This window comes from Clarias gariepinus, chromosome 3 (genome assembly GCF_024256425.1).
Source record: "Clarias gariepinus isolate MV-2021 ecotype Netherlands chromosome 3, CGAR_prim_01v2, whole genome shotgun sequence".
Classification (NCBI taxonomy): domain Eukaryota; kingdom Metazoa; phylum Chordata; class Actinopteri; order Siluriformes; family Clariidae; genus Clarias; species Clarias gariepinus.
This window is the reverse complement of record NC_071102.1, coordinates 32,699,502-32,805,877: the sequence shown is the minus strand read 5'-3', so window position 1 is coordinate 32,805,877 and position 106,376 is coordinate 32,699,502. Positions and strand designations below refer to the sequence as shown.

The 106,376-nt window shown below is 39.5% G+C and overlaps 1 protein-coding gene across 2 annotated transcripts; it reads left to right on the top strand.

Moving 5' to 3' along the window:
• Positions 1 to 11,447: 11,447 nt before the first annotated feature.
• On the top strand, positions 11,448 to 105,903 carry col5a3a (collagen, type V, alpha 3a). Of its 2 annotated transcripts, XM_053491606.1 has the most exons (67): positions 11,448 to 11,719; positions 26,286 to 26,453; positions 28,002 to 28,215; positions 28,414 to 28,576; positions 35,946 to 36,068; positions 40,156 to 40,560; positions 42,748 to 42,867; positions 42,952 to 43,074; positions 43,496 to 43,549; positions 43,634 to 43,675; positions 43,776 to 43,838; positions 46,273 to 46,347; positions 46,625 to 46,708; positions 46,829 to 46,885; positions 51,445 to 51,498; positions 51,739 to 51,792; positions 52,027 to 52,080; positions 57,305 to 57,358; positions 57,979 to 58,032; positions 59,312 to 59,356; positions 61,319 to 61,372; positions 62,823 to 62,867; positions 63,318 to 63,371; positions 63,454 to 63,498; positions 68,540 to 68,593; positions 68,853 to 68,897; positions 69,600 to 69,653; positions 71,745 to 71,789; positions 72,100 to 72,153; positions 72,318 to 72,425; positions 72,905 to 72,958; positions 73,259 to 73,312; positions 73,435 to 73,479; positions 74,898 to 74,951; positions 75,130 to 75,174; positions 75,502 to 75,555; positions 75,643 to 75,696; positions 75,898 to 75,951; positions 76,049 to 76,156; positions 76,303 to 76,392; positions 76,547 to 76,600; positions 77,586 to 77,693; positions 77,786 to 77,893; positions 77,998 to 78,051; positions 78,179 to 78,232; positions 78,395 to 78,502; positions 78,589 to 78,642; positions 83,842 to 83,895; positions 85,491 to 85,544; positions 86,192 to 86,245; positions 86,331 to 86,438; positions 88,079 to 88,132; positions 88,254 to 88,307; positions 88,404 to 88,457; positions 88,564 to 88,617; positions 88,704 to 88,811; positions 88,947 to 89,000; positions 89,131 to 89,184; positions 89,745 to 89,852; positions 90,471 to 90,524; positions 91,601 to 91,636; positions 92,504 to 92,557; positions 93,405 to 93,729; positions 94,077 to 94,189; positions 94,279 to 94,347; positions 100,008 to 100,241; positions 104,645 to 105,903. In XM_053491606.1, exons 1-67 carry the CDS (start codon positions 11,638 to 11,640, stop codon positions 104,789 to 104,791), a joined length of 5,640 nt encoding a protein of 1,879 aa, XP_053347581.1. In that variant the 5' UTR covers positions 11,448 to 11,637; the 3' UTR covers positions 104,792 to 105,903. The 2 variants fall into 2 exon arrangements, with proteins under 2 accessions (XP_053347581.1, XP_053347582.1); XM_053491607.1 differs by lacking the exon at positions 40,156 to 40,560.
• Positions 105,904 to 106,376: the final 473 nt, after the last annotated feature.

Below are 106,376 nucleotides of genomic sequence, written 5' to 3'. Positions count from 1 at the left end.
GCCACTGGGTTTAAAACTCCATAATTCCCAGACTGTCTGGCCCTCAGCCACCAGATTTTATAGAGCAGTACGTCACCATGGCTTGGACCCAAACAAACTGTCCCTGCTCTGCTGGGACCATGCAGGCCCCAAAAATCCAACTCTAAAACATACAATATTTAAACTTAAAATAACTCTCAAACACAACTGCCTCCACACTGCTGGGTGTGCATGTCCTGGCCAAAAGATCCACCATCACCAAACTCCACAGGCTTGTAGAAATCCGCCCTAAACAAATCCATTCGCTCACCAATAGCTAGTTAGCCCGTTCTTCCTTACTGTCACACGTTGGAGGCAGGAGGATATAAATTGTCAGTTTATTGAAATCCAAGGTAGATTAATTGGCTACACTGTGCTTTTTCCAATTTCCAATTTTCCATTTTTGCTTTTTGCATTTGAAAGAGTGTTGTATTATTCTGAATACATAAGGTACCAGATGTTTGCATTTGGCAAAGTGCTCTTCTGAGGAAAGTATCATACTTCCTGTAACACAACAGTCAACAGAAGGATGATGGAAAAAAAATTATTCATCTTTCAGAGTTAATTTACTGTCAGGAATATTTTGGATCTACTACAGATTTGAATTTTGGCAGGAAGTGACAGAGTTGGCCTATGGTTTAAAAAACTTTACAGACATATTTCACTTTTTATAAGATCCTCCTGTCCTGTCCTGGCATGTTCCGCCTCTGAAATTGAGAAACGATGTGGTCCAAGATAAGAGAGTTGGATTAAACCTTTGTCTACTGTATGCGATTGCTGAATCTTGTTCATTCTCACCTTTTCCTTTTCAGCCTCAGCGTTAAACAAAATCTGATTCTTGGCGTGGGGAGAGGAAAGATAAGCACAATTGTACAGAAGCAGGCAGGTTTGGATGCCAATGAGTGTCATATTACTCACTTATGTGTCAGAGTTTCCATTGATGCAGGCAAATGTAGTGGCTCCCTACATCCTTTGAGAAAAATGAACTGCACCAGCATGTCCAAGTGTTTTATACCACCCTACAATACCACCCTACAATTGTATTGTTACATTTTATGTGTGGGAATAGAGAGAGAGTTAAGTACTAGTGAGTTAAGCACTAGCGATTCCTTTCACAAATTTGAAATAAACATCTCCAAACATAAACCTTGTAGGAGGTATTACAGAATTCTCTTTGTTATATAACACATTCCTCATAATCTGTTTATTATTATACGTTAATTAACTGTACATTAATATAAACATTATTAAAAAATCTGATTTGATTTACAGCAGTGGGTATATATATATATATATATATATATATATATATATATATATATATATATATATATATATATATATATATACCCACTGGACCCAAACACACACTGTACACTGTAAAAAGTTACTGAAGCTATGGAACAGTTTGTAAAATATAAAAGTTACACTTATACTGTATCTATAACATATTTATAAAGGTATACTGTATTAGAAATGTTTTTTTAATTTTAGAAGAAGACAATAACCACAGAATCAAGTGTTTTACATGTAAATGTTTTGTTATCTTTTAAAAAGTTTGTTCATTTTAGCAGTGTATTGTATTTGCCATATGATTATTCTCTGTAAAGAAATTTGGTTTCCCAAGCTTTAAATTAACAAATAAAGTCCTTTTCTAAAAGAGTGCTCAAAATGTGGCTTTACGTATCTAATTGCAGTAGAAATATAATTACCTTACATGGGGTGTTCAAGTCAAACTTGATGAAATGTCTTGTGAATAAAGGTATAAAACCGACTGACATTTATAGAGGACTTCGAGCAGAGTACGGTGATGAGACTTTTAGCCGCAGTAAAATATTTGAATGGTGCAAACGTTTTAATGCCTCATCCTTGAAAATTGATGGATAACTTGTCACCAACTTGCAGAAGAGACACATCTGTCTGTGGGAACTGTACACACAATCATTCACCAACAACACTTGCACGTTACAGGAACTTAAGTTATTGCCTCATCTCTCGTACAGTCCTGACCTCGCTCCAAGCCATTTCCTTTAAAAGAGTTCCTGGGAGGCCAGCATTTCAGATGGGATGCGAGCAGTCCAATCATGGTTTTAAGGCACAGAGAGAACTTTCTACCTTGATGGGGTCCAAGCAGTGGTGAATCACTGGGATAAGTGCATCAGTGTAGCAGAGGATTATATAGAGAAATAAAGGCAGTTCTGTTATTTTACACAATCAAAAGTCCTGGATGATAAAGCAGCCCTCATACTTTAACTAACCAAATAAAGTATAAAGTGGACCCAGATTTAGCTGCGTCTGTTCAACTTATATTCTATGTCTTTACCAGTGTGGTAACATTTTTGCTGAATGATTTATTAGGGTTGTTCAGCAAAATGACATTTAGTCACCAAACTGCATAAAAACCTAAGTGAACTAGGAACCAGGGAATCAGATTTTTTTTTTTTTAATTAGGAAGGGAATTTATTTTTCAAGTTGCTAAGCCAGTAGATGGATAAAGGCTCTGAAATCAGTAGTATTAACTGTAAATCATAAATCTCTGGTCTGCCTGAATGCCACATGTCATGATAAAAATGATTGGCCATCTTCTCTAGACTGCTCCAAAAATACATAGTAATTTCTTACATTTCTTATTCTTTCTTATTTCGGGGAGCCAATTAACATAATCTGTATGTCTTTGGACTGTTGAAGGAAACCAGAGTACCCAGAGGAAACCCACCAAGCACATGAAAACTTGACCCGAGGCAGAAACTGATGTTGGACACTGCAGGTGCAAAGCAACAGTGCTAACCAAAACCCCCAAAGCAGAAGCATTGGTAATAAATATTTCAGACACCAATTAACACAAATCAGAGTGAATAAATGATGCTTTTATTGACTTTCTTTTTATTCTATTCAGCTTTACACTAGAAGGCACTAGAATAGGCAATAAAAAGGCAAAAATGTTATAACTAATGTTATTTCTATGTGAGAGACAAGAGGTCAATGTTATTTAGAATAAAACTTGTCTGGGAATATGGATTATTGTATAAATAGATTGAACAATTTTCTTCATCATCACCACATCGTTACAGCTTTCACAGTGGTGAAAACACACTTTTTAAAAATGCATTTTTGGTAACTCAGCTTGTTAAGAATATATCTCTATATTTAAAAAATAAATAAATAAAAAAGGATGGTTCTTGACTTGTTTGAAAATCAAAGTTAGTTTGAATTACAGTCTTCTAAAATGACGGAATTGATGCTGATGCGATAAAAAGAGACAGAAGCCAGAACTGTCTCCATGTTGCCAGATCCAAGAGTTATATCCTACCTTATACATCGCCATGGGTGAGGCAGGTTTTAATTATGTCTCAACTTATTGAAAAATATTGTAGCACTGCATATCTCCATCAGCAAAGTGAGCGAATAGTCAGAAGCCAAAACAAAGCTAAATTATTCATCACACCCATATCGACTCATGCACATCGCCTGGAGCGAATAAAAAAAAAGAAAAAATGTGGTTTTTATTAAGGGCGAATTTTTATTAAATTATTGGTTTGTACAGATGAAGAGAAAAAATAAGCATCGACTTATTTCTTTTGTGCTGGTGATATTATTCAGACAAAACAAACAGGGCATGTTGGAACAAAGATGAAATGAGGCCGCTCTGTCTGATTGGAGTGGCAGCTGCCCCCCAACTCCCCCACCTCCACCCTGAACACCAGCTAATTTTGGATCAGACCGTGGACGTAATGGATTTCTAGCCTGACTGACATGAGGGCAAGATGACGGAGCAATTCAAACTGCCTATGAGAATTTCTCAGACTGCTGAGTACACTCTTAGTAACTACCTGCTAAAATCTGTCAGGAATGTGGGCTCAAACCTAGGTCGGTGTGTGAGGGTTTCGTGTTTGCTCGATGGATCACTTTTCCATCCGTGTGGACAATCTGTACATCTCTGAAGCTCTAAGTTTCTCCCACGTGACCTTTGCATGCCCTCTTCAAGACCCCTCATGTTCTGAATGGTATGGGTTTTTGGAGAATGTCTTTACAACATTTTTGACCATTCCCTAAACAACCATGGTCAAAAAGTTTGACGTCTAGGAACCATGGGCTTTACAGGTTTTTTTTATTTTTTATATAATAGTCTATGTGTTTAAAGAAAACCTGTTACGTAACTTGTTACATATGTGAGTCTAACCATATTGTTGCCAAGTTTTAAGTAGTAAGATGAATAAAAAGATGCACATGAAACAGGAACCTTAAAAACGTGATATAACTCCAAATCAAAGACATACTGATTCTCAGTGTTCGGCCAAATATGGTAGGTCAATTGCAGGGAAATTTTAACTTTACAAATTATGGCTGATTCACACAGAATTCAAATCACAGACAATCTCTGCAATTATTACCAATGACTAAAGGTTACCAGGTAATACTAATCCTGTGTGAATAAGGCTTTAGAGAACTTTTTAAAAGACTTTTTCTGTGTAAACGACATTATAATAGTGAACAGTGAAATAAATGACAATTACAACAGATCCTTGGAGAAACTGCAAAAACACTTTTTGGAATATTTGGTTTCAAGACCAAACATGCCTGTAATCTTTACTACATAACATTTATAAATCTTTCTACAGTGTTGATAGTATTGTTTGGTTTGTAGGAACAAAAACTTTACTGATTTCCATAATTTAGCTTTTGTCTAATTGAGCAGACAACATTATTGTCATGTAAATCATAATTGATAATGTCTAATTTCTGGACATATTAAGAAACCTTATTTCTGTAAATGAACAGATTAACATAATTTATCATATAAAATGCATTTCCATTTATTTTTCATTTCAATAACATTCAAGCACTTTGATATTTAGAAATATCTTTTAATATCAACATTTTTTTAACTATTCTTGTATGAGATCTTGTATTTTTTTAGCTGGAGATGTTCGGTAACCAACATTCTAATAACATTATACTTTTGAGCTCAAACTAAAAATATTTGTCAATTTCAAAAAGATTTTTATATAACTTAAGGAAATATTTTTATAAGTTGCTATAAAAAGTTTTTGGTAGTTGTCTAACTGTGAATGTCGTGTCTTCAGTGTTCTAATATCCTTTTTATTAAGCAAAATTCCAGTAATATTGAAAAATAAATTTCATTACAGTTGATGTTTTTAGGTAATTTATGATATTTTTATGTTTATGGTTTATTGAAAATTATGCCTTTAAGTACCTTTAAAAATGACATGCAACATAAAAAGTCAAATGCAATATTTTTATGCTCAATACGAAACATTCCGACAACCATGCCTCGACATTTCTGAATATTTCAACACTGAATTTAGTATGAGAGTATCAAGAATATTGATTACCTTTCTCCCTTTTTCTCCCTTGGGCTTTGTCCCTTTAGCCTAGGGGTCGCCATGCACATTGGATCATTTGATCCACAAGATTTGGCACAGGTTTTATTCCACATGCCATTCCTGTTGCAGTCCTTCCATTTTCTAACCAGGACTGGGATCGACACTGCATACAGTGCCTCATGGTATGGGCTGTAGGGTTAAAAACTTGCCCAAGGACCCAACAGTGGCAAACCGGTGGTTTCACAGGTGGAACCTCCTAGCCTCTAATCAGCAACCCAGAGCCTCAACCGACTCATCCAATACTGCCCTGAAAATCTTGATGATCTTTAATCTTTTAGACTTCTGAAAACATTTTTTACACCGTGAAAATGTTATTCCATGAACTACAGAGTTTAAACTTCTTAGAACCTACATCAAGTACATTTTAAATATTCTAGTAACATTAAGGAAAACATTAGCAAAACAACTAGCTTATGAAATCAATTCATAATTTGAATATACAAAAATAAACCTTCTTTTTAGTTCATATTTAATAAAAAATTACTAGGGTGAGCTTTTCCACAGTCATCTTTAATATCCTGTGCAGATGTAATTAGCTTTGAAATACACCTCCCTAAAACACAAAATATTTAATTTTCCTCAAACGACACATTATTGTACACATACGTTTTTTATTACGCCTACTCTACGTGGTTTGCCATTGACCCTTTGTACCTTGTAGCCTGTGTTTCTTGACTAGCAGCCATTTCCTGTAAAGAATTGCACTTTGAATGCTTTCACATTTAATCCATCCCCACAGAGGGGCAAATGTGGGAGTGTGTGGGCTGTAAAATGAGGGAATAAAGGGAGGGATTGTGGGACTAGATGGGTCTCATGTCCCATGTGTCTTCCACAGCGGTTTCCATAGCTCTCCCATAACATAGTTCCCACCCTAGAGAGATCCAGATTCATTCTTAATGGTCTCTTGACCCATGTTAAGAGTATCTCCTAGTCCGGGTCCGGTGATGTTATCTTTCAATCAGAATGTTCTCAATTAGAGAAGTGTCTTGGAAGTATCTTGTTGGCTCGAAACGTTTAAACTGAAACTGCTGGATTTTGCCAGCGGGTTTAAAAGCCTGTACAAAAAAACAAACACCTTTTTCGTTATCACAGCAATGAGACCTAAATGATTAGCCGCACAGTATACCTCTGTTTTGTATCACCTTAGGTTAATGTTTAAAGAGTTAAAAATTGATTCTATTTTTCACAAACTTTGTAAAGACAAACTTTGTATTATTAAAATAGGGTCCTAAAAATAGAGCTAAAACAAGTCTGACGTGAAGATAACCAGAGGTGAAGTGATAACATTGGTTATCGGGTCACAAAGGCAACTGTCAGGTGGCGGGGTATATTAGGCAGTAGTTGAACGGTCAGCTCTCAAAGTTGAGAGTAAAGGTTTGAGTGACTCTGTCAAGGGCCAAATTGTGATGGCTAGACGACTGAGTCAGATCCACTCAAGAACAGCAAGTATTGTAGAGCATGCCTGGTATGCTGTAAACAGGAAATATCGAAAGTTATCCAAGGAAGGACAACCAGGTCATGCGCAGTCAAGGATGCGTGGTATGTGTGGATAGTAAAAACGAGCCCCTATCCCCCAATCCCAGAGAAGACCTACTGTAGAGCACAGACTCTTCAGAGTGCCCATGCTGACCCCTGTCCACTGCTACAGTAAATGTGCCTACAGCATGCACTTTTTCTATCCTGAGGTTGGCCAGGTGTGTTTGCTTCAGTTACCTGGGGATGCACTATTGGAAGAAGTTGAGCTGGTGAAGGCAGTGTAACGCTCTGGGCAAGGTTCTGCTGGGAAACCTTGGGTCGTCCTATTTATATGGTTGTTACTTTGACCTGTAACTCTACTCTAAACATTCTTCCTGACCAAGTACAGCCCTTCATGGAATCAGAATTGCCTAATTGCAGTGATGTTTTTCAGCAGGATGTATTGTTCAGGAATGGTCTGAGAAACATTACAAAGTGTTTGAGGTGTTCTAATCCATTGAGGCTTAACCTTGCAACTTTTTGAACTTACAGTAAATGATCTTGCTGCCAGATACCACAGGACACCTTCAGAGATCTTGTGGAGTTCATGCCGTGATGGTTCAGGGCAAGAAGTAAATTGAGAAGCATAGTTTTAACAAAAATTGTTGCCATTATTATGAGTTCTAGTTGATTCTTTTATTTCAGATTGGAATATATTCATAATTAAGCATTTATAGAAATAAAAATAGTGATTGACTAGATTGATCCCCAGACAAACCTGAGAATATGAGAATATGTATTCTGACCTTGTTGGATGAAGAAGTGCTAAGGTGGCACCCTAATATTTAGCTTGGTCTGTTCTATTGTTCTTCAAGTTCTTCAAGTTCTTCTATTGTTCTTCAAATTCTTCTTGTATACTTGGGAAATAGTTTTTCTGGCATGAGGATGAGATAAGCTGTACCTAAATATATTCGCATTTAAGCAGTGTTTTTTGAGACATGTCAGACCAGACCTGACCAAACCGGGCCAGATATCAAATCTACTACAGAGACAAATTGTTTTTTTTTTGTTTGTTTATTTCTCTTTTTGTGCACACTTCTACAACCTGGCTCTTGACTGGTCTCCTGGTTCCTGATTCGGACATCTGAAAGATTTATAACAAGCTAAAAGATGCATTTTTTTTCTATGATCGCATTCCAGCAACGAAGATGGAAGATGTAAACTAATCATGTAAACAAAACAATAGTGTGAGCAACGCATCAGGAAGAAGGACTTGTTCTAGTTTCATGGGAAACAAACCTCATGTCTCTAATTCAAAGAACTATGAAAGCAGCAATGTTCTAAAGACAACACAGAGCTTATTATGGCAGCAGGACATCTCCTTGATGTTGCTTAAAAAAAATCTTGTGATGTCGTGAAATGAATCGCCAACACACATGCATGGACTTTTAAAAAAATCCAAACACCCGTTGTAACCCATGGGATATGGCTGAAGACAAAATAAATACTATTCAGATCACTGAACTCTCAGGATATCAGGGCAGCCTTGCTGTCTCACAGCTGCAGGGTTCCCGGTTCAATCCTGAGCTCGGGTTACTGTCCGGGTGGGTTTTGTTCTAAAAAAAAAAAAAAAACAACAACAATAAAATCCCCAAAAACATGCTACTCTAAATTGCCTCAAGGTACGAATGAGTGTAAATGAGTATGAGACTCTGTGATGGAATTGGGATCCCATAAATGGTGTTTTCTCATCATCCTGGGAAAGGCTGCAGATTCACTACAACCCTGACAACCCTTAAAAATGACGAAATGAAAACTGGCAGCATGCTCGAAGCACAAAGGATATTTTTGTTTAAGAATATTTTAGATTATTTATAATAATAACATGCTTAGAAGCAGAATTTTTTTAATACTGTATATTTGTCAAAATTCACCGTTTTTAGTGTTTATGAAATATTCTTATGAAAAGACCGTATTGTAAGTGTTTATACTTATGAGTAAAGGACTAAACACTCCTTTATCAAAAATAAAAAAACAATGAACATGATGGTGTGAATGAATGAATGAAAGCAGAGTTAGTTTCCCACCTAAAGTTATTTATTTTCTGATACGTTTTTAATGAATGGTTAGATTAGATTAGATTAGATTAGATTAGATAAGATTAGATTAAATTTTACTGTCATAGCGCAAAGTACAAAGTACTTGTACAGAGCCAATGAAATGCTGTAGCCAATGAAATGCCGAATGCCATATGCAGAACACCTTTTTTAAAATCTATTTATAGATTCTCTCATTTTTCACTCACTCATTATTACCACTTATCCTGTACAGGGTCACAGAAGGCCTGGACCCTATTCCAGGGGACTCAGGGCACTAGGAGGGGTACATTGCAGGGAACAAGCATACACACTCTCACACACTATTTGTGAGACACCAATCTCAGTCTCTCAATTTATAAACACCAATCAGCCTGCATGTATTTGGACTGTGGGTTGAGACTGAGGTACCTGAAGAAAACCTACCAAGCACAGAGAGAACATGCAAACTACACACACAGAACTAAAGGCAGGATTCGAACCTTTGATCCTGGAGGTGTGAGACCACAGTGCTAAGCCAGTAAACCAAACTTCTCTCTCCTGAAGAAAGTGCTGACCCTGGAAACTCCTTACATAAACTAAAATATAATCTCCCACCAGAAATATTTTATTATTAGTCTTTGATAATGTAATGTAGAATTTCTGCCACAGAAGTCACTTTAGATGAACTGTTGCTATAGAGGCGATAACATATTACACAATATACTGTACAGCACATCTTTATTCCACTTATTATAGGACGAGCATGTTATCTTTTCTGTCCTCTCAGGATTCTCTTGTCTAAAAGGTGAAACTTGCTCATCTCTCTTTTCTGTGCAACTTTAATAACCTGGCGCTGATCTAACCCGCCCTGCAGCTACGGTTCCTTTAATGATGAGAAGCCAAAAGAGGAGTGTGTATCTTCTTTCCACAATGCTGCCATTCCATGTGGATAAGGGCTCATTTATCAGGGTAACTAACCCTGCTCTGCTGTCCATCATGAAGGATGCCTTTTAGTGATAACAATGTCACGCTCCTGTTGCAGCAAGTGTAGAGACACAGCGAATAAGAGGGACGGAGTGATGGGGTGGATAACCTTGTGGTACCTTCTCCCCATTTCACCTTTTCAGGATTCCCTATACTTGGAACGAGGGTTAAAGTTCAGAATCTTTTATGACAATGAGGTTCAATGAGCAGGCACCATGTCAGGTCATTTTTATTCCATCTCATTTAGACTTTATTCTTTATTTCATTGTAACTGGTTATTAAGAGGTATAAGAGGTAACACATAGAATAATTAGAAATAATAAGAAATAATTTAACTGTGATGATAGATAGATAGATAGATAGATAGATAGATAGATAGATAGATAGATAGATAGATAGATAGATAGATAGATAGATAGATAGATCATTTTATTGAACCCTGATTGATTTGGCACTACAAACATTACACATTACATTTCTATTTTCCTTAATAAAGCAGATGGAAAATCTACTGTACATTCATTCATTTATTCATTCATCTTCTATACCGCTGATCCTATCCAGAGGTGCAGTTGCCTGTTGCCTTTCCCAGGAAACTTTAGGGACAAGGCAAGGTACATTCTGGACAGGGTGCCAATCCATCACAAGGCACACTCACACATGCTATGGGTAATTTGGAAGCAGCAGTTCACCTTATATGTGAGAGGAAACCAGAATACCCGGAGGAAACCCACCAAGCACAGGGAGAACATGCGATCTCCATGCACACAGACCTTAAGGGGAGAATCGAACCTGGACCTTGGAGGTGCAAGGCAGCAGTGCTAACCACTATTCCACTTGCCTCACGAAAACATACAGCAAATGAGAAATGTGCAAAAGTTTGGACACGCTTCTAGGTGTGTTTGTATGTTAAATTTCAAAGTCCCAAAGTTAAATTCACAAAACTTTTATTTTCAGCTTTCTTAATATATTGTGTAAGAAGGTGTAGTAAACATTTTAAATGTAGTTATTATTTAAATATCTATTATTAATTATAACATTTTAAATATATACTAGAACAACATTTTTGGACAAATGGTACTGTACAGTAGATATTAAAGGTGCAATAGAAAAGGGTAGCACCTCAGGGACAAGGAAAAGTATAGGTAAGTACCCTTTTTATGTTCGCTCTGAAGTTGCTTAACCATGTAACATAAAAATAAGTCGAAATGCTTTGTATGAATTATCATATCTATTAAAATATTTTTCAATAAGGTGAAACATACTGGAGTTTCTAGCAGTATACCGTAGGATGATGAAGGTCATCATCATCCATCCTCATCATCATCATATAGACAGGTCATGTCTGATGGATGTTTAGGCACTAAGTGATTGTTAGGTTGAAACTGTCAGGATGCAATATGACCCTCTTCTCATCCTCGCTGTCCGTGGGAGGGGAGATGAGAGAGGAGGGAAAGTTTTGGGGAGGGAGCGCACAAGTGCGCATCAGAGAGAAAGAGAGAGAGAGAGAGAAGGGAAACTGGATGCAGAGGGACACAGTGCAGCTAGGACACTTCAGGGACGAGGGCACTTCTTGACTGGACACTCCTTTGCACCGGGCTTCACCCTAACTCTGCCCTGTCTCTCTGTTTTTCCCATCGCCGCATGGCTTCACTGTGATCACCGCGTCTTCTGTCCGGAGTTCTGCACTGTTGAACATGAGCCGAGGGACGAGGAGAAGAGAGGAGAGAGTCTTCCTGGCTCTCCTCATCATTTTACACACCGCCACAACGCATGCGGGTAAAGTATTAGAGGGGTAAAACAACTGATCAGGGGGTAATCAGGGGGTAGTGTCTGTATTGGCGGGGGGTAATGTAGGGTATCTAAAGAGGTGGAATAACTTTTTGAGTGGACAGAAACTTTTTTCTTTTATTTTTGATTAAGTACTAGCCTATATGAAAAAGGGGGAAGTGGTAAAGAGCACTGTATGGGGTAACATGCCTAAAGGGGTAAAGCGCGCTTTTTGGTGAAGTGTTTGAATATGTTTAGTGGAGATGAGTGTCTACGGGGGTATCCTGAGAATGGGATATCCAGGGGGTAAATGTCCTGGGGTAAATAATACCTTAAGGTTTCCCCCCCACCCTCTCCATCGCTTCTGACACCATACCACCCCTAACACACACACACACGCACACGCACGGACTCACGTACATATACACTTGCCACTTTTTTATTTTACCGCAGTTTATTGTGATTTAAATAAACATTTAAAATATGTTTTCCATTCGCTTTTTGCTAGATTTCTTGTTAACTATTAGTTACAAAGTTTCTGAGAGCCGCATATTTCACGTCTGAATAATTTTTAGACGTTCGTTACAATTGGTTACGATGTATCACTTATTAGACTCATGTGTCGGTTCAGCGCGAGCTGTTTGAATCAGCCGGACTCAGACTGGGGAAGAGTTGCTTGGTGACGTCACGGTTAAAGAAGACACGCCGTTAAAATGAATTCAAACATGCGCTGTGTGTTTTAAAGTTAGCTATACAGTTTGTAGAGACTGTACACGCATGCGGGTGATCCTGTACTAGGTAGTGAATGCGGTTTGGGACGCAGACTTGGTGACTTTGAGGGATTATTAATGCGCGATTAATGAAGGAATCGGTTCTCCTTCAAACGACTCTTCCTAGAAGAATCGATTCTCAAGTACTAACAAGGAATCTGAAGCGTTGTAAAAGTTGTCTCTTTTGTATTGCTCTTATAATTTAGCTTTTCAAATGTGCATTTTATGATGCTGATGTCTCTTTGTGGGAGCACAGTGGCTTAGTTGTTAGCGCAGTGGACTTGCACCTTCAGGATCCGGGTTTAAATCCCACCTTGGGCTCTTCCTGTGCTTGGGAGGTTTCCTCAGGTTTCCTCCCACAGTCCTAAGACATGCATGCAGATTAGGTCAATTGGCATCCCCAAACTGCCTGTAGTGTGTATGGATTGGCACTCTGTCCAGGGTGTATCCTGCCTTGTGCTCTATGTCTCCTGGGATAGGCTCCAGGCCCCCATAACTCTGTATACAGGATAAAGCAGAATAAACAATGAGTCATGTGCATCTGTACCGGTCAAGCAACATATATGAGCAACAGTTAGCTAATTATTAGAGTGTTTACCCTTTGCTTTTTCTAGATTTTGCATGATAAAGCAAATAAATATTTCCAAGCTATAAATATTGCATGCAAGATATCATGGGGTATTTGCAGCCCGTACAGTTTTTGGATTGTAAGTCAAATGAATCAAGACACTCAAATGAATCAATTGATCTTCAGATCTCTTTAACAATGTACTAATTCGGCCTCTGTCTTTCATCAGCCATCATTTGTGTCAGATCAGAGCAGAACTAAAATCAGGAGATCCTGGTCGGTTCTTTGTGTGATGTGTGTTTTGAGAGAATGCAGTGGTTCACTTAACATCTAATATTAGCTAGCTAATTAGTTTGATTTTCACAACTATGTGACAAGTGACATTAAGAGGACAGTGATGCACAGTGTGGCTGCTGTTCAATAATTACCTGATCCTCTATGTCTAATCTACTCTCTCTCTGGCTCCTTCTATTGGCACACATTCTTAACCAGCCTCATCACATTAACACATCATCATTCGTCTTTGGAAAAAGCTTATCTATTTTAAGTATGCAATTTGTTATCAACTTTCTTTCTCAGTATATATATTTTAATATTGCTCGACATAACACAAAAATGCAGGGGACAAATAGACATATTCCTGACATATTGATATATTGCTGTGCATTTTAATCTGCGGTTATTATCATAAGTTAGCACACTGTAACAAATCAATGTAAAAAAATTGCATATAAATATCTGAAAGCGGTTTATCACCTGGAACGTAGTCCAATCTGTTCCACATCCTTGCTTCATTGCTTTGTATTTTGTTCTGATGATCTTAGCAAATATTTGATAACTGCTTTGCTAAAGTTTGAGGACAATATAGTTTGTTTGTTTTTCCTGTTTCCATGGGCTTCCTTCACATTCCATGCTTTCCCCCACTGTTCGACAACATGCCTCTAGGTGAATTAGATACTTTAGATGTGAGTGTGTCTGTTCTGGCATCAGGGATAGGATTGGGATCTGGTGAAACACTGATTAGGATAAAGTGTGATAAAACTTTTGCAGGACACAGCACTACTTTAAATTTCATTTAGGTTTATAAGGCCAATCTTTAAGTTGGAAAGCCGAAAGTTTTGCTTCTTGTGTGTAATGTCACAAATCATGTTGAAAAGCAGGGCATTCTTGCAATCATCCTCAGAACTTGTTTCCATTTTTTGTCTTTCCGCTTACATCCTTCTGATCTGCCTTCTGAAATGACAGAAGGGGCACTATGTCATTTTCCCCCTCCTTCATTTCATATGCTGTTTTACAGAATGTCAGCATTCAGCATGTGTTCTCCTACCCTGGCAAAAACCAGACGGGAGTCCAGGCGTGTATACCCACCCCTTTGTGTGATCTTGCCGGTTTTGTTTCGCATGGTCTGCACCAGAGAACATGTTCTCTCTTTGATCCCTTTATACATAAGCAAATGAATCAGAGGAAAAGAAATGAAGGGAGGATGAAGGCTACTACTTAGACCTGTGGGAGATGCTTCCTAATGGAACTGCTAAGCATTCCCTCTTCAAGCCAGACCTCCCTGCTGCGCTGGAATAGATTTTCTGTAACAAGCTGGAATCCTACCAGCATATATCGTATGTGTAGATAACTTTCAGGAGTTTCAAGCAGCGCCTCTCTCCAATCTACAAGCAGTTGTGTAAACATCTGGTGCGCAGAGGCAAAATCGCCTTGTCCTAAACACACAGTCTAGGTTTTTTTTTTCCCTTTCTTGCAGATATCCAGGATCTCAGGTTATACAAACATGAATTGCCTTTGACGATGTTGCACGTATCAATGGGGATTCCCTTTTTGGCAGCGTGCTGTAACTCAGTGCAGCACTTGAATGACATGATTGTTTGTGTTAAATCTGTGGACTTTGGTCATCTTCTGCAGGTCTTTTCTCCTGCATGAAGGGAACGGAGGCTTTGATTATCAACCCTGAAATTGAAGGCTCATTTTATCCAACAGTAAACCCGTGAATCAGTCAGACATTAGAGGTCGATCTACTGTAAGTATCGTGTCCTCCTGCTGCGCTGGTGGAGAGGACTCCTGCGGGTGAAGTTCACAGGGAGATTCAGCACCGATGTCCTTATAATGCAAGACACACCGAACACCCATCCACACTGTGCGAGCACATAAAAGGCAGGAAGTCATATGGAACATGAGCCCGAGTCAGCAAGGAAACAGCTGAGGATGTATGAAGTCATGCATCTTAATTCTTCTGATCTATTTGTCACACTGTACTATACAGTATGTGAAGATGACTCGACCCAGGGCTCCACGAAAGCAGAAAATTGTCATATATGAGAGTTTTTTATTCCTTTTAATTTCCTTATCCTTTCACAATATACTGTAGCTGTGCATTAACTAAATTAGCATTTATTATTTGTGACCTATTAGTATGTTGATTCGGGAGAAGGAGCAGAAACTACAGCAGAAAAAAAAAACAACGATTCACAGTAGGGCAAAGGACGCTGAGCGAGACCTATATGTATTCGCATTAGTAGCTGAAATTTAATTCAGTTTACCCGACTGTGGTCAATTCATGTAAATTGTTAAATTGTAGTAATCTATACAAAAGAGGCTTGGTGTGTGAGTTACGCCAAAACAATCCAGCAAAAACACAGCTAAGTAAACTTTTAAGGCTGTGTTCACATTACTAGCTGTATTGTTCATAAATTAGCTAAAAAATTTTTTTATCAGATTTTCATGTCATTCATAATGTGGAAAAATGTGGAAAAAACATTCATAATGTGGAAAAAAGTGACTTCATCTGACTCTAATGTGAATGAATCTGTCCTCTGAAACTGCATGAATACGCACATCTTTGCTTGTACCATCTGGGTTAAACACAAAATGATATTTTGTGTGACCATTCCTGCATTTACAACAATGGATGTGATTTTAGCAAAAATATGCTTGGGATTTTGCTCTGGAGGACGGCAAGCAGTTAGTTGGCTGTGTTTGTTTAGGTCGAGAGAGCCCAGGTTTAGCTGTTTTAGCAGCCCTTGCTAGCGATGCTATTAAATCCCAGCACGGTGTAAATAGGCAAAAAGTTGCATGATTTCCAATCTGACCATCCTCATTTCAATCACATCACAGCATTATTTATTATTAATTTAATTACTGTAGCATAAATATTGACCAGATCTAGCATAAAGCTAAGAAAAGACAAAGTACAAAACTAGCATAAAGCTGAATTAGAGAAAGTGGTGTTGGCTGTAAAGTGGAACTGATGTAATGGGTGCAAATGTGCCATCATTGTCTCCCCACCCCCCTCCTTAATATTATTCTAATGAGATCGTGATTGCTTACCTGCCAATCACCAAGCTTGTATTCGATTCACACAGTTAAGCACACCCTGGGGAATGAACAACTTAAAAGATTTTCTGAAAGTCTGAGTTGTAAGGTTCTGCAGAAAGTCCAAGAAATAAATGATCTGGAAGTTGTGTGATAGAATTGGTTTCTTGTTTTATTCGGTCAGCTGAATGACCGATCAGAGAACTCTTCCTCTTACGCAACATCAAATTGTCCACATCGGTGCACAGTGAGTGCTGAAAGGAACCGACAATGCGTGACTTATGGTTGCCTCCGATGGCATGCGACGGCTGACAGTCGGCTGGGTGTTTTAAGGCCCTACGTCATCGCTCCATGATTCCACAAATAACAGAACCATTCTTTTATTGAGCCTGTCCAGTCTTCTGAGTGAAATCAGTGTTTGCGCAGCTTTGCATGATGGGAGCGCCAGTGTGTGAGTGGACAGTATCTAATGCCGAGGGCTGCAGGTGTTTCCTCTGTGGATGCAGGGGCTTTGGAGAAATCTGGCTTTCTCGCAGTGACCAAACAGCAACAGGGCAAACTGCACAGAAAGTAAAAATTTGTGTAACTCTATTTAGCCTCGGTTCCCATACACACACATGCACACACATTCCCCCGTACCACCTGCTGGCACCAGAACTGCCCCATCCCACCTGTTATACAAGCTCTTGTAGCTCCAAAGCTGACGTTTGTCTTGTGCTGGTGTAAAGGATTGAATTATATGCAAATTTGTTTGAGTAGGTGAGGATTACGTAACTGGCAATCCGAACTCGAAGCAGATTCAGCCTGGATGACGACACACTTCTGAAACAACAGTTTTTTTGTTTTGTTTTTTTATCCTGGAAACTGGTGGAGTAACAGCTGGGGACATTTAACTCTTAAATTTTGTTTTAAAATACACACCAATGAATGAAAAGGCGAATTGTCTACTTCTTTAGTAGCATTTTTATTTTCAGGCTTTTATTTCACCTGGAGAAGTGAAATATTGAAAAAGTCAACAACATGGGGCACAAGACATGGAATATCTACATTTGTCATCGTTAAAAATGGACTCATTCATATGGACTTGTAAGGTACTGTATGTAATAACAGGATTAGTGAAAAACATTGAAGAACATTGATCATACGCCATCACTGAGCCGCTGAAGAAGTTAAATCATCCATATTTTTGTATATATTTATTATTTGCCCATGGAGGAGACAGATGCAACCCTTTTAGAAGGAGGTGACTCTAGTCATAGGGCAACATAAAGCATTTAAAATGTTTGTAAAGGGCTTGAATCCCAAGCAATGCTGAGCTATTTACAACCGGACCAAGAAAGGAAGATTTGCGATGCTCTCTGGATGGGAACGACAGCATTATTGTAGATATCTGTGAGCTAGTGTATGTAAAAGAGGGCGGCATGAGCAGCAGTTCGAGAACTTGACGTTACATGGTATTACATATCTCAGAGGAAGGTGTTAATCCTTATATTTTCTGATTGGAAGCTGGTGGTAGCTGGAGAGTGGGTGTGTAATGGGTAAAACTAAATTAGGGAAAACATGGATGAGGAAAGTCGTGTTTATTGGGTGACAAGTTCTTTAAAGAAACATTTATTAAATATTTATGGAAGGAATCTCCAGTGTCACCATTTATCTTGCAGATAAATGATAACTCGAAATGGATAAAACGTTTACTTTGTTGCTCATTTTTAGTTAATACTTGGTGGCTTAGTGATTAGTACCGTTGCCTTGTACCTCCAGGTTTGTCCAGGTTCGATTCCTGCCGGTGTGCATGTAGTCTGAATGTTCCCCTCGTGTTTGGTGGGTTTCCTCTGGGTACTTATTTTCCTCCCACAGTCCAAATACATGCAGATTAGGTTAATTTGTGTTCCCAGATTGCCCGTATTGTGCCCCCTGCGATGGGTTGTCCAGGGTGTACCTTGCCTCGTGCCCTAAGTCTCCTGGGATAGACTCCAGGTCCCCGCGACCCTGTATACAGGATAAAGTGATATAGACAATGCATAATTGAATAAATGAGTAAGTGACTTCTGCATAGTAGCAGTAACTGCCCTTATTAATCAAAGAAACCTGGACCTGGAAAGCTTTCATTTGTAAAAGCATATAATCTCTATGCTGCTGGTTTGCCAGGTACTGATTTATGGAAGCAGTCCTGTTGTCCTCCAGTCATTTCACTTCTTCAGACCTTTCTCGTTCCAGGACCCTACAGGTCAGAGGTCACAGTCAGGTTAATTTCATTAAGGCTAGCCTTGTACAGTAAATCCGAGGTACTGAAATGCTTCAGCTGGTCCTGCTTCTTATCCTGCTTCATAATCCGGAAAAAGCTATAGCAGTAAAGATAAGACTAAGTCTTATGTTTAGTTTAATTCCCCCACTTCTGCTTGAGTAGGAGTAGTCTTGTTTGGAAAAGGTCCTCGTAATGCTCATAATATTGAGGTTGAAATTTACGACGGGTCATGTGTAGGCAGTGTGCTGTTGTGTGTAAATCAGGATGAGGGGTAGAGTAAAGAGATGTTAAACTGTGGGAGAAAAGCTGCATAAACGTCTTCAGCTGAGAGTGCAGTCTCACTGCGGTCAGTGCAGTCAACTGCAAGACGAGCATGAGGAGTAAATTAAAGCAAGTTTACAAATGCTGTGATTCATTTAAAGAACAGACCAAGACTGGGTGATATGACATACATAAGGGGATCTACAGTACTGTACATCATTCGGTTTGGAGACATGATAGTGGCTTAGTGGATTAGAGGTTAGGACCTCACACCTCCAGGGTCGAGAGTTTGATTCCCACCTCAACCTGGTCTTTGTGTGGGGAGTTGGCATGTTCTCCCTATGCTTTGTGGGTTTTCTCTGGACTGATTGGTGTCTCAAAATTTCACACATTGTTTAAGTGAGTGTTTGGATTATTTGCCCAGGACTGGCACACCGTCCAGGATGTACCCTACCCCGTACCCTACTTCAGGCCTCCCGAAACCCTGTACAGAATAAGTGCTATAGAGAATGAGTGAGTAAGTAAGAAATAACATAAAAGTATTATGTTAGGATATCACTGGTCATCATCGGCTACGCATTAATTTGTAGTGTATTGTGAAAAAAGTGACGTGCTGCAAAGACTCTTCAGGATATGGATGGACAAGCATGGATGCTATTCTGTGTTAGGCATCTTTCATGGCGGTTCTTTCTTTCTGCTAAAAACATATAAAAAGTATAAACATTTGGGAAAAGTACAAAAGTATTACAGATATGATTATTATATTATTAGAGTAGAATACACGGCTGCTGAATTCTTAAATCTGATTGGTTGCTGCAGGTCTTATGTTGATGCTCTTGTTCTAATACTTTAGCGTTTCTGCAGTAATGGTACATTCGCAGGGATTTTTCATAATGAGCACTTTACAGCTAAGTAAAGATGTACAAACAGATTCAAAATGTGTTGTTATAAGATAATAAGAACAGTTTTTGCTATGGTGACGTTTATTAAAGGAGTCTTTAATGTTAGTAATTTTTTAGATACAGGAAAGTCCTTAGGACAGATGGCTTTGATGGGTGTCTGTAAAGTTTTTTTTTTTTTTTAACCTTGAAGAGAGAACACCAGGGAAGTTGGGAAAGTTTTTAAGTTTTTTTGGTAATGGAGCAGAGGGCAGTATGAGTTGAGTGTAGTCGTATAAGTGTTGGTAAGGTATTGTCCTTTACCCCCTTGTCCCTGTTTATGGGGTGGAAACAGACTTTTTTTTGTCTGAGACAATGCAACGAAAGAAGCGCGGACTAAACCATGGAACCCTGGAGCTATGGAATGATGATCCAGCCAGGGTTCTTTAGTGGGGGAGAGTGGGAGGTTGGGGTGAATAAGAAGCTTCATTTGGTATTCACAGCACGTCTGAATTCATGTTTTATGCATTCGGAATAAATCCTTACAAGTCGAGGATCGGAATGTTCTGATCAAGCCATGACAATCTTTGATCTGAGATATCGGTTATCTGAGGTGATCCTGAAAAGCGGCCCGAGACCTGCAGGGACGGACACATCCAGGCAGGTGTAGTGTCACAGCAGCAGATCATATCTCATCAGATCTCCGCTCTCTATAGGCTGTGAACCTTCCCTGTTCAGGAAAGACTCATTTATAAACATAACACATGTGCTGCTTGGTGCCAAAGTGTTGTGTAAAAATGAAATGAAATGAAACACACAGGCATAGCCGCCTCAGGCTGTTTCGGTTTGGCTGGGTGTGTGAAACAGACGTAGCTCAGGTGTGCGAGAGGAAAAAGCAGTAGCGTGTTGAGATTAGGTTGGATCCAGAGCCTCGGGCTGGCACCGCGCCACCTACCCCTGAGTTTTCTTTATAAAAAAGTGCAGGAGGAGGGGTGTTCCTCAAGACCGTGCAAATGCCCATTAAAGTAAAACGAGACACAGGAAGTGAAAGAGACTTGTTTGATTTGTAATACTGGTGTTCGTGATGTCCACTTGTCCTTTTTGGTCCGGGCTGAAAAAAACACTGAGATGAGCTTCCAGTCGTGGAGGATCGTGGTCTTGTTAACTTGCTTCAACTGTCAATTAAATTCAACACACCTCTTTAGGATCTATTTATTTTTAATTTTATAACAAAGCTCATAAGATTTATGAGCTCTAAGTTCCTGAATGTTCCACTTACTGAACATATTAGATTAAAGTTAGCTAGCAGTTTTCATCATTATTGAGGTTTGAGTTTAAACCCTTTTAATTAAAATGACCAGTCAGCTGTAAGGCTGTTCATCGTTTTGGTGACGTTCAGCTTACTGAGACACACCATGTTGTTTTTTTTTGCTCTCTAGAAACAGCCTGGAAGTTGCAGATGTATAAAAATTCCCTTTCCGAGGAGGCATTTCCCTTCTCGTTCCCAGACCTTTTCAGCTTTTCAGTTTCATTGTTGCATGAATTAGCCAAGGTCAGGGGTCAGATATCTGGCAGTGCCATGTTCTTCAGAGTCTGTTGGAGCTCTGTGGTGTGTAACATGCACTCATTGAGCAGTTTTATCCAAAATGTGTGTGTGTGTATGTATGTGTGTGCGCACATTCTGTGGGCTGATGATTTGTTCTGTATATTAAATTTTCATGAGTAAATCACCGTATTATAAAGAGGTGCCAAGGAGGCCTCGAGCTTGGTTTGTTTTGGGGAAGAGATTACTTATTTAATGACTTATTTTTTTCAGCAGCACTTTCCGGTCCTACCTTTGGAACACTAGGCTTTGCAGACATTCAATCCATAATTAGGCTAAAGATTATAAGGCTGCTCTATCTCCTAAGCACCTCTTCCTAACAGTGCATGTTTGTCTTTGTGTGTTTTGTGTGTTTGTGTGTGTAAGCATGTTATTGTCCTGGGAAAGACCAGACACATGGGAATGAATATCTGGCAGTTTTTACTTTGTGGGGGCAATTGGTATGTCCTCGTTTGGGAATTTTTTTCTTTTTTTTGTAATAGATCAAAAACAACAAAAAACTAAGCTTGTTTGATTATTGAGTTTAAGGTTACATTAGATTTATACATAGTCAAGTGTTAAATGGCATTATACAACAGTTAGTTCTGACCGAGTAATCTGATTGGACTAGAGGCATTCCATGAGTCGTGATAATAGATAATAACAGCACTGGGACCTTTAACTATGAGTATCAATCCGTGTCCCAGTTGTTCTAATAACCGTTAATTATACTTACTGTCGGTCACCAGCATGGGTGAAAGTATGTCTGTACAGTCTGAAAAGTGTAAAGAGCAGCTGCCTGCCACATTCAAACCAGTCCCAAAAGCACTTACAGCAAGAAAACAGGTCTGATAACGTTATATCATCTTAAACAACACTTTGTCTACCTAATAATTGCCTGCATGTCATTTACATTTAGGCATTAAGCAGATGCGCTTATTCAGAACAAGTTACAGTACATTTGTGTTTCATTATGCATGTGAGCAGTTGAGGGTTAAGGGCCTGTCTCCAACAGGGACAAATTGGCAGTCACGGGATTTGAACCTGGGACCTTCAGACGAGACTTGCACTTATGCCTTACCCCAGACCCCAAAGTGTGCTGTTGCAAATTGCTCTGTAACACCCTGAACAGCGGCACTACTTTGTGTGCGGAACAAAGAATTGTAAACCACATTACCTTTCCATTTAATAGAATTCAACTCAAGTTAATAGAGATGATATTCTAAAGCGGAACAAGTGCAAGTCTCGTGAGTTTCTCAGGACTGTCTACCTCTTCCATGGTTTAATCATTTTCTGTTTTGGCTATACACAGTACTGGTAAGAATTTAAAACTACTTTCACCCATATTAATTACGCTAACTGTCAGTTGCGAGCTCCGCCATTCGCAGTTACTTAGTTCCACCTGACACTGAAGGATATACAGTATGTTGGAGAAGCAAATCATATCTTCACTGATATCTTCAGTATTCTGGCTGTGCCCTTGTGTCTGCGGCCACATCACAGCTGTGCTGCTGTTCAGCTTAATTAGTAATTCAATTCACATCATGCCCTGTTAGACATGTGACCTGTAAAACAGTCTAACTATTTAATATGCTGTTCATTCTCCATTCAGCTGCTCCTGTTAGGGTTCGCCGCAGAGGATCACCAGGTCAGAATATTTGATTTGGCAGGTTTTAAACCAGATGCCCTTCCTGATGCTACCCTCCCATCTTATCTGGGCTTGGGACCAGCACTAAGACCTCCAAAGGCTGGGTATTAAACCTGAGCTGTAACAGGGAGAGACTGAATGCTAGGCACCGGTCCATCAGAGAATAAAATAAATGAATCAATGAATGCACAATGAATACATTTACTGTGTTCCACCTCCATGGCGTCAATACGTAGCCAAAAGTGTATATTTAAATTATTCATATGAAAATAAATTGTTGGATTATGTTTATAAATGTGTGTTAAAAGAGTCAGTTATTTTACAGTTAAATGGTCCAGATCCCTGATCTGCAACTATCACAAAACTGCCAAACATTACCATTAATATGAATTAGAGCAATAATTCTAAACGTGCCAATGCGTATTAGAAAATAGGTTTAAGATTGAAAGTAGCTCTACATACGTATATATCTACAGTTTCTGTATAATTCGTTTTTATTTCATGTCTGGAGACATATAAATCCAGACCCGATGTTCTCCTCTGTGCCGTAACTTGGCCGTTTTTCTCACCTTTCCCCCTGTTTAGTCTGTTGCCATGCCTCGCGTTGCTCTGCGCTCGGTCTCTGAAAAAAAGGCATCCGCTAAGCAAATAAATAATGCCATAAAAAATCCAACAGTGTTGTGTAGGCAGCAGCAAGCAAACTCTTCCCACATGTTTGATTAATGCAGGAAAGCAAAGGACAGTGTAAAAAAAAAAAAAAAAAAAAAGTCTAAGCACGGTGCAAATTTAAATTTAGGGTACAGTTCAGTCGTAAAATGCTTAAGATACCAAAACCCATTCCAAAATGTCCCCAGTTACCTTTATGAAGAAAAGAAATTAACCTAAAGAAAAAAACTTGGAGCCTTATTACATATCGATTTTTTTCTTCTCGCTGGTAGAACTTTAGATTTATTTAAACTTTCACTGAACCAAAATTGTGACTTTTAAGTGAACTCATCGATTTCACCTAAAAGTCACAATTATGTATGATGTATGTATGATGCTTAGCATACTGTACAGGTCCAGGCAATTAAGTTAGCAAAGTGATAATTCACATGCAAGAGGACGAGGTAAATGGTCATTTTTAGCCACACGAGGTGTATGATGAAAACAACACTACATCTTAGCGAGTTGTTGTTGGTCTTTTGACTGCTCCCACTAAGGGCTCGGACACAGTGGACCATCTAGTCCATACACAACTTGGCGAGGTTCTTCATGCAGACCGGCACTGCATTGAGACACCAGTGCCCTTCTATCACTACTTCTTAATATACACACAGTAAACATAGATACAAAAAATGCTGTGTTCTAAACAAATAAACTACTACTGTTTCATAAATCACACATAAAGCAAAGACAATTATAAGCTAGTATATTAACAGGTAACTCGCTGGCTAGCTATCCTTGCTAATACACGGTGGTATCAAAAAGTTACAAGACTAGTTTGGTAACACGCCAACAAATGGCAGCACAAGGCTGCACACAAAGTCAGAGGGAGCACCGACCTTATTAAGTCAGTGTGCCAAAAGACATTATAATGTGTCTGGAGCTGCGCAACTGGTGCTCTTTTGACCATGTGCATTACCACATCTGCTATTTCATCATGGGCAGCAATTTAGAACAAAGAGTGAATGTGAAATTCGGTTTGAAACGAGGCAAATCTGCCACAGAGCAAATGACGAGAGATCAGAAAGGCCCTCAATGAGCTCAACCTCTGAAAATGTTGAAACCATTTGACAACTTGTGCAATGTTCATGTGTGATTTGAACGTGCGCCGTGTTGCTACCAAGTTCGCTCCCAGGCCTTCATGTTAAGGATCATTATCAGTGGCGAAACGTGAGTGTATGAGTATGACCTTGTAGGCCGAAGGACCAGTTTTCACTGTGCATTGTAAATTTGCTTCCAGGGGCCAAACCATCAATAGTGAATTCAGAGCTTGTAAACAAAGATAAGTGTGAAACTTTTTAATACCACCTCGTAATCATGATAAACAAATAACTGAGAAAATATAGCTTTAAAAAACTCTTTTGTGTGAACATGCAACAACTTTATGGTTGTTTAGTGGTTGTGATCTTAATTAAATTCCACTTGTATTAACCTGTCTGTACGCTAGCTTACTATCAGATGAAGAGCAGTCTAACGTAATTGTAGCATCAGGACATGATGGCATTTCTATATCGTCTAAAGTAAATTATGTAGTATATTACAATAAAGATGTCTTAGCCACTCCTTACACAGTTTTCTACATCAGATTCTCTGTAATGGTTTTAAGTGACATTTTTAGATGTACTAAGATTAAGTAAATTAGATAAAGGAATCATATCCAGAGAACGAGTTGAGGCGTGAAAAAGCTTTAAAGAGCCGTAAAACTTTAGTGCTTACTTCCGCATGAATAGGCTTTAGACAAGAGTAAACATTACATGAGTCAAAGAGGATGCTAGCCGGGGTGGAGAGCAGCGGATGAGTCTCTCATTGAAAAAAGCCACAGACAGGTTCCAGGTGCAGCTTAACTATCATCAAGCCAAACTGCCATACCTGTCTATCCCATAATAACAGTTGCACCAAGCCACCTGCAGAACTGATTTTAAACACAGCTGCCATTTTTGAGCTTGAGCCCCATGCACTGCTCAGACAACTCCCACACCTCCAAACAGCATGTATTGCTATCCACCATGAAGTAGAGGACACTACATATCCAAGTTGGTTGATAGTTTAGCTAAGGAATGCAACTGATTTTTTTATTTTATTTTGGGAAATCTTACCAAAAAGGTTTACATGGCTGAGACTGGAGGTGTGCATGTGGTTGGGCATCCTGTATGACATGGCAAGAAGGTCATACAATCAGGACGCTTGGATTTTCATGTAATGATTAGAATGAATGTACAGCGTTCATTCATTCAATTGGTCATTCGTTCATCCTAAGTAGCTGCAAGGTCAGGGTTATGTTTGTTAAAATTAGGCTTTTACTTCGTTTATATTTGGGGAAATTATTACATTATATGAAAATATCATGAGCTCGTACACACTCTTTATACTGTACACTCTTAACCTGACATCAAGAAAGACCGCAACGCAGCATAATTAAAGTAATTATGCCTGTAAATAATGTGAATTGGAATCAATCGATCACCTAATAATTATTGTCCATATTTAATTTTTTTTAATAATAGAGCTCATTTAAACCAGTTTGACTAAACAGCTTGAGACCCCCTGGACTACATTGTTATTCTTTGCTATATCTCTAAAAACTTTGCTTTTTTTAGATAACCTGATCGATGTCCTGCGAGTGCTGGAGCTGTCCGATCGCATGGAGGGCGTGTCCTTGGAGGCGGGGCTGTGTACACAGAGAGCTGACCCAGAGGAAGTGGACATGGCGTTCAGGATAGAGAAAAAAATCCAGCTTAGTGCTCCAACGCAGCAGCTCTTCCCAGGTATGCACACGCATCTGTAAGAAATGTGAATATAATCTGTTTTACTATCTGATTTAGTAGAATTAAGTGATGCAATAAAAATATGACTAGTGTATCATCAAAATGATTTTTATAAATATACAGTATAATGGTAATTGAAGGTCTGTATAATAGGAGGTTGATGCAAAGCTTTACTACATCTATACATACAGGATACAATGCAAATAACAAACAATAAAAATAACAATCTAAATAATTCCGTGGATAAAATTTTATCAAAATTCTAACAGCTATAAAAGGAATGTTAAAATTTTTACAAGCGATACAGGCTCACACCCTATTCAAAAATGAACTAGTACCCTACTGTTAGTTAATTTTAAAATTTCATGATATACACTACTGTACTGTGCAAAAGTTTTGACACCCCCCTTGTTTCTTTATATTAAATAAACTAAAATAAAAATTTAATTATGTCAATTACATTAAAGAAAAGGAAACAAATGTTTTACTGTGACAGGGTACAAAGTGCCAAAAAATACCATTTAAAACAGATTGGTTTATGTAACAACCTCAGCAGCAACCTCAGTTCCCCTCTTGTCTGTTTCTACCGCTCAGCATTCAGCATAACCAATACTCTAATCACCGGCCTGATCTTCTGACTTACTCTGGTTCATGCCTTAAATAAAAAAAGATTTATGCTTGAATGATTCATAGGTCACTGTGTTGCTTAACAAACACAAAACATTCCTTTGAAACTGGTCAGGAACAGGGACTGGACTGAAAATCTAAGGCAAGAACAATTCCTTAAGACTGCAATTAAGATACAAGAAAGTTGAAGCAACATACAGTGGAACCTCGGAGTGCGAGTAACGCGGTTTGCGATTGTTCCGCAAGATGAGCGAAGATTTTTATTTTCATGCACTTCTTGTTTTGACGCTGAGCGTCACATGATCACAACTGAGCTAATGATTTTCTCTCGATTATTGTGGGTAATAATGCTGCTGGGTCTTAGTGCGCGACTCTTACTGGTACAATCAACATCCGTGCACGCGTGTACTGTTTACTATAACACTGTGACCACTGTGACCATTTTGTGTCTATATGCATGTTTGTACAGCACGCAAGTAAAGCAAAAGCAAGTCTCATTACAGAGGTTAAAGATCCATGTTCTCTTTCTGTATCAGCCTGCTCTTTGTGTCTGTGTGCGCGTGCGTCATTGGACACCGTGCCACACACACACACAAACACAAACACACACTCAAACTCTTTCTTTCTGCTCTACACAGAAACATTGCTCTGTTGCGATTCTTTTCAAAGGTAAATTGCAGGTTAATTTGTTTTATTTTTACTTTATATTTTGTATTAATTATTTTTATGTATTTATTGAGTGTTTTGAAACATGAGTCCACTTCTGGAACAAATTATGCTCGTAATCCAAGGTTCCACTGTATGACAAAACATATACAGTTGCACCGTACTGTATAAACATTCTAACAGAAAATACACACAAATACCACACTTTTATATTTGTATTGATTTTTGCTGTCTCTATGACGTATATATTGATAGACTCAACTTTTCCTGAAAACTTCTCCCTGATGACGACGGTGCGGGCAAAAAAGAACGCGCAGGTTTTCTTGATGTCCATGTACGATGAGCAGGGAGTGCAGCAGCTAGGCCTGGAGCTGGGCAGATCACCCGTCTTCCTCTATGAGGACCACAAGGGACAGCCGACTCCTGATTTCTACCCCACTTTTAAGAAAATCAACCTAGCTGACGGAAAGTGAGTGTTACTGTATACTTTAAGGCAAAGAAGCAAAGTGGTGCGTGACTAAATGGATAATACCAATGCACCAGTGTCCCTGTCTGCCCTGTACTGACTTCAACCCCATTTAATCTTTATTTATGATATAGATCTGAAAGAGTGAATGGTACAGTACTTTAAGACATGAGGGTTAACGCTGAGGTTTCTTCTTGTTAGGTGGCACCGTATTGCCTACAGCATAGAAGGAAAGACAGTCACCCTGTATTTGGACTGTAAGAAGGTGGATACTCTGGATTTGCACCGTGGAGATGATCCTGTGGTCCGCACCGACGGCGTTACTGTGTTCGGGACGAGGCTACTGGACGAGGAAGTGTTTGAGGTAAAATTTGCAGGAACTTTATTTGTAAATGGGATATGTTCAGTGCTATAGGAAAATGTGGATGTGAAGTTGCTTTTAACTTACTATCGTTTTATTCCTTTTACCTGGCCCATGGTTTGTTAATAATCATGGTTATTTTTGGTTAAAGTTTTATGGTGGAGGTTCTGGGGCTCAAGTCAGATCAGATTGTGCAGAACGACAGAACACAGAAAATAGAAACTCCCTTCATCTCTCTATATAATCCCCTTCTACACTAATAAACTTATCCCAGTGTATTACTAGTGCTTGGATATCATCAATGTAGAAAGTACACCAGAGCTATGATCAGACTCCCTGCTTCACGTCTGAAATGCTGGCCTTCCAGGAACTCCTTTAATGGCACAGACGTGTAAATGGTTTGGAGCGAGGTCAGGCCTGTCCGGGGATGCAGCTTATCCCAGAGATGCATCTCTCCTGCAAGTTGGAAACAAGTTATCAGTGGATTTTCAAGGATCAGGTATTCCACTTGCTGAACGTTCACGAGAATGACTGCAGTGGGCTCTGAACCACCTCGAACAGAATCGTCAAGCATGGATGCAGGCATTCTTTAAACCGTTTGCACCATTCAAATGTTTTATTACAGCTAAGAGTCCCAGTGCTTGAAGTCTTCTGAAAATGTAATTTGCTTTTTCTCTTTATTCATTAGATTTCCTGGCTTGATTTGACTGTGCCTTGTAGTACGCTTAGTACAGTATACTCAGTATAGGTAATACAGTATAGAATAAATATATTGCATTTTTCAAGCCATACGGCTTTATCGGATGTGTGTTTGAAATTTTGTTTGTGCGAGCTCTGCAGCTACTGGATTCTACTCCCGAGGCTTTTTATCTTCGGGTGCTGTTCGGACTTGTTTGGGTGCCGTGGTCTCCACTGATGGATTTGTGTTTACTGTTCGAGAAAGCTGTTTGTTGACATTTCTGCCATGGATTATGTTTTAGCATGTCACAGCAATATTGTATTTCATGGTACTTATAGGGACGGCTGGGTCAAAAGTCATCTATCTACTTAAGCATGAAGCTTGTCGGAGTGGCTTTCAAATAGGATAAATGGATAATGAACTGTATAATTTGGGTCGTGTTGTAGCTATTTGCGGGTGCATTAGCATAGTTTAAGGTTCTGGATTGACCTACATGACTCACAACACTTGTTTTGGCATGTGGAGTTTGCTGAAACCTAGAGGAAAGCAAAAAAAAAAATTCTATCATTAATTCTTACCCTAAGGGTTTGTGTCTCCATCTTTAGTGTGCGCAGTATTTGGTAAACTGCTCTCTCTTCATATCCACCGCTCCCTGAGGACAACAGTCCAGCCTTCTAGTCCCATTAGCTGTGTATATTTTAACCTTCAGAAAGACACTGTTATCAGTGCGCTAGCTTGAAGGAATACTTCACCCAGCATGGCTAATGGGGCTCGCTAATCATAAATAATGAGCTTTTAGAAACCCGTTGCATTATGCAAATAAGTCCCCATTAGTTTTTATTTTAATATTTTTAAAGCCCTAATTTTATTATTCAATGTGAAGTATAGCTTTAATAGCCACACATCTCTGTCTTTTCAATATCCAAACCAGATGTTTCATTCGATGCCACACCTTCTTCAGACACCCTGCAATAACTGAATGTTCCTGACCTCTCTCACATTCATGTTTAACCTTCTATAACACTTTCCCCGCAATTAACCATTACTGCTCAGGATCCGCCCTCTCATCTCTTTCACCTCGCCTCCAAAATCCATTTCTGAAAAGTGGACCCCCATAAAAGCTCTCCTTCTTTACTTACACGGATTATAACCCAAAAAATTATGCTCATTATTATGTAGGTTCCCTATGTTCCACCGATGCAGCTCTGGGCTCTCGGGGCAGGACTCCACAAGACTTGGGGTGTGCTCTCAGAAGTTTGGAGGATCAACAACTTCGACTCCTTTGCCTGCTAAAATCCATACACAGTAACCTGTGATGCAAAAAATGCTTTTTTTAGTAATTTGTGCTACATTGGCTTTTCTATGGGATTAGAACGGACAGGATTGTCTTTGGTTCCCACAGGCATTGATAAGCCTTGGGTGCCCATTATTCTGTCACCAGTTTCCTGGTATATAATTGATAACCAGTGTTATTCAATTCACATTGCAGTGGTGTTAATGTTATGGTTAAAGCTATATGAAGAGAGCGGTTGAATAAATCAAAATAAAATATAATATTAAAATGGTTTTAATTTTGGGCTGGAATCATTTTCTAATGTTGTTGTTAGTCTTTTGGCTGCTCCTGTTTAGGGGGTGCCACAGCGGACCAACTGATCTGCACAACAACTTAGCACAGGTTTTACACTGATGCCCTTCCTGACACAACCCTCCCATTTTATCTGGGCTTGGGACCAGCACTGTATCCAGTGGCCTGGGTTTGGGCACTGGCTGGGAACCGAACCCAGGTCTTTTGTATGGTAGGTGAGAAACCACTGAGCCACCAATGCCCAGAATAATGCATTTTCTAATAAATACACTATACTTCTTAAAACTATAGACTTGAGTTGAGTTGAGACAGTGAGTTACAGTTTCTCACCACATGGCTTATGACTAGGAAGTCTTAAAACAACCATCTTTCTGTTTCCTTACGTTTTGTAGCGATGTCCAATTCATCTCAATTAACATTCGCACTCTTGTCATTTAGCATTATGATTTTTATTGAGCTGCATCCGGTTTGATCCAGCATTGCTCGTGGAGGCGAAATCTTGGCCCATTGTCGGGTCAGTTCCCAGGCCCTGGTTTCTAGGGTTCTCCAGGGGGGATAGGTTTTGTTCCAGTTCCTTTAGCGTGGGAGAGCAGCCCTGGAGACTGTGGTCATGGCTAAGACCTTAAATGCTTCCAGATTTTCTATGAGATGCAAAATTCATTATGCATCTGACACCACTATGGGGTCCGAACGAATTGTCTAAAATTATTGTTTTGGGAACACATGGTGTGATTGTGTGGGTGTTTTAATATGTTTTGCGGTCCAGCAAGCAGCAAGGAGAAAAGGACTGATTACAGGATTGTGATTCATTTGAAGAGAAATGCCATAATTTTCTTGTTAAGTGCAACCTCACAGATTGAGGTGCTTTTGGTTGTGGGAAAGAACCTTTCAAGTAAAAGATCTGTTTGCCAGATTAATGTGATGACTTTTTTTTGCCTCGTTTAATGAAAAGCTTGACAGTGGGAAAACAAAAGAATGTTCTCTTGCAAACAACATTTGGTCAAGAACAGAAGCTGCCAAAGAGCTTTAAACTGGATACGGACTGAATGTTATGGCTTCCGGCCAAAAGAGGGCATCGCATAACGCTGCATGTTTTTTTCTTTTTTTTTCTTAAAGCATGCACGTAATCAGAGAGAACCAACTGACCAGATCTGTCCAGGCAGATCTAACATTAAGTGATTTGTTTAATTTTTGCTTAGTTGTAGTTCTCCTTAGTCTCCATCCTATAACTGTAAATGAACCGCGATAGTCAGGTCGAAATAAAGATAGTTGAATGGAATTAAAAAGAATGAATAAGTAAATGGATGAAATCTGCAGCACATCTGATGTTATATGTTCGACACAGAATTTGCTTCTTGTTAGATCTTGCCAAAGATCACAACATTTTCAGTCACCCATGCTGTGACTGACTCACCTTATGGTTAATGGGTAACCTAAATTCCACTGAGGAGACTGGGATCGTTGATACACGCTAACCTTTGATATTTACAGGAAGTTAAACACACTCATCAGTCTACACAGATAAACTCCTTACTCATTACATTCCGAAAGCCTTGATCTCAGGCTAAGATCAAAGTGACGTAGTGTACTAGGTACAGTACAGAGCCATTCTGTAGCTAGATATCAAAAGAGGATGGAAAATGGGACTGAATGAAGTTGTGTAATGTAACAGAGTACATGAAAAACCTTACTAACACTAAACACTAAAGTATTTTTGATGACAACAAAAAGAAAAAAATATAGGAAATAAACTGGCATCTAGTCAATTTTGTAGCCTGTATTTCTTGCTAGTTTTGTAGATTAAAACATTTATGATTGAAACATTGATTTACCACAGCAGTACAGTATATAATACTTGTGTAAAGTACTTGTGCCTGAAAACATGTGGCTTCTGTCCTGTAAAATACGGAAACTAAAAGACCTACAGTAATCTTTATTGAACCGAAGTGTCGAATATCTCATGTCATGATGTTAGCAAAGGTAAGGCAAATGGTACGTGGTGCGAGTTAGAGAGCCGCATCACGGGATGTACAGTAATGATATTTATAAGAGCCCTTACGCAGGGCTTCTGAGGGGAGTATGTGGGAGTATGTCAGAGTGCTTGTAGTGAAATTTCACATGAATGAAGGACCAAAGCCAGTTGTATCCACACAAAAGACCCCCACCCCTCCATCTGCCGCCTCCCTTATTTGATTCTCACAGAGTTAGCTATGTATGATCAGGTCTTAATTACTTTCAACTCTTCTAACGTTCAATATATTACAGTTATAGAGTATTTTTCAAAGAATCAAATTAAGTGAGCTAGCTTTAAAAATAAATTATGTTTATTAAAAATAAATAATATGTATTGAGTCAGCAGTTAAGTTATTACGCCCCCTTTTTTAATAAAGGGTAAAAACTGCAGGCTTAGGCTGCAAAAAGATTTCCAAAGCCTTGAACATCTCACGAAGCACTGTTCAAGCGATCATTCAGAAATGGAAGGAGTATGGCACAACTGTAAACCTACCGAGAAGAGGGCTGTCCACCTAAACTCACAGGCCGAACAAGGAGAGCGCTGATCAGAAATGCAGCCAAGAGGCCCATGGTGACTCTGGACGAGCTGCAGAGATCTACAGCTCAGGTGGGGGAATCTGTCCATAGGACAACTATTAGTCGTGCACTGCACAAAGTTGGCCTTTATGGAAGAGTGGCAGGAAGAAAGCCATTATTAACCATATAAAACCATAAGAAGTCCCATTTGCAGTTTGCCACAAGCCATGTGGGGGACACAGCAGACATGTGGAAGAAGGTGCTCTGGTCAGATGAGACCAAAATGGAACTTTTTGGCCAAAATGGAAAATGTGTGGCGGAAAACTAACACTGCACATCACTCTGAACACACCATCCCCACTGTCAAACATGGTGGTGGCAGCATCATGCTCTGGTGGTGCTTCTCTTCAGCAGGGACAGGAAAGCTGGTCAGAGTTGATGGGAAGATGGATGAAGCCAAATACAGGGCAATCTTGGAAGAAAACCTCTTGGAGTCTGCAAAAGACTTAAAACTGGGGTGGAGGTTCACCTTCCAGCAGGACAACGACCCGAAACATAAAGCCAGGGCAACAATGGAATGGTTTAAAACAAAACATATCCATGTGTTAGAATGGCCGAGTCAAAGTCCAGATCTAAATCCAATCAAGAATCTGTGGCAAGATCGGAAAATTGCTGTTCACAAACGCTGTCCATCTAATCTGACTGAGCTGGCTCTGTTTTGCAAAGAAGAATGGGCAACGATTTCAGTCTCTAGATGTGCAAAGCTGGTAGAGATGTACCCTAAAGAACTGGCAGCTGTAATTGCAGCAAAAGGTGGTTCTACAAAGTATTGACTCAGGGGGCTGAATAATTACGCACACCCCACTTTTCAGTTATTTATTTGTAAAAAATGTTTGGAATCATGTATGATTTTCATTCCCCTTCTCACATGTAGAGTACACCACTTTGTATTGGTCTTTCATGTGGAATTCCAAAAAAATTGATTCATGTTTGTGGCTGTAATGTGACAAAATGTGGAAAAGTTCAAGGGGGCTGAATACTTTTGCAAGCCACTGTATATATAGACTAATTTTGTGAGGGGTGTTCAAGTCAACCGGTAAAAAAGTCAAACCGATTTCTGGTGAACATAGGCCTAAAAGTGATTGACGTTTACAGAAGACTTAAAGCACTGTACAGTGATGAGACTCTTGGCTGCAGTAAAACATTTAAACGTTTTAAAAAAGTCCTTACTTCCGTTAGTAATGATCCCGGCCTAGGTGGTTTGGAGCCCATTGCAGTTGTTCCTATGAACATTCAGCGAGTAGAACACCTGATCCTTGAAAACTGACAGATAACTTATCACCAACTTTCGTAATAGTTTCTGTGGAAACTATGCACACAATCATTCACCAACACCACTTGCACATTACAGGAACACGGCTGGGAGTTATTGCCACATGGCCCATACAGTCCTTGTTTGTTGATTGATCTCATTAAGAGGTCACCACTACGGGTGGTTTATGATCTGCACACGTGATTTGTCACAGATTTTACTCTGGATGCCCTTTCTGACACAAAATGTCCATTTTATCTGGGCTTGGAACAGTATTTCCTTTAAAGGCTCCCCTTAACCCCAGTGGCTGAGCCTTTTGAGCTACTTGTTGTTGTTGTTAGTCTTTCGGCTGCCAACCTCGAGGAGTCGCCACAGCGGACCTGTACATCTGTACAACAACTTGGCACAGGTTTTATGCTGGATGCTTTTCCTGACGCAACCTTCCTCCTTTATTCAGGCTTGGGACTAGCACTATATCCAGTGGCTGGGGTTTGGACATTGCCTGACCCTAAGAGGCTAAATAGTGGTAGTTGTTGTTCTTCACATTGCAGCTGCTCCCATTATTGGTTGCCACAGCAGAACCAATCCGCTTATTGTTTTGTCACAGGTTTTGTACTGGTCGCCCTTCGTGACTCAACCATACCCTTGGGACCGGCCTTAAGGTTAGTCCTGCAACCCCATTGGCTTGGTGTTGGGCATTGGCTTTTGGACTTAAACCCGGCCCTTCCGCATGGCAGATGAGATGCAAAAGGCTGAATACCAGTAACAAGCCAAAGTGTGTTAATCATAGTAATCTGAAGTATACATTCTGAAGAAGGATAAGATCAGACTGTTTGGGAAGGAACTGAGACTTGAGTCACACCCACTCACCGAAAGACAGTGATAGAGCCAATGCTTTGAAAATAACCCTACAGTGGTATCATTTACACGTCAACATTTATGTTGTGTATACGAAGTGGGTATTAGTAGGTATGCATTTTGGCAGCTTCGTGTGCGTCATTATGTCGACAGATTGAGCAATTACATCGTGTTACAGCGTGCATCTTTTTTCGCATGTTTGATTTCGGATCTCAATTAGCGCTTTTATGAGTGTAGTTTGTGGTTTTTATAAGCCCCGATAATTACCTTGCGAACAATAAACCCTATTTAAATTCAAACTGGCAGGACATAATCTGTTGTTCTTTTTGCAAAGTTTGGCCTGAGTTGTCAGGGGTTTCCAGATGACTTGTATAATCAGGTGGTATTTATGTGTGTATTTATATGACAGGGAGAAATCCAGCAACTGCTGATTGTGGACGACCCACGGGCCGCAGGAGAGTACTGTCACCACTACATCCCAGACTGTGACTTTCCTCTGCCCTATCGCACCCAGAACTACGAACCCGAGGAGGTAAGCACGCACAGACATAAACCTCCTCCTGTGGCGGTCTTTCATAGCAGCTGTTTCATCATCTGACTCATGCATTTCAGTACCTCTAAACACGCTCCTGTTTTATATCTTAACTGAATTTTTAAGCTAAATGGGAATTTAAGTTATTTGGAAATCGACCTGGTGATCAGTCTGACCTCCATTTGCTTCCCTCACACGTCCTCTTGCAGAATCTTTACCACTCTCTCTCAGTCCCAGCTCTTCGGTTTCTGGCAAGCAATTTTCGATTTATTGCCTTATATCCTTTCAAATAAATCCGTTTTATTTTCTGTGAACTCTCAGCCCAGGCCAACCTGTCCTCAAAAGTTCAGGAGGACGTGAGTAGCCTTGAAGCCGGCAAAAAAAAGTTTGTAGCTTGTATGCCTTTTATTTCAACGTAAATCCTCACCGATTACTCTGGCTCGCCCCAGGCACTTGGGCTTTTAACAGACACGTTTGCGTTTACTGCAGGTTTTCTGGGCGGTCGTCCCAGAGCAGCCGTCTGTCAGCCAAGCGATAAAACTGAGAGCGAGGACACAGAGGCCGAGTCGTATCCGCCAGACAGCTACCTGCCTGGTCTATTTATTACTTAATCATTTTATTTGTTTGTGTCAGCAGCCTTTAGAGGATTTCTCCACCTGAATCTGCGAACGTAACCAATAGTGAACGGAAGCTTGTAGATTTCAGCTAGGATGCGATGCTAACTCGTGTCCAGGAAGCAATAAATTGAAAAGCTTTCAGTGTGTAAGATGGTGTGTGTGAGGACAGAGCAGGTGCACGCTTCTGCTATAGGAGCATGACAATGAATGAGTGGCTACTTTAAATTCCCCCTGGGTGTAAATGCGTGTGTGACAGTGTCACGTTCTGGACGGACTCTATAATAGACTGTGAGGAATGGATAACTGCGGTAATACATTATTATTGTCCAGGTGTGAAGCTGGTATTCCAGACAGTATTTTTCTTCCCTGAGTCACTGCAAATGCTGAATGGCTGCTGGTAACATCGTCTGATTTTGCTTTTGCAACTAGACATTTCGTAAGACTCACGCTAGACATTTTTTACTAATGCTTACGGGAAGCACCCGCAAGAGGGTCGGAAGCTGAGATTTTGGAAAAGCAGTGGAGCCAAAGTTAAAAATGCAATGCAAAGTTGTCAGAAACGCTGCTTTTTTGCATAAATTGATGAGGTGAGAGTTCAGAGGGGAATCCAGAAAAGAAAACATGGAGGATTAATTAGTATTACAGCAATCCTAGCAGTATTATTTTAAATACAGTATTGATATGGTTTTTGCATTATTACGGCTCCATTGTTGTTCTGGGTAACTCGTTCTTTGGGTGACAGTGTGGTTATATTTACAGTGTTGTTTTGGATATTGCATAAATATGTTTGTAGGGATTTAACATTCACAGCGTCATTATGGTTACATATTGAAATGTTGACAGCTTTGTTCTGGTTACAGCATTGTTACAGTTACAGTGTTGTTATGTTACAACATTGTTTTGGTTACTCTGTTGTTGTTCTTCTTCTTGTTTTATGGTGGCATCCAGTAAGTTGCATTACTTTCACCTATAGGTCTCAATCTCCCTTTTAAACCTGATGGTTACAGTGTTGTTATTCATACAGTGTTGCTATGGTTACGGTGTTGGTACTGTTACTGTTATGGTTACGGTGTTGGTACTGCTTTTACTGTTGCTATGGTTACAGTGTTGTCATGGGTACAGAGTTGTTATTGTAACTGTGTTGTTAGTACAGTGTTGCTATGGTTACAGTGTTGGTACTGTTACAGTGATAAGGCTTTTACTGTTGCTATGGTTACAGCGTTGTCATGGGTACAGAGTTGTTATTGTGACTGTTGTTATTAGTACAGTGTTGCTATGGTTACAGTGTTGGTACTGTTACAGTGATAAGGCTTTCACTGTTGCTATGGTTACAGCGTTGTCATGGGTACAGAGTTGCAACAGTGTTGCTATGGTTACAGTGTTGGTACTGTTACAGTGATAAGGCTTTCACTGTTGCTATGGTTACAGCGTTGTCATGAGTACAGAGTTGTTATTGTAACTGTTGTTAGTACAGTGTTGCTATGGTTACAGTGTTGGTACTGTTACAGTGATAAGGCTTTCACTGTTGCTGTGGTTATAGCGTTGTTATGAGTACAGAGTTGTTAGGGTTATGATATTAAGATGTTTGATTAGCATCCACTACAATCCACCACCTTGATAGTTATATAGGTTTTATGATTACAGAGTTGATATAGGTAGTAATTATTATAGGTACAATGTTATGGTTGCATAATTTTTATGGTTATAGCATTGTTATAGTTAATTGCTGATTTGTTATGCTTACATTGCTGTTATAGTTGCATACATTATATGGTTTCTGCATTGTTTTGGTTGCATTATTTTTATGTGTACAATATTGATATTGTTACATGGTTATTGTGGTTGCATCAATATTATGATTGTGACATGGTTATGGTTACAGTGTTGTTATGGTTACAGTGTTGTTAGGGTTACAGCGTTGTTATAGTTACATTATTATTACAGTTGCATCGTTATTTTGGTTACAGCATTGCTATGGTTACAGCATTGTTATGGTTGCAGTGTTGTTATGGGTACAGCATTGTTATGGTTGCAGTGTTGTTATGGTTACATCATTGGTATGGTTGCATTGTGCACATTGCACGAGCTGCTTTAATACATACAATCTCAAAGGGCCTTGTGGTCAATGCATTTTCTTCATTTCACTGATTTAGCTTTAAATTTTTTGGGTCAGAGCATCAGAGCGTGTGTTCAGTCATAATTCTGCTTCTCATCTTTACGCTGCAATACAAATGCATTCTTTCTAATAACGGCAGTAATAAAGTAGTGGTTCTGGGCAATGCAGAGGCCATGACACTTGAGAGCTGAAGATATCTGACTCACAGAGCCTGCACTAGGACACACTGTGCACTCCAGTCTGACAATGCCAGAGCCGAGGAGAAGTGTGAGAAATGTTTGTGTGGGTAAGTGTAAGCTTGTGTAATATGTCTGTGTGAATAGATTCGGTGTTTTCGTCCCCCTGTGTGCGGATTTATGTTGTAAGCTTACCAACAAGCCTGCATGTGCGCGTATCTTTGTCACAGTGCACGTGAGAATGCACATTTGTTTTCCTGCACGTGTGTGTGACTCAGAGCCATGACAAAGTGTGGCAGTGGCTCACATTTTTTGGGAAAGCCTTTGGGAGGAAACTGGCAAATAAAGCATCGATTTCTGAGCTGGGACATGGGGAACATTGATTTCTGCACCATGCTTCCCACGGAACGTGTGTGTGTGTGTGGTTTCTAAAGTAAAATCAGAGCCAATTCTTTCCACAGCTGACGGAACAGCGTGTAAAATCAGGCCTGATCAGTATCTGACCCACATCCTTTGTTACACACTGATCTCATTCACAACACACCCAAACACCTTCTTCCAACACACAACTTATCTGAGAAATTGCTTCTACGCAGACATTTGACCATCAGGTACAGATGACCTTTAACCTTTGACCTTACATGCACATTACATGCAAACGCTATGTAAAAGTGAAAGCTGTGAGTGTGTTGTGATCACCTGTGTACATGATGGCTGTCTGATAGTTTTAAGGCTGGATTGGAATGTATTGCTTTGGTATGTTTTAATAAAGTCATAAACAGAAAAACAACATAAAGAAGTATTACAGGCTTTATTTAGTATATCCTGGGTCAGTGTATAGTTACAATGCAAATGTTTAATTACAGCTATAATTAATTTAATTTCTGGTAATAATAAGCCTTACTGTTGTTTTATTTCTTTATTTTATCTGATTAGACTACATTTATTTACATCAGAGCTGTCGTGAGCAGCTTTGCTTTAACTGAAGCTTTGAATTAAAGACCTACCTAGATACTGCATGTCTGGTGTCACGTTTTATTGTGGTAAGTAAAAAACAGGACAGCGAGGTTATCAGCATTCTCTCGACTGTTAACTTGTTCTGTTACTCTGGTGTTTTGCTCCTGTGATATTCTTTTCCATTCACTTCCTATCTAAACCCCACCCCCTTTCCACAAAAGATCAAACCCACCAGCCTTGACGACGTGATGCAAGGCGACGAACAGGAGCCAGCCAAGACGAAAAAAGACAGGAAGGGCAAAAAGAAAGACGGTAAGAAGAAAAAGGACCGCTCGAAGAAAGGGAAAGGGAAAGGGAAAAAGAAAGACTCCAGGAAGAAGAGGAAAGAAACAGAAGCTCTCGAGGAGGGATTTCTCGAGGTGGTCAATCATCAGCCCGAGTACCTCACACGTGATATAACCCCGACTGTAACAGAGCCCACGACGGCAACGCCGACTGCAAATCTGACCACTGAGCTGATCCCCGAGATGCCCACGCACGAGCCGGACACACTGCCGGCGACGTCACCCGAAGACGACACTGTTTCACTCGGTGCCGTCACTGTATCTACTCAGACTGAGGTGGAGGTAGATTGTAAACACTGCCCGTCCGGCCCAATCCCTCTTTCTTCATCACCCACTGACCTTAACACCTTCTAACCATGGACTCCTAACTCCTCCCCCCGACTCTACCCCATCACCGCCCTCACCCCAATTCCAGTTCCACCACTAACACTACAGTCTGAAGACATGGCAATACTCAACAGGAAGCATGCACTAAACACCTTGTTGTGTCATTTCTCAACATTCGTATTGTATTGAACATACATCTAATTCAATCAAATTGAAAATTTCAACTCACTTTCAGAATGCTTATATTTACTACAACTAGTGACCGCACTAACTCAGATAAGCACTATACTGGATTTCAACCCTAATGAGCAGAAAAGTATCCAGAAGGCACAGTATGCCAAACATAAAGTCTTCACTGAGCTCACACTCATAGAAACTTGACAGTTGAAGTTTGGAAAAAGATCAGGTCATGTTCCTGGCTCACTGGAGTGGAACCTGATAGCTCTTGTAGCTCGCTCACCTCACTGTTTATGTGTTCTGGGATGCTTTTCTGCAGAAAGAGTAATTATTTGAGTTTCTCAATACAATCTGGCTATATTTCACATATATTTCACTGCTGTGTGTGAAAATCCCAGAAGATTTTCGGCAAATTCTTGAGCCAGCCCATGTGCCACCAACCATGCCACTTTTAAAGGGACTGAGATGCTTCTGATCTTTGATCTGATCTCTATTCTGATCTTTGATGTCAACATGAATAGATAACTGTCGATATCTATATGCAGTAGATATAGATATAAATAAATACACTCGTTTGTACAATTCACAACTCAGAAATCCATTTGAAACGGAACCAGAAACCATCCTGAAAGTGAACCTGAAACAAAGTGCGTTTTTAAAATTAGCCAAGCTTCTTATCAAGCCGAGTATTCCCTGGTTTCGACAGTAATTGTAGTAATAGTTTGTAGATTAAGTAGTGTAGTAGTGTGGACTAGATATGGAATATGACTCATCTCCAGCTGTGTGTACAGATGGACATAACATTTTGTCTTTTTTATGTGTCATGCCTAAAATTTTAATCCTCTTAAAATGTTTCAAACTAGAAAGCCATTATTGCAGCGAATGATCGGGGGCTCAAATCTCACCCCTGGTCTGTATTTTTGCGGAGTTTACATTATTTCTCTTTGTTTGGAGGGTTTCCCCTGGCAACGCCACGATTCAAAGACCCCCTTACAAACCCCCATGCCCCCTCGGACCCTGCAGTGGATAAGCGGTATACTGTAGACAATGGAAGGATTTGGCTTTTAATATCTACTATAGCTTGCCTAATATATTCCACATAGTCCTGTTGAGCCTGTTGATTAAGTTTCTATAACTAGCCTAATGCACAGGGGTTTATACTGTATAGGCTAAGACTTACAGTATAATCATAAAATGACGTAAAAATGGAAAAAAAATGGAAGATGTATTAGTTAAATTTCACCTTTATTTGTCACGTATACATTACTGCACAGTGAAATTCATTATTCTTAGCATATCCCAGCTTTGTCAGGAGGCTGAGGTCAGAGCGCAGGGTCAGTCATTAAGCAGCGGCCCTGAAGCAGACAGGGTTAAGAGCCTTGCTCAAGGGCCCAACAGCGGCAACCTGGTGGAACTCTGACTTGAACCTTTGACCTTCAGATCAATAACTCAGAGCCTTAACAGACTGCTCCAGAATAACATTTTTGGAAGGAGTCTCCAGTGTCAGCACTTTGTCATTGTCATACTTTATAGCTGGAGGTTTCCTGACACAGGAAATATGTTAAAAATAAGGAATTTCCTGAGAAATCATTTTCAGAAATATGACAAGCGGTGTTCTATTTAAAGCTGTTATGACATAATTAGTATTGGAACTAGCTAGTAATAAATATAGATATTAACAGTTAGAAAATATGTGTGATTGTTTAGCAATAAAAAAAGCCTTTTTTAACAAGTTGTGTTAAGCAATAACCACCTCACAGCCACTACTTTATCACCTCACATCTGATGGCTGATTTGTAACCCCACTACGTTCATAACCCTGCTAGAACTACTCCACTAATATTCCTGTTTCACAGAGCTTTGACCCGACCAGTCTAACTGCGGAACACTCTCCTTCTCCCTCCACGTCTCCTTGGTACACTCCTTCCACGGCTATTTTTTTCTCACTATTTCTTTTGCATCCAGGAGGAAAAACCAATAAAAACGCCCGAGGTGGAGGAAGACACCGAGGACATTTACGACAGTCCGCACCCTGACCTCTCTGTCTCCACGGTAACAGTGAGCCCCAACATCAGCGATTATACGGTAGGAGCTGAAGTGCAGTGCAGAGCCTCCGAGAGCTGAGATAAACCGCTGGATTTAATGATGTTTATGCAATTTTCATTTCAGTTCTTTGAGTATGAGGACTTTAGGAACAGCAGCGAGAGCTCGGAGCAGTATGAAGAGTATGAGACCTACGAGGATCGTTACGGGCCAGCAGCGAGAGAGGGCGTGGGGACCTGGAACGGACAGGTGGGACGAAACCGAGTGTCTGAGCACGTGCTAGTGAAGGAGGGAAGATGTTTAAAGGAGAGCCTTGTCATTCTTGGAAAAAGTGACAGAGGGAAGGACTGATAGTGTACTCTCGTCCCGTAAATCACAGGCCTCTCTGAGCTAACATGTGGAAGTAGGCGGGTAGCGCCTTATCCTTCCTGCGTAGTTTTTATCTTCCCTGAATGTTTATTGCTGTTGAGCGATCACACTAAGCATTTTCATTTGGAAATGGATCTCTAATTAGTTTTTTGTTTACATTGAGAATTTATTTATGTATGTATTTATTCATTTATACTTATGGCTCATTCATTTTGGACAATCGATTTTTTGGGGGAGTTTTCTCAGATGTCCTTGTCTCTCTCTCTCTCTCTCTCTCTCTCTCTCTCTCTCTCTCTCTCAGGGAAGACACGGTTTGGAGAAAGGCCAGAAAGGAGAACCAGCCATTATCGAACCGGTAAGCCAGAACTACTAGGCATGATACACAATGTCTGTTGATCTCATTGCAGTTTCATCATGTTATTGGTTTTCTGTCCATCAGGGCATAATAATTGAGGGACCTATCGGACCGCTAGGACCTGCTGTAAGATCTACTTTTCTTTCTTACTGTTGAGCGAAATTATCAAGCTTCAGGAGTTAATCTGATAAAGCCACTCTGATTAATGTGTATCTGTGTTTGACAGGGTCCTCCAGGCCATCCAGGAGTAACAGGCCCCCCAGGACCTCCCGGAGACCCGGGTGATCTGGTGAGCTAACCTCCAAAAATCTTTCCTCCTCCCACAGAGTAGAACGAAAGTAGAAAATTTAGAATGATGAAGAATTAGCCCACACATCCAGCACACGGAGCCAAGACTTTTTGTTTGTGTGTGTTTATGCGGTTTTAGTGTACTGTACTGTATGTGTGTGTATGTGTGTGCTGAGTCATTCCCCACACCCCTGTGCTGATTCAACTAGAATAAAGTTCATAGGATAAAAGTAAACTGTGAGAAAAAGATCTGAGCTAGTCAGTCAATAGGTTAAAATTTATTTCATTTATAATTCATGTGCTTATTATTATCTAATTCATTCATTTATTCATTCACTAATTTCACTTTCTATAGTGCCTTTCTATGGAGCTCCTAAAGGCACTTTGGGGGGGGGGGGGTCCATTGAATCCAGGGAGGGAAAAAATTTGGACAAAAAAAAAAAAACCCAGAGACCATGTGACTCATACTTCCGATACCGTCCAGCCAAAACACAGAAAGCGCGAATACTCCAGTGCATTTAAGCCATGTTGTGTTGGAGTAACTTTAGCGCTGTCTACTGGCTGCAAGGGAGAAGGACCTAGAAACAATCCTAAAGTCAAAAGGAATAGCCCAGGAAACTATACTACTCAGGACAAGATATGCTACGATGGATTCTATTACAAGTTATAGGCACACATGTTAGTCTACAAGACGCTCCACATGGTACTTTAATACAACAATGGCTAAAACGCACTGACGTACCCACAGTACTTTGGCGCTGGAGGACTGATTTGAGTCACATGATCTCTGGGCTTGTTGTTTTTTTGTCCAAATTTATTTTCCCCTCCGATTTAATGGATTTCCGCTCCGCCTCCCCACACACACCCATGTGCCTTGAGTCACATGATCTCGATATCCTTCCCTTCAATTGATTTTTTTGATCCCATCCATGTTTTTTTTTCTTGCCATGTCCCTTTAGGATCTTCGTATCTTTCTAACACTTATGAAAGCATTGCAAAATAAAATTGCAAAAAAATCTGGGCTCAGACACGCTCTGACATCATTAACTACGGTGTAGCAGTTAAGCACTGAGGCAGAGCTAAGGCGAAATACAGCAGCAGGATCTAAAGGCACGGAAAAGCCAACAAAAACTCATGGCAAGATCACGGATACCGACAGTTACTTAACAACAGCTCTGGGGTGTGCTGTGAGGGTTTATTACGGATCCCAGTAGTAAGACCTGTGATATATGAAACTGCAGATCACTACAAGTCTACCTGACACACCATAGAAGCCATAATCTTATCCTACATCTACCTATACAGTAGCTCATCATGATTTGTGAATTTGGAGCCAAAAACTTGAAAGTGGGAACAAAAGTAACACGCAAAACAAACCACTGGTCCAGGTACAACCCCAAAGCTGTTATACAAACACAATGCATTAATTTATTCGTAGGCTGCATGGCAGTCAGGGAAATCAAGTTCCTTAATGACAAACATAATGCTGGTTCTGATAAAAAGAGGTCTATGTGTACGGGGCTATGTAGCTACAGACCAGTTAACCAGCTGACATGGTTCCATTGCCAAAAGTGCTTGCAATGGGCATGTGAGCATAAGAGCTGGACAAAGGTGGCTTGGTCCAATGAATCATGTGTTTTTTTATAACTTGTGGATGGCCAAGTGTGTCTGTGTCGTTTTCCTGGAGAAGCGACCAGGATGCATTATGGGAAGAAGGTGAGCCTGCACAGGCAGTGTGATGCTCTGAGCAATGTACTGCTGGGAAATCTTGCGTAACAACCATTGTTACTGACTAAAAACACGCCGTGATTGAAACGGTGTTCCCTGTGTGGTCAGTGACCTCTTTCAGCAGGATACTGCTGGTGCTGCACAGGACAAATGGTTTAAGAATGGTTCGAGGAATACAATCACGAGTTAAAGGTTGTTGACTTAAAGTGTTGACTCCACATTCTCCAGATCTCTTAAAGAACTATTAATAAAATAGTTTACATGTTAGTGTATATAAAAAAGCTGTGAAGACTTTTTGTGTGATTTTTTTTTCGAAAATTTTTTTCAAAGAAAAGGAGAAAAAGTCCAAAGAAAATATCTTGTGTGTCTCCTGCGCTCACTCCTGGGGCTTACAAGTGTGTTTACATCTTACCATGGACGGGTTTATTGCTGTCTCTGATTGATGGCATGGAGCAGTTAATGTTGGCGCGTGAAGCTTTAACACAAGCTCGAAGAGGAGAGACCGTTGAGCTAATTGAAAGGATGCTCGTGTTGGATGATGTGAAGTGTATGACGTTTTTATAGTAGTAAAGGAGTGATGTACAAATGCTTAACACACACCCCCTGTACAGGAGCACATACAGTATACTGTATACAGTATACCTGTAGACAATCAGAGGTAGAGAGAGTAAGAAAGGGAGAAGTGATGTTTTTCCTCTATTTTTAAGGGCCCTGAGGGACGTCCTGGCCTCCCAGGGGCTGATGGGATACCGGGTCCCCCAGGGACCATGCTCATGTTTCCGGTAAGAAATCCATTTCTCTTTCATTGCACACATATGGCATAGTCACGCTCGAGGTCCTTGCTACAGTAACAGTGGTGGGCCACATGGTGGAGCTCTGCTATCAACAGATGTGTAGTCTTGTTCATTTTTTTATAAAATGCATTAAGTAACTGCCTTTCTTTTTTTCCTGTATTATTTAGTTAATGAGTAATTTGCCAGACTTTTCACATCCTGGCAGTGGGTGCTAGTAATTTGCTTCTCTCTCGCTCTGTCATTGCGCTCTCTCTCGCTCTCTCAGTTTCATTATGCCGGCGATTCTCAGAAAGGCCCCGTGTTGTCGGCCCAGGAGGCGCAAGCTCACGCCATCCTGCAGCAGACCAGAGTGAGACCTGCATCTCAAGCACAATTCTGTTTTTTTTCATCACACTGAGCTTGTTACACTCACAGCATGTACAAGACATGAAATCTCACATGGTTAATCAGAGCTTTGTTTTTCTCTCAGATTTCACTGAAGGGACCCCCGGGCCCGATGGGACTCACGGGCAGAGGAGGACCAATGGTAAGAGCTTGGTTACATGTCCACACCGACAATAACATTAACATTAGCATTAATATTAACATTGCAAGGCTCAAGTCTGGACTATCTGAGATCAGACTAGCAGCAGAAACAGTAGCTGATTTGTATGCCTGCCACATTTGTTTTATTTTTTCTGTCCCTTTATTTCTTTCTCTAATGACACGACTTTGTTATATGCTTCGGACATGTATTACTACATTACTTTCCTGACAATAATTTTCAATCCAAAAGTAATTAATGGATGTTTATTGACAATAAAATGTCATTAATGACTTCTGAAGCTGATGCCTGAGGAGAAATTAAAAGCCTGAGGGGTGGCTTGGTGGTTAGCACTGTCGCCTTGCACCTCCAGGGTCCGGGTTCGATTCCCGCCTCTGTGGGCATATCGTATGCATGTTCTCCCCATGCCTGGTGGTTTTCCCTCGAGTACTCCACTTTCCTCCCACATTCCAAAGATATGCCGACTAGGCTAATTAACATTCCCAAGTTGCCCGTAATGTCTGTGTGAGTGTGTATGCTCGTGTGCCCTGTGGTGTATTGGCACCCTGTCCAGAGTTTACCCCACCTCGTGCCCTAAGTCTCCTGAGAGAGGCAATACAGGATAAATCGGTATAGATGATGAGTGCGAGTGAGTAAAATTGCACAAGTACAAAGACAACAAAAGTTCAGAAATACAATTAATAATAGTCTATCTATCTATCTATTCATGCATCTGTCTATTCATATATTTGTATGTTTTATCGATTTATTTGAACATCTTGACAGCAAAATGAGAACTTCATTTTGGCAGTTTTTTTGGGGGGAAAAACAAGTTTTTGTTCTTTTTCTCAATAAAGCAAAAACTATTGCACACTGATAGATAATATTTTGCGCACTGCATCTTTAAGTCACAAATTTTAAAAGCACAAATGGCAAAATAATTTCCTAAAATGTTTGGGTTATATTACTGTGAATTTTGTGTGATTTTGCAAAATGCTATAACTCCATCTGCCACTGTTGTCCCAATGGATAAATCAGTTTGCAGTTGTGTTTGTGGTTATGTCATTGTGCAATGTAATATCAAAAATATGTTGGTTGAGTTTTAGTGAAAAACAGTATCATTTGATTGTGGTTTTGTAATGTGTCACTGGCAGAATTGGACATAACGAAGTGCTGAGGTTTGGTGCACAACAACCCTTTTTAATTACAAATTACAACCACAATACAACACAGTATTAAGGATACAGCACAGCGCTATGCTCCTCTTCTACCAGTTTCAGTTTCACTTCAGTAGTTGAAGACATACTATATAGTATTACTATAGTACGTACAGTATATGCTCTGTATAACTTGTGAAACAGAAGGTTGGAGATCGTAGTAAATGTTAAGCGACGCATACGCTGGTTTCCAAATGCTGTTCTAACTACAGTGACAGTAACCACAGTATAAATTTACATTTCCTTGGCTTCAACATTCTCTAAAAATCCATTAAGCACATTTAGTTTGCCAAGCCAGTAATTTCTCTTCACTGATCATGTAAAAGAAAGAAATGATGCGATTGGCCTATCAGGACATGTCAAATTTTGCATTGAAATGCGGCAGCTATCTATCTATCTATCTATCTATCTATCTATCTATCTATCTATCTATCTATCTATATGTTGTTGTGAATTAAAACTTTTTGCACTAGGTGTGTTACGCTATGTCTAGAAGCTTTGTATAATTCCGGAGATAAATCTCTAGAGAGAGGATTAAGTCAAGTAATAATTTTTTTTTCATCTAATCATAAATGCTGAACTTTTTGTTTCGTGAAGGTCAGTATAGGATTTTTATTCTCCTGGGTTGTTGAATAAGGAAAGAAAAAACCCAGATAGCTTACTGAGCCTATTTATCTGCTGGGCAAATATGAATAAACAAATAAATATCACATGTAATCTTCTTTTCTGGAGAACTAAGTGCAGGGAATTATCTAGGATTACAAAATATAGTACATGTTGTGTATATGCATGTATTTAATCTGATGTGTGCAGGCAAGGAAAGAAAAATTCCAAGGTTTTATCTGGACATATGTTTAATGCAGTACTTGTGGGATTTGTTATGGATTATATTTAATTATATAACTGCAGTGTGAAATTCTATTACACTTCACAAAAGACTTTTGTTCTAATGGATAGATCATCCTGCAGTTTTGTCCATATATACAGTATAATATATATTAATTCCCATGAAATTTAATTGCACATAAGCGTGTTAAAATGTCATGAGATTTGACATCTGTTATATTTTGGAATGACTAAAATGTTTTACGCGTTACCATGAAGTGCACAGAATGAAGGTGTGAGATTGCGTTAATTAACTAGATTTCAATTGCACGTGTATACTGTAAGCGCATTTAAAAACGTACAGCGCCATCTGTTGAATTTTAAGAAGTAATGAAGGTCGTATTTTTGAGGCTGTTTTTCATTAAAATTTCTAAATTAGCATATCTTCTCTTTTGTTCAGTAGTTTTTACATGATGCATACACAAAGAAACAGACAAACAGACAGACAAATATGTTAACTAAATTATTTTTCCGCAAATATCTTTAATGTACAGATGCCAACTTTACAGTTTTATTATATGTACAAATTTGAACAGTTGATTTTTTAAAGATATATCTGCTAGTTATACTCTGTAAATCCTTTATAATGGTTTTAATCTGGGTTGGTCTTCATAAGAGCCAGTTTCATCATAGTACTTGATGGGTTTTTTAAATGCACTTGACAATAGTGTTCTTGCAAGAACTGTTCCAGAACAGCTGACCTTTGTGTCTTAAAATAACTACTTTTGCTGTTGTAATTACCTAATATGTTATTGCATAGTTTGAAAAAATATAGTATTTTTCTATAATGTAGACATTATTACAAAACTATATTTTGTAAGCATATTGGGTTAATCCCCACTTAAAAAAAGCAAAAAAAAAACAAAAAAACTTTACAACAGTAAACACACACACACACACACACATATATATATATATATATATATATATATATATATATAGGGGGTGGACAGTTAAACACCTGGTTTTAGACCAAAACACCCCAAATAATATTTAGATCTGGTGATCGTGCAAGCCATGGGAGATGTTCAACTTCACCTTCATGTTCATCAAACCACTCTTGTCACTAGTCTTGCTGTGTGTATTGGTGCAGTATCATTCTGATACACGGCACCACCTTCAGGATACTATGTTAGAACCATTGGGTTCACATGGTCCTCCAGAATGGTTCAGTAGTCAACTGCCAATGACACGCCCATCTAGCACAAGTACTAAGCCTAGGGAATGCCGTGATATTGCAGCCCAAACCATCGCTGATCCACCCCTATGCTTCACTCTGGGCATGCAACAGTCTGAGTGGTACGCTTCATTGGGGCTTCTCCACACCGTAACTCTCTCGAAAGTGGGTAATGGTGGACTCGTCAGAGAACAATACGTTTCCTACTGTATTGTCCTCAACCCAAGATTTTTCGACTGCTGGCACCACTGAAACCCACGTTTTGCATTGGCACAAGTGACCAAAGGTTTGGCTATAGCATCCCGGCCATGTACATTGACCCTGTGGAGCTTCAGAAGAACAGTTTTGGTGGAAACAGGAGAGTTGAGGTGCACATTTAATTCTGCAGTGAGTTGGGCAGCTGTGGTTTTATGTTTTTTGAAACTAATCCGGATTAGCACCCGGACATCCCTTTTCAAACAGCCTTCTCTTGCGTCCACAGTTGGATGTGGTTGTTTACTCCTGTTGGATGTGGTTGACTGGCTGTCTTGGTCACAGATGCGCCAGTGAGACGCACACCAACAATTTGTCCTCTTTTGAACTCTGATATGTCACCCATAATGTTGTGTACATTGCAATATTTTAGGCAAAACTGTGCTTCTACTCTGCTAATTAAACCTTTACACTCTGCTCTTACTAGTGTAATGTGTAATCAATGAAGATTGGCCGCCAGGCTGGTCAAATTTAGCCATGAAACCTCCAACAGTAAATTGGCCAGTGTACTACTTTCATTCTCCAACCCCTGTATATTCATGTTTTCATTATGTTTTACTTCTTTAGTGAAACAGTAGTGATATAGTGATGACAGTGCCTTATTTAATCTTCTGTGCAGTATAAGTGGAATTCTGGGGCTTAATTAAATGTTGTGTAATCTCTACGAGAAACTCTAGTTCCTGTTAATTGCTATGTAATCGTTCCCTCACCAGCCCACCTTGTTGTGTGGGTTACAGACAGAGCATTGACACTGGAGACTCCTTCCATTAAATAAATGCCTCCTATCAAAAAGCTTTGATCAGCACATCAAAAAACATAATAATACACAAGAAAATAGGTTCATTATCATGCCTAGAGTATGTACAGCGTCTAACATACTATTCCCTGTGAGTGAGATTTTACTCATAACATACAGTATTAGACTGAGCACATTAGTATGAATCATATAAATGATTTATATTACATCTGGAGCTGCTGTCAGAGTTGTGGCGTTATAGAATATTAATCAACATCTCATGTGCGTGTTATAGGGTCCCCCAGGCTCCAGCGGACTTAAAGGAGACAGCGGGGACGCTGGACCACCGGTGAGCAAATTTTTCTTGCATAGCTCTCTTTTCTATTTAATATGACTAATTTGTTAAAGTGTCATGTTGTTTTTTAATGTGCTACCAGTTCATTACATTCACTGCTACTCACTAGAGATACTTCATTTACATTAACGATTACCCCTTGAAACTTCACATTAAAAAGGGATGTTATTTGGAGCATTTTCTACATTTAAATATTTTTTTCCTTTTTACTCTTGTTTTGTCTCTGTCACAAAGGGGCCACGTGGGTTGCCAGGTTCACCAGGTCCTAGCGGGAAGCCAGGCAAACGGGTAAGAGCTGCACTGAACTGTACAGTATATGGTTCCGTGGTTGCAGTATCTTCTTTTAGGAACTTGTTGCTATTTAAGAAAGAGATAACACAGATAACACAATTCTAATTATCCGAAACAAAAGCACTCGTTAAGGCAGATTTATACATCTAGAGTTTCTGATGAATATTGCATAAGTACGGTGATTATATGCGGATCAACGTAGTAGCAATCGCCCTGAACCTTTTTCTTCAGGGACGCTCGGGGGCAGATGGAGGTCGAGGAGCTCCAGGAGAGACAGGCGCAAAGGTGGGTTTTATAATGAACTTTTTCAACTTTCAAGCAACAACATCTTACCGTTAGTGTGCTGTTTAAATTATACATATTAATCACGTTTTACTTCTCATACGTGTTTTAAGAGCATGAGCATGGTATTTGAGTTGGCATGTGTGAATGTACTAATGCTGGAGGTGTTAACTCGGGCGAGTATGTGAGCCTTATTAGTACATAAAGGAATAATATGGTAACATAAAATGTTCATAAGTTTTCATTTACTTTAAATGTACTTCATCAGCCAAGATTATTTGCGTCATAAGGGGTAAAATGCCACTGATGAAAAAGAATCATTTATATTATATGGAATGTTACATAAATAAATACAGTACAGTATACAGTATGTTTACACTCTGCAAATGCAGTTTCTTGTGGTCGATTTTGTCTTTTGGAAAACATTAGAAATATCCTGTTCAATGTGTTGACTTTTACCTTATATTAAATACAAATTTCCCACCCACTATTATGTCTTAGAAAACGGCTAACACCTGCCGTCTCCAAGAAACATAGCTACATAGGGCAGTGGTGGCTCCACACAAGCTGTGGGTTACTGAATTACTGATCATAAGGTTGGTTCAAGCCCCAGCACCACCAGGGTTCCACTATTGAGCCCTTGAGAAAGGCCCTTACCCCTATTTGCTCCAGGCGCGCTGTATCCTGGCTGACCCCAATTTCCTAACTGGGAAACCAAAAAAAACCCAAACATTTCACTGTGGTGTACATTTTACAAATAATTGAATTAGTATGTACCCTCTTTCACCCACAATAGCCCAAAATACCAACGATTGGCTATTGGCCCTACGATTGACAGGGTAGAAAGATTGTTTAACCCCACCCATGCAAAAAGCATGGTCGCAATCTTCTTCTGCCAATGGACCTCATGCCTTTCTGTTGCACCACTCATGAAAGATCCTCACTTTGCCTGTTGCGTTTCTGCTTGTACACCATTTTTGACCACAAAATTTATGCGAAATGTGGCCTAAATGCCTAAAACCTACATAAAAAGCTCATCTTTATTAGGTATCTTATACTAGAAAGTCTTAATTATGTTGCAGTTAATTTATATAGATTAATCAAATTAACATGTCTGACGTTTTTTCTTTTGTCTGACGATTTATAATCAGTGTAACAAGAAAAGAGAATAAAAAAATGACTCCAACATTACTATCAACTTTAGGTTTTACTAGCTTATGTTTTTTCATATTAATAACCTAACTAGCTTGACTAGCTGCTAGTATAATAGAGAAATTAGCTGGCTAATATAGTATTGTTTCTTACAGAAACTACACAATATCAAGTTAAATTTGTATATTCGAACTGCACCTGCTACTTATTACAATTTCAGTAAACAGCACAGTTTGGAGAATGTAATGATATAAAGATTTTAGGTGTTAGTCTTCTCTGCTAATTAAGGAATGTTAGCCTTGTAGATGCAGTGTACTTAAACATGCCATGACTGATCGACTGCATTCTGAACAAGCCAAAAGGCAGACAACGAAGGAGAAAGAAAGGAGAGCACTGAGGCATCTGTAAGAGAAAGGTTTACTCGCTGACAGAACGGCTAACTGTGAGACTCCGTCAGGTCATCTTTCTGTTCGTGACTTCCACCCACAGACTCGCAACAGATGGAGATGATCTACAGAGACGAGCTGTCAAATCTCTTTGACCTGTTCGCTCTGTGTGTGTAATAATAAGCAGAAATGACATTGAGGAAAGAGAACGACTTTAGCACGAGTTAATATAGGGCTTTTTAGTGTGTGTGAGTGAATGAGAGAGAGAGACGGAGTGAGCTTGCTGTTCATGACATACTATGTCTGGCTTATTTATTTCTATTTATGTGCCTTACATTTTAGTAATAACTATAGCATATAAAAGTTAGCATTGATTAAGTTAGTGTACCAGCCGTATCATTAACTAGCTTATTAGCATAATAGCGTAATAAATACAGAGAAATTGCATGATTTAATAGCTAGTTTGGTCTGTTCTTGTCACACAATAACACCTGCCACCAAGTAGAACTGAATCAGAGATTGATTAAAATCACATGATGTAATTACAAGCTGTTAACTAGCTAAGAAACTTCGCTGATTATTTATTATTTGCCTACTGGTTTTAATTTTAGTGTAATCATAAATAATATTTATTCAGCATTCTATGTCCTGGTTTGTATTTTTTATTCTACATTAACCACCTTGTTAGGAAAGTCCATGATGTAAGTGTTACAGTAGCCTAGGTTTAGCGTAATTTCTTAGTTCCTGGTTTTCACGTATTAACATTAGCTAGCATGTTAGCAAAATAGGCTACTGGTTTAAAATCCGTTGCGTGATAATTAGCCTCGATTTTGACTAGCTAGTAGCCTAGGTTAATCCATGGCAAAAAATTTTTAAGTGCAGAACTGCACTTAAAGGAGAAACAAATAAGCCCATAATGAGATTAAAGACAGGTATAAATGGGATGCATGAAACACATAAGAAATATTATAGTTTTATTGAACATCCTAAATGAACAGCATACAGTGTAATAAATTTACAACTCACAATATAACAGACACGAGCAAAGTATGGCAAATCAAGACACTTAATGATACAAAATGTCATGTACCTGACAAAGATATTGTAGCGTTTTTACGCCGGGAAGGATGGTGGAGAGACAAGTGAGCTTATTTGCTGCCCAATGCAATGGCTGGGAGTACTTTATTAGCACACAGCAGGTATGGCATGAGCAGCACCTTCACTCAGGAGCCTACATCCAATTCAGCACTAGCTTGAACTGGAGCACATTTCACACGTCACACCCACCTCACACACAACAGGGCCGAAGCCACCAACCCAAACACCTTTCCCCATCATGGTGAACACACCGACATTCCCGCAAGGCATGCTGGTCGTCAGCCGCCGCCCCGCCCACGCCACAATATTAAGTGTCACACTGTTTAACTTACCACAGACTCTGTGGTTTTAACTTACATTTTGACTCCTTAACAATAATTATTAATTTTAAATTTGGCGCGAAAAAGTAAAAGCCACCTTCTCCGTCCGCTTTGTCTTCTTTGTCTTTTCTTCATTTTTATCTGCGGCAGCCAAAGTAGGTGGTGCGCTACCGCCACCTAAAGGTCTGGGTGAATTAAGTCTTTTTTTTTTTTGCTGACTTGACGCCGAGGCCTGATGATGCCCTGCATATTTCTCTAACACACTGGACACTTAAACATTTGCAGGCATCAGGATTTGGTCTTAAATGATAAGTGTATACAGAAATCACTGAACACAAACAATAAAACAATATTTTGTATACTGTATTTTAGTTCTTTATTGGTAATGACATTTGTACAGAATGTAAAGTAAGTTTGCCATTTGCCAGTTTAATTTCAATAAATTCATTAAGGTGTACACATTTGTAAAAGGTTAGCCATGTTGATTAACTAGGGACACCTGGGTGTACTGTACGATAATATAATTGGTGGTTGGATTATTATTATTTTTAAATAAACAAGCTAGATTTTGAAATAAAACATCTATCTATTACAGAGCAATTTTTTAAATTGACTTCAGTTGTTACCAACCTACATATCTACATATCTTCATTTTAGAGATCCAACCTACTAACCCTCCCCTCCATCTAGCACAATTTAGCCATTCTTTGCATTATATTTTAATTAATATACTGTATATGAGTCAGGATTGTGCAATATAGAGTGACTTTTTTTTAGCAGAATATATTCTTTAATATAAAGAACTCAATTTTATTTTATTTTAACTAACTATAAAAGCACTTTTTTGCATATCAGAACATATCAGAAAACCCAAATGCACTGTATACTTTATGTGTGGGGAACACTGCCTTGGGGAAACAAAAAATATGAGAGTCGCACACAAGACAAATACAGTATGAACCATTTCTGAGATTTAGAGGTAATGAGCCATCTTTCAGAAGATGCAGAAAATGCCTACATCTCATTCAAGTCTCAAAGATGGCTCATTTCTGTCTAGGAGACAAAGAAGAGATTAACATAAATTCTCATCTTGAAGTTTCTTTGCTATGGAAAGCTTCTCATTATTCTAACATTAGCAAGATTGGTAGCAAATTTAGGCTGCTGGTTGAAATTGTAGTACAATAATTAGCCAAGTTGATCTAGTATACCTAATAAGAAATTTTGTTTATGGTATGTGCTATATTGGGTAAGATGGCAAACTGGAGCACATACCATAATATAACATACTATTAATGTTGTATTTTAGACATTACAGTTGTAAGCACCATAGCACTTTATAAAGTACCAGGGACAGTACTATGGCACTAAAGGCTAGTACTGTGATACTGTATGTATCACCATACTATGATATGAATACCATGGTAAGGTGCTTTATTGGGTAACATGGTAGTACTATGGTATGTACTAATGTACAACGTACCACAGTACCATGTTAATGCAGATACCTGCTGAATGTTGGTAGCCACTATAGACTCAAAAGTACCAAGGCGTTCACCAAAGTGCTGTGTATTACTTAAGAGGTATCAGGAGGTATCAGTGCCATAACAGGCTAAATGGCACTACAGAGGTCACTATGTAAATACTACCACTATGGAATATATACTGTATATACTGTATGTACCATATATTATACACTGTATAACATAATTTTGACAGTATCCTGGTATGTGTTCCATAGTTCCATACTACGGTATATGGTAGAGTGCTATTCTATAGTACATGTACCTTTCTACCAAAGCACAGTATGTACCATGCTGTGGTATATGCACTGTATCAGCAAATATGTACCATGGTTCTATATACCATGTTACAAGTACAGTACTACTGGACTACAGTTGTACCTTTACAAGCTCTGATAATTTAATTTCTACCAACGTCTACCAGCTGGTTTGGGAAGCTGACCAGTCATGACATCAGAGACATGAATCATAATAATAAAACTACTCTTAACCATCTTGTAAGAAAACATTGATTCTGGTTTCGATTAATTTGCCCTAGTTTTAATCAGCCTCCTAGCTCTTTCTCAACCTTTGCTAGCTTCTACTCAAATAGACATACTGTTGAGGTAATATTCGGCAAGCTAATTTCTTCTCCTGCTAGCTTTAATGCATTACTGTGTTTACTGTGAGTGTGTGTGTGTGTGTGTGTCAGAGAGCTTGCTATTTATCATATGCTCTGCGTCTCGCTCATTCATCTCTATCTCTCATGCAGGGTGACAGGGGCTTTGATGGACTACCAGGGCTTCCAGGGGACAAAGGACACAGAGTGAGTGTGGCACAGGGCACCGCTTAATCAAATCCTACATCCCCAGCACAGTCGAGCACATCTGTTTGGCTGTGAGATGCCGTTATGTCTCTGCCCAGCTGTGCAGTTAGCATCATCAATGCTTTTTTTTTTAAACGGATACACTCTGGTCATTATTCATATCATTTTTAGAATTATTTAGAACAAAATTTTAATGAAGACAAAATGATTAGACTGAAAGAACTGAAAATAATTTTTTTTGAATCAGTCAATCAAAAAGAATCTATTAAAATTTAATTGTAGAGTTTGTTGGCAGCCCCTTTGGCAGCATTCTTCTCAAAAAGAGAGCTCCAAGGCAAGTTAAAATGCCTGCTTTCTACAGCCTTTATCCCTGACACTAGATTGCTGTCAGATTACGTGATTGATTGAAAACTCCTTTTTACTGGTGGTAATGTAATCATTTAATTATATACACTGTAATTATTTAAAGTGTGTTTTCTATATATTTCAACACTACAGGTTAGGTGCATGATTATTATATACATTTTCACATTTTTTGCATCATACAACAATGTATGATTACTGCTTGATATGTGAATGTTTATTTTTATTTAAAGGACTTTTATATTTTGTCTGTTTAGGGGGATCGAGGAAAGCCAGGACAGCATGGTCTACCTGGTGAATCTGGTGAGAAGGTGATGAAAACCTTGATTTTGTATGAAAAAAATATAGGAATAATTCGACGAGATCACAAAATGTGTCCACTTTTTTGATTACAGGAAATGGGAAGCTGTCTGATAGCTGTTTAGTAACTGAAGTTTGTGTTTCTAGTTTTGCGCCTGTGTATGAGGTTAACATATTTAAGAAGTAATGAAAACTTATGGTTACCAGTTTATCCTTAAATTGTATTGAATTGTTCAGGTTTCTTGTGTGCGGTTAATTAATAAATTATAAAAAGGACAGCATAACACTTAAACTTTAAACTTAAAACAGATAAAGTAGCATCTTAAACTGGAATGACTTTCTTAGCACACTTGCTATCTCTATTATAGGGTGTACTGTACAGTAGTTTACAGTAGTTCAATAAGACATAAATATCAAGAGGAAACCAGGTATCCTCTTGTATTTCTATATTTATCCCAAAGTGTATTTACATAAATAAATATTCAAAGTAATGCTTAAAGGCTTAAAATACTACTATTTTATTGAATTGAAATATTTATTCAATTGAATTGAAAAAGTGTGAAAGTTGAAGGACTCTTCAGTTGGATTTTTTCCCGACTGGTAGCATGGAAATGTAATCCGAAACGATGAGTCAGTCGGTGACACAGTGTTGTTCTGCTCTTTTATTAAACTGTTTATCTTTACATGGCATTACTGAACCAAATCACCAGACGGTCTCGGGCGGCTGTGAATTTTAAGCTCCAGATGCTTGACTGTGCATTTTGCACATTGATACATTTTGTTTGCTTGTTAGCAACATTAGCTTGGTAGCTACAGTATAATTTCCAAAACAAAAGGAAGCAAACATTTGACACCAAGCAGAATAAATTACTCTTCAGGTAAAAGGAACATTGTAAGAGATTAAAAAAAATTTTTTTTTTTTTGGTCTCATTGTAAGGCTCAGAATGCTAATTTTGATCCTTAGCCTAATTGAGTGTTTAGTCTTTTAACTAATAAGCTTTTGAAAGGCTTTGCTGTCCCAGGTGTAGCTGCAGCAAAACCTCATGAATTGTATAAAAACAGACACGAGTACTAGTGTGCATGGTGGATCCCAATTATGCAAAGTTGTGCGATGTATTATGCAGTGATTCATGCTGATCAAAGCTTTCGAGAGAGGCCAAAAGGGAATATCTTTGCATAAATAAGGTTTTTCTCATCATTTTAGCTCGGACTCTGACCGAGCTGTGATACGATTCTGCACTATAATACAGTGAAGATGCTAAATTAGGGAACGATGCTCTTTATTTTTAGGGGGCAGATGGACCTGTAGGACCAAGAGGACAACCAGGTGAACCTGTAAGTATTACACATACTCTCTCTCTCTCTCTCACACTTATACACACACACACACACACACACACACACACACACACACACACACACACACAGATGATACACCTCGTTACCCTCTCTCCATCTGGCTCATGGCTGATTATCTGTGACTCCAGCCCGAATCGGTTCCCTGCAGGTGAGCTGCCTCTTTAAATACATCAACCAGCGGTGAGAGAAAGTGAGAGTAAAAAGCAACGCTGGCATTAGCAGGAAGTGAGCTCTATTAGAGAGTGCCAGGCCAAATCGTGCACTCCTTAGAGCTGGAGACACGAAAGAGATAGGGCAGAGCGCTGGAGATAAATGCAGGGTTAGAGATAGATGTGCCAGGAGATTGGCCAGGGAGGAGGAATGGAACCCTGGCCTGTATGATTATATTTCCATATCAATCACCTCCCCGGAGATCACAGATGTGGCTCTGGAACAGGTGGCTTGGCCGGAGTACAAAGTCTGACAGCGATATAAACAAAATACACACATACACACATGCGTATGTATGCACATTCAGCTGAGTCTCTCAATGCAGTAGCATGCATACGCTATAAGAAACAAACATTAATTGTACCACTTGGGGTAAATTGTTTCTACTTTATTTGCAGAAGTTATATCAATATACATTCAGACTCAGGTTATGCATCTGCCGAAGTTGATTTATTTGTTAAAAAATGCCTAACTAGGTCCCTTTCTTATCATTGTGTAAATGCTTTCTATTAAACTGCACTTACTACTGTCATTTACTCTCTCTCTCACTGATCATTTATAACACTTATAACATCCTGTATTCAGGGTCGTGGGGGGGCATGGAGTCTGTCCCAGGAGACTTAGGGCACAAGGTGGGGTATACCCTGGCTGGGGTATTAATCCATTGCAGGGCACACGCATACTCACATCGTCATTCACTCACTACGGGTATGCCAATTAGCCTAATCTGCATGTCTTTGGACTGTGGGAGGGAACCTACCAAGCAGGAGGAGAACATGCACACAGACCCCAACGGTGGGAATCAAACCCAGAATCTAGTGCTAACCATGTTGTCTGGGCTGGTGGTGTACTGGTTAGAACCGTGGCCTTGCACCTCCAGGGTCAGGATTTGCTTTGGGTCTGTGTGCTTAGCGTGTGCTTCCCATGTTCTCTCCGTGGTTGGTGGGTTCCCTCTGGGTACTCTGGTTTCCTCCCACAGTCCAAAGACATGCAGATTAGGTTCACAAATCGCGCGTATTGTGTGTGTGTGTGTGTGTGTGTGTGTGTGTGTGTGTGTGTCCTGCGATGGATTGGCACCCTGTCCAGGGTGTACTCTGCCTTACTGGGATAGGCTCCAGGTCCCCCCACATCCATGTACAGGATATGCAGTATAGAAGTTGAATAGATAAATGTTGAACTCTTGAGTTGCTATTGAAGCCCAGAGCTACATCAACATTCTGAATTAAAGGTCCCATATTTTTCTATCTTTTAACACAGGTATCAGAGGTCTCCCAAAGTGCGTCTATTAATCCTCCAGCTGACAAACCCCTCAGATAACCTGTTATTTCATACCTCAACCTCCCTCCGTTTCTCTTTTCTTTTGAACATGCTGCTTCAGTCTCTGTGTGTACTGTAATTACGTTAATGCCTAGCCACGCCCCTGTCGGAGCACAGCAGAACTGAGCAAGAAACCCAAGGAAAATTGAATTGGCTTGTAGATGCACACTGGGGGCCCATTTTAATGTCTAACAATGACTAAAAAGTAAACTTTCATATTAGGTTCTCAATAATATCTTTACATTAATTATAAGAATTATACTTAGACATGGTTGTTAAAATATAATTCTTGGAAAAGTAATTAATGAGAATTTTGGTAATGAAACATTATTAACCAATCTCGAAGTCTATCAATTATTTTGTATGTTGTGGCTGTAATGGGGTTTTGGAACGGTGTTGTACTCATTTCAGGGGCCCAGAGGACTTGTAGGACCCAGAGGACCAGTCGGACCACCTGGACAGCCTGTAAGTCACCCTCCACTACTAATGTATGCACAGAACAATTCACAAACAGTAATATCAGATGGGAAATATAAATATGGATAGGATATCGGCTGTTTGTTATTAGCTCCTATTCGTTAGCCTGTGACATTTCAAGAGCTGGTTTGATTTTCAGGGTGGAGGATAAGTGATTAAGTTGAAGGTCAGACAAATTTATTGATTTATTTATAAATTAGGATGTGAGGGTTTTTTTTTTCTGCTAATAGTGAATGTTAGAAATCGGGACCAAAGTAAGAGACGCACACATTGTATTCATGTTTTGTATAGTGTAAAAAAAAAAAAAAAAAAAAAAAAAAAAAAAAAAAAAATATATATATATATATATATATATATATATATATAATAAAATATTTTAAAAATAATAAAACAATAAAAAAGGATGCAGATAAAGATCAATACTACCATTATTTTAAACAGTATATTTTTTGCTTTAAACATTTATAAGTCAAAAGTGGCTTTTATTGGAATTTTATTGTTATTTTATTATCAGTGTTCTCTTGAAGTACTGTATAACATGAAACAACACAACTGTATAAGTTTTGTTTTTATAAATACATAAGGTGCATGAGTGCAAGGAGTGTGTGAGAGAAGACAAGACAATATGCAAGACAATTCCTTGTTAGAAGTCGAATAAAACACACACAAACAATTAGTTAATGAAAACAAAATTAAAGTAATCTGACTTCTCAGATTTTTTCTTCCTTCAGTTGTACATTAGTAGATTTACGTTTATAGCATTTGGCAGACGCTCTTATCAGAGTGACTTACATTGTTATCTCATTATAAATCTAAGCAGTTGAAGGGCCTTGCTTAAGGTCCCAACAGTGGCAACCTGGTGGGGTTTGAACCTGTGACCTTTTGATCCACAGTCCAATACCTTAGCCACTGAGCTACCCCTGCTTTTTTAATTTTTTTTTGAAAAAGTCAAATATTAAAAGTAAACTAATAGAAAACATGGTTCCTCTTGTAATTTCGTATTATAATATGCACAACAATATTTTTTTTTCAAAAAGCTCCACCTTGTGACAGCCACATTTGACAAACTCCCAACCTTTAGGTTTTGTGAAATACAGTATATCTATTATACATCTCTATAATGGTTGCTCAGTAGTCGTGTGTATTGATCCCACATCAACAATCTCGCATCTTTCATGCCCGTGAGTCCTTCTTGCTCAAGGCGGGTGAAAATAGTCTATTTTTCAAAAGCTTTGCTAAGAGCAGAGGTCGAGTCCGTTTCCTGTGCGAGCGTTCGCTAATGAAGTGATTCAGAGATATTTATAGAAATCTTTGGATGAGCAAAATTTTTAAAATGTTCCAGTGCTGGTTTGGTTACAGTATGTTATACTTATCCAGTTCAGTCCTAAAGGTCAGATTGTTTTTTTTATATTGTATAACTCTGACATGTGTCTTTTAGGGGATACGTGGTGTGGATGGTATTCAAGGCTTAAAAGGCAACCCGGTGAGTTTCTGTAAAAATTACTATTATTAATGATGAGTTACAAACTGTACTTAATGGTCTTAGCACTAAAGAACAACCACGCAAGAGCTGCTTTTCTCAGTCTTTCATTAAGGTCATAATATTAATGAGACATCCAATATAGAAGTGCTGGGACACTATTCAGTAAGCTTGGCTCGGCTCGGCTCGTTAGATGACTAACATGAGATATTAGCATGAAAGCTGAAGCTTTGGAAGCTGATCTGTTAAACGATCCTGCAGATTAGGAGGTGAGGGAGCAGGACTAAAGTGCCGCTGCATCGCTCTCTGATCTGAATCCCTTAGGGTCTGTTCTCACTGAAGTACAAGACCTTAATATGCAATGAGCACATAAAAGCAAGCTTAGCCACTTATCTCATAGCCATCATAACCATAAAAAGAACAATATATTGCTTATATTTCATCTTTTCAAAGGGTCTGTCAGGAGAGCCTGGTCCTCCAGGACAGCAAGGGAACCCAGGCGTACAGGTACATCCGTCGCTTAATTCATCACCGGAATGCATCAGACATATTTATCAGCACACTCATGTGGTTCCATGTCTTCTTTTAGGGCTTTCCAGGTCCTCAGGGTCCTATTGGCATGCCTGGAGAAAAGGTAAGTGGTGTATTTGTGTGGACTGACCTATGACCTGCTTCAGAGATCAGGACTAAGCGGAGTGTGTTCGTTCCCAGGCTTTACTCGGAACCCTGGCAGATAATCAATACTGAATCCACACTGAGAGTTACTGAGAGTGGCTTAAATCCTGTTAGTACTAAACAAATAACAAACAGAACTGGAACAAACACTGTGGCTGCCAGTTTTCAGGCCAATGCAAGATGTAAAAATATGATTGTGGTATTATAGAATCATTGCATTATTGTGAGCAATGGAGCAAAAAATGTGGTTTTCTTTTCAAAAGTGGCATGAGTGGTGCAACTGAAAAATCTCTCAGCAGAGAAGATTGCTTTTTAAATCATACTTGATACGGGCCAATCGTGTGCATCTCTGACATCATGCATGTGGTAAAGGATTGATATAACTTTTTGTTCGGTGTGTTATGTTGCCAAGTGACTTCCGGTGTCTTGGAGGAAGCTTTGGGGTGACTCATAGTGATCCGTAGCCTGTCTGTATTAGAGCTGTGAGATTTAATTTATTATGCAATTTAATCGATTTTTCTTAAAATTTATATGTCTATTTTCAATTCAAAATCAATTCACACAAAGTATTTATGTCAACTTTTAAACAGTAAAATTTCTAACATTGACAAATTGCTTAAAAATATAAGACAATAAGATAAGATATACTTTTATTCGTCCCACAGTGGGGAACTTTCTTTGTTACAGCAGCGAATAAAAACAATTGTGCAAATATATATATATATTATTTTTTTATAGTTCATGTGCTGTCTGTGCATTATTTCCATCTACTGGACTGCAATGTGCAGTGGAAAATTGGCAGGAGGGGAAGATTATTGCTTTGTACGAGACGTGACATCTATAAAAATTACAGAACTTACATTACAGAACTTACAGATAACCTCACATGACCGAATGAGAATCTTCACATGCATATTTTATTGGTGTATATTTAACTAGACAGAAAACTGGGTGGGGAGACATGGGACGTGCGGAATTATCTGTTTTTTAATTTATTGTGGTGAACTCAGAGTAGGAATTCTTAAGGTATGACAACACTCACATCAGTATTATAAGCCGATCAAAAATAAGGAGGGCTGGATAGCGCATTTCTCAGAGTGTGTTACAGCGTCCTCAACGTTGTGTGACTGTTGTGAGTGTTTGGTTAGAAAACAAAATGTATGGACTTTTAATTATCTTCAAACGATTTTTTAATCTGTTTTTTAACCATTAATACTATAATATGTAATATAAGCATTTACATATTTTTTATGTCAGTTGTCATATGTTTTTCTCTGGTAGCAATGTTAGCATTGCTAGCAACATTTTCAACTAAACACAGCTAGATCTAACTCGTAGACATCATGCTAATTTGTAATTTACAGTATAGTCAGTGTTTACAAATCAAATGATTGTTTACAAATCAAATGATTACAGTTTTAGATAAAAGGGCAGTTTTTTTCAAAAATGTAATCATTTAATTTGTGAGCACGGTTTCCTCCGGGTACTCCGGTTTTCTCCCACAGTCCAAAGACATGTAGATTAGGCTAATTGCCGTTCCCAATTGTGTGAATGAGTGTGTGAGTGTATGTGTGTGTGCCCTGCGATGGATTGGCACCCTGTCCAGGATGTCTCGTGTCCTAAGCCTCCTGGGATAGGCTCCAGGTCCCCACGACCCTGAATACAGGATAAAGCGGTATAGAGGATGAGAGAGAGAGTGAGATTTGTGAACCCTGCCTCATCATCCGGGATGTTAAATAAACCAATTAATGTATTTTAGAATTCTTAAATCTTATTTGTTCTGGATAAAATCATCCAGTCAGTCACATGTTTCTGTTAAAGTGGTGTGAAAGAATAAGCGCACAGCCTCAAAGCAGGGTTTATATTAACACAAAGAGAGAGAGAGAGAGAGAGAGACAGGAACTTTATTGCTTTACTTGAAGTGAGGAAAATGTGATTTTGTCCATGTTTCTGTGCTAATTAGGAAGTGTCTCGAAATATGCTAAGTACTAACGGCGGATTTCAAAATGTCACAGAGCATAAGTCTCTTCATTTCTGACCTTAGGAAATAAAAATAAATATATAATTTGAGTGCAAATGGAAAATAATTGGGTTATACCGAACCAAAATTGCAACATGGCTCTAAATTTCATGTTTGTAGATAAAAAGTGTTAATGGTGTACAGACTAAATTAGTATCGCACCCTTTCCATGCTAGAGAGCACAGTGATAGGAGCAGTATAAGAGGCTTGGATAATGTTAGAGTATTATGGTCCCTATGTGACTTACTAAACATTGCCTCCCTATACTGTGTACAAGGGGTGTTCGAGTCAAAGGGACTTTTGATTGTGCAGAATTGCATAATTTCACTATTGCTTAGATGCCATCGAGGTAGAAAGTTTGCTCAGTGCATAAAAGCCATGATTGGACTGCCTGCTACAGTACTGTACATGTCTGAGACACTGGCCTCCCAGGAACTCCTTTAATGTCCCAAACATGTGGAAACGGCTTGGTGCGAGGTCAGGACTACACAGGGGGATGTGGAAATAAATTCCAGTCGAGTACCTTTAATGTGCATGATTGTGCGTACAGTTTCCGCAGACATATGCGTCTCTTCCGCAAGTTGGGGACAAATTTCCCATCGATTTTTTTCTAGGATCAAATATAATTCAGATATTTTACTCTGGCTGAGTCTTATCACTGTACTGTGCTTGAAGTCAATTGCTTTACATTTAATTCACTAGAAATTTCATCACAAGTCCTGGTTTGACTTGAACACCCGTCGTATTTAAATAATAATTATAGTAGAAAACCAAACCTGCAAATACTTTAACTCAAAATGCCCGTTCTTTTTATTTGCCTTTTAAGACCACCAGTTCTGAACAAGTCAACAGAGTTTGTCCTCATATTTTTAAAAATAGAAATCATACTGTGGGAAAAATCTGGACCGCTCAATCCTTATGAGAATGAAAAGCATGCTGGTGCTTAGAAGATTTCATTTTCTTTCTCCAAGCCTTTTGTCTTTGAATTCTATCACTCTTCTCTGTTTTTGTTGTGTGTATGTGTATGTGAGTGTGTGTGTGTTTCCTACTAACAAAGCATCATTTGGTTTCTAGTCATGACCCACGCCGCTGACAGCATCCGTTACTCCGAAAATGAACGTTTCCTGTAATAGCGTCGGCTGTAATTTATGGAAGGGTCCCTACACCGCCAGGCATACTTGTATTGTGAGTTTAATGAATGAGGAAAAGCCTGGATTGTCAGAATATTGTAATTTATGAACACACAGACGTGAGAGCTGCTTGATTTAACCACAAGCCTTTTATTTAAGTGTTGTTTCTGAAAAATATGAACACTTTTTTAAATATATTATTATTATTATTGTAGGCCACAGTAGACTGCTATTTTTTAATCTAAATGAGAATGAAGATAAGGTGAAAGAGTTTGTATTTGATACGAGTACAGGCAAAAATACTTCTTTTTTTTTGGGATGGAAAATCTCTACACTTTTTTTCGTTCATCTTGAGACCTTGTCTGAAATGTAAACTCTTTGTTGTTTAACATATAACCTGTAAGAGTTTTGCTTGGCGGTGCACACAACTCAATTATTTCGAATGTGTATATAATATTAATTATAATTCTGCTAATTTACACAATTCGATTCTCACCTCGGGTCTGTGTGTGCGAAGTTTGCGTTCTCGTGCTTTGTGGGTTTCCTCCCACAAGACAAAGACATGCAGATTATGTTACTTTCCATTCCCAAATTGGCTTTACTGTGTGTGTGTGTGTGTGTGTATGTGTGTGTGTGTTTGTGCACATGCAATGGCCCAGCACTCTGTCTAAGGCGTACAGTACCTCGCCTCGTGCCTTAAGTCTCCCGGGATAGGCTCCAGGCCCCCTGCGACCCTGTGTACAGGATAAAGTGGTTTAGATAATGAATGAATGAAAAATACATATAAGTAAGGTAATATTCCCCCGGGTTGTTTTTCATGGTCTAGGTGATAAATGTTCTGATATGTAAACTCAGGTATAAGGATCTATGATGAACTTTGTAGAGCTTTTCTCCAGAGTGACAACATGAACACTTTCTTCACAGTTATAAAAACAATTTACACTTTAAGAAATAAAAAATTGCATGTTTAAGCTATTTTTCAGTTTTTTTTTTTGGATTCATTTTTTTAAGCTAATATGAATAGTGGAGAATGAAGCTGATTAATGCTTAAAACTTAGATTTATATCATGTTTTATTTTTACTCTGGTGCTAGAATAAATAATGAATGTTTCCAAAAAGAATAATTATTAAAAAAAAAATTGTATTGCCTTGTATTTTTGTGTAATTTAATTCCATTAATGTACTATATTTTTGTGTAATTAAATAAGATATCATTAATTGACACAAAAGTGAACAAAAAATAATTGAATTTTATTTTGATTAATTTAATTTTATTCTATTTTATTAATTTAATTAATTAAATGAAATTAGATTTTATTAATTTAATAAATTTAATTTAATTTGGTTTTAATTTAATTGTTGATTAATCAAAATAAATACATTTTTGTGTAATCATTTTATTTTCAATTTCCGATTTTTCTTTTAAATTTAATTTAATGTAATTAATTTATTTCTAATGCTGCATGTAAATTTTTTGGCATTCTTGATTTCAGCAAACATGATTTCAGCAAATATTCCTTAAACGATCCTGTTCAAAATGAAACTGTTCCAGTATAGAGACGATACTTTACTAACACAACCACTCTCCTCTCATAAGATATAAAAAAATGTGTAACATTAAACATACATTTGTACATTTGTTTTTTAAATTAAATAGCATGAACACTCCAGGTTTATATACAATTATTATTAATTCTGTTTATTAACATAAAGAAAGTAAAGGTTACTGAACTTTCAAACCTCAAATAAATCTTAAGTTTACTCAGCCAGTCAACACAGTATGTGTGTGTGTGTGTGTGTGTGTGTGTGTGTGTGTGTGTGTGTGTGTGTGTGTTCGTCTACCTGCACAGGGACCGCCGGGGAAGATGGGAATGCAGGGGCTTCCTGGGATTGACGGCCCTCCAGTGAGTACATCCACATCACATGACCGCTCGAGCGACGTCCAGCGTCTGCACTCATCTGTGTAGCTCATGTCACTACAGACTTACGCTCTGTGTGCTTCTGTAGCTAGCTGCACACAGGCACGAAGTGTGTGTGTGTGTGTGTGTGTGTGTGTGGTGCAGTGGTCAGGGCCTGTGTGTTCACTCATTATGTAATTTGTTAATAGTGTTTGTCATTACCATACTGTCATATTAACACCTGGTCATTGTGTTACACACACAGGGGCATCCAGGCAGAGAGGGACCAGCTGGAGAGAAGGGACTACCGGTGAGTTACACACACACACACACACACACACATGCACACGCACCCTAGAGGTGCGAAAGTGCTAGCAGACCAATACACAATCACCTGCACACACCCATATACACACACCCACCTACTCTCACACACTGACAAAGTCCAGTACACAACACACACACACACACACACACAAAATCCAATATCCAGAATTCAATATGTGTGGCATAGACAAAAACATGCCATCCAATGCACAACAACACACACACACACACACACACAGTTCAACATATGCATGCACGTACAATCTAATATGCACCCAGTAGAATACACACATATGTGCAGATACAGTACACACACACACACACACACGTGGCCAAAATGTGTGCTGAAAGCCAGAGAGCGTGACGCATGTGTTCCCTGGCAGGCTGCTGCAGCTGGGCCAGCTGTGTCACCATTGCGCGCTGAGCTCGGGCTTTTGTGCTCGTTTATTCTTACACCAGGGTAATTGCACACTCGAACAATCCAGCCATCAGTGGCGCACGCTTTCGCATTGTCACACCCGAGTGCTCGCGTTAGCTCGACATCATTGTGCCCACTGTTCACATTAGCCCACTGTCGCTTGGCACGTGCGACTATAATCACTCAGTTAAAGCTGTGTCGCCTTCAGATCTCTTCACACACAACCTGGACACAGCACCGACCTTTTCCTCTCTTTTCTTTTCCTAGGGCTCAGTCGGCGCACAGGGGCCCATCGGATACCCGGGGCCGCGAGGAGTCAAGGTGAGTGTGTGTGAGCTGTGCAACTGAGAGTGAGGAATATTGTAATTCAAGGAACATTTCTGAAACATGATCTTACTCTAAAAAGCTCCGGTGTGGGGTTTTAAACCATAGTCATGAGAAGAAATTCCCAAAATTAAAATACATCTAATGGAAATGTGTGAAGTTGTTCAGTCAGGTCGGGAGGCGATGCAAGAAAACCCAAAGAGCTGGAGGAAAGTGAGTCTTTTTAGTGAGGAAGTAAGATGATTTATGACATGTTGAATCAATAAATGCCTTAATATACACAGGAGGAGGATTGGAGATCACTTTAACACTTGATAAAGTTGCCTTGCCAAAACAAAAAAAACATAGCATATAAGTATAAAAGTAACATTTCCATACACAGAACTAGACAGATGTGTGTCCATAAGAAAACCTCTTGTCGGTGAGACTAATCAGAATAAGGCTTGGATTTGCTTTTAAGATTGAACTTGAAGGTCATGTGGTCTGATGTGTCTGGACGGACCCTATTCCAGCGTTGTGTGTGTGTCAGGGCAAAAAGGGAAGAACATGAAGCGATGCATCCATCATGTACCCACTGTACACGCCTCTGGAGGCAGTGTTATGATCTGAGGATGCGTTCGTTGCTCAGGTCTAGGCTCAGCAATTTCAGTTATGCATTTCAGTTTGGTTTCATGAATTCGCAAACACTTTTAAAGCATCATTGAGAGACATTAATGCATAATCATTGTACTGAATGAGAAGGCCAGTATTTCAAGTGTGGCAGTGTCACTGTATGTGGCGATAGCGTTTTGCGGTATGTGGGTTTGACGGCGTCTTGCTCACAGAACTCTTATTCTTATGTACACAGTAATAACGACTAGTGTCTAGATTAAAACGATCAATCACATCATGAACAACTAGAACACAGGGTCTCTATACACTCACACACTAACAAATACACACACAAAAACACGTTGAAAATAATATAACTAATTTATAATATAAATATATAAAAATGGGAGGAGGCATACTGGCGTACAGTAGTGGCCTCACACCTCAAGGGTTGAGGGTTCAATCCCATCTTGGGTCTGTTTGCATGTTCTCCCTGCTGGTTTTCCTCATACGGTCCAGATTACGCTAATTGGTGTGAAATGTGAAGGAGTGTGTGTGTGTGTGTGCATCCTGTGATGGATTGGTACCCCAGGGTGCCTGAAATCTCCTGGGAGAGGCTCCAGACCCCCTGTGACCCTGTACAGGATGAAGCTGTATAGTGAATGAATGAATGAATTAATATAATTATGGATTTCCAAATAAAACCAAACCTACTGCATATTGACTCTTGCAGTAAAAACAAAAAAAGTAATGGTGCATATATTGAATAAATATAGCAGGAATTAATTTTGACAAGATCCCTGAGCCAAATATTAAATATTAAATTCAATTTTGCATAAAACAATTTGCGTAAACAATAAGAATAAAAAAAATCATGGTGGTTATAGATTTAAAAGCGAACAAACAAACAAACAATAAAATAGATCAAATAGATAAATCCTAAAGTGAAAAAAAACTGCAGGAGAGAAAAGGTTTAGTAACTTCATTTGTACATTTAATGCAGTTTCTATTTCTTATTTTTGGATTTTTAATAAGCAATTTGTCGGGTTAGTAACAGCACAAAGACTTAGACTTCAACTCTGAATGTTACACGTCACTGAGACTCCTTCCATTAAAGTTACAAAAACATCCCCTTACAGAAAACCTTGCTCATATTATTATTTAATAATTATTTTATATTTTAAAACCCATTCCTGCCATCATGTCTCCCGGGCCAATCGGAATCAAGAAGTCATCAGCACAGTGGTATAAACGTTTTAAGCCATGGCCTTCACTATCCGGAGGAGTTGCTCTGATTATTACATACGGCGCATGTGTAAGGTGCGAGTCCGTGCGCTTTCCCCGTGTGTCTCATATTATAAAAGTGGTTTGTGCGCTCAGACGGAGACGTCGATATCTGAGCCTCTCTGCCTCAGGTCAGTATTTTCCTCCCGGAGGCGATGCTGCGTGCTGAGACTCGTACGGCGTCGCTCATGCCTTTTGTTCTTTTTCCAACAGGGCGCTGACGGCGTGCGAGGACTGAAAGGAAGCAAAGGAGAAAAGGTACGAGACGGGAGGAAAAAACAAAACAAAAAACTTTCTATCTTTCTCTTTGTCTTTGTGTTCTCTCTCTCAGACGTCAGAGATACTCTGGAGAATGGAGGTTACTCCCCCTGCACTTATCACTGGCAGAGATAAGGCCAGGCTACGTGCCACGCCAATAGCAGCAGCTCCAGATAAATTTTTTTTTTTTATAACACTAGGCTGGCAAGCTCGTATTTCCTACACCAATGTTAAAAAAAAGAGCTTGGTGTGCAATATAGTGAGAAATTCAGTTAGTGATGGATGGGTGGTTCTGTTCTGTTCACGGCAGGGAGAAGATGGCTTCCCAGGGACCAAGGGTGACATGGGAACTGAGGGAGATCGAGTAAGAGTCCTTTATGGCCCGTTTCATTGACAGCGTCCATTTTTTAAAAGGCTTCCTGGATATGGATTTGAAATATAATGTTTACTGTAAGACAGTAGTTATAATTCTGTGTGTGTGTGTGTGTGTGTGTGTGTGTGTGTGTGTGTGTGTGTGTGTGTGTGTAGGGCGACACTGGGCCTTCTGGACCACGTGGCGAGGATGGACCAGAAGGACTTAAAGGACAGGTGGGCCCTCTTGGCGACCTCGGACCTCCAGGCATCGCTGGAGAAAAGGTGAGGTCGCAGCTGTTCATGCACTACACACAACTCTAACAATAACAATAATTACAACAAGGTCATGCATTGATATTGATGGCATAATCAGAAAATTATAATTACAAACTAATTACATCATGCTATCTTTCATTGGATAGTCATTACCAAGAATAAATATACAAAACTAGTCAAAAGTTTGGACACACCGTCTAATTCAGTCTTTTCTTTTTTTTTTTCTTCCTACATAAATGTTTTAAAGTTTTTATAAGAATTAGTATTGTTAAATTTTCTTTCAAGCCTGGGCTGAGATTAAATCTTTATAAATGGTGCTCACACTGTAAACCTGAAGTCATTAAGGCTGATAATTAGATTATCCGTGATGTATTTCCACCAAACCAGCTACACATCCAGGACCCAAAACCCACCTTTTATTCTGCCAGGATCACATTTAAATTTAACATGAATTCATCCAGTTTTGATGTCTTCCATGTCCTCAGGGCAAACTCGGTGTCCCAGGGCTACCCGGCTATCCAGGAAGACAAGGCCTTAAGGTAAGCCCGCTGCTCACTCTCCCTGGTGTACGAATTCGGAAAAAATAAGCTGACGGCAACGTGACCTGAGCAGTGACTGAAAATTCTTTCCCGCATTAATATTTTAATGTATCAATTAAACCAGGGCCATTTAATGGCTACTAAAGGCTCTGTTTCATTAATAGGTTATCAGAGACTACAATTGATGTTGGGTTTATTTATGGTAATGTGATTTCTGGGGTTAATTTGTGGTTAATTAAATTTAGAAGTAGATTAATGAGAGGAATACACTAATTGATTAGCCTCTGCTCTGGCCTGCAGGGATCCGTCGGCTTTCCAGGAGTACTGGGTGTGCCAGGAGAGAAGGGGAAGCGGGTAAGGAGGAGTGTGAGAAAGGCAGTTCTGTGTGTGTGTGTGTGTATGTGTACAGTATGTAGAGCCTATGTAGTATGTACAGCATGAGCACATTTCTGTTCTTGTGTTTTTTTTTCCCGCAGGGATCTGCAGGTACACCAGGCCCAGCAGGGGAAAGAGGTCCAAATGTAAGTGTTATCGCCCTACACACACATACACACACACATATATAATAAAATTTCTCATATATGATCTCTGTATTAAAACGGGCAGTTTGTCATTTTTAGATGTTTATAAGACAAACTAAAATTGCAATGACAAGGCATGTCCTTTTCCCCAATCTGACCCTGCCTTAGTCTGGGATATCTGTGTTTGCTTTTGGGGCTGAGAAACAGTAGCAGGGATTGACAAATGTAAAGCCAGGGCTCCAAGGATAAACATCACTAAGCAGTTTAATACACACTGAGGACAGTCATCCTTGGCTCGACTGGCTCTTTTGCATTGGCATCAGAGAGAGACAAATGCCATCCCTCCCACTCTCTAAGAACAGCCAGTTTTGCTCTCTTGAAAGTCAAACTCTTGATCTCTAGATGCTTTACTTTGTGCCACTTGGGTGCTTACTTCACACACTTCCTTAATAGGCGATAACAGATATGGTTACACCAAGTAATACTTACCCCGATTAGCCATAACATCAACACCACCATCAGGTAAACTGAACAACATTGATCACCAATTACAAACCAGAAAATTGGCAACTAGATTATGGTTACCCAAGGACCTAAGGCCAGTCTATCTGGTCTAAACCAACAGAAGAACCAAATGCAGGACAAATCACTGAAAAAAGTCAATGCTGGCCAACATAGAATGGCACCAGAACACCAAGTGCATCACAGCTTGCCGCAGAAGGGGCACAATAAAGAGCCCAAGGCCATCGACCCAGCCTCGAACCACTGACCTGGCCTCCAAACTCTTCAGATCCCAATCCGATTGAGCCTCCATGGGATGTGTCAGACAAACTAGTCCAATCCACGGAGGTCCCACCCTGAAATCTACTCACCTAGAGTCTCGTCATACTCTGTAACATTACTGTATCTATCAGGTCCTGGCCATGGATTCTGTACAAGACACTGGAGATTTTACTTGCCTGCTTGATTAGATAATACATTTATTCTTTGTTAATAAATATTAGGAAAAAAATGTAGGAGGACCATGGCCGATTTCAAAACCAGAAAAATGTAAATAAGCAATCCATTAAATTTTTTTTTTTATGTATCTTTGAAATTATATAAATATCAGAGAGCTAGAAATATATCACATAGTAGGTGGTGTATGATATGAAATTATGATCACCATTTTTTGGTGTTCATTATAGTAAATAAGCTGCTTTGTCCAGTGTGTTTGTAAATGACACAAATATCGACCTCGACCACCTTAAGCGAATTCAATTTCCCAAAAGTCATCGTTAAATGGTAGAGCAAGCTGATTGATTAAACCTCAGTTGCTTTTACAAAACTGGGCCTAGAGCGTTATTCTGAAATAGCATCGAATAAGGTCAAGCTGAGTACTCAGGAACTGATTTACGACTATGTCATTTTGACCACAGGGGGCACGCGGAGGCCGAGGGGCACGAGGAGCTACAGGGGCACCTGGAGCCAAGGTCAGGAAATCTGCATCTCTTTCTCTTAGTCGGTTTTAACAGTTCTTGCACTACATGCTGCGGCAACTCTATGAAAAATAAAGAAGGCGTGAAAAATTAATGAAAGCTAGCTTTCCAATAAAAATATTCTGAATGCACGCTGAGGTTTGTTTTATATTTAATTCTTTTCTTTTATTAGGGCTCGTCTGGCCACGATGGCCCACCAGGTTCCACAGGAGAAAAGGTATATTTTTCACTATTAGAGTAAAAACTGTACTGAGTTTGCATAGTTTTATTAATGCATTCTTGTGTCAAGTGTGCATTGGTGTTAGAAACCAAGCTCATTACCATGCTCAATTTCTAAATTGATAGTATTTTCTTGTACGTCTAATGGGAGTAGGACAGAATGAGGTTTAGCCTGCTGTTTGTTAGCAGATTGGGCTACTTTTACAGTCATACACAGAATAAGTGATGAACCTGCACTTTTTCTAGATTACTATAGAACCGCTCCCAAAATGCCAACAATAACTTAAAATATTAATGTTTTTTTTTCTCTGCACTGTTGTCATAGGGTCCTCAAGGACCGCAGGGACAGAATGGATATCCAGGACCCAAAGGACCAAATGTAGGCATTATGCATCCTAACAGCAATGTTCTCTAAGGGCATGGGTGTGTTTTTGTGCTGAGTTATAAGTTTTTGCCATCTTTTTAGGGCCCTTCAGGAAAGGATGGGCTGCCAGGTCATCCAGGTCAAAGGGGGGAGCCGGTGAGTCTGATAATTGATATTTTTTGGCTAGCAGAAGGTTTTTCTTTTTATTGTTATGATTGGTGTATCCAATGCGCTTGCAAGAATTGTGATAATTTCCATTGGGACATCAAGAGACGTCAATTAAACTTACGTAAATCATCGCTATTGGTATTTGCTTTTGGAATTTGTCATATTTGACCATCGCATTTCTTCATGCAGGGATTTCAAGGAAAGACAGGGCTACCAGGACCTGTAGGAGTGGTGGGACCACAGGTGAGTCTAAGAAAATAAACTAGCCAAGCAAGCTTTCCTACATATATAAACTTATTGTTGTCTACATTTTAGGCTTATTTTGTGTGGTTTCCTTTAGGGAAAAACTGGAGAGACTGGACCAACTGGGGACAGAGGTCACCCTGGGTCGCCAGGACCTCCTGGCGAGCAAGGTCTGCCAGGACCGGCAGGCAAAGAAGGTGCCAAGGTGAGTTGTTCGGTTACAAACAAGCCACATCTATAATTATTAATCCCAGGAGATCATGAAGATGTTCCTGACATCTTTCAATGAGTAAGCAAGCCATCAGCTCAAGTTGAAACTCAACAGTCTTTCATGTGTTTTCTGGTTTCCAGGGTGATCCGGGCCCCATGGGGATTCCTGGAAAGAGCGGCCCTGCAGGGCGCAGAGGCTTTAGAGGCAGTCGAGGCATGCCAGGCGCCACGGTATGGATTTTGAGCTTGCCTTCTCGGGCAGCAGAACTGGCAGTATTTACTGTGAAGAGAACATTTTAAAAAATATATAGGAGAGCTGTAGGCAAACAGCGTATCATGTTGTTTAAATTATTCATCATATGTGTGTGTTTTTCTGGATTGTTAGGGTGCTGCTGGTTTAAAAGGCGAAGAAGGACCTCCTGGTCCTGCAGGAGCGATTGTAAGTACACTTTGGGATGGAAGACTCTGAGTCACTAATACCAGCTAGTCTTTAAAATTATGTCAGAGAAGATAAATGCTTTGTCATCAGACAGTACAGAAGTTCAGGAACAGTGTCTAAAATTATATGAGAAAGGAATTTATGAGCAGTATCTAAAATAGTTACAGAGAGGATTGTAGGGAAAGTGTTTAAAAGGATCAGTAGGAATTGGGTTCAAAATTATGTCAGAGAGGACAACCAAAATATTGTAAGAGAGAAAAGCAGGGGAAGTGTCTAAAATAATATCAGATAAGACAGCAGGGACAGGGTGTAATGTCATGAAAGAAAGAATATTATGAACATATATAAAATTATGCCAGAGTGGACATCAGGGACATTGTCTAAAACTACCTTAGAGAGGACATTAGGAATGGGTCTATAATGTCAGAGAGTGCAGCATGAGTAGAGTCTAAATGTTGGCAGGAAGGACGGCAGGGACACTGACTAAAATGATCTTGGAGAGGACATTAGGAACAGGGTCTACAATAATGTCAGAGTGGACATGATGAACAGAGTATAAAGTGAGTGGACAGCAGGGACAGGGTGATGTCAGAGTGGACATTTGGAACATGTCAGAGAGAGGGCAGAGACGGGGTTGAAACTATGCCAGAGGAGACAGCAGGAACAGGGTCTAAAATAATGTCAGAGAGGACATTATTTTAGGACAACAGAGTTTAAAATCTCAGGGAGGTCATCAGGGACAATGTCTAAAATAATGTGAGAGAGAACAAGCAGCAACGAGGTGTAAAAGGTCAGAGAAGACAGCAGGGACATGGTCTAAAATGTCAGAGAGGACAGCAGGAACAAGATATAAAATATTTGAGACCACAGCAGGGAAAGTGTCTAAAATGATGTCAAAGAAATCATTCAAGAACAAATTCAAAAATGTCAGGCATGACAGGGACTAAATGAAGGAAGATCAGTGATTTGCACCATCTTTTTACAGGGTGCTCCTGGGGAGAGGGGAACTTCTGGGCCGGCTGGTGGTATTGGTCTTCCTGGACGTTCTGGAGGTCTCGGGTCTCCAGGACCAATGGGCGAAAAGGGAGAACCTGTAAGAATTTGAAATGACTTTTTCACACACTGTGGTAGCAAAACTGTTCTGTTTTTTTTTTAAACTTACACTACACTGTTTTTCTGCCTTAGGGAGAAAAAGGACCTACAGGTCCTGCCGGACAGGATGGTGAGCAGGGGCCCGTTGGTCTACCAGGTTCTGCTGGACCACCTGGTCCACCTGGAGATGATGGTGATAAGGTGTGTGTACAGTGTACTTCTGAATTAAATGTGGGTGATTATATGAACTTGCAAACATTAAAACATTAAAACATGAACACAATCCTATGTGTGGGTTCCAATAGGGAGAACCTGGAGGTCCGGGCCAGAAAGGAAGCAAAGGGGACAAAGGAGAGTCGGTAAGAATGACCTTATTCTAATGTGTGGCATTTTCAAGTGTGGAAAATATTGATTTAATTCTGTCATGAAGAGAACAACAAAACATCCTAACGTGAATGAAAAAAAAAAATCCTAACATGTTCTTAGGGACCTCCAGGACCAACAGGAAGTGTAGGGCCTATTGGACCCCCTGGACTACAGGTATTTCCACCACAACGATTACTGACCTCTACTAATGGTTAACAATTTAAATTAAAGAAACATAGGACAATTAATGTGACTAATACTGTATTAATATACATAAATATAAATAACTCAGAATAGAAATCTAAGCATTTCACACATGGAACTGAAATCTTTCAGGGTATAGATGGGGAGCCAGGGCCCCGGGGCCAACAGGGGATGCATGGACAGAAAGGTGATGAAGGACCTCGAGGACTCGTAGGTGCCAACGGGCCACCAGGCCTGCAGGTAAAGAAATCCATCTGGAGTTCTATCACCTGCAGTAAGGGTACTTAATGCAGTGACTCTAATGACCTGTACCTGTGTGTGACCAGGGAATGCCTGGACCCCCGGGAGAAAAGGGAGAGAGTGGCCATGTTGGACCAATGGTAAAAATACAGCTTCTTTCTCTTCTGTTCTTTGCTCAATGTTTTTAATTCTCGAATAGAAATTAGTATCACAGCTTATAAATGTTATTACAGTAGCTATACTTAAGGTTTAATTCACTATGGCTGTTAGGCTACGGTGACAATACAAAAATGACATGCGAAAAGACAAGAACATGTCTAAAATTCCCACTGGAATATTTGTCATACAGACTACTTTTGTCAGGTAAGCATAACACCTGCAACAAGTGGCACCCCTGTGTTATGGCACATGGCTGAGTTATAACAATTGACTTTGCAGCTAAGTGTGCTTCTGTTGTAGGACAGAATGATGTAATAATCTAATTGTGATATCGTGAGCTGCTAAATAAGAACACGTTTTTATTTGCTGTCAAAGAAAATATACATATAACTACAGTGTCACAACATTTTTATACAGAACAGTATAAAAGTCTTGAGGTCCCCCCACCCACATTTAGTCATAATCAGTTCCAACTGGGGAGGGCGAAGGCTACATGTTTCCTCCGAGCCGCACGACGCCAGTCAACCACATCTTTTCAACCTGCTTGATCACGCACCGTTGGGAACGGTCTAACACGTTCGATTCGCTTGCACGAGCTTAAAGATACCCATGATTGGTTAGAGCCATGACTGACATGAGAACATTAGATTGCCACCCACCCATTTTAATGCTTGATTGATTCAAGGTCACTGTGTGGCTTAACCAACATAAAACATTCCTCTGAAACTGGTCTGGTACTGGACTTTTGAAAATGAGAGACAACATCTCGGCAAAAATAAGAGCCAGTAAAGCCCTTTAGGAGGCCTGGAGAGCTATTTCTCATGACTACATTAAAAATACAAGAATGTTTGCCGTTTTGTAAGTGAAATATAAAGAAATGGGGAGGTGTCAAAACTTTTCCAAGTAGTATAAATTTCCATAAAACTTTTATAAACAGATGCAAACTGAGACAATATGTAAATGCGATGTGCCAGACCCCTGTCGAGTGGCAAAGCTGTTATAACATTATAACCTTATACTTATAATAAATACAGTTTATTTTATTTAGGTGTAGAAAATAAGCAGTACTAAATGTTTTTAAAGGGATCAAATAGGAATTATTTAGTCTTATAAATAAAGCCCTAACCTGTGTTATTATTTTGGGATCCTTACCATTAGGTTTTATCAAATTTTGTCAGTTATAGTAAAATGTGTTGATATATTAAGATAAAAAAATTTCGCCAGCCAAACCTTTGCAGTGCAGACACCTGTGTTTTTATTCTCAACAATATTTTAATTGATTTTAAACAGGGATATAACAGGGTAAACATGTAATGTTTTAATACAGGTTTTATAACCACCTTACAAACCCTATAGCACCCACTCCGCCCCTCCCTGACTCCAAGCCAGTTTTACATGCATAAGAAAGGCTAGACGCCAGGCATCGAAAAAAAGGTGACAAACGAAAAAAAAAAAAAAAGAAATTTGGAGCTGGAGGTTTTTTGGTTCTGCGGAAACCTGTGTTTTTAAGCAGTGCTTTCTGTCAAACCTTCTCTCCATACATGAATTTTTATTAAGAGCTTTAAATGAGGCGGCACAGTGGTGTAGTGGTTAGCACTGTCGCCTTGTACCTCCAGGGTCCACGTTTGATTCCTGGCTAGGTTCGATTCCCATCTCTTTGTGCATGGAGTTTGTCCTGCGATTAATTGGCACCCTGCCCAGGGTGTACCCCACCTTGTGCCCTAAGTCTCCTGCTATGGGCTACCGACCCCATGCGACCCTGAATAAAGGATAAAGCATTATAGATGATGAGGGAGTGAGCTTTAAATGAACAGCTATTGATACAGTGCATCTGGGAAGTATTTACAGAGCTTTAGTTGTTTCACATTTTGTTATATTTCAGCCATATTCCAAAATTCATTTATTCTTTCCATAAATTCATTCTTTTCCTTAAAATTCTACAAACAATACCCAATAATGACAGCTTAAAAGAATGTGACATACTCTGGCGCTACATAATGATTGCACACCGTGATTGAAGTTCACCAGTAGTAAATTCTATTGATTGGACATGATTTGGAAAGGTACAGTACATGCGTGTCTATATAAGGTCACACAGTTAACAAGGCATGTCAGAGCACAAACCAAGCCATGATGTCCAAAGAATTATCTGTAGACCTCCGAGACAGGACCTTCAAGACAGGATCCCCATGAAGAAAATGTATTGGAGGACAAATCTGGGGAAGGGTACAGAAAACAATTTGCAGCACTGAAGGTCCAGTGAGCACAGTAATAAATCCAGTGGCCTCCATCATCCATAAATGGAACAAGTTTGGAAGCACCAGGACTCTCCCTAGACCAGGCTGCCTGGTCAAACAATGAGAATGGAGGGAGACGGGCCTTAGTCAGGGAGGTGTCAAAGAACCCAATGGTCACTCTGAAAGAGCTTCAGCATTTCTCGGTGGAGAGAGGAGAACCTTTCAGAAGAACCACCATCTCTACAGCACTTTACCAATCAGGACTGTGGTAGAGTGGCCAGACAGAAGTCATTCCTCAGTAAAAGGCACATGACAGCCCACCTGGAGTTGGCCAAAAGACACCTGAAGGCCAAGTGTCATGTCTGGAGGAAACAAGGCACTGCCCATCAACTGGCCATTGCCCTCCCTATGGTGAAGCATAGTGGTGGCATCATCATGATGTAGGGGTATTTTCAGCAGCAGGAACTGGGAGACTAGTCAGGATTGCGGGAAAGATGAATGCAGCAATGTACAGATATCCTTGATGAAAACCTGCAACCAACATTCCAACAGGACAATGACCTTAAGCACACAGCCAAGATAACAAAGGAGTGGCTATGGGACAACTTTGTGAATGTCCTTGAGTGACCCAGGCAGAGCCCAGACTTGAAAATCTTTGGAGAGGTCTGAGCGCTGTGCACAAACGCTCCCCAACCAACCAGATGGCGCTTGAGAGGTCCTGCAAAAAAGAATAGAAGAAACTGCCCAAATCATACTGAATCATACTCAGAAAGGCTGTAGTTGGTGCCAAAGTTGCCTCAACAAAGTATTGAGCAAAGTATTGTGAAAGCCCGTAAGTACTTATGTACATGTGATTCTTTTTTCCTTTTTAAAAATTTTAATAAGTTTGCAAAGATTTTAAGCAAACATCTTTCACATTGTCATTATGTGTTTTTTTTTTGTTTGTTTTTTTTTGTAGAATTTTCAGGAATAAAAAAATTTAATCCAGTTTGGAATAAGGCTGTAACATAAGCAAAAGTGGAAAAAGTGAAGAGCTGTGAATACTTTCAGAATGCACAGTACGTGTTTAGTCGCACAAAATATTAAACAGATTACAGAGGTATGTCAAAGATATGCAGGATTTCAACCCAAAGGAGCATGAATGCCATTTAGAGCAACAACAACAACAACAACAAAAATCACATAATAAATGAAGTCTCTTAATGAGATCCAATATCTTAATGAGATCTGGAAGGAAAACAAATTTGCATGTTCATTCAGTATTAAATAAATTAGCATACCCCTTAAAGACCTAATGTATATCAGGTCGAGTTTGTTTTGTAAACCTTCTGGTTATCAAGGACGTTACTTTAACATCAATACTGAGGGATATTTAAGCGTTTCATAAATGTTTTTATGTCCCCAGTATGTGCATGTGTGTTTAAATACCAGTGATGGTGAGAGCAAAAGAAGACTTTGCATAAGTGTGTGATGAGTCTCTCAGGGAACAGTGACAGACAGAGAGAAAGAGAGAAAGAGAGAGAGGCAGTGATGGTGAGGAAGAAGGCAGTGTGACAGCTGTTAATCAGATTACCATGAGCCTGGACCATCTAATGAGCGTGCTCCTTTGTGGTCGGCTTCTCACGGCTCTGTCAGGCATGAAGGAATGCAAAAAGCAGTTTGACAAAAGCTGGTTTAGACAAAGTGCAGCACAAGAAATAAACAGTGCATCTTGTCGTAAAGTGAATGCATGTTAGGGATCATGGGATTTTCCAGCTTGCAGAGTCAATATAATTTTTTATTAAGTGTTGGATTTCTTAGTGTACAGGCAGATGCTGCACGGAATAAAGACGTTATTGGGTGAGACTTGTTTGGTACGTACTGGTATTTGGGGGTTAAGGTTTTGACAGGAGTTAGGGTTAACGTTAGGATAAGTCCTAATATTTGAAGTTGTTGTGGGGGTCATTTTGTGATTAGGGTTTGAAGGTTAGGGACTTGATTGTTGTTCAGATTAGGATTGTGGTTAGAGTAAGGTCTAAATGGGTTTGGCTTTAGAGTACGGTTTAGGGGTTGTAGTTTGCTTAACAGTCATGGTTGGAGTTTGCTGTTAAGGGTTTGGGTTTGGGTTTGGATAAAGACTTTATTCGTCATACTGTATATACATTACACCAAGATGGAAGACTGGGGTCAGAGTGCCGATTTAGCTGAGATATGGCACTCCTGGAGTAGACAGGGTTAAGGTCCTGGCTCAAGGTCCCGGCAGTGGCAACTTGGTGGAGCTGTGGCTTAAACTTAATTTCTTCTGATCAGTATCACTGCCCAAGATTGAGGGTTGGGGTTAGAGTGAGTACAAATGATTAGGTTTTATCTGTTTATGGTTGGATTTGGTTTGAGGTTGGGTTAAGGTTTGGGTTTGTCTTAGACCTGGGTTTGAGATTAAGGCTTCAGTTAGGGTTTAGGGTTAGAAGGCATTTGTTAAATTTTTGTTTAAGGTTGCTTAAGGATAGGATTGGGCTTAGTGTTCAGTTTAGGACCGAGTTTGGGGGGTTAGGGTCAGTCCTAATAGTTGGCTTTAGGCTTGAGGTTGGGTTAGGATTGAGGTTTGTGTAATTGAGTGGACAGGTTGGAATGATTTTTGGCAGGGTAATTTCAGTATTTCAGGAATGTAAGATAAGATGTAAGATGGGTGAGATGGTATTCATTAAAACCCACGGAGAGAGCGGCAGAAAGAAAAAGAATGTAGGAGGAAAAATGAGGCTGCTCGCAATGGCCCGTCACCGCTGTGTCAGTGAGCGATGATGAGGTGCACTGAAAACCACTTTTCTGACATCTACTGCATGAAGTGCTGATGAAACAAAAAGACTGTCAGCAAAGGGTCAGTCCAAGGAGAGTCCTAAAGAGAAAGTGTAATGTGATTGGATGCATTATAAATAATAAACACCTGTGTTTTCTTCATTATTTCAGGGTCCTCCAGGACAACATGGCCCCAGAGGTGCTGTGGGATCCCCAGGCGGAGAGGTAAGTGTCTTTATGTTCCTGCAGTGCTGTGCTGTAGGACAAATTTACACCCATGAGGCAGCAGAATAGGGCTGACGGCTGGTTGAAGCTGAAATAATAACCCTACTCTCCAGGTGACTCATAACAAGACCAGTGTGCTTCGTAGCCTTTGATTCGACATATACTCAGCTTTAATGTCTTCTCCTACCAGCCACAGTGCCTGCTTGCTATATATCTAAAGCATATCAGATACACCGTGTTTGGGCTCGGGAGATGAAATTAATGCACCATGAAGCATATAATTATCTAGCTAATGCTGGAAGTATGTTCGATCACCTCCTGTTATCTTTATCTTCTTATTTTTATTTTTTTTATTCTTCCCTAATTTAAGGCATTTTGAATTATTCACTCCAAGACTATGATCTCTGGGTGCGAGTTATATTTACTTCACTATAAAAGATTAAGCAGAGTTGGATTCCCATCTCTTAGAGGGAGTTATATTTACCTCTGTTAATGGCCACCTCTCAACCTCCTCCGCTTGTTAATAATTGAAAAGTCCGCAGCGTGGTGGTGAAACGAGAAGAGACGAGACAAGACAGACGAGGCAGGTGGCTCTGAGAAAGTAGGAACGTAGGAATGTAACTGAATATGAATACATCATTCAGGATGCACAGATAATGAATTTATAGTTTATAGCACATTCATTCTTCCTTTTCTTATATAAGATTATTTATCGTTTAAATAAACAACAAAGTAATATAGGTAGGCTAAATATATTCAAATCTGTATATTTACACCATATACAGATGCGGGTATGAATATTCAGACCGCTAAACAAATATCGCAAATACTGTATTGGCACTGCATTACACACCTAGGAAGTACTACGCCCTAGGAAGTGTGTATTGACGATAAGAAAAAGTGGCATCGATCCTGACTAAGCTGTACACTTAAAGGTATGCATTTATACAGGGTTCTGGCTCCAGCAGCTGCATTAACACTCACCTCGGTTTAGCTTCAAATCAAGGACAAGCACCGCAGTGCAGAAATGCAGTGGTAGGAAAACAGTATTGATACAGAGCTTTGGCTCTTTAATATGATGTGATTTGAAGTCTGTAGGGACGGCATGTGGTGCGGAATCAATAAGCACACCTTCTTTCGTTAAAAAAAAAAAAAGGAGGTATGATGCAAGGTGACTATGTCTGTGTGAGACAGAGAGAGAAAATAAAAGAGCGGGAGAGACTGTGTTAAGACATTCTGACAAAAATATATTTTATCAAAATCATGGTAGCATAAAGTAGGGGTTATGACTGTTCTGGACTGACCTGATCTTAAAATTAGGACCATTTTAATAAATAGAGAGTGTTCTATGCTTATTTAGAATGGGTTAGAAAAAGATTCATATAAGTATAAGTATGTACTGTATAAGCAACTTATACATAGAAAAGTGCAACTGTTGACATAGTGAAATCTTATGGTATATAAATGATAAGGCATCCCTTTAATGTTTATGGAAGGAGTCTCCAGTGTCAGTGCTTTGTAACAGTCTACTCATGCTTGCTGTGAGTGTTGTGTATTTATTTGTGTGAGTCACTCTGATCTTCTCATGGTTTCAGGGTGCTCAGGGGATGCCTGGTGGAGTCGGCCAGCCCGGTTTAGTAGGAGAAAAGGTAAGCAAAGATGGCTGAATATATAGGTATACAGAATAGTATACAGTATATAACACAAATAGCACAAATGCAAATGTATTTACTGAAACTACAAAATGATACAATTCAAAAATAAAATATTACAATAAAATACAGGTTGATATACAATAAAAATGAAAATTCTTAGTCAGAGCTGGATGAAGACTGGCAAACTGTATTTTATAATTGTTATGCTTAATTAGCTTTTCAACATTTACAGCAAGGATTAAGTGATGCTTAATTAAACAAACACAAGGTAACATATAACAGTGTATTACTGTAACGTCGGTTCTTTGATTATACCCTTACTGCTTCAAAAGAATATACTGAATATAATGTGCTTACTTTAAGTATGGGGCACTGGTGGCTCAGTGGTAGGTGTTTTGCCTGCCATGCAGAAGGCCCGGGTTCGATTCCTAGCCATTGCCCAAACTGGATGCAGTGCCGGTCCCAAGCCTGGATAAAATGGGAGGGTTGCTTCAGGAAGGGCATCCGGCGTAAAAACCTGTGCCAAGGGGTTGGGGACTGGATGTGGCAACCCCTTGCTGAGAGCAGCCGGAAGGCCAACAACTGTTCTTAGTTTAATTACATATTTACTTACTTTCTTAATTCCCTTATTTGGTATTAAGGGTGAAGACGGCGAGGCTGGGAGTCCAGGAAACGTGGGGGAAACAGGACCTCCTGTGAGTTTGTCTCTTTTGTTTAACTCTGGTCCTCCTCAGTCCTCAAGATGAGTGTGTAACCATCCTTACTTGTTCTGGTTCGCAGGGTCAGAAAGGAGACGTGGGTGAGAAAGGAGATACGGGCCCTCCGGGTGCTGCTGGACCCCCAGGTATCCGAGGCCCACCAGGAGAGGATGGATCCAAAGGAAACCCGGTAAGTGTGACAAATGTTTAAGCTTCAGAGAAGCTCTAGCCTTCTATTACTCCTACCACTAGCTGTTTAACTATAGTGGGTTTTCCATTTATCTAGTATTGGTAATAGTATTAATAGCAGCAGCAGCAGTAGTACTAGTTGTACTGGAAGTAGTGATTGTATGAGTAGAGGTTGGAGGAGTATTAGGTATAACACTACAAGTAGTGGTAATACAAAGTAGTAATAGTAGTTAAAGTAGCAGTAGTATTCTCTTTATTTCGGCTGCTTCCGTTAGGGGTTGCCACAGCGGACCATTCGTCTACAGCTATGTTGAAGTACTGTAGCAATAGTCTTGTACTTGTAGTTATAGTAGGAGGAGAAGTTAAGATCCAGGTATTACTGTATGTGCCATTGTTGTAGAAGTACAGTTGTAGTAGCATTAGAAATAGTGGTAGTAGTTGTGTTAGTAGTATTAGTATTATTGCTAAAAGTAGTGTTTTAACCTGTAATCTATTCATGTAAAAGGTAAAAAAATGTAGTAATATTAGTCAGTATTGTAGTAGTAGTATTACCAATAGGAGTATTGTAATAAAGACTAGCTAGTGGTAGTATTAGTAATAATAGGCAAGGCAAGTTTATTTGTATAGCACATTTCATACACAGTGGTAATTCAAAGTGCTTTACATAGAAGAAAATAAAATAAACATGAAATCAAATAAAAGATAACAATAATAGCAATAAGATATATAATAATAGTAGTAAGATTGGGGTTAGTCGTAGTATTAGGTTAGTAGTGGTAGTTGTATTGGGCCAGTTGTAGTAATAGTAATAGAATTTGGGTTATGAGTAGTATTTATACTGTAGTAACAGTAGTTGTATAGTAATAGTAGTTGTGATAGTAGTAGTACTGTAGTATTTGGGTTAGTCTTTATAGTATTAGTATTAGTATTAGTAGTGTAGCAGTAGTGGGGAAGAGAGAGAGAGAGAGAGAGATGCTGATAAATTCAGTACTATTTTCTCTCTGTCTGATATCTAAACTTCAGCTGAATCTACACTAAACACTAATCAGAATCAGGACTATGCCTGTGTCAGCTACCTGCTTTACCACACTAACAGAAAGGAGGTGACTTTTTTGTGCTAATGCAGCTACTTTGTGCCCGAGTGTTTTTAATTTCCACTAGCTAGCTTTCTTATAGTAGCTAGCTTTGTCTTTCATCAGTAGATGTTAGAGGGTCATGGTGAGAAGGTCTGCAGTTCTCAAGATTTTTATTTATTTATTAGAGCTGTGAAATAATCAGGAATTAGCGAAACACTTCACAATCTTGAGTATACAACTCTGAGGGTTAGAGATCATGCTGTGAAAGCTAGGGCATGGGCTAATTACCCTTATAGTTGCTGCAGTAGCATAAATGTGATAATTGATAGATATATTTTTAAATGTCCGATTGTAATATTTTGTGTGGTATGAAGCTTTTTTTTAAACTGTATTGCTGGAGGCAGTACGTTCTTTAAGAGGAAATAATTTGCTCTACAATGTTGTTTTCACCATGTGAGAATGTCCAGACTAAACCCCCAGCAAGGTTTTGACAGCAATGATTTGTGTAAATGTTTCATACACTTCAAAGTTTTCTGTAAGTAAATGTTTTTATACTTCCCTTTAGGGCCCTATTGGATTCCCAGGAGACCCAGGCCCTCCTGGAGAGGCTGGTCCGAATGTAAGTGCCCGTAAATGCCGGCTACTTTTAGTAATTATTACTGCTGTTAGAGCATCCGATGTTTTCATTTTGTAGCATGACATGTTACTGCATTTTATGTTTCTATAAATGTTACATTCAGGGTATTGATGGTGGACCAGGAGCAAAGGGCGATAATGGAGAGCCCGGAAAAACTGTAAGCGTTTGTAATTTGTAAATGTTAATATACATTCAAGTAAAAAGTAATATAAACATGAAATAATGTTCTGGAGATATCTTGTATTGTCTAAAGGGACCACCAGGGGCTTCTGGAGAACCAGGACCTCCTGGATCACCTGGGCGGAGGGTATGTTTTTAATAACTATTTATTATAAACTATTTATATTCTATTTATGTATAAAAAAAAAGATGATTTTAATAAACCTAACGTATGATTTGCTTTATTCTAACAGGGTCATGTAGGTCCTGCGGGGAATGAAGGAAAGCAGGGAAAAAATGGAGACAAGGTGAACATTTCTAAACGTTTAGATTATGTGTAGCCCTTTTCAGATATCAAACAGCATTTTTGCAACGTAGCTCTTTTTTGTGCCAGGGATCACCTGGTACAGAAGGTCCAACTGGAAAGACAGGACCCGTAGGACCCCAAGGAAGTCCTGGAAGGCCGGGCCCAGAGGGACTACGTGGGATCCCAGGTCCTGCAGTGAGTAAAACACTTTGTCACACACACACACTAGTATAAGATAGCAGACTAAGGAAACATACCCAAACTACAGGATGAGAGCTTCCCACAAACCAATATACCTTTGGATAATTAATACTTATGCTTTTTCCTCAGGGAGAACAGGGTTTAAACGGCCCTCCTGGACAGACTGGACCGCCCGGCCCTATGGTATGTGCTTTAACAGTTCTCTTACTCTTTCTTCCACTCATGACTGCATCTAATGTATCTTCTGGTTAATTTGGGGTATACTTGTGGGAAACTGGGCCTCCTTAGTTAAACATCTTGTTTGCTGTTGTAGGGACCTGCTGGGCTGCCAGGACTAAAAGGAGATCCAGGCACCAAGGGAGAGAAGGTGAGAAACTTGCACAGGGGGAGCTAATCCTTATAGTGTCCTAGACTTTTACTAAAGGCGGCAGCTCACTTGTTAATTAGATTATATCTGGTACCCTTTAAGGCATTTTTTCTTCCTTTCTTGGGAGTTGCAAAATTGATTAGTTTAGTCCTAAACTTTTACCACAGGCACTGTCTCACCTGTTATTGTTAATTAGATTATATCTGGTACCTTTCAAGGCTCTTTTTTTTTCTTTCTTTCATGGGAGTTGCCACATTGTATTATTTGGTTTACAAGTTATTGGTGCAGGTTTTACACCAGACGCCCTTCTGGCCACAACCGACCTATTTTTCCAGGCTTGGGCCAGGCATTAAGGACTCCCTACATTGGGCCATAGGGTTGGGCCAACAGTGGTAACCCAGCAGTGGTGTTGTTTAAAACCCAACTCTCATCAGCAACCCAGAGCCTCATGTGCCTGAGCCAAGTCTGACGGATAATGCAAAATCTATGTGAGAAAATTAGTATCTGCTAACATGGTATGTATTACTTTTTGTAATTATTACTCTTTGTGTATTCTGTAGGGTCACGGGGGGTTGATCGGACTCATCGGGCCTCCGGGAGACATGGGGGAGAAGGGTGACCGTGGCTTGCCTGGAAACGAAGGAATTCCTGGTCCCAAAGGAGATGGGGCACGTACAGTATACTGTATAATACATCAATCAAAAACATTATCATTAATTTAGGGTGCTTTCACACTAGGAACTCAAACACTTGCCAATGTGTCTGATAAGTTTGCATATCGTGAAACTCTGCTTTTCACTTGGAAAGGTTGTTTTGAGCGTGATACTGTATTCTCGGGCATGGTTTGAATCAAATATGAAAGCCACCTGTACCTGTAACTGAATACAGAAGTGGAGTGCTGTTTAGAACTCTGAACTGCACAGTCATACTGTAGCTAATAAGTAGTAATGCATGTGAGGGTCGGTCTTGACATTTTTGGCAAAATATCAATAACATTAGACACACTGCAAATGTTGCCTTTCTTGTACTCTTCTTCTTACTTGTGTGTATTGGTGGTTTGCAAACCCAGTACTTGCACACTACCATCTACCATATCAGAAGTTACATACACAAGTGTACGCGAGTACAGGACAGTATTACTAATGTGTAACCGACCAGCAGGGGATAGGAAAGGGGAAGCAATCATACATGTGCACAATGCAAAGCTATAATAACTAGTGTAAAAGCTCCCTTAGAGTCTGCATCTTTTACTGATTAATAGTGTAAATTTGCCATGTGACATACAGGGCGCTGTTGGATCTTTTGGTCCTACCGGACCTCCTGGACCTCCTGGGCTTTCTGTAAGTACTGATCAATGCTCTTCTTAGAGTCACATTTTCGTCATTTATTTTGTTTCAGCTTCTCCCTTTGTCTCTTTTTTTTTTTTACTTTTGTCTATTCATCAGATGTGATCTCTTGTTCTCTGGTAGAAAAGTATTAGCATGCGTTTTTATATCTGCTATTTTACTGAGACATGTTTTCACTCTTGATCCTGATTATGGATCCTCCATCATTAACCCTGTCTGCATGTGATTTGATCCTTGCCATGGATAACAATAGTGTGTTTTATTACCTGTCCCTGGTGCTAAGTTTATGCGATTACAATCTTCCTCAGCTCACTGCTGCATTTTAAACATTAATATAATGGTGCAGAAATACAATTGTCTTGGTGGCATGCAGTATTGAAAACTACTAGATCTTTTTTGCAGCCCGAAGTCTTTGCGCTGCCGTCATATCAGGTTTTTACTCTTAACTTTAGTAAGACTCCATTGTAGCTGTTCCTTGTTTATGGGATTGTGTGATCAGACACTCTTTGCCAGAATCCCTTCAGGTGAAAGGTGTTGTAATATGTGAGTCTTGTCTGCAAAGGAAACTTCTCAACAGCCAGTCACACAAAAAAAGCTCTTAAAGATATAGGAAGTGGAATAAAAGTTGACATTTATATTACTTTCAATAATGTTCTGTGAATTGTTTCCATATTAAATCTTTTTAAAACATTTTTTTAGACTTTACATAATGAATGCAAAAGTCTAGAGCTGTGGGTTCTCCAAATGGGGTTTTGTAAATGTATAGTTAGCAATGGAAATCAGCCTATAGTAAGTTATTGTACAGTATAAATCACAGTTTATTATTATTATTATTATTATTATTATTATTATAAGTTTATCTGTCTGATCCCTTGGGTTTAATCCAAGCCTTAGTAACTTATTAAACTGGAAAACTAATGTTTCTAATAAATAGCCAAACGTTGTTTTAGATATTTATGTACAGTAAATTTTATGTTCATTAAAAGCTGAACATGGAGTTTATTTCACAGTTATAGACAAATGCAGATGTGCACATTCCTGGACTTACTTTCTCATCTTCCTATTATTAGGGTGCCATGGGTGAAAAGGGATCCAAGGGTAATGAGGTTTGTACATCCTTCTTTATATTCCTTTATTAATAGAGACATTCAAGTCAAACCGGGACTTGTGATGAACTTTTTAGTAAATGAAGGCATAAAAACCAGATGACATTTGCAATAGCCTTCAAGCATAGTGCAGACTTTAAGCTTGAGTAAAACATTGGAATGCATTTGTGAAAGATGTTCCCACAGTCAAGGGGGTTTTGAATCCACTGCAGTCATTCCCGGGAACTTTCAGCGAGTGGAACGCCTGCTCCTTGAAAATCGACTAATAACTTTTTGCCAACTTGTCGAAGAGACACATCTGTCTGTGGAAACTGCACACACAATCATTTACCATCACCACTTGCACATTACAAGAACTGGGAGTTATTGCCACATCACTTTTGGTATCCAAGCACTGGTGAAATGCCGGGATTATATAGGTTTATATATAGGAAATAACGGTAGTACTGTTATTTTGCACAATCAAAAGACCCACTTTGACTTGAACACCCCTTCAATTCAAAGTACCTTCAATGTCCTGTCAATGCGTCTCTATCATTCTGCATCTTTTCCTCATTCTGTCAGTTTCCCTTCGCCTTTTCTTTGTTTAATGCAGTGTTAGTGTTGTATTGTATCATTGTCTCTGAGAGCCTGTATACAAGTCATTGTTGTTGGGTTTTTTTTCTTTTTTTTTATAAAAAAGGCAGCCCTGCTTTTTTATTGCATTGTGTTTGTAAAACCCTTGTGAGAGAACATTTCTGCTGCTCATCTCCTAATAATCCTTTCGAGCCCACTGCCAGATGGTAACAGGGTACTAGGGAAGTGTTCGGATGCTGTAATTAGTGATTTAGGTTCTCTCTTTCATTTTTATTTCTCTTCCCTTATCAGGGTCCGGTCGGTCCGAGAGGAGACCAGGGACCAGCAGGCCCACCAGGACTACCTGTAAGACCTTCATAAATCTTCCCTTTATGGCTTATTAAAGCTTATGTCAGGGATTTTACAATTGTGAGCTTGCACAGGCTGTAAAATCTGAATAAAAAGGTTCCGGTTCATTGAAGTGATTATTGAATGTTTGAATGGTGAAACATTCTTGACAGATATACAGATTTTAGAATTTTATACCTGCATGTTGAACATAATGACATATTGAACATAATGACACATACACGCTTCATGATAAACAGTTATACCGTTCATTTTAGCAGGACATATTACCTCATAACCCTTTATTAACTGTGGTGCTTTATACCGTATCTCAAGGTTAAAAAAAAATCTAAATCTTTACTCTAACAAAGATGGTGGATAAAAAAAGTCTGAGATTAAAATGAACAAAATGATAAGATAAGCTCTTCATTTTTTTGTCCACAGATAAGTACTTGGTAATTTAGCGATGGAAAGACACGACCCACATTAACATTATGAGGATTATTATTATTGAACTTGAAACCCTTAGTTTAATGGAAAAAAATTAGTTTCTTTCATTCAGGGAACTTATATGCAGCCTAGACTTTTTTGTCTCAGGATAGTTTTGCTGGATAGTTCTCATTGAAATGCTTTAAAGGTGTATGATTTAAAAAATGCAATTTTTAATATTTAAATGTTTCTCTGGATCTAAGACTTAGTTTAATTAAAAAAATTAAACGCAAGGTGGATTTTGCAGCACTGATGTAGAATAGAACTACTTCGCCTTAGTCAATTCACCTCACTGGAAACAGGGGGCGCTAGAAATTACAAACTGCGTCTTAAACAAAACCATCTTTATGACTCCTCTCACTATCTGTACCTTCAGGGTCCACCGGCTACCATGATCGAGCCGCTGCCTATCCGAGAGGGACGCAAGAAACGTAGAAGGAACTCGGACCGGAAGAGAGGAAGAGCCAACGCAGAAGCTGCGACCGCAGAAGAGGAGCAGGAAGCCGAGGTTCAGCTGAACATGGAGGACTTCCTGCAGGCCGATGCACCTCTGGAAGACCCTGAGGGAATGGAGGAGGTGTTCGCGTCCCTGAACTCCATGAAGATGGAGGTGGAGTTGATGAGGAAACCTCTGGGAACGTTCGAGAGTCCGGCACGCACCTGCAAAGAGCTAATGATGTGCCACCCGCATTATAAAGACGGTACGATCGAGTCGCATCACGCAGGCTAGCGCTTTATTTGAAGGAACACATTAGAGATTGTGCAGACACAATCAGATATTGAACACTTCAACCTATTTTGCTGCAAGAAAATTCACATTGAAAAGAAACAGGCTGAATATCAACCCCTTAGCTCTTTGTGACTGAACTCCTCACAGCAAATCAATCTCCTGTAGTTTTGACTCTGCAGGTGCGCCCTGATTTAACGATCATAATTTCATTTTTTATTCATTTGCTAAATCAAACACTCTACATTCAATAATATTGCACGCTAAATTAAGTATTTAACTGCTCTCCCCCCATGCGCACCCCCCCACCCCACTCTTTAGGTGAGTACTGGATTGACCCAAATCAGGGCTGCCATAAAGATTCTATCAGAGTATTCTGCAACTTCACGGGTGATGGGGAAACCTGCCTGCACCCGGATAAACAGATCGAAACGGTGGGTCCCAAAGCACAGTCACGTTTACCCAGCCTTGATTCACGCGCACCTACACACGTCTGATCTGTATCTCTATCATCAAAATACAGGTGAAACTCGCAGCCTGGAGCAAAGAGCAGCCGGGCAGCTGGTACAGCCGCTTCAGGAGGGGCAAACAGGTAAGAGTGTCCTGGAATACATGTTTATGTACCATAATTATGACCATAGTATGGTACCATTGTATGCATGTAACATTTGTTAAATACCATAGGTTATGTTAAAGCTCTTAATATTACATACAGTAATATGGTACTGACTACTATACCGTACCAGCAGTATGTACAAACATATCTAATATGGTACATTATGTACAAACATACCTCATTAGGTACCTGCTAAACTTTGATAGTTTTTGTGGTAAGTACTACAATGGTTATCAAAGGTCAGCAGGTTTATGGTAGCTACTGTACTGTGGTACTGTACTGTAAGTACCATATTATTTACTAAAGTGTCATGATACACACCATAGTACTACCACAGGACCCCTGGTTCTCCATAATGTCCCAGTAATGTCTGAAGTACCACGGTAACACTACTTGTACTATAGTTTACCGTGGTATAGCCCTCTTATATATCCTAGGCAAATTTTTTAAAGGTTGCAAGACTCTTACAGAACAGAATATCTCTTGGGTACAGGGCTTTTTATCAATGTGCTGAATTAGAAACTTTGCTAAGATGATAAATGTAATAACCTTTTTCATTTAACTTATAAACTAGCAGTGGTATTATTATTATTTCAGATTGAAGCCCATGTGCATGTCTGCCTGTCTTTCTGTACGGCAGAACTCTCTGCCTAACTTATTAATACAAAGAACTACAGATTTTTACCTTGCTCACGCTAAGTTGTACTTCTTTCGTCATCAGTCAAAAACACTCTGTGGTTAAAATAGATTATTATATTCGGCACTTAACTGTTCATAACATCGCGTTTACACAACATTTTGAATTGAGCGCAGAACACTGTTAGTTTAGGTATGTCAGTGCCTCACCTGGGACCACTGTGAATACGTTTGCTCTTACTCACCATGTTTTATCTCATAGTGGCTTTTTGCTTTAACATTACTGCTTTAATTAGAACCACAGTCTTGCAACATATGAGGCAAACTTGTTTTAAACTCCCTGCGGAAATAATAAACTATGGAACAATATACCATGATTTGTCCTTCCTCATGCTCTGTACTTACGGTTAACTAATTTTGATTGGCTCTGTTGATTGACACAAATGAACGCAAATGCACTTTAAGAGCAAAAGTGCTGTATTTGTTCCACAAAGCATTGGCTGCTGTGAGTTAATCTGGCAAAAAACTGCTTATAACAGCCCTTTTACTTAACATTTTGATTTAATTTATGGTGCAGATTTAACTTTAGGCAAATTCCAAAGGACTGGCAAAGTTTCATTAACTAATACATATTAGTTTAATTAAATATATAGAAAATTTTAAGACATACCGTATGGTACCCTGTTGGTCGAAGAAAGAGGGAGGAGGAAGGCGTGTTGGAAAGCAGAGAGAGAACTGGAAAGGCAGTAGTTTAGGAGTGATAGTAGGGACTTCGAATGTTGGGACCATGACAGGGAAGCGAAAAGATTAGTTGATATGATGCAGAGAAGGAAGGTGGATATACTGTGTGTCCAGGAGACCAGGTGGAAAGGTAGCAAGGCCAGAAGCTTAGGATCAGGGTTCAAATTGTTTTACCATGGTGTGGATAGGAGAAGAAATGGAGTAGGAGTTATTCTGAAAGAGGAGTTTGTAAGGAATGTTCTAGAGGTGAAGAGAGTATCAGATAGGGTGATGAGTCTGAAGCTGGAAATTGAAGGGATAATGTTCAATGTTGTTAGTGGTTATGCCCCACAGGTAGGATGTGAGTTAAAAGAGAGGAGAAATTCTGGAGTGAGTTAGATGAAGTGATGCAGAGCATCCCCATAGGTGAGAGAGTGGTGATTGGTGCAGACTTCAATGGACATGTTGGGGAAGGGAACAGATGTGATGAAAATGTGATGGGTATGTTTGGTTTTCAGGACAGGAATGTAGAAGGACAGATGGTGGTGGACTTTGCAAAGAGGATGGAAATGGCAGTAGTAAATACTTTCTCCCAGAAGAGGCAGAAACATAGGGTGACATATAAGAGTGGGGGCAGAAGCACTTAGGTCGACAACATCTTGTGTCGACGTTGTAATCTGAAAGAGTTTAAAGTGTTGGTAGGGGAGAGTGTAGCCCGACAACACAGAATGGTGGTGTGCAAAATAACCCTGGTGGTGAGGAAGGTAAAGAGGACAAAGTGGTGGAAGCTGAGAAAGGAAGAATGTTGTGTAGTCTTTAGGGAGGAGTTGAGACGGGCTATGGGTGGTCAGGAGGTGCTTTCAGTTGACTGGACAACTACAGCCAATGTGATCAGGGAGACAGGTAGAAGGGTACTTGGTGTATCATCAGGTAAGGGGAAAGGGGACAAGGAGACTTGGTGGTGGCATGAGGAAGTCCAGGAGTGTATACAGGGAAAGAGGCTAGCTAAGAATAAGTGGGACACTGAGAGGACTGAAGAGAGTAGACAGGAGTACAGGCAGATGCAGAATAAGGTGAAGGTAGAGGTGGCAAAGGCCAAACAAAGAGCATATGAGGACTTGTATGCTAGGCTAGACAGTAAGGAGGGAGAGGTGGATCTGTACAGGTTGGCAAGGCAGAGAGATAGAGATGGGGAGGATGTGCAGCAGGTTAGAGTGATTAAAGATAGAGATGGAAATGTACTGACAGATGCCAGGAGGGTGATGGGAAGATGGAAGGAGTACTTTTAGGAGTTGATGAATGAGGAAAACGAAAGAGAACAAAGAGTAGAAGAGGTGACTGTTGTGGAACAGGAAGTAGCAAATATTAGTAGAAGTTCAATTCAATTCAATTCAATTTTATTTGTATAGCGCTTTTAGCAATTTTCATTGCCGCAAAGCAGCTTCACACAGTCAAAAGAATTATTTAAGTTTGTATGAAATGTGAATTTGTATGAATCAAAATGGTCAGTTTGTCCCTGGTGAGCAAGCCGAGGGCGACAGTGGCAAGGAAAAAAGTGAAGGTGAGAAGGGCTTTAAGGAGGATGAAGAGTGGAAAGACTGTTGGTCCTGATGACATACCTGTGGAGGTATAGAAGTGCTTAGGAGAGGTGGCAGTAGAGTTTCTGACTAGTTTGTTTAACAAGATCTTGGAGAGTGAGAGGATTCCAGAGTAATGGAGGAGAAGTGTGTTGGTGCCAATTTTTAAGAACAAGGTAAGATGTGCAAAGCTGTGGCAATTATAGAAGTATAAAGCTAATGATCCAGACAATGAAGCTGTGGGAAAGAGTAGTGGAAGCTAGGTTAAGGGCAGAGGTGAGCATTTGTGAGCAGCAATATGGTTTTATGCCTAGAAAGAGTACATCAGATGCAGTATTTACTTTGAGGATGCTGGCAGAGAAGTACAGAGAAGGTAACAGGGAGCTGCATTGTGTCTTTGTAGATTTAGAGAAAGCGTATGACAGGGTGCCAAAAGAGAAGCTGTGGTATTGTATGAGAAGGTCTGGAGTGGCAAAGAAGTATGTTAGAGTGGTGCAGGACATGTATGAGAGCTGTAAGACAGTGGTGAGATGTGCTGTAGGTGTGAATGAAGAGTTTAAGGTGGAGGTGGGTCTGCATCAAGGATCGGCTCTAAGCCCCTTTTAGTTTGCTCTGGTGATGGACAGGATGAACAGATGAGGTAAGACAGGAGTCTCCATGGACTATGATGTTTGCAGATGACATTTTGCTTTGTAGCGAGAGCAGGGAACAGGTGGAGGAAAATGTGGAGAGGTGGAGGTATGCTCTGAAAAGCAGAGGAATGAAGGTTAGGTGCAGCAAGACGGAATACATGTGTGTAAATGAGAGGGACCCAAGAGGATCAGTGAGGCTACAGGGAGCAGAGGTAAAGAAGGTGCAGGATTTTAAGTACTTCCAGCGGTACAGAGCAACGGAGAGTGTGAAAAGGAGGTAAAGAGGCGGGTACAGGCAGGTTGGAAGTGTCCGGTGTGTTGTGCGATAAAAGAGTATCAGCGAGAATGAAAGGAAAGGTGTACAGGACAGTGGTAAGACCAGCGATGCTCTACGGCTTAGAGACAGTGGTGCTAAAGAAAAGACAGGAGGCAGAGTTGGAGGTAGCAGAGCTGAACATGTTGAGGTTCTCTTTGGGAGTGACAAGAATGGATAGGATCAAGAATGAGTTCATCAGAGGGACAACCCACGTTAGATGTTTTGGAGATAAAGTCAGAGAGGCCAGATTGAGGTGGTTTGGACATGTTCAGAGGAGAGATGGTGAATATATTGGTAGAGGGATGCTGAAGTTGGAACTGCCAGGCAGGAGGTCTAGAGGAAAACCAAAGAGGAGATTTATGGATGCAGTGAGAGAGGACATGAAGTTAGTTGGTTTGAGAGAAGAGGATGCAGAGGATAGGGTTAGATGGAGGCAAATGATTCGCTGTGGTGATCCCTGAAAGGGAACAAAAAGACAAAGAAGAAGACTATATGGTACCCTGTAAAAGTCTTGAGACACCTCATTTCTTTATATTAAATGAAATTAAATGATGTAGATGAAATTTAAGCAATGGGAATAACTTCTACTGTGTCAGGCTGCAGAGTGCCTAAAGATACAATACAATCAACAACCTTATTTCCCCTCTCGTCTGTTCCAACCACTTAGCGTTCATCCAGCATTATCAGTGTACTAATTACTGGCCTGATCATCTGTTAACATCTGCACCTGTTTCTCACTTGTTCTTGCCTTAAAGTACGTTAGAAGCTTTTTTATGCTTAAATGATTCATACGTCAATGTGTGGCTTAACAAAAAAAAAAAAAAAATTCTCTTGCCAAAAGTAAGAGACAAAAAAAAAATTTAACACAGTACTTTATATTTTCATATGAACCTGAAAAACTGGTTTAAATGAGTTGTATTAACATGAGCACACAGCTGCTACAGTGACTTTTCTGCCTCTGTTAAATGTATTACTTTGCATTACTTCCATGAGGAAAGCCCTAAATTATATAATCACGCAAAAATATGAAAAAGTGTTCATGTTAATTCGCTCATCTTAAAGACAAGAAGTATGTTCTGTACCGTTAGTACCTCAGCTTGTTTTGTTCTTCCATTCTCCGACTTTCCGACCTTCAGAAAACGAGGTACGACGCATATGTATTATGTATAATTACATATATTGAGCTATTATTATAGCCATCGGATCATTGGAGCATTATTAAATGTTTAATATGTAATTAAGGGAAGAGAAGAGGCTCAGGGATTATGCTGAAATCACGAAGTGATATGAATAACTCAGTGTCTGGCAGTAAATGGAATTAAAAAATAAAGAAATAAATAATGAATGCGGTCTTGGAGGAGGAATTAGTATGTGTCTGCGTTTCGAAGCCTCGGGCCAAACTCTTGTGAGTGCATATGAAATATCTCCATCAGTCCCAGCTCATTAAAGAAGAGTTCAGAGCTGCGGCGGAGACTTTGCTCACCACAAGCCTGTTCATATGATCTGACACATGCGACCTTGTCACTCAGATTTGCTCAGTCAGATGTCACCGTGCTCGTTTTATGAGCAGAAGATTGTGAGTCTCTTGAGAATAACCTAAACTCAGGAGTACTCCCAGGGTGCTCCATCAACCCACATCAGGATTGACTAATGAGCACCAACATTGCACAAACACATTAAAAACAGGGTCTGTTTGTGCTTTTCTCTGATATCCATGCACAGTTTAATGATGAACTGTGTTTACCCCTCCTGCAGTTCACTTATATAGACGCTGATGGCATCACCGTCCCTGTGGTCCAGCTGACCTTCCTAAAGCTTCTAAGCGCCACAGCCAGACAGAGCTTCACCTACATCTGCCAGAACTCAGCCGGCTGGTACGACGCCACCAGCCAGGGGCACCAGCACTCCCTGCGTTTCCGAGCCAGCAACGACGAGGAGATGACGCGTGACAAAACTCCCTTCATAACACCTCAGTACGACGGCTGCCAGGTGAGCTGTGAATGTAGCAAAGACGGAAAAAAAATAAGTATGTTTACATGGACAGTATGTTTTCATCCTGACTGATCATTAGCATTAAAGATTTAAACATGACATGTGTTTACATGCACAAAGTGTTGACGTGTATAAAGTGGTCCTGTCTGCTGTGTGGTCTTTAATCTGTCAACTTGGGGGTTAGACCCCTTTAGCTTCACATCTTTTCCGATAAATCCCACCTTCTGCGTCATGATTGGTTGCAACATTTCTCTTGTCTGTGATTGGTTAGGTGGCTTCACTATGTGTGAAATGTGTGCCAATCGTGCTCGTTCCTTAGCCAGAGACCCAGTGGATAAAAGTAAATAAGGGTGAGAAAGAGGAGTTTGTTCTCATGCAGTTTACTAATCAGGGTGCTTTTTAAGCCTAAAAGTTGCTCCTAGTGATTAAATTCTAAGAAAGTCCTTAGAATTATGCCACTTTCTTAAAAATTTCCCCATAAATTTAGAAATAAATCCTACTAAAGATAAAAATGATTCCTTAAACATATAAATGCCAAAAAAAAATTGCTAAGAGTAGAGAGGAGGACTTCTACTGTTTCTATAGCAGAGGACAAAATGACGGTAAGAAGAAATATTCTCCAAACACTAAACTTAAAGCTAAAAGTAAACACTGCTGTCCAATCTGGTTTTCTTGTTGTCTTACTCCCTCCCATCTCTCTTGGATTGTTGGCTACATACCATCCAAAGATGCAACTTAAATAGACTGTCCTGCAATCATTTAAATTGGTAAAAGGTCAGCCATTTTGCTCTCATCAATCTAAAATGAATTACAAGTAATAAAATCAGTATAAAAAATAAATGTAAGAACTTAAATATAGAAACTACTGTGTGGAAATTGGTTGCTTCAAAAGTAGAGATTTTCAACATTTGGCTGTTTAATTACCTTTAAGATATTTAGCCTATAACAGAAACTTTGCATAAAGTAGCCTGTAGTCATGATTATACAATTTCTTCATATACAAACATTAAGATTCCACTATCTGCTCTATTATCATGTATTCTATTTTCACAAAAAACACATTTCATGACCTTTAGAGAGGTTATTTTTTGTCAACCAATCACAGTCCTTGATTTGCTGCATCATCCCTAGCAATGGGAAAAAAAGCAGAAACAGTCGGTTCAAGTGTTTACATGGCTAATATTTAGCTGTTAAAGGATTATCAAAGGTTTACACAACGAACTCATTTTGATCAGACAGTCTGTTCTGATTGAGGTGTTTATATGGTGCACGCGATTTCTTCTCACAAAAGTTTATTTTATTTATTCTTATAAGAGAAAAACAATCAAAATGTTTTTATGGCAATAGGTGTTTACCTGTTGAATGGATCATCAAATGTTCAACACATCAAAATAACACAATTTGTCTGCAAATTATTTGCATTCTGTTTTATTTAAGTTATTAAACCTCTGCAAATGCTGCATGATCTCGGGTTATTTTGATGTATTGTGATGTCGTCATTTCCTTTAAATATACACTTTAAATAACAATAATTATATTTCGAATTTAGGAGTAATATTGTTAGCAGTTCACAAAAAAATGAAACAAAGCTGTTCATCTCACCAGTACATGCACCTGTAAGAAAAAAAACATAAACTGATTATTTTGCAGTGGTCTCTTTTTTTTTTCCAGAGCTGTATATCATACACATCACATATAATAATAATAATAATAATAATAATAATAATAATAAAAATAATAATAATAGTTGTAATATGATAATTTTATCATATCTTTGAGCACTCATAGTAAGACTATTAGTTATGTTGAAATCAGCACCAAGGACAGCTACGTCTTTATTTAACTAAATGCGATAAGATTAGCACGATAGCGTCGAATTCATTTTATCTGATAACGTCTGCGCCACCTCAGATCCAGTCTGCAGACCAGCGGTGATTTGTACGCTTCTGAAGTAAATGTCATTTTCACGTGCTTCTTATCTAAATGTCATTCTGTTTACTTTATCTTGTTTACTCGGTAACAGATCTGTGTTCTTCTGATAAGCAAGAGAAAAGATCCTTTGTTTATTTATTTATTTTGCTTTTTTTGGGGGGAGCCATTATTCAAATTTTAAAGCACAGTAATCCACCAGGTATTCCAGTCTCTCTCTCTCTCTCTCTCTCTCTTTCTCTCTCTCTCTTTCTCCATCTCTCCCGGTCTCACAGAGAGACCGTCTGTGAAACTTCCTGCAATCCCCGCTGTAATTTGAACTCAGCATGACGGCGTGTTTGCACAAAAAAAGCGAGTACACAGCCGCAGTCGATCTGAATCTTGAAGAGAGAAAAGATATTTCAGGCGCTATTCTGCGGTTTTAACCAAGCGTGTAATTATTCTTGCTATCTCTTTTCTCTCTCGTTCTCTCTCTCTCTCTCTCTCTCTCTCTCTCACAAAAAAAGATGGCAAGTAACAAGACACAAGCTGTGTTTTTTTTCCGTTTCAAACATCTCGCAATTAGAGAGAGAGCGAGCGAGAAAAAGAATTTCTGAAAAGAAATTGCTAATGCAAAATGACTTAATGGCAAAATGGCAGTACAAGAGATTGAACTACCCAGCGTGCACCGCTCTTTTATCCAATGAGGTTTTTTATTTCTTTATTTCATCCATCATGTCCTTGATAGACAGTTAAGTTTATATAAATAAAGAATATCACGCTTGGATGTTTGCTTTAATAAAAAATAAATAATCTGTTGTATGTGCGTTTACAGCATACGGAGCCTAATATTACACTAATAATCAGAATAACAGCTGAGTTAAAAGAAATCGTGTGCATCATGTAATCACCTCAATCAGAGCAGATTGTCCCGACTTGTCACTGTCATCTTTACTTTTATCCACTGGGTCTCTGGCTCAGGACGAGCTCTGATTGGCCCACCACACACATACAGTAGATGAATCATACAGTAGATGAAACTTAATTCTTGCAACCAATCATAATGCACAAGGTGGCATTTATCGCATAAGGTGCTAGCTAAAGGGATCTAAACCCTAAGTTTAGAGAATGAGCACCTCGTAGCTGGTATGCAGAAATGTTTGATTGAGCACCTCGCAGCAGAAATGTTATAGTCTGATTAAACGCTTTGAGCATGAAAACACACATCTTATCAGATCATCGTCCATGTAGACAGATAATCTTTAATCCAAATGATGTCAGTCAGAATGAAGAAGTATTGTCTATGTAAATGTACCCAGGATGTTTCCTAACGAAATATAAAAAAGGTATTATATATCAAAACTAGGGCATGAGGTGGGGTACATCTCGGAAAGTGGACCAATCCATCGCCGGGCACACATCCATGCTCACACGCTCATTCATACATTACGAGCAATTTGGGAACGCCAATCAGCCTAAACTGCATGTCTTTGAACTGTGGGAAGAAACCGAACAACCCGGAGGAAACCCACCGAGCGAGGAAACATGCAAACTCCATGCACACAGACCCGAGGCAGGAATCGAACCCAGAACATGGAGAAGAGGAGCATGTATATGAACAAAGCGACACCTTTGACAAACCTGTATCTGAGCAGGAGTGTTTATTTTACATATAAATAAAAATCCAGCCTTTTGGCTTTTTTCCAGTAAACAATCCAAATTCAGGAGATTTTACGTTTTATAAATGTTTTCACAGAAATGTAAATGCAAAAGCTTCTTTGTTGCTTTTTTTTTCTTTTTCTTGGGAATACTGAGTTTTCTGTTCCTGCAACACTCCTGTAACGTTATACTTAGAACATGTTTTATCAAAACCTTTGCTCAGCTGTGAGGAAATATAATCTGGTTGTTGCCGTTTCATGAGTATACTAGATGAGGTGATTCCACACATACAATACACTCGTTCATACTTTTAAAGCAATTTAGCGTCGCCTAATGAAGGATTTAACCAATCATAGACGAGAATGAATTCTTGTAACCAATCATAACACAGTAAAGATGTGAAGCATGACCTAATCTCAATGTTGGACAAATGTTCTACTACTTCTGCTTTTTCTGTTATTTTTCTAGCAGATGAAACACCTCACAGCGAGCTGAACCACTTATTCTAGGGGAAAAAAAGAACACCACATTTGTTCCATTAAAAAAAAAAATCCATCATCATTTTTTTTTTTTTTTTTACCATTGCTAGACCTATCATCCACTCCAGTCAAATTTAGAATTGTGTGTGTGTTTTTTAAGGTGGGTTGTGGCAGGATGGTGGTAGCTTTTTCGTATTTATTCCTATTTACAAAATCCACATAAAAGAGCTGAATAGAGCTGGACCCTATCCCGACTAAAAAAAAAACAAGACACAACACGCAGACATGTTTAGAGCAAGCGTTTTGATTTGTGTCTTATTTCTACTAACTGAGTTGTGTCGTGTTCCCTTGCAGACGCGCAAAGGCCAGGACAGGACAGTGCTGGTGATCAACTCTCCGAGATCGGAGCTGCTCCCCGTCATCGACGTTTCCGCATCAGACTTCGGGAACACCAACCAGAAGTTCGGCTTCCAGCTCGGACCTGTGTGTTTTAACGGTTAACCAATTGACTGAAGCAATTGGGACTCGTGACTTGGTCTGCACCACACGCAATATTTATTATTTTTATGTAGAGTGCATGCTGTGGGCGGTACTGTGGCATGCATGTTTTTGTTTTTTTGTTGTTGTTGAACTTTTGTGAACAAGGATCGACCCTTGTGGAACCAAGCAAAGCAGAACTTTCTGTGTGTGTGGACATTTAAAAAAGAAAAAAAAAAAGAAAAAAAAACTCTTGTTTATTTTTGTCTCTGCTCGTCTGCAATGTGGGAATGAATTAATAAGCAACCTCTAATTGAACCTGATACTGAGAGACAGACAAACACATACTGTACACACACTCACACACACACACACATTTGTGTAATTCACCCCCACATGGGCCACACAGTCCGCAGTATAGCAGGCAGACTTTATCGTACGTAATTCTTAATTAATTCGGCACTTGAGAGATTGGCAACCACGTCGAGGAGTGCGTCTTTAAATCTTTTATTTTCTCTTCGCCTCGACCGCGCTGCTGTGCCAAAGGAAGCGTTTATACCTCAGAACAGTTTTGACAAGGAAACAACGCCCAGATCTCGTTAATTGTTCTCTTAGATGCTTTCTGTCACTCATCAGCTTTGCAGCGCTGCTCATCTTTAATCAGTGTGTCATAATAAATAAACAGCATTGTACGCGGCTTGTGCTTCAAGCAGGGTGGGTCGTGCAGAGCGGATTATTAGGACGAACCGTAGCCTTTTGACATAGGACGCAGGCTGCTGGTGTTGTTTCTTCAGGTCGGGTCATATGGTTGGCATTTTGTTAGTCTGTTTCATTTCTAAGCAGTAGAGAGATCTGCATGGGGTCTAGAGTTCAATTAGTAATGATGAGTTTACTGCTCAGTGTTGCTCTTCTCTGGTACATGGTTTTATTTTATTCTTTTTTCAAATACATTAATACATCTTAATTTCAGTCCTGGGGTTGTATTACGAAAAACAGTCCAACTTCTAAAGATCTAAAGAGTTCATGACAAGGTTGAGGAACCGTTAAAGATTGTCTATGACAAATGTTCCTCTTTCCAGCCAGGTCTTTTTGAACCCGCTAAGATGATTCGTATAATTTCTCTCCTATCTTAGCATCCAATCGGTAGAAATTCAAAAGATGCAGGAAATTGATGTCTGATGCTTATTGTCCAGTGTCTTGGATTGCTATCACCTCTGGTCATAGTGACACATTGTATACCAAAAGAGAAAAAAAGAGAGACAAATACAGCATGTGTACTGTAGATGCTAGGTAGAACTGGTTCATGAATGAACCAAATAATGAATGAAATATAATCAACCCTACAGAGACTGGGGTTCGAATGTCGACTCCGGTTAGTCTGTGCAGCAAGGAAATCTGCAACATGAAAAGAAATCCTAAATGATTTTGTTCAGTCTAAAAATAAGATAAGAAGCTAGTAAATCACTTTTAAAGCAGGATAATTAATCTCATATGTCCAGGTCTAAGAGTTAAAATCTTGGCAAGCACAGAAAAATTTGCATTATATGATTTTAAATCTTGGCAAGTTTAGAACAATTCGCACTGGCACAGTTTTGACTTTCACAAGTGC

What these genes read in the sequence shown, in the direction of transcription:
- col5a3a (XM_053491606.1), top strand. Translation starts at nt 11,638, where the DNA reads ATGAGCCGAGGGACGAGGAGAAGAGAGGAGAGAGTCTTCCTGGCTCTC. An exon ending in AGAACTACGAACCCGAGGAG is followed by an intron (nt 36,069 to 40,155) that starts GTAAGCACGCAC and finishes TTTCCACAAAAG; the next exon opens with ATCAAACCCACCAGCCTTGA. An exon ending in CTGGACCTCCTGGGCTTTCT is followed by an intron (nt 90,525 to 91,600) that starts GTAAGTACTGAT and finishes TCCTATTATTAG; the next exon opens with GGTGCCATGGGTGAAAAGGG.